Raw genomic sequence first — 135,832 nt, 5'->3', positions numbered from 1 at the left:
CTACTTCAGCGCAGGCTGGTGGGGAACGGGCCTGTGCAGCACCGGCTCCCCTCCCAGGGGGCCCAGCCAGGACAGAGAGGGCGACGCCCAGACGACCCAGGGGCCACTCCAAACACAAAGGGTCCCTTGCAACTGATCTGGATTCAAGTTAGGTGACAGCAATCTTCTCAGCAACCCCTCCACTGCACCTTGAAGAGTGACCCACTTCAAGAAACTCAGCCTGAGGAACAGGTCTCTGTCCCACTGGCAATAATGCTTATGCAGGACACTGACAGCACGGGCAGCACAGCGCAAAGTGAGAGAGCTTTAAAGCGGCAGCAGACACTTCCAACAGCAGCCACGAACTCAGGGCTACAGGCTTGCTGATGACTCACCTGGATGACCCCCAGGACTCCCGCCCCGCCCCTACCCCTGAGCCCAAAGGGGTCTGGCCCCCTCAGTCCCCACCGTTTCCTGGGGCTCTCAGAGGGGAGCTGGCTACGGCGGGGAGATCCTTACTGAGAACGTGCCTCCGTGTGATGGCCGGAACCCCTGGGAGGAGTTTAAGTAGCTGCAGGGCCTCCCCTTGGAGGTGGGTGGGGGGGGGGGGGTCTCAGGAAAGCTGCCCAGGGCCGGGTTTAGACCTGGGGTCAGCAGTTCTTGGAAGACGTCTCCTTGGAGAGAGACTCACCCAGGGGTCCTGGTCAGAACCGGGCCCGAGAGCGGAAAGGCTGTGAAGGAAAGCAAGAGCGGGGGCAAACGTGGAGTTCTCTGGTCCGATTTCTGCATAGCTCTCCCAAGTAACCAGAAAGTTCTACAAGAAGTGTGGCGGCTGGAGACCTCCTCCCCCAGCCCGCACCTGTCGTCCAGTCAGAGGACCCGCTGCCCTGGCCGGCAGAGGGTGGCTGGTGTCCCAGGTGACTGGAGGAGGCTCTGCTTCACTGGAATGAGAACAGGGAGTATCTCTGTGGAACCCCCAGAAGTCCCCGTGGAGGACAGGCCAGTTCCTCAGCACATCCCGGCCCAGCACGTGACGGTGCTGACCCAGGTACCCTCTGCCGATCTCCACTGCCACCTCCTCCCTCCCTGTCCCATCCTAGGATTCTTGGGCTTCAGGAATCACGTCTCCTTCCTGCTGGCTGCTCCACTTGACGGCAGACTATTCCAGAATCGCTTTTTAAATGTAGTAACAACTGTTTGCCTGTTAACACAAATCCTTGAGATTCTCAGGAGGTAGAAAAAACCAGACAAGTGGCCGTCATCAGTGCTCTGAATGCAGGGGAGCCGCCTGAGCCACTGCCCTTGAAAGGATCTCAGTGACTCTGGCCCCTGCATTGTAGCCCCCCCAGCCCCGCCTCCCTGCTTGCCTCCACCCACCCTGTGCCCACGGGAGGGGCTGCTCTGAGGAGAGTAAGTCCCTGAGAGGCCAGGGTGGCGGACTTGCCCAGCGAGGTGGGGCAGCCCCAGGGGTGGAAGCCTCCAGCCTCTGACCTCGGCGCCCACCGGCGCCTCAACAGCACAATGGGGACAAGCCTTCTGAAGGGAGGCCAGCACTCCCCTCCCCCATCAGCTGGGCACCCACCTCGGCAGTGCCGGGTCCACATCAACGCGTCCTCCCTCGCACACAAGGACCGCACTCGGGAGAAGAGAGGACCCAAGGGCTGCGTGGCCTCCGAACCACACAGCCACGAATCCAACCGGAGCCACGGGAGCACGGCCACGGAACACTGAGCCCACGGGGCCAGCACCTCACTTCTGACCCACACTTCAGCCTTAAGCACAACAGGACTTCACTTAGAACATGAGACCACACGTACTATGCTAACCATGGCACGTCCCTCAAGTCCACCCCAATCTCACTATTAATGGAGAAGCCCAGCACCCTGGTCACACAGACCCCATCGTGCAGATGGGCAGTTCTCAGCCACCCCCAGCCAGGACTGTCCAGGGAAAGAGGAAGCGAGCCAGCCGGCACCCCTGAATCCTTCACCCAGCCACACGCAGGACCAAGGCGGAGGCAGCCCTGGGAGGACTCCGACCTCTCCTCCCGCGACGTGTCAGTGCAGGCAGGTCACTATGAGGAGAGCACCAGTGAGGCTGCAGCTCTTTACTGGAAAATCGTGAAATAACCTGGGCTGCAGCTCTCCCTTGAACACTTAAATTCATACAACAGAAGGAACGAAGACGCCTCACTTCAAGTTCACAGGGGAAGAAGCTGTGGTTTACTAAGAAGATGCCGCGTGCCACCCGCACCACCATCCCCAGGGCTCCGAGCTGGCCCTGGCCGAGCCCTCCCGACGTTGTCTGTCCCCACCAGGCCGCGGGGTGCACGGCAGGCTGCGTGCAGTGACCTCCGGTGCTGGGAACTGAATCCATTTTCATCCCCATCTTACTGGCAACCCGTCTCCTACCACATCTGCCGGGTCTCCCTCCAAACTCCAAGAGTGAAGCAGCGGAGTAACAGGCAAAGCTGCCAGGAACAGCAGGAGAACCCGTGGGGCCTTCCCTGCTGTGGTCCACATCCCCCACCCCGCCGCCACCAGAGCTCCGGGCCCGCTGTCCGCAGTGCTCGGGCTGACTGTCCCAGCCCCGAGTCACAGCGAAACTGAACTGTGCCACTCCGAGAGCTGGGACACAAGGCCGCCAGTGGTGCCGCAGGGTTCGGGCGCCGCTCGAGCTCACACCCAGCCCCTTAGAAGCCCGCCCAGCCGCGGCCTCAGGCTCTTCAGACACCACTCTCCCCAGCTGGGCTCCTGCGACAGCAAACATGCCATCTACTTAGTTAGCTGTGCAGCCCAGGTCAAGAGGCCCAAGTTCACCTGCCAGGGACGTGGGTGCAGAAACCAAAGGGATGACGACAAATCACGCACTTTCTCTCAGTGCATTAATACTTCTGCGCAGAGGTATCGCGGGGCTAGTCAAAGGAGCAGCATAGAACAAACTCTTTTAAGGACGACGCAGGTAAAACCACGCCCCCGAAGACCACTTTCATGTGTGACACGTCTAACTGTAGCCTTTGTATAACTTAGGGACTCAAGAAAGGGAGGCTGACAGGTCTCCAAGGCAGAATTAGTCTAGTGACAGTAGAAAAGACACCCCCAAATGTTGGACTTTTAGGGCGCCTCCTTGTGACCGAGTCAAAAGCAATAAACAAAATGGGCAGTCCAAACAAAATAAACTCAAATAGTCGTGACAGTTACCCCTAGATGACTTTCTTTGAAAAACCAAACAGTAAAACACGATAAACCCATAAACCTATTCTATAATTAAGTTTTTTATACTTAAAACAAAACTTAACCAGTTTTATAAAAACTCCTCATGCCCAATGACCAGAACCACCTACTTGAAAGTTGGAACGTTTGATTCCTATATCCATTTTTCTGAGAAGAAATTCTGAAATTACTCAAATGCTTTAAGTTTCACAAACAGTAAAGTGACTCAGCCATTACAGGGACCACGAAGAGACACTGAAGGGAGAAAGAGAAAGCCCAAGGCTTCAGAAGCCCAAGGCACACGGGACACCTCGTATGTTGAGAAGCATTTACGTGGGGGATGCAGGGGGCTGGAATAAACTATGCAAGAGGGGAAGTACCAAGGGCAATTGTGAAAGCAGTGACAAAGTGACCCAGGGCTGAGGGCAGGCCCCCCCACGCCCACAGCTCCTGGGGAAAATCCTGGGGTGCGGCTGGCCGCTCGCTTTTCCTGGGCTTCAGGCTGCAGGTCAGGTCAGAGGAGACCACGGCTTCCGACACCCACACAATTTCTGCGCTTGTCTCCCGCCTTGAGGTGCGCGGCTCTGAGCAGCTCCACAGCGGTGAGCAGCGTGTCCCGACGCCACTCGGCGGCACCATCGCCGTGTGTGAAGGACGCCCCCGGCTCCCAGACACAGCCACAGGCAACCAGTGCCCGTGACCAAGTGCTCCCGCCGACCCCCGCCCAGGCCCCCGGAGCCACTGTGGAGCAGCAGGAAGCCGCGGGCTGAGCTCCCCCAGGCTCTCTGCATGCGGCAGGCGCCGCGAGAAGGCGTCGATGCGTCCAGCTTTGTGCCGCTGGGTGAAAAGCCCACCCAAAACCTGACAGAAACCCTGGGTGACAGCTGAGCACCATTTTCAAGGAAGGAGCCTTCAGGGTGGCCAGACAGGAGCTTCTTGCCAAGAGAGCAGAGAGGCATACGTGTCAGCTTGACCACGCAGGACAGACGGCATGTGAAAGACAGTGGACACAAGGTCCCGAAGAGATGCCACACTGACCCTCAAGTGGCGGAACACGCCCCAGCACTCCCAGCAGCTCTGCCCACATCTCATCAGAGGACTCGACCAACAGCACGGCTTAAACCAACTACAAATGATCAGCCCTAGAACCTGAAACGAGTAAACTTATACGACATTCCTAAAAGGTAAATGCTTCTCATTACGCTTAGAACACAGCTGAACTATTAAAGAGGAAAAACGAAAAAGCTGACTTTTCTCCTTTCTGTCTACGTCAGACATGACCGGGCACGCTGACAAGGCTGCCGACAACTGAGCGCTTGAGTGTAGACGCAGAACCCCCGGCCTGGCAGTCGGCCAGCAGCACCTACACCAAACTCAGAGCCACTGTCTCCGCAACTCTGAGCAGGAACTTTCTGGGTCCTGGCAGTCTTTCCTTGCCTTTCAGAGAAAAAAACAGAGAACCAGAAAGCAGGCAGGCCCTTAGGAGGGCGAAGGCAGGACAATCCAGCAGCATCAGAGCCCCACCCAGAGCCCCTCACCCTCGCCCCTGGGCCCCCACCACCCCCCGTGCTTTCTCTCCCCCCATCATGTCCAAAAAGCTGACTGAAGTGTATTTCAAGTCACAGAAGGGGATCCAGAGCTGCTACGTAAGCATGCTCCGGGGCGCCACAAGGAAGGAAAACACACCAGGAGCAGGGTCCCCAGGCCTTTCTGAGGGAAGCAGCACCCACCCCGAGCAAAGCGGTCCTATTAGAGTGCGGTACCAGTCAACTAACTGAAAGGCATGCTTTTAAATACTTTCCAAGTCATCCGAAGCATTAAGGCTTCGCAAATCAGAACAACATAGTGTCTCCAACTGGCTACTACAAACCACAGCTGGGTTAAGAAAAGGTAAGAAAGCAGCCCAGGGCTGACGGATATGCCCCCGATCTCCACGGCGGTGACGGCTCCACAGGTGCGCATGCATACCAGGAAAAGGCCACATATAAAACCGTCCTCTTTAAACACGGGCAGTTCACCTCACGTCAACAACACCTCAGTAGAGGCTAAGCGCACAGACAGGAAGTGTGCGCTCACTGCTTCCTGCCACACCAATCTCCGCTCCGGCTTCCTCACTAGCAGTCTGGGCTGGACGTCATGGCAGAGTCCACATCTAGAGGCAGTGACAATCTCAAGGGACTCTTGACTGCATCACAGCCCATGTGAAGAAATGAGTGGCAAACACAGGACCAAAGGACCCCGCTGTACACTTGGGTGAGAGGTACCGACCCTCAGTCCACAGCCTGGCTCTGCCACCAGGCACAGCAGAGCCTCTCTGGCCTTCAGGTTCCTCATCCGTACGACGAAAAGGCCGGGAAAACTAGGATCTAAGAGCCCTCCCGTGTTGCACGCTTCCTACACTCTGCAACAATTGGGCAGGGGCTTCCATGGTGGCGCAGTGGTTGAGAATCTGCCTGCCAATGCAGGGGACACGGGTTTGAGCCGTGGTCTGGGAAGATCCCACATGCCGCGGAGCAACTGAGCCCGTGAGCCACAACTACTGAGCCTGCGCGTCTGGAGCCTGTGCTCCCCAACAAGAGAGGCCGCGATAGTGAGAGGCCCACGCACCGCGATGAAGAGTGGCCCCCGCTTGCCGCAGCTAGAGAAAGCCCTCGCACAGAAACGAAGACCCAACACAGCCAAATATAAATAAATAAATAAATAAATGAATAAATAAAAACACAATTGGGCATTTCTGGAAGGTCTGTTCTCAATTTAGAGTTTTCTCAATAAATTCACTCTTAAGTGATGTGCTGATTAATCATCTCGCTGACAAGTACACATTTTATAACACACAGGATGAAGAGGCTATTTTAAGGCTGTCCACTGATAGCACCAACCCACCACGGTCCTTCCGCGCGGCTTCTCCAGCGTGAGCCAGCTGGGACTACTCCACTGACATCAGAAAGTCATCTACTCCATTTTTAAAGACATGCTCCTGAGTAACAACAGCTCCTACCTTATGAAAAAATATTTCAAGTGAAGCAACCCCCTCCCTTGAATTTTTGGTTAAAATCAATACATAACACTGCTAGAACAAATCATGTAAGAGAAATAAATAAGTCCACTTAACTTCCTGCCATCACCTCTGGCTGAAAACCCATCACCGAGCAGTCCCTTGTCCTGCCCAGAGGAGGGGTGGGCCCTCAGGGGGCCCCTCTGAACAAGGTCTCTCAGGTTCCTCAGCTGCTGACTTGCCAAGCAGCAGGAGGAGAAGAATGGAGAAAAGTTCTAAGACGTTCTACAGAAGGGCAGACTAGCTTCATTCCACAGGAAGGAGGCAGAGCCTGATTTTGCTCTAAAGCAAACATACACTGTGCATTTTAAAAGCGGCAGATCTTTTGCTTAAACCTCAACTCCAGCAAGCCCAGTGGTTTTAACCAGGACAATTTAGCCCCCCAGCAGATGTTTGCTGGGTATTTTTGGTTGTTATGCGGAGGGTGGTACGCATATACTAATAACATCTCACGGATGAAGGCCAGGGAGGCTGCTAAACATCCTACAATGCCCCCCAAACAGAGAGTGTTTCTGTCCACAATCCCCTTAGTGCCAAAGCTGAGAAAGCCTGCAACACCTGAGAGAACAGGGGGCTACAACTCACTCAGGTACCGCCTTGAGCTCTTTGGGCACCATCTAGTCTCACCCTCCCCACAACTCTATCAGGAGCCACCTCTCCCAACTGTCCTAAGAAAAGGAAGCAAGCACACAGAGGGCAAGCCATCGAAGAAGTGTCACAGTCAGCAGTGGTGTGAAGACCCCAAGGCCGGAGTCTCACTCCAGAGTCCCGCTCTAGCTGCTTCCAGACCAAAACTCCAACCACCCAGAGCTAAAAAAAGTCACCGGCAAACGTCAGAGAACTATGCGCACCCCACTCTGTCTAACGCAGTCCAGCACTCACCCACCAGTGCTGAGGCCGACGAGCACCCCGCATGCCTGCCAGGCGCGTGGGACGCCATTTCCTCCAGAGAGAAAACCAGCTTCCCCACACTCAGGCCCCACCTTCAACGTGAAGCTGCTCTTCAATACAAGCCTTTGTCAGCCTCCTCCTTTATTTCTAGTACTTTATAGTCTGCTTCTCTGTTGTTTAGAATAATAAAGTCAGAAATACGCTCATAAACGTTTATTACAAACCTCAGTCAAAATAAATGTAAAAATGTTAAAGAAAAAAAAGATAAACTCACCTGATTTGACTGTCCTGAAAGGTAGGGCTCAAAGTCATTGTCATGAACTGTATCCTTCTGATGCAAAGAACCATTTTGTACTAGAATGAGAAATTGCAAAATATTACCTTTGAATTTTTTAAAAATTATTTTTAATCACAGAAATTAAAAATAGTCAAGTTTATACCCATCAACTTCTACCAGAAATCACTTTTACTTAAAAAAGGGCACAGACATTACAGAACTGATACTTACACAACTAATTAGAAAGCTGATGCCAAACTTTCAATAACTTAGGTTACGTTTCTGATAAAAATTAATCGTACTTTGATAGATGTTGACAAAATAGAGGTGCAAACAAAATAATGCAAGGAACTCGTAACCAGGTTTTGGTAAAGATGATGTGGTCTGAGATCTATGTCTGCCAGACAGAGGACGGTGCTTCCCAAAGCCTGGCTACATGGGCAGCAAAGCTGGGAAGCCTGCAACTGAACGACGCTTCTTAACTGTTATCTGGCTGTGCTCTTATTTTCCACTGTCACCACGCTCAGCCAGGAAAGGAAGGGAAAGGTAAATAAGTGCTGGGCCTTCTCCAATCTCAAAACATGATAACCGTATTTGGTTACACCCGAATAACACACACACTGGTTCAAAACAGTCTTTGGAGTAAAGATGAAGCGTCACCAGTTCTCCCAAGACGGAGTTTTGGGGGTGGACCCCAAGCCAGAGTATCCCAAGAGGCTCAAAATACAGGGGCTTTATGACTGGGGTAAGGCGCCAGCGTACAGGGCCAAGGGCCAGCGGCCGCCCCAGGGCCAGTCCCACACCTGGGGCCGCAGACAGGCAGGTCGCTCGGCCCCCGGCCTCCTTCCCTTCCCCCACCCCAATCAACCAGCCTGCCGTGGGAGGGAGGGATGGAGTTACTCTCACCACCGATTTCCTTGCTTCTCCTTGAAAACTCCCTGTTTCCGACCTGTTACGTCTCCCCCAATATCACAGCCTAAAGTTTCATCTCCCCGAAGAGGAGGGAGAAAAACTCCCGCGATTCTGGCTGCCGCTTCCAAGACCTCTCCTCCCCCCACACGCGCGCCCGGCTCTCGGCGAGCGCCGCCCCCTCCGCTCCCGGCCCGCACCGCCATCCGGACTTCGCTCACCTTTATTATCTTGTGCTTTTGTTCTCTGCTTCGCCGCAGGCCCAGACGCGCGAGCGGACAGAACCAGGGAAGAGGAGAACACAAAGTTACCCATGAGAACCCCTCCCGGCGGGCGGCGCGCTCCGGCCCCAACGGGCCCGCGGTCCCGGGCGACGTCGGCCCGGCCCCGCGACGCCGACCCCCGCGACCCCGACCCGGGCCCCACGACCCCGGCCCCCGCGAGCGGCCCCCGCGACCCCGGCGCCCGGCCCCGCGACCCCGGCCCCACCGCTACCTGGGGGTCCACGCTGGTGGCCGACATGCTTCATGAACAGCCGGCGCGGTGCGGGGCCGGGGCGCCCGCCGGCTCGGGCCTCCCCGCGAGGCCGGGCCTGTCACCCGCGCTCTCGCGGCCCCGGGCCCGCCGCCTCCTCCCCGGGCGCCGGCCGGGCGGCGGCGGCGGTGGCTGGGCGCGCGGGCCGCTAGCGGGCGGGCGCGGGACAGGACGCACTGACGAGGCGCAGACCCCAATGGCGGCAGCGGCGGCGGCGGCAGCTGCAGCGGCGGCGACAGCAGCGGCGACTACGGTGGCGGCGGCGGCAGCGGGGACGAGGCTGCGCGACGTCAGCGAACGCGGGGCAGGCCGGGAGGTCGACGAGCCGCCACGCGCCGCGCCTGCGCGTCGCCGCCCGGCGGGACGGATCTCACGCCCGGGTCCCAGTCTCGCGCGGCAGGGCGGGGCGAGCCTGGGCCGTCACATGGGCGTGTCCGGTGGGGCCGCGGGGACCGCCCCGCAGGTGTGCATCTGTCCGACCTCGCGCCCGCAGCCGCAGCGGGGGCGATGATGCTGCGGCCGTGTGGCGCGTGCAGGCGCAGACTGGCGCAGGTTGTGAGCCTGGTGGCACCCCCGCGCTGGTTCTTCAGATGTGAAGAAGCTTCAGCCAGCGAGTGCGGCCACCCACCGAAAGCCAACAGCCCTCGGAGGAGCGCCCAGGCCCTGAGCTTTGCGGTCCTCGGGGCAGCTCCTCCTGGGCTTCTGCAGCCTCCGTCCCCGCGGAGCCTTGGACTCGAGGTTCCCCGAGGGTGCTGCTGTGTGAGCACTCTCTTGGGTCTCCAAGGGGCTCCCCAGTTTATAATCATAGTTGCATGTTAGATTTTTGACCACAGGGAGGAAAAGAGTTCAGCCCTCCACTTTGCCCTAGTCCAGGACCTGCTAGGGGCCTTTTGGTCTCTCCTCAGAGATGGACAGCCCCTTCCTGGCTCCACCTTCATGCAGGGAGACCACTTCTCTCTCCCCACTCACTCCCAGCCCACCCCACACCAGGCCCCCAGCCTGGCTGCCCCTTCGGCCACTCCCCAACATGGCTTCCAGGTGGGTCCCTTTTCTTCTTTTCTGGCTCTGGCAGGTGTAACATCTTCGCAAGGCCCAGATCTGCTGAAGGTTGAAGGCCTGGAATGCTGGCTCTCTGCCTCTGTCAACACATGGCCTTCTCCCTGTGTTCTGCCTCTGAGTCTTCCTCCGCTTATAAGGACACCATCATTGGATTTAGAGCCGCCCTAATCCAGTATGATCTCATCTTAACTTCATTCTATCTACAGAGACCCTATTTTCAAATAAGGTCACATTCATAGGTATCCTTTGGACAGGAATCTGGGGGGACACTATTCAACCAGTACAGGGATCACAAATAATGGCAACTGAAAAATTTGGAGGCGAGTTACAGGGGCTGAGCGGTGGAAGGAGTGGCCCCGGAAACCAGAGGCCTGCGGAGGTACGGCCACACCGGCCTGCTGGCCAGGGAAGGGGCAGGCAGGATCTGATAGCCACCACCTGGGCCCACCCTGGGCTGCCACCCTGCCAGCTGGGAAATCTGGCAGTGGTCCTCACTGATCTCAGGGAGAGGGGGGTGTGAGGGCTGCTCAGAGCAGGAAGCGTAGGCCCCCAGAGGCCCAAGGTGGGGACTCTGTGGGCCCAGCACAAGGGGCTGAGGCTCCCAGACCAGCCCCGGGGAAGCCTTTCCTCTGCCAGGCCTGAGGACACAGGAAGGGTGGAGTCACAGAGTCTGGAGCTGAGCTTCCTGTTACTGCAGAGGGTCACTGCCATGGTCCGGCCGTGAAGGGAGTGGGAGAAACTGCCCCGGCTCCTGGCACAGGGAGGGGGTGTGGGGCACTCAAGTGACGCTGGTCAGCTCAGGCTTTGGAACAGCACAGGGACCTCTGAGGCAGGGGCTGCCCGGCCCCGGGTCTGTGCTGGGACCAACAGGCTCTCCCCGCTGCCCAGAGCAGTCCGCTCCTGCCCTCCCCCACCTGACCCCGGTCACCCTTCAGCTTTGGGCAGGAGCTGAGTCCATGCAGGCACGTAGCTCAGGGGTCTCCTGCCAGGTGTGTCCAGTGGCAGAGGGAGCCCACCCCATCCGGGGCCTTCCACCCTCAGGCACCCCCTCCCTGCCGTACGCAGCTGGGGTGGGATTGTCTAAACATTTCCAGCATTGATTTAAAGAGGTTTGATTTTCTATTTGTTTCACAGGCACGTAAGCATGTGGTGAAAAACCTCGTCTAGGACTTCCCCAGCAGTCCAGTGGTTGGGACTCAGCACTTTCACTGCCATGGCCCCGGGTTCTATCCCTGGTCGGGGTACTAAGATCCCAGGAGCCACGCGGCGCGGCCAAAAAACAAACAAACAAACCAAGAGCACCTCATCTACGTACTGAAAGGTACAAGGTGGGAGGCAGAAGGTCTTTCCCAGGCTGTGCCAGCCTCGCTGGCCCTGATGCACGTGCACACCTGTGCAGGGACACCTAGAGGGAGGTTCCTGCAGGCAGATCACTGGGTCAGAGGGCACGCACATTGGCCACCTGCATGATGTTAGATCTGGCCGGTTACCCCCAAGAGAGGCCTCCGGATTCACCGGCATGGAGACCTTCTGCCGAGCTGGGGGTGGGGCCTAAAGGGTGCTGGCCCTGAGTTCAGGTGACCACCTGGCTGGAGCAAACTGCCCCCTGGGGGTTGGACAGGGCTCACCCAACAGCTGGCCTCCAGGGGCCTACAAACAAAGACACCTGGCCACCCGAGGGGTGATAGAGGTGCTCGTGCTGGCGTCAGCCACTCCCCGGTCCCTTTCTCACCTAAACTCTCGGGGCTCATCCCTAATCAAGGGCCTCCTTCCAGAAACCACCCTCTCTGCACTTTCTCTGGAGCTGCTTCATACCCCACAAACCTGCTCACGTTCTCAGGCTCTTCCTGCGCCCCAGCTCAGGAGTAACCTTGACGTGCCTCCTATAATTTACAGCACTTTACAGGTTTGAAACTGCCTTTCTTAAGTGTCTCATTGGGTCCCTAATTCCGTAAGCGTTAACTGAGCACGACTACGTGCCCTGCGTGTGTGGGGTTCTGGGGGTACAGGCGGTCCCTGCCCCACAGAGCCCCTGAGGTGGGGGGATGCTTCACAGCCTGCAAAGTGCTGATTGCTTGATCGTTCATTGAGGGGAAGGCTCAAGGGCAGAGGATGCGCCTCATGCTGCCCCACGACCCAGAGGGGAGAGAGATGGGGGTAAACAGGGCACCTTGGATCAGAGCTCAGATGGAGCCAGGAGGGGTGCCAGCCTGACCTGGGGAAGGCCTCTGGGGCCCATCCCAGAACTGAGGCTCAGGACAGGCAGACCCTCGCCAGCTAGGCCTAGGAGCCAGGGCACAGAGCTGACTGCCCACCCACTGGAAGAGGAGCTCCCGCAGCCCGGTCCATGCCTGTGTCCACTGCTGAGTGCTGGGAAGACAGCTCGGTGTAGGGGAGGTGAACCATCTAACAGGTAGAGAGCAAACTGGTGAGATAGAAGCAGCCCTGGGTTCCTGGAGCTGGTAAGCCTCCCAGAAGGTAAAGCTTGCCCAGGCCGCACAGCTAGTCTGGGGCTGGCTGGAGGCACCCCTGGGCCCTGCCGCTTCCCCGGGGGCCCTGCAGCCCCCGCGGCCCGTGCCAGTCATGCCCGTCAGCTCCCACCCTGCTTTTCCGGGAGCTGCACTTGTGGTGTCTGAGTTCCACTTGGTCAAGGGCACCTTCGGCCTCAGCAGCAAACCACCATCTGTCCCCAGAGACAGTGCCAGGTGGTTTGGGGCCCGGATGTCTCACAGCTGTGGGAGCGGGACGCACCCTGCCGGGTGGTTGATACAACAGCAGGGATTGAGTTGCTCTGCAGCTTCGTCCAACTCAGGCGGCATCGACCTTGGCAGTGAGAGGATGCAGGTGAGCTCCCGGCCCAGCGGGGCCGCCGCAGTGCAGGGTGAAAACCTGGGGCCTTGTTCCAGAAGCAGGAAGAGGCCTTGCCTCCCTTCCCTCCACATCTCTCTCTGACCTGTGGTGGCGGTTATTATTATTTGCTGTTTAATGTCAGGGGGCTCTCACAGAGGAACACAGACTGTCGTAGACCCCTGGGGCCCATTCCTGTCAATCAGTGTTCCTCTGTGTTCACCCCTAGACCCCTGCTGGGGCAAGGGTCAGTGATGGTTACTGGCTGGGGGACAGGGGAGTGGGCGGCCAAGAATTGGTCCTAGGGGAAGGGATATTGGGAGGCCCCAAGTCCCTGCCACGTGCCCCTTTGTCCCATTGGACGGCACTTTACAAAACGTACATTCAAAGACGAAGTATTAAGAATGTCGAGATGGTGACCACAGAGCTTTAACCCTCAAGCACCAGCTCACCTCAGTGCGGATCGAATGCCGTGAGGTCCCAGGACACCACAAGGACTCTCCGCTAGAGGTCCACAAAGATCGGGGACCACAGCAGCCAGTGTGGCCACAAAACGGGGGGACAGCACTAGGAGAAGGAGCAGAGGGGCCAGTGTGACAAGACCGTGCAAGATGTATCAAGGGCTGCACGTGGCCTGGAAAGGGAGGGGCCTCGATGGCTGGGCCGGGTGCCTGGGGAGGGTAGGTGGGTGGGGTGGGAATGAGGGTGAGCAGGGCCAGCCCTGGAGAGGGGACCGGCACCTGGAGGGGTCCTGGGGGCAGGTAAGGAGAATGGCGCCGGACAGCACAGCCCTCCTGTGGGAGGAGGGGAGCCCAGGGCCGGCAGCGACTGTCCTGGGACAGGAAAGGCTCTCCGCACGGCTCGCCCGCTGTCTCTTTGCATGCCAGCATCATCCCTCTCTGTCCGGTGACACGTCCTGCTAAACTCTGGCTGGGGTGGGCGCCTCACCTGGCCCACTCAGAGCCTGTGAGCCCCAGCCCAGGACAGCAGCTGGGTCCCCAGGGGTGCGATGCTTCCCGGGCCGCTGAGCTGTGAGTGCAGGAGCTGTCGGTGGCCACTCAGTGGACATTCTGGACTTTGCCGGACTGAGACCAGAAGGCCACTGCTCAGCCTTCCCGCCTTCCCCTTCCCCGGGCCGTAATTCCCGTCTGCCCCCGCGCCTCCCAGCTCAGCTTCGAGGGGCACCTGGGCTTGGGGAAGGGGCAGGAAGGAGTCAGGCTAGCTGTGCTGAATCCTCTTCAGGGACCAGCCAATCATCCTGCCGGGCCTGGGGCCATGCATGCCCAGGAAATCATCTGATCTAACAAGCGCAGGTAATGCAGACTGGGATGCAAAGGCAGCCCCGAAGCTGTGGTCCAGACAACTGCATGCAGGCGGGTCCAGCATCAGCCAGCGGGGAGACGCCCAGGAGGGGGCCGGCCGCTCTGGTGCTCACTTTCCCCGCACGCCCCCTTCTGGCCTCTTGCGGCTCTGCCCTCGGCTCCGGTCACAAGCCCGGAGCCAGAGCCTGGCCCAGCTGCTGGGGGTCCGCAGGCTACAAGGCCCCCAGCAGGGGTGCCCACAGCAAGGACCCTCAGGAGCACACCCAACATCGGCACCTTGCCCACCCCCTCTGGCTGCTTCCTGCAGTGACCCCCAAATAAAGCTCTTCCACTCCAGTCTTGGTTTCAGGGTCGGCTCTGGGGGCCCCACTCCAGCCTTAGGGGTGGAGGTGGCGTAGTGTAGAACATCCTTCTCTAAGGGTGAATTTAAAAAGCCATCCTTTCCCTCTTCCTCCGCCCCTCTCGCTCTCCTTTCCACAGATCTTTATGATACTCTGGCCCAGGCACCGTTCTAGGCTCTAAGGACCCCACCCCCAGAACTGCAGCAGACATGGCTCCCCCCAACCCACGTGACCGCCTTGGTCTGTCTGTGCTGACCCAGCCCAAAGGCAGTGCCGGTCGCACCCAGCTTGTACTTTGTCTGACTTCCGCTGGTGGCTGGAAGGACGGGTCCTCGTCATCGTCAGCAAGTGGGGTCCCAGGTGGAGCTCAGGCCACCAGGCAGGGTCTGTCTGCAGAGGCTCTGGGGGGATGTCTCTGTGGACAGGGCAGGGAGCCAGCGCTGAGGGTAGGGTTGGGGGGTGGATCACAGCCCCAGGTGCTCTGCCCCGCCCTCCCCAGGCCCTCAGCCCGCGCCTGCTCTGCTGTGCTCACCTGGCGCCCTGTGGTCACCTGGAGTCCTTTCTCTGCGGACACAGGTCGGGGTGTCCCTGTGCCAGCCAGGTTCCTGGCTGCCCCACGCCCCTGGGTGGGGCGCTCGTGGAGCTCTTTTCTCAGCCAGAAGAGAGGTGGGGGTGTGGGATGGAGGGGGGCCCTACTCCCCTGTCCCAGAGGAGTCTGTGGTGCCCCCAGGCCTGGGCAGCAGGCCCAGCGTCTGAGCACTGAGCCTCCTGGAAACTCAAGAGCCCGCAGGGAGACCTGAGGCCCGGACTGGACCAGAGCTTGGCGAGCACCCCTCCCCCGCTGTGTGCGGACTCAGGTCTGGGCCTCAGAAGCCTCATTCCAGGGGAGTAAGTCCTGCCCAGGTGGCCCTGGCCCCGCCATCCTGAAGGAAAGCCAGAGCTCGTTCGAATGGCTGCACACACAGCTTCCGTGTAAGAATTTTCTCCGGGGGGAGAGCCAGGGCACCCTGGGCTGGTTGGGCTGCACACCTAGCAAGGAGGGGGTGGCAGGGGGTCCGGACCTGGGGAGGGGGGCCAGCTCTAGGCACCTGATGAAGCCGCAGGACTAGCCTGACACGGCAGGTACGGGGAGCTGGAATTGTGGATGTGCCCCGCACGTCCCTGGTGTCTGGGTTACAGCGCCTCAGGGGGTCCAGTTCAAGTGGGAAGATCGACCTCACCACATGTGGCTCCACCTTCTGGGCCCCTGGGGCGCTGAGGCCGAGGGAGGGGTCGGAATCTTCAAGGCCGGAGGGCAGGAGCTGCTCCAGGGCCTGCTGAGGGCCTCCTGCTCCCGCCCAGCTGGACACCGGGATGACTCAAGCCCCTTTCAGCTCCAGGGTTCAGAGCGCGAGAACATCCAGGGAAACCAGTCCAGGGCATAGGCCCAGCCCTTCACTACGCACCCCTGCATCCTCGGCTGACCCGTGTCATCCCTGTAGAGGGAGCTGCCCTCCCCCCGCCGGGCAGCACTGACTGTGTAGTTTAGATCACCTGGAACCTTCTGCTTTCAGAGGACCCCTGGCACACTGCCCAGGAGCTCGGAGCTGACGGAGAGCATGACCCACCCCTCCCCTCTCCCCCCTCCCCTCCCCCCCACCAAGATCCCAGAGCCAGTACCAGCCCTCTGCTGCCTTGGGGGGGTCTCCATGCTCCGGCCCCTCCCCTCGTGCCAAGGGACCCCGCCTTCCCCTGTAGAGCAGAGTGAGAGCCGCAGCCCTCACAGTGGCCCCGGAGCCCTGTGACAGTCCCGCTGCAGCGAAGCATGTGACACAGGCTGCCGCGCTGGCCCCTTCCAGAAAGTGGCGGGCCCCAGCGGCCCCCACCCCCAGTCCCCTGGCTGCCTCCCCACCCGGGGCATCTGGGGGGCAGGACCATGCCTGCCCAGCCACTGTTGTCCCCAGGCAGGGCCCAGGGGTCAGAAGCCCTGGGGAGGCTGGCTGGGCACATTCCAGAACCGGCTGCCCAGGGGCCCATCCCTGCCACAGAACTTGTCACGGCTGCTGTCTTCTCTATGGGGCCCGAGGACGGGACCAAGTGCTGGTGCTGTGGCCTGGAGCCCAGCCGCTGTGCAGCTGGCGGCCACCCCACTTGGGGGCACCACCGACCCCACTCTCCGTGCGGCCACCTTCGGGGCCAGCGCCCCGACAGTGCCCTGTCCTGGGGAGGCCGGGACCACATGGACGGGCAGATCCTGGGCCAGCTGCGCCCCCTGGCAGAGGAGGAGGAGGAAGATGGGGCCGGGGACGCCCCATCCGCGAGGCCCGCCTTCCCGGGGATGGGCTCTGAGGAGCTGCGGCTGGCCTCCTTCTACGACTGGCCACTGAGCGCCGTGGTGCCGCCGGAGCTGCTGGCCGCCGCTGGCTTCTTCCACACCGGTGAGTCCCAGGGGCCTGGGCTGGGGGGACGGTGATGCGACGGGGGAGCCAGGAGGAGGGGGGGCATGGGGGCATCTGCAGGGCCCCCGGGAGTCCAGGGACAGGCTCTTGGAGGGCTGGTAGTGGAATGTGCCTGTAGCAGCCCCTCATCTGTGGTCTCTGCACCAAATCTGTTGATCGTAGGGGGTGAGGCAGGGGTGAGGGCCTCGGGGGTAGAGAGATGAGGGTCCGCATCCCCCAGTGGAGTCGTGAGCCCCTAAAACCAAGCCTGGCAGCAGACAGTTCCCCTTCTTTCCGTCACTGGGAATCCATCCTGAGGAGGGGGCACCTGGGGCAGAGGTGCGGGGTGGGAGGCACCAGGGCTCTGCCCCCACATTTCCATACATACTGTGGACGCCCCCTGCATCCCTTTCCCCAACATGCACCTCGATCCTGGCAAGTACCCAGACATTGTTACCCTTATTCCACTGTCGAGAAAATGGGGTACACGTGAATTCTGAGGAGAACGCTGGGCAAAGGGGTGGCAGAGGCCAGTGGGAGCCTCCAAGGCTCACAAGCAACTCCAGAGACCCCCTGCCCCAGAAGGAAAGGCCACTTGGGAGCGCCCAACCCTGGCCTTGGGGGACACACCAGGCCGTGCAAGGGACCAGGCGTGGTCAGGACCAGTGTCTTGGCTCCATCCCAGGCCAGCAGGACAAGGTGAGGTGTTTCTTCTGCTACGGGGGTCTGCAGAGCTGGGAGCAAGGCGACGACCCCTGGACCGAGCATGCCAGGTGGTTCCCCAGGTACGGGCTCCGCGGGCCAGCCTCCCTTTCCCAGTCCCGGGGGTGTCGAGTCTCAGGGACCGGGGTTGGGGGGACTCTCTGGGGACGGCGCTTCTGCTATTTCTCCTTTGATGTTCAAGAGTCTGTCTCCAAAACAGCTTCCCAGCAAGCGCCCACCACCCCGGAGCCCCAGCTGCCCCCGCAGGGGCGGTGGGGGAAGCGGGGGCAGAAGGCACGACCCCGGCCCAAGGGGTCCACGGGGCCGGACCTGGCCAGTGCGGGGGGTCCTCTGACAGCCCCAGCCCACTGCCCACGGGGCTTCTGAACCCACTTTCCTCAGGTGTGAGTTCCTGCTCCGGACAAAAGGAAGGGACTTTGTCTGCAGGATCCAGGAGTCTTGTTGCCGCGTGCCGGGCTCCTGGGTGAGTCCTGCCTGCCCTAGGGCTCTCGGGGGTGGGTGGTGAGGGTCCCCCCGACCCCTGCTCCTCCGCCTATTCGGGGTACAGGTATTCTCTGGCTCCTTCCAGGACCGTTCAGAGGAACCAGAAGACGCAGGTCCCGCCACGCCCTCAGGTGAGCCGGGACACGCAGCCTGAGCTTGGCTCCCTGGGGCACCTCCCTCCTGCACTGTGGCCGGGCCATTGGGTATCCCCCCTACAGGACATTAGGGAGAGTGAAGGGTGCTGCCTGGGCTTGCTTCACGGGGGGCTTCACACAGGCACTGCGTGTGTGTCGGGGCTCCAGGGAGGCCAAAGCCATCCCCTGCTACCCCTGAGCTGGCCGCTGTGCGCACAGCCAACCCCGAGGCTGGCACAGGGGTGTGGGGGGGGGAGGCTGCCGTGCACCGGGCGGCCTCTGCCGGGGCAGCAGCCAACCACGCCCGAGAGCCGACTGGCCGCCATCCCCAGTACAGAGGGGCCGGCGGCGCGGAGCTCTGCTCTCCATCAGTGCCGGGCGGGGGGTGGGCGGGGGCAGGGTCTGAGGGGCTCCAGGGTTCAGGTCCCGACTGTGCTCTCTGAGCCTCAGTGCCCTGAGCTGTGAAATGGGGCTGGTGCCAGCCTCGACTGGGATTAAACAGGGGTCTGTGTGTCGCCCCGGGAGCAGCGCCTGGCACGTAGTCGGGTTCTGTCCGTGGCTGCTTTGGTGATCAGGTTTCCATCTTCCCGGTGTGGCGGCACCTCTGACACAGGCCCTGGGAACACAGCCCTGACTCGGACATGGATGGAGTGGCTGTGATGGCCACAGGGGCCCTTGTGTTGAGGTGGCCCTGGTGACGTGCCACAGTGGCGGGCCGCTGCCTCTCTGCCGGGACCCCGAGGCCCTGGCCCCTGCCTGCCCTCGGTCCAGCACCCCTCGCCCTGCCTTGCAGATGCCGGGGGCGGCCAGGAGCGGCCCACGTGGAGCCAGTGCCCAGCAGTGCAGGCCGTGCTCCGGATGGGCTTCGGGCGGGGCCAGGTGCAAGGGCTGCTGCAGCGTAAGTACCGCCAGGTGGTGCCGACCGGCGTGTCCACGTCGCAGCTGGTGGCCGACCTGCTCCAGGAAGAGGACGGGGGCCGGGCAGCAGGGGCCGGAGGTACCTCCACCCCTCTGGACACCGCCCACCTCTCCCTGCTCATTGCCTCCGGGCACAGCCTTCCCTCGCCGCCCCCAGGGGCCCGGCCCACAGCGTCCAGGGCCACGGCGCGAGGGGCTGGATGGGCCGAGCGCCCTGGTAGAGAGCGGGCTCTGGGATCCTGGTGCACCGTGGGTGGGGGAGCGGGCTGGCACTAGGGCTCACCCGTGGCCTGCTGTCTCTGGGCCAGGCCTCATGTCCCCTGGGGACCTGGGCCTCACCCCTGTTCTACCCGCCCACAGCTCCTGTCCCCCCAGGGCCTGAGCTGCCCACGCCCAGCAGAGAGGCCCAGGTGGAAGGCTCCAGGGAGGCAGGTGAGGGTGAGGGCCCACCTGAGGTGGGGGCAGGGCCGGCGCTCCTGCATCCCGCGGTGGGGGGCGGGCACCCCCGGTCTGGCCTGCCTCCCCATCGGCCCGTACAGAGGGTGGAGGTCAGGGTGTGGGGCGATGTCACAGGTCCGCGCTGTGGAGACCCAGGTGGAGCCCGGGCCGAGAGGGTGCCGGTGGCTCTCGAGGCCCCCGGAGCCCGGGACGTGGATGCGGAGGAGCAGCTGCAGCGCCTGCGGGAGGAGCGGACGTGCAGGGTGTGCTTGGACCGCGCCGTGGCCGTCGTCTTCGTGCCCTGCGGCCACCTGGCCTGTGCCGAGTGTGCGCCCAGCCTGCAGCTGTGCCCCATCTGCAGGGCCCCCATCCGCAGCTGCGTGCGCACCTTCCTGTCCTAGGACAGGTGAGCATTCGGCCCGGACGGTGACCACGGCACACCGGCTCCTGCGATCCTGTTGCGGGGCCACCTGCAGGAACCAGCCGCAGCGGAAGGCAGCACTTCTTACTCCTCCTCCTCCCTGGTCCTGGCAGACATTGCTAATCAACCCCAGCACTTCTTACTCCTCCTCCTCCCTGGTCCTGGCAGACATTGCTAATCAACCCCACACCTTCCCTTGATGCTCAGATATTTGCTCTGAATCCTTCTCAACACAGCACCCTGGGGGGCCACTAGCACTCTGCTTGAGCGCATCTCTGCCTTGGTTTTCCTAGTGGTCAAGGGGGATAATTCCTCCTGTCCAGCCGGGCATACATGGCAGCAGCCAGGCCAAGGGGAGGACGTCTTTGGAGGCATGTGAAGAAATGCACGATGCCCTCGTTAGGGGAAAGCGCTGGGGTCTGCCTGAGCATAAGACCCCGATGGGGATCTCAGCCCGGGATCTGAGGCCTGATGGAAATGCATGATGGGTGGGGGAGGGTGCGTGACGCTCCAATGCTCATGTGGGGCAGGAGCCGTGGCCTTCTCAGGGTTCCCAAGGGCTCTGAGCCCCAAGGTCCCTCCAAGAATCCTCCAGGGGGAGAAGTGGCAGGGAAGGGAACTCCCTGGGGGCTGAGGGTCCCCAGCCGGGGGGAGAAGCCGACTGGAGCTGCCGCTTCGGCCCTCCTCCCCAGCAGGAGCTGTGAGCACCGGCCCCACGTGGGCACCCACTCGGTGGCTTGCTGAGCACGGCTGAGCTCGCGTCCAGCACTGACCAGTCCAGCGTGGAAGATGGAGCTGCAGGCGGCTTGGCGTGCGGGGTGGGAGCCATTTTCCCTGTGTGTGGGTGCTTTGGAAGAGTCAAAATAAAGTGTGGGTTTTCCCTGGATGGTGCGCAGCAGCCTCTGTTCCAGAACCACCAGCCCCCTCTCCACCACCTTGCCCCAAACGTCTGTCCCACCCCCTCCCCGCCTCGCCTCACCAGTAGGGCAGCACGGCCGGCTGGCCAGGCCCATTCCAGGCCATTCCCACCACCCCTTCCCCTTCCCCCTTTCCCTTGTTCTTATCTTTTCAGCATTTTAAGGACTTTTAGAATGGACTAGCCTTGGGCTGCTTCTGAAACTGAACTTGTAATTGTCCACCAAGGTCCTGCATGGTAGGGAAGGTGGTCTGGAGGGCAGGTTCCTTTCTATCCTCTACTTGTGGGCACCTTGGGATGCACTAGGACTATTGCATCCCGGAGGCTCGAACAGTGCCCTCTGCTTGTCACCAGGAAGCCCTTGCCTTGTGGGCTCCTGGGCAAGCCCAGCCCTCACCCGGCGGTCCCACCGGCCGCAGCACCTGGGGCCCTAACCCTAACTCCCACCGCGCTCAGGTGGAGGTCACCATGGGCTCACTGGACCCTCGTGGTGGGGTCACTCTTTCCCCGTCTTGCAGGCTCCTTGGCCAGCCCCCCTCCCGCCCCAGCATGGGTGTGTGCAGTCCCTGGGGGTCTGGCTGCCCTGGGGAGGGCATCTGAGGGGCGGGGCTCCTTGGCCAGCAGCCCCAGGCCTGCTGCAGATGGAGTGCATTCCCAGCGCTACCGGAGGCCAGGGGTGAGGTTTTCTCTCGTGTCATTTTTTTTTTAGAAAAAGGAAACAACAAACTCTTTAGAAGTTGCAGCCGTCCCCGGCCTGGCTCTGGCCCCGCTGCCCTGGCTCACGTCCAGTCACCAGACCCTGGGGGCGCCTGCAGGGCCACGGGGGCAGGAAGGTCCGCTGCCTGGAGGCTCCTCACCGTCCGCGTGGGTCACCGAAGCTGGAGGTCGCGGGGGGGAATGGGTGCTCTTCACCTATGCCGCTGGCCGGCCTGCGGGGCGAGGTGGGGGTGGGCAGGGGCAGAGAAGCCGGAAGGAAGGCGCAGTCAGCGGTCAGCGGGGGCTGCTGTGCCCTCGTCCCTTGGAGAGCAAATGGGACAAAATCCAAGAAGGGGAGGGCTTCCTGGCCTTTGGAAAAGGGCAGGGAGGGGCTGGGCTTCTGCGAGGCCGCGTCAGGACCGGGGCTCCCCACACAGGCAGCTGTGGGCCTTGTCCCTGCAGAGCTGACTCTGGCCGCAGACATCTCGTAGGGGTTTGAGCCAGGGGGCTGGGAGCGGAGTGAGGGGCTCACCCTAGGTCCTTCTGGCCGCCCAGCTCCATGGCCAGGGGGAAAGCCCAGAGGCGTGTCCAGCCTGGCCAGTTCTCCCAGCCTGTGTGCCCGGGTCATCAACTCCCACATACCCTGTCCTGGCTCAGGGGTCTGAGCGAGCCCTCTCCCCCATCACGGGAGCTGGACGCCTGCTACCTCTGATGGCCCTTAGCTGACGTGGGGCCTCACTTATAGGGTAGAAGGGCTGGGGGGCTACCAAGAGGGCCAGAGTCCCCAGGGATGGCCACAGGTGGGGCCCTGAAGGGCAGGCTTGACTCTGAGGGCCTGGGTGAGACGGAGGAAGCACAGCTCTACCAGGAGAAGGACCACAGCCATCTCTGCTGACCCCGACTTTCAGGATTCCATGTGGGCCAGGGCCCGTGGCAAAGGCCGCTTCGGAGGAGGGGGGCCAGTGGCCCAGGCACCCCCACTGAGGCCTGGGGTGGTCAGGGCCGTGGACACTGCTTTTCAAGAGGGAAGAAGTCTGATCCTCCAAAGGTAGGAAACCAACTCCTCAAATTTCCTGCCACCGTGAGACCCAGAAAATCGCCCTATCGCTCTCCTGGGTGGTGGCCTCTCAGCGTCCCCTCAGCCCCGACTCCCACAGACTCTGCTGGGCACGGGGGCAGAGCCTCTGCACCCCACACCTGGCCCAAAGCCGGCACAGAGCAAGTGGGAAAGTGGGGGATGGACAGACAGATGGATGATGGATGGACAGGCAGACAGACGCCTGGTGAGGTTTCCCCAAGGAGAGGAGCCTGGCGGCTATGCTACCTGGATTGGCCAGGCCAGCGGGGCCAGCTCTGCGGCCGTGCTTACAGGCATGCCTGCTCGAACGAGAGGCTGGAAGGCTTTTCACTGACATGGCAGAGAGGAAACGGGTCAAATCCACCAATGAAATCAACTGAAAGAAACCAAGACCCAAATAAAACAAACCCAAACAATGGACAGGACGGCAGAGTGGAGAACGTTCCCAAGTGCAAACACTCAGGCGGTGACGCAGAGGTGGGAGGGGCCGCGGGCTGCCCAGACTGGAGAGCAGAGGGTGAATTCCCGCTGGGTGCAAAGCTTCCAAGGATGCTGGCGCTCTCAGCGGGGGGCTGCCCCGTGCCCTGCCGGGCTGTCCCAATCACAGCGCCTCAAAGCTGTGTCTGCACAGCACATGGGCGGCCGGGGCTTGCTGGGCAAAGCTAACGCATTTCTGAATCCCAGGGCTGGCTCCCGTCCTAAAACGTTTTAACGTAACCAATACAGGAAGCCCCTTCTGTTTCCTCCCAGCCGGCTGTGGGCTGAGTGATGGTTTGGGGCCACCCAGCACCAGGACCGAGGGTAGCTGGGGGCTGGTCCAGGACTGAGTCTGGTCTCTGAAGGACACGTGGGCCGCCTACCCCATGGCCACCTGACCTCTGGGAACAGAGGCTCTGAATTCTGATTCAGATCCCAGGGAAGGTTCTGCCCACAGGAGCTGTGGGCCCCCTGGGTGCGCCCAGCCCCGGCTTACCCTGGCGAGACCCCGTCAGAGCCTGGGGTGGTCAGGGCTGGCGAGGGCACCCGAGTGTTGATGCTGCAAATCAGAGGAAAAGTCAAGAGGGCTCACGGGAGGGGGATGTGCGAACTCTCCTCAGATGCGTCCCCGCTAGCACTGGGCCTGAAGGTGGGCCGGTTCCCAGCTGCAAGGGGGCATGGGGCGGGGGGACTTTCCTCTGTAGGTCAGAGCTCAGTCTTCCGCCTGTGACACCTGTGGGGATCGTGGGGGGCAGCCCCGCAGCACAGGAGCCCTCAGACTGGAGGAGCTGGGGGTGCACTGACCCCTGGTGCCCACAGCCCAGGGCCTCCCCTGTCTCTGCTCAGGCCAGGACCTCCGTGGCAGGGGGACCCATTTAAGAGGCCAGGTCTCGGGCCTCTGTGGCCAGCCCTCAGCTTCTCTTTCCCTCCCCCACTGCCTGATGGGGCCAGCAGGTCACTAACAGCATTCTGCAGGAGGCTGGTGGTCGCACACTTACAGCTGTCCTCCTCCTCGGTGACAACGCTGACCACATGGCAGGCACAGACGAAGCCCACAAGCTGAAAGACATGGAGAGGTCACTCAGGGTGAGGCCCCGGGAGCCACAGAAGCATCATCGTGGGACATGGGCCCCAGCGCGTCCTAACCACGCAGCCACTGCCCCTCCTGGCCTCGGTGTCCTTGTCTGTAACACTGATCAAGGGGAGTGATCTGCCAGCCTCCTTAGCTCTGGAGTTCCAGGCAGCGTCCACTCCCCAGTGGGGCTGACCAAGCCCCTGCTTGAAGGGGGGATGAGATGCAGAGAGAAGCCCTGGGAGACACACGACTGCAGCCTGGAGGTCCCCCATGCTGACCGTGCCCCCACAGGCTGACACCCCTGTCACAGCCAAGCCATCCTCCCCAGCACCTCTCGCCGTAAGCAGACAACTGCCAGGTTTCTCCCCCTTGGGAAGCCATGGTAGAGAAGCTTCGAGCCAGCCAAGCTGATGGTTTGCATGGCAGTGCAGGGCAGACAGACCGAGGACTTGGTGCAGCGGGCAGTTCTGGGCAGAGTGGACGGGGCTGGCTGGCGTTGAGGGCTTGGCCTGGCAGACGTTCATTAGCCAGGCTCCGCAGAGGGTGCTCGGACTTCAGGGCAAAGAGGACAGGCCTGCATGAAACCCCCACAGACGCCCGGGCGCCGGGGCCACTGCAGCAGAAAGGGCTCCGGCTGAGACGGGGCGAGGCCGGCACTGCCCACAGCCCGGGTGATGGTAAGCACGGGGGAGGGGGGAGTTACTCCATGCATGGTGTTTACTGCATCCTCTTTGATGAGAACGAGGGGCCCAGCCATGACCCTCTGCTGGGGCTGACAGACAACGCACAGGGCGGCCCGGAGTGGGCAGCAAAATGCATCTTGAAGCCACAGGGTCCCGTGGAAGGCCCACAGCCCCGTGTGCTCGCAGGTCCCCTGGAGGGGCAGCCCCGCCCCAGCTCATCCGGGAGGGGCGCCTCTTCCACAGAAGCTGGAAACCTGAGAGGTGGCCCAGGACTGCGAAGTCATGCCCTCTGGCCTCTCTCTGCCCTGTAGGTCAGCCTTGCATCTTCTGGGGCGTCACCTATTGTCTTTGGTCACCCCCATAGCAAGCAGTGGTCTCGACCCCGAGGACATAGCACAGAGTGAGGTTCCAGTAGTGGTGGGTCAGAGGTGCCCCACCTGCCCCCGCAGGCGCTCCCTCCACATTCCCCACCCTGCATGGTGTGGCCGGTGTCCACCAGCGCCCTCCCATGGGGAGCCCAGCAGGAAACTGGAGGGAGGGGGGAGGGGAGAAGAAGGGCTCGTATCCCCCAGCCCCTTCTCTGCCAGCACAACTCCCCCCCACCTCCCTTCAGGCCGGGGTGCCGACAGCTCAGCCATGAGCCCCAGGGGAGGGGGATATCCCGTGGGGTCCCCAACGTGGCACCTACGCTTAGAACAGCCCCTTCACCTGCCCCCGGGAATTAACCTAAGCCGAGTGCATCATCACTGGCTGGGGCCCTGACTGATCCGGGGAATAAGCAGAAAAGATGTTTCATGGGGGGAACCTGCCATGGAGGAGCTGCAGCGGGTCTTCTGAGAGAGGGTGGTGGGGTCTGTGGGGCAACCACAGCCGGGGCGGGGGGCGGGGGACAGGAAGCCAGCCAGCGGTGCCGCTTCAGGGGCAAAGGGCCACGGGAAGGAGAGACTGGCCTCCCATCAGCAGTGGCAAGACCTCAGGGGGGTTACTTTCACCAAAGAACAAGCCCAACAGCCTCCCCTGACGCCCCATATGCCTTGAAGGAGGAGATGGAGCTGGAAGGGCTCAGAAGCCCATCCTGCCAGGCTGCAGGTCAGGGGCCTCCTCTGTGCCGGTCTCCTTGCCATTGAAAGGCAAACCTGAGCCGCCTCCCAACGCCCGAGAGCTGGCCAAGGTGCTGAAAACTCCTCCGCAGCCCTGCTCCTCCGCGGTGGGCGGGGCGCTGGGGGAGGCCGCCCCACCTGCCACACCTCTGCCCTCCCACCGCCCCTCCCATGCCCCTCGGGATCCGGCCCAGCTCCTCCGCGAGGCTCTCAGACCTGCCCGCCCCGCCCCCCAGCACCGGCCGACTGTGCAGGCAAGGGTCTGCTGCTCCTGGACCCTCAAAAGCAATCAGCAGAGGGCTGACTGGTATTTAGAAGCCGGCATTCCACTGAAGACCTACTGTATAACACAGGGAACTCTACTCGATATTGTGTAATAACCCATACGGGAAAAGAATCTGAAAAAGAATGGATATATGTATACGTATAACTGAACCACTTTGCTCTACACCTAAAACGGACACAGTGTTGTAAGTCAAATATACCCCAATATAAAATAAAAATTATATTAAAAAAAAAGAAACCCCCGTCCCTGGGGATGAAGGATAAAAGTGAGGAGTCTCTGTCTCTGCCATCACGCGCAGTCAGAAACGCCCAGGAGAATCTTCCTTTGTTCTTTTCCAGCTTCCTTCCTGTTGCCTTTTCACAGATTCTGTACGTGATTTCAGAAGCTCTGACCTGTATCCTTGGCAGGCGATTCTTTCTCCTTTCGAGGAATGCACCCAGGTTCCCAAGTATTTTGGGAAAACCAGAGCCCTCTTTTTGCCTCAGTGAATGAGCCATGGTGGGAGAGAGAATGTCCCAGCACCCGAGGGACGGGCAGCACCCAGATGCCCCAAAGTCTGGATTTCTGCAGGACCTGTGAGAGCAGGAGGGGAGGGAGCCCTGGGAGCTCGAGAGGCACCCGAACTGTCACGTTTTTTCTGCCAGGGAAGGCCCTAGACCTGGCATTCAGTTTCCAACGTCAGCTGTTAGCGCAGAGCATCCGTGCTATAAACCCAGCATCCCCCCCGACACGGTGCTGTTGGCCTGCGTGCACCCAAGCAGTCAGGAGCCTCCAGGTCTGACCAGTGCCCTCCAGTGGCTGCACCCATCCTGCCCGAGCCCTGGAGTCAGCCGGGGCTGCCAGGCACTGGCCCAGCCCGCTCCGGCCCTTCCCGTCTGACCACTTCTCTGGAGCTGCAGACAAAATACCCCATGCTCGACTAAGTTGGAATTTCAGATACAGAATGAAACCATTTTTAGTGTAAGTATGTCCCAAACATGGCATGGAACACGCTTACACTAAAACTTGCTGTTTATCTGAAATTCAAATTTCACTGGGCATCCTGTATTTTTACTGGCGGAATCTACACCCCTCTCTATGCCGCAGGAGCAGAAAGAGGCCAGCGTGCAGGCCAGGCTGCGTCTCCCCCACCCTGGCCCCCACGGTCGGATTGTCAGGTATGGAAACAGACCCTCTGACTTGGAGGAGGCTGTGGAGGAGCTCCCCAGGGCTCCTCCCCTGCCACGCTGCCTCCAGGGTGGGGGGGGGGGTGGGACTGCAGGAGCCTTCACCTTGATCCCCCTCACGGAGGGTCCTACCCGCCGGCCCGACCCTACTGCATCATGAGAAGCTTCAGGTTCTGTCCCCTCGGTTCATCCTCACGCCAGCCCTGGGGTTGGAATTGGTTCTGAGCCCACTTTGCGGAGCGGGTGGCCCAGGCCACACAGGTGGGGGTGGTGGTGCGGTTCCTTAACCTCTCGGCAGGGATGGTGTGAAGAGGACCTCCTCTGCCTCCACAGGAAAGGCTGAGACCTGGTCCCACAGCAGGATGAGCCCCTCCCCCCGCCCCCACCTCCCCTCCCCTGCATTCACCGCCACCAGGATCTGCAGGGCGCTGTGCAGGGCCTCCACGTAGCCATGCTCCAGGGTGCAGCCGATGCCTGGCACCAGGGCCTGGCTGTCCGGGGCACCCAGGCTGGCCGCCGGCTCCTTGTGCACGCAGCCCGGGCCATGCTCATGCCACCAGGAGTGGTGCCGGGAGAGGCTGAAGGTCAGGAGCCCGCTGTCCTGGGGGAGGGGTGGGGGGTGGGTGGGACCAGGTCAGCACCAGGGACAGAGCCAAACCCCACCCACTGCATCCCAGATGGGCTCCCTGAGAAGGGCAAGGGGTACTCTGCCCTCCCGCCTCCCCTGCCCTGGCCCCTTGGGCTCCAGCCGTCAGGAGCAGGGGGCACCAAGGCCCTCCCAGTCATTCTCTTGCAGGGAAGGCCTCCCTGTGCTTGCCATGGGCCCCTGGCTCACACCCCGTCCTCCAGGAAGGCCTCCCCGCCCAGGACAGACCCCCAGGACACACTCTAACGGTGCCCTGGGCCCCTCCTTCGCATCTCAGGCCAACGCTGCCATTTCAGGTGTGTCTGAACTAACCTCTGTCTCCCCCACTGCTGCCCAGGTGTGGTCCCAGGAAGCAGGGGCCATCTGCCCCACTGCCCACCCGTGCCACCCCACTCCTGGCTCTTAGACTCCCCTCTGAGCTTTGGGCAAAGATGAAATAAAGTACTTTGTGTGAAGTGCCTGAATCAGCTGCATAGGTAGGCTTTGCTCACACTGATGCTCCCAGCAGAACATGGCTTGGATGAGGTGTCCCCTCCCCTGCAGGGGGGACCTGGGGACTTTATCAGCGTTTGAAGGAGCAGCCTAGAGGGTGGGCAGGAGGACGGCATCCCCTCTGCCTGGCCGCCCCGGCGGTGTTCCCACCTGCACCCTTCTGCAAAGGCTGGTCTCTCTGCTCCTGCTCCCCAGCCCTGACTCTCCTTCCAGGTGCTGCCCAGGTTCCAGGCCCCCTCCTCCAGGAAGCCTTCCCTGGTGCATCTACTCCCAGCTGGAGACCACCTGCCAACCAATGCCCACAGCCCCTCATCCATCCATCAGATCACTGATCTTTCCCCAAAACTTTACTGAGTTGCTGCTATGGGCCGGGACTGTTCAGGGTGCGAGGGACAGAACCATGAACAGACCCAGCCTCTGCCACCATTGGGGAGCCGCGCGATAAACAAGCAAACACATCCAGTGCCCCCGGGCCCTCGCCAAGATCCCCTCCGTTTGCGTGAATTTCCCATGACTTAACTCACCTTTGAGAGGCCCCCCCACTTCCAAATAGAAGCAGATAATGAAGACGTTCCAGGTGACCCAGGCGGCCGCCCACACTGCGTACTGTGGAGACAAGAGAGGGCGGGGGAGGGGGTGGGGGGAGGGAATGTAACTTTGCATCTCCCCCTTGGAGGACAAGGCCTCTGCAGGGTGGGGGGCTCTGCTCCCCAAGTCTGGAGCCCAGGATGCTCCGTTTGGAGGAGGGCGCCCCTGAGCCCACCGGGAAGAGGTCCCACACTGTGCCAAAAGGGTGACAGGGCTCCTGCCCCCGCGGGGCCAGGGAACACCTAGGAGATGGGGAACAGCGGGCTGGAGGGAGCCAGCACAGAGCACACTTTCCGAGCTTGGTGTCCTGGCCCAGAGGTGCCCGTGAGCCATGCCACATGAACCAATGACGAGCAAGGGCAGAGCACCCCCAAAACCCACCCCAAAGATCGCCCCCGAGAGCTGCTTGCAGCGGGGAGGGCTGCCAGCTGGCACCTGCTTTCGTCAAGTTTTACTGAGACGCAGCCCCGCCCATTGTGCGGCACCGCTCAGGCTGGGTCTGGGCCATGACAGGGCTGAGAACCTTCCATGAGACTGTGGGGTCTTTACAGGAGGGTCTGCTGCAAACCTGATCCAGACCAATTATTTTGATCTGCACTGAATGAAAATGCTACTCTGCTCGGAGCAAAACTTTCTGCACATCGTTTGAGCTTCTCCAGAGGCAGGACAGTCGGGGGCATGGGACCACGGGCAGGAAGGGGGTGCTGAGACATGCTGGGCTCCAGTTCCGCCTCGGGCCCCTGGCAGGTGCTCTGCGGCTCAGTTTCCCAGAAGCAACCCTGAAGCCACAATTTCCAGGTCAGAACTCAGATGTCCAGGCTGTGGGAAGGTCTGAGCCTGGGGGTCTGTGCGGCTGAGATCCTGGCCTTTCCAGGTTTTCTGATGGCTTCCAGGACAATACTGTCACTGAAGCCCCCCATGCCGGTCATCCCGGCCCCCCTGCCCGCAGGAGAAGGGCCGGAGCAGAGCGGACTCACCACCACGATGTAGCGAGGCCGGTACTGGATGGTGCCGAAGAGCCCCAGGATGACCACGACAATGTGGGTGAAGGTGGCCAGGATGGGCGCCCACTGGTAGCCCAGGAAGTCGAACACTTGCCGCTCCAGGGCGGTGACCTAGGAGCAGGGCAGGCATGTGAGGGGCGGCGGACCCCTGGGAGCCCCAGGTTCCGCTCGTGCCTGATCACCACCATCCAGCGCCCACTGTGGTCTCGGCTCTTCAACAAAAATATCCAAACAAGTCGACGGGCCTGGAAGCATCACCATTGGGGTGCCCCTCCTGGAACAAGCCCCCGCCCTCAGCTTCCTCACCTGCAGAACGGGAACACGGGGGCTGCTCTAACTTCGGGGGCTGCAGGGCCAAACAGCAAACGTGGGGCAGGAAGGTCGACTGGGACACTGGGCTCCTTGGGCCCCCAGATCAGCACCCTCCCCATCTGCGGGGCTCTCTCACAGCTTTGGGGCCTCTCCTTCCAGGACGTTCCCACCCCCCCCTGCTCTGTGGACACCAACCCTGCAGGCTCGGCCGACAGAGGACCAACGCCAGGGAATCAGATATGCCTAAGAAACCTGTCGTTTTATACGCAGGGGAGACGGACCAGATCTGAGCTCGGTCATGACTTCAGAAAGCATTCCGTCATTCACTCAGTCATTCCCTCACACATTCATTCACTCATCATGTTTGTGGGGCCAAGCTCATCACCAGGAGAAAGTACGACCGACGCCACTGCACCCCAGATGCCATCCCATCGGTGCTCACGGCAAGGAAGGTGCGGCGAACAAGGGCAGAGAGGACCAGCACATCCCGGAAGGACGGTGGCAGAGAAAGGACAGCAAATCAGCACGGCCCATGGCTGCACTCCACAATGTCCCCGTGGGCCCACTGTGTGTCCAGCACTCATTGCCACTGGGAGGGCTGCAGAGGTGAGAGAGCCATCTGGACCCAGAGCAGGTGGGGTCGGGGGCCGTCCGCTGAGCCCTGGGGTGGGGAGGACTCCGAAGGGTGGAGGAGGGAGGGGATCCCCTCCCAGCAGGCAGCCTCAGGCGGGCATTGGAGAAGCCAGACTTCTCACAGCCAGGCGGGCGAGGTCACCGCGTGCCCCTCCTCAGGACTGGATGGGCTGAGGCCAGCAGCAGCGGGGCTGGGACAGAGGGGAGTGGGCGGGACGGGGCAGCGAGGGGTAGCCTCCCTCCCACGTGGCCCCCGGCACTGAAGGACAGAGCCCAGCCAGGTGAGTCTTTGTGGACTGGCCCTGTGGTCACCAGGCCTGCTGGCCACAGAAGCCCCTACTGCAGCCAGGGTGCTCGGCCCTCCCCTGAATCCCCCTCCTCTCCGCTGCTCCAGGCCTGTGTCCTGGAGCCCTCACGGGACCCCTGCCAGCCCCCAGGAAACAGCTGCTGTGGTGCGTCCTGGGCACTGCCCAGCCACTGTGGTTGGCCCGGACCAGGTAACAGCTATTTCCAAGAGGTCTCAGGGAGGCGGCATTCCAAGCATGTCCTGCGCGGGGCTGGGGTCTGCCCTAGAAGACAGCTGGAGTGGGGAGTTGGGAGGCGAGAGCAGACCCACAACAGGGCATCACATCAGGCAATTTCCAGCGGGATGGCGTCCCACAGCAGAGTGGCCAGACAGGACCCCCAGGGAGAGGTGCCAGAATGCTCTTCCCCGACAGGAGGAGGCACACAGTAGGTACAGAGCCACGGCACAGAGTGGAGACCTTGGCAGTGAACTGGGCCAGCTTCAGGGCACGAGGATGAGCAGTCATTAAGCCCCCTCCCCAGTCCGCTGGACTGTGTCCAGGGAAGCCTGTTCCCTGGCGGGTGGGCGCCAGCAGCCCCCCCAGGCCTTTGGGGACACCCCACTTCAGGGATGCCCATGCCCTTTAGACAAAGTCTGAGCTCCCCGCTGGGCTCGGGCCCTGCCATCCGCTCCTCCCCCCCCCGCAACAGACCCTCACTGCCGCGTCCCCGAGACCCCGCATCTCTCAACTCCCGGAGCCACACTCCTGCCTCACCTGGGTCCTCCGCGTGCAGTTGTCTCTGCGGGAGCCCCACCACACGCACTTCTCCCCAGGTGCCTCGCATTCTCACACGCCTGCGACTCAGTCCACTCCATGTCAATGTCAGCAGCGCTGACCCGGGGCAGCAGGAGGGTCTGTCTGGCCGTCTGTCTACAGATGTCGCCTGGGCTAGGCCAGTGCCTAGCCCCGAACGAGCCTCCTCGCCCATCAGGGCTCAGCTGCCCCATCTCGGCGTGGCCCCCAGTGCCCAGAGGAGGCCTGCACATTGAAGCTCCTCAATTACACAGATTTTGGGCAAGGAGACAGGCATCTGAGGGCAGAGGGCCTGCCTCTGCTGCCTCACAAGAGCCCGGCCCCGCCTGACTGGACAGCCGCGGGCTGGTGGACTCGACCCCATGCTGGCAGTCTCCACGGAGGACAGCCACGTGGACCCTTGGCCGCAGAAGAGGGCAGGGAGGGTGGGTGGGCAAAGGTCCAAGGTGGTGCAAAAGGAGGGGGAGGGGCCACACGTGAACGGCCTACACTGTGGTGGGAAGCTCCGCGGAGCAGGGAAGAGACGCACATCCACACGCACACACGAGCACACACGTGCACACACACGCACACACGAGCACACACACACGCACACACGAGCACACACGTGCACGCACACAGCCCTCGGGGCAGAGCTGGCCAACAGCACCTGTTCTAGACACAGAATGAAATTTCAGTCTTAGCCCCAGGCCTCCCCTTGGTGCCCAGAAGCCCCTGACCAATGGGCAGGGACGCCTGCCCTGCTTGAACTCCTCTGGGGTGCCATGCACGGGGCAGGGAGGCGGAGTGAGGGTGCCCCAGATCCCCTTCCTACCCCACTCCCACCCATCACCGGCTGCCGGCACTGTCCTGTGAGGCCCAGACTCAGGGCCAGCCTGGCTGTGCATCCCTGCTGAAGTCTCTCCAAGTCTGGGGATGGCCCCCAGCGTCTGCTTGCCAGAGAGACCCCGCAGCTGGCAGGTGGGCCGGCACGGGTGGGGCTGGTGGGCACGTCTTTTTCATTTCTAAGCCAAGGTACCGGAAGGCTCAGCTCTCTGCAGTGCCCCCGTGGCCTGCTCACTGGTCCCAAACCCCTCGCTGGGCCCTGGCTCCCATCAGAGCCAGGGCCCAGCCTGGGAAAGGGCCTCAGGGTGCTGCAGCTGGCTCAGAGCGGGCAAAGGTCACGCTATTCTTCAGGGAGAAGGCTTTGAGATGTTCAGGCCTTTGTCCCATAGCTGGGTAACAAGAAAACTCTCACGCTTGTCAAAAAGAGAAAAGAAAGCAGAGGACTCCCCACACGGCTTCCCCCTCGGCTCCCCCACCCCGCCCCCCACAGTGACCAGAGCAGTGGGCGGCGTCAAACCTCTTCCTACTCCGCTGCCCCCTGCACCCGGCAGAGGAGGGACAGGTGCACGGCCGGGACAGAAGGTCTTTTGCAGCTGTCCGCTGCCCTTAGCCGTGGCCACTGGCCGCGTGGGGACATAGCTCCGTCCCGGCCCTAAGGCTCGCCTGGCTGAGACTAAAGAGTCTGCAGGAAGCCCCCATCCAGGGAAACCCTGCTGCCCTCCAGCCTAGATAGCCCTTCCCCCACAGCTGCAGCCAGACCTCCAGAGGCCTGTGGCGGGCCCATCTGTGTACCGTCCACCAAAAGACAGTGAGTGACACCGCTGCTCCAAGGCCCGGGATAGCTCCCTATTGCCAGTGGAACAGCCCCTGGGCCCTCATGCCTTCTGCAGGCCCGGGCTCTCTCTCAGCCTTATCTGTCCAGCAGAACCCCCAGACCGCCCACCTCCCTCCTCACTCCCCACCAGCCCTGCCCCTCGCTTCCTCAGCACTGAGCTTGCTCCACAGGGAAGCTCCAGCAGCTCCTTCCTTCCTCCAGGTGGGCCTGTGTATCTCTGCCCCCTGCCAGCCTGGACAGAAGCCCTGCCCCCAGGCAAAGGACAGGACCCGCATCCGTGCATGGCCGTGGGTGCAGGAGGACTTCTTACTCACAGCCTCTTTTTTTTTTTTTTTTTTTTATAGTTACCAGGCATTGCCCTAATTGCTTTTTTTTTTTTAATTTATTTTTGGCTGTGTTGGGTCTTTGTTGCTGTGCGCGGGCTTTCTCTAGTTGCAGCGAGCGGGGGCACTCTTCCTTGTGGTGTGCGGGCCTCTCATTGCGGTGGCTTCCCTTGTCGTGGAGCACGGGCTCCAGGAGCGCGGGATTCAGTAGTTGTGGCTCGCGGGCTCTAGAGTGTGGGCTCAGTAGTTGTGGTACACAGGCCCAGTTGCTCCGCGGCATGTGGGATCTTCCTGGACCAGAGCTCGAACCCGTGTCCCCTGCGTTGGCAAGTGGATTCCTAACCACTGCGCCACCAGGGAAGCCCCTCACAGCCTCTTTGAAGCAAGCCCCTTCCTCCTCCGTGGCCCTCTAGCTCCAGAGAAAGCACCCTGCCAGCTGAGCTAGGAGCACACCCAGGGATCTTGGACAAAGCAGCATTTCCCTTTTAAGACCAGAGACCCAGGGGCTCACCAGCATCTCCTCCCCAGCCCAGGGGCCTCCACCTTTGTTTAGCGCCCTCCCCTTAGGCAGCAGGAGCTCCTGAAGCTCCAAAGGCAGAACTGAAACTTGGCAGAGGGATGCCCAAGTCCTCCAACAAAGCTCTGCATCCAGAGGGCCCAGCTCTGCATCCTGGCCCGGACACAAAAGACAAGGAAGCAGAGCCCTGTGCACAGGCTCAACCTTCTTCTCCACTCCGGACTCTCCAGGCCAGCGCAAAAGGGAGGGGCCTCCTCCTCCAGCTTGGGGGCGTCAGGGGTGGGCACGGCGGGGCTCACACACCCCTACACAGACACACCGGCAGACATGCAGACAGACACACACTCCCAAATTCACAAGCACCCTGGCCGCCAGGGGCTGTCAGGGCTCAGAAACTGGACTCCACCGCTCACTCATTGCCTAGTGCTGGCTTCGGAAAGGGAGCACACACAAACACACACACGCACACACCCTCGCAACGCTCTTTGCGCGCGCACCCGGGGCCACACATACCTTCCGACACGCGTGGACACCGCGCGCAGCGGCGCCCCTTCCCCGCCGCGCGCACAGGACTTGGAGATCGCGGGGCCCGGCGCTCCCGCGGAGAGGATTTTGTTCCGCGATAGGCACTTCCAACGGCTCCCCAGTACCTGCCCCGTCGCTCCGGACCCCGCGGCCGCCCCGCACTGCGCCCGCAGCCCGGACTCCGCGCGCGCTCACACGGCGGGGCGCGCCGGGGCGCACGGAGGGGCCGTAGGGGTCGCACATAGGGCGCTGGCTTCCCACCCCACCCGGACGGCGGGGAACTTCGGCCGCAGAAGCGCGCGGGTCCGAGCCATGCCCAGTCGGGAGCCCCCAGAGGCTATCGCGGACCCAGCGGGCAGGGCTGAGTGTGGGGGACGGCGTCCGGCTCCCCCAGTGCGCTGGGACTGCCGGGCCCGAGGAGGGGTCGCCGCTCACCAGCTGGAAAGTGCAGAGGAAGATGAGCGCGCAGCGGCCGGAGCAGCAGCCCATGGTTCCGGCCCGGCCAGCGGGTGCCGCCCCTACGAGTCTGGACCAGGTGCCACCAGCGCGCTGGACGCCGGGCGCCTGGGCCCGCAGCCCCCGCCCCGCACTCCCCCCCATTCCCGCCCCCCCAGCCCCCGCCCCCGGCCCCGCCCCACTCTGCAGCGTCCCTCCCCCCCATTGCCGGGCTCCGCCCTGCCCGGCCCGCGATCCCAAGTCCCCGAAGTCCCTGCCCCCCCCCCCCCCCCGCCCCCCGCTGCAGCCCCGCCCCCGCCCCACAGACTCGAGATCGCGGCCGGCCAGTTCCCACCCCGAAGCCCCAGCCAGTCCTCTGTCCCGCCCTGCTCGGCAGCCCCGGGTCCCCCAGCCCAGCCCAGCCCCGCCCCTCCGAATAACAGCTGCGCAGCGTCTCTCTCCCTCTCCAGCCCGACTCGCAGCCTCTGGGGGCTTGGGCCAGCTGGGGAGGGGGCTCGGGACCCCTTCTTAAAGGGGCGATGGCGCGGCTTGTCAGGCGGTGTGGAGCTGGAGGGGCCGCGCGGTGGCCCCAGGACAGACCCGGAGCTGCTGCAGACCTGCCCCATAGAGTCCAGGATAACCCCCAGGATATCCTACCCCCGACCCCGCACCCCGCACCTCCTGCGCTTGCCCCGGGCTCTCTCTCGTGTGACCCACCCACCCCACCTCCTTCCTAATGGGGCCCCAGGCGCACTCCCTCCCTGAGGCATCCTGGACTAGGTCAGGAGCTCAGAGTTCCCCCTGCTGGGGGTGAGGACTCCGGAGTAGGAGGAGGGGCGGGCGAGCCTACCAGGAGCTCACCTGCCCAGGCACTGCGGAGGGGCGGGGCGGGGGCGGGTCCTGCAGGCCAGGCCAGGGTCAGGCCTGAGGGGGAGGGTCCCTGGGAGACCCTGGGTTGTAGGCAGCCTTGGGGCACGGGACCTGTGCTTGGTGGAGGGAGGACTAGATGAAGACCTCCATGCGCAGAGGTGTGGAGGTGGGACTGAGCAAGATGTAGGGCAGATGGTGGGAGCGAGGCAGGCAAGGTGGGGGCCAGAGCTGTGGGCACAAGCTGGCTTGGGCTTTACCCCACTGGTCATAGGGAGTCGCTGGGTTCTATATCAGGGTGAGCCATGGTCAAGTGAGTCTCGTGCTGGGATGCAGGCTGTGGCCCTGGTCAGACCCCGGGGGGAGCAGGACCCAAACAGAGTGGCCAGTGAGGGGCAGCCCAGCACGTGGCACTTCAGCCTTGGGCCGCAGGTCTTGGCTCCAGCTGTCCAGAACCAGAGGGTCCCAGCCCCGTGGTGACGGTGGTGACAGAGCGCCTCGTGACTAAGCAGCACCTCCAGGCAAGGGCACTTGCAGAGAGGTTGCTGGACGTTGGGTCCTTGGAGCTCTGGCCGCCCCATTATCACCAGCCCCCTTCCCAGAGGAGGGACCTGAGACCAATTTCCCATGGCAACCTCAATTCCTGACCCCACTCATGTGAGTTCACAAACTACCCAGAGTTTTCCCCTACGTGATTTTGGTTCCCCCGCATGCATTTGCCCACCTGTGCCAGGATGCATGGGCAATGGCTGTCACCATGCTGTCTGCAGACAGAAGCCACACAAGCACCTGAAAAGAGAAAAGCCATTCAGAACCACGAGAGACCACTTCACACCCACCAGGATGGCTGGAATCCACAGACAGACACAGCAAGTGCTGGCCAGGACTCAGAGAAACCAGATCCTGCACACACTGCTGGTAGGGGTGTAAAACGGTGCAGCCGCCATGGAGAACAGTCTGGCAGGTCCTCAGAGGTTAAATATGAAGTTACCATGGGACCCAGCAATTCTACTCCTAGATATTTACCCAAAAGAAACCAAAATGTCCACACAAGTGTTTCAGCGGCATTGTTTATAAGGGCCCAGAGCTGGAAACAACCCAAGCATCCCTGAATGGATGGATACATTTTAAAATGTGGTCCAGCCATACAATGGAGTGTATCCAGCTATAACAAAGTATCTAGTTACTGATACCTGCTGTGCCGAGAACAAACGTTGAAAATGTTATGCTGGGTGAAATAAGTCGTTGCAGGCCAGCCTCTCCTCCTCTTCAAAGCTGACGCCAGGTGGGGGTGGAACGGGGCTAGCCTCCCCTGCTGGCACCTCCTGGAGGCCTCCTGGGCATCACCCGTTCCAGAAGGATGGGTCCTGGTGGAGGGGTCGGGGGTCAACCAGAGCCACTCGGACACTGACCTGACGTGTGGGGCTCTGCACAGGGTCAGTGGCGTCCAAACACCTGGGGCATGCACGCTGTGTGGCCAGAAGGGACCCCTGGGTGCAGAGCCACCCGTTTTACATATGACAAGGCTATGACTCTCCCTAGGTCCCCTCTGGACTGTGAGATTTTACATAACACTGCACTTCATATTCCTTCTGGCTGAGGGTTACGGTTCTTGGAAGCTGAATGTTGCCAATTCTGCATTTTACATAGACCCCCAGATGGAACTCAGTGATCAGAGGCCCCCTTGCCTGAGCCAGATCGGGGCCGCAGGAGACTGCAGTGCTATGTGAGTCGTGAGCAGAGAAGAGAGGTGGGCTACCTCCAGGCCCCCAGCAGGCCGTCCCAGGAGCTGGGGGAGAGACGGCAGCCTGACACCTGGGCAACGCTGCCGGGTCACCAAGGTGAGGCCGGGAACGTCCACACTGCCCACAGCTGAGCACAGACAGCGAATCTGGAGGAAAGCCTGCCCCTGGGGTCTGCGGGCCGAGGTGGCACAGTCGGGGGAGGTGCCCCTGGTTTCCAGAGGGTGAAAGCTGGACGCTCCGAGAGTGGGACTGAGTCTTCCTGGGGGAAGAGCAGTCTCGCCCAGAGAAGGCCTCCGGGCAATTTGCTGTGGCAGCTGTAAGTTTACTACAAACTGGGGGGGGGGGGGGGCAGAGCTTAAAACAGCAGAAATTTATTCTCTCCCAGTTCTGGAGGCCAGAAGTCCAAACTCAAGGTGTCGGCAGGGTCACGTTCCCTCTGGAGGCTCCAGGGCGGGACCCATCCTGGAGCCCAGCTCTCGTGGCCCAGGCATCCCTGGGCTGGTGGCACATCACTCACATCTCTGCCTCCATCTTCACACGGCCTTTTCCTCTGTCTGTCCCTCCTCTTCTGTCTCTTGTAAGGACACATTGCGGCCTCACCCAGGTAATCCAGGAGAATCTCATGCAAGATCCTTAACTCAATCCCTGCCAAGACTCTTTTCCCAAATAAGGTCCTGTTCACAGGTTCCAGGCAGTGGGGACATATCCTCCGGAGGCCACCATTCAGCACTACACTTGGAGAGGCCAGATTGAGGTTTTGGGGGGCCCCCTGCACCCCTCTGCCACCCCCATCCACCCTGCAGAGCTCAGCCCTCCCTGTGGCAGAAACAACAGCCGGCCGCGGGGCCTGTGAGGGGTCAGCTCACAGCAGGGCTAGAGGAATTTCAGCTCTGTCAAAACCTCTTGCCGTCTCTGTTCACCCAGAGCGACGGAAACTGCCATGTGCACAGATGTTTTCAGATGAATCTGGGAGAAATTTCTAACTATCAACAAACACTCCCAGAAAGATAGTGGCTGAGCCCCAGAACTGCATGGGGTGGGGGGCCTGACCCCTTAATCCGGACCAGATAAAAGGCAGCCCAAGGGGAGGCACTGTTGATCCTGTTCTTCCTTTGAAAGAGCAACAGAGCTGGGCAACCTGCAAATGCAAAGGACGGAGAGCGGCCTCAGGCTCCCCGGGGTGCCTGACACAGGCGCAAACTCCCTCGGCCCAGGTGGAGGCCCCGCGTGCAGACACCCCACTGGTTCTCCCAGACGGGCCACAGACCCTGTGAGGGTGCCCGTCGTCAGGGTGGGGTACAGACGAGGCATTAAATCCAGGAGCCCTCCTGCGGGCCTTTGAGAGCTGGAAGCGCCGGGCGGGAGGAGACGGCTCGCTGCCGTGACCCAGACACGGCCCAGGTGTCGTCTCTGGCCCGTCCACCGGCGCGTCGGCCCGGGCCTCCTGAGACCCGGTCCAGGAGAGCCCAGAGGATGCGTCCGCAGCTCTCACTGGGACCTCGTCATCACTCTCAGCGGTTCAGGGATTAAAGAGGAAAGCGGGGTAGCGGCAGAGTTGCTTAAACATTTGGCTCATTAAGCAAACTGGAAACAAAGGAGAAGGAAAGCTGGTCTGCAGGCCTGCGTGTGTCCTCTGCTGAGGTCAGCGGCTGCCCCCCTGCCTGGCTCTGGGTTCTCGCTCTCCCTCTGTCTCTGTCGCTCTCTCGATGGAGGGCTGGCATGGGGTACGATCCCCGAGTGGCAAAGGACCGCCCACATCAAGCCACGTTTACCGAGTCCCCAGGAAGGACTCCTGGGCTTTGGGAGCAAAGGGAACGGCAGGCGACAGACTCTTCCAGCCCTGCTGACACCCCCTCCGCCACTCCCGAAGGCTCTGCTTCTGTCTTCGCGCAGGTGGGGGTGGGGTGTGAAGTGACCAGGAGCCCAGGGCCCCTCCCGGGGCCCAGAAGCCGCACCTCCTTTCATCTCCCTCGATGTCACGGGGACCGTGGGGGAGGAGCGATGATGATCCCGCTTCACAGCTTCACAGAGGCTGAGGCTCCGCCAGGTCCAGAGACCTGGTCGCTCGCAGCTCAAGGCGAGACTGGGTCCAGGTCTAGGTAAGTCCAGAGCCGGGGCGCGGGGGCAGGATCGCAGCACGGTGGCTCCCCTTGCCCTGTGATTTCACAGCTGGCAGGTGCCTGGGAGGTAAGAACGCAGGATGAGGGATGCTGTGGGCCCCCCGGGGCCACAGGCTCTCAGGCCTCCTGGCTGGCCGACCAGGAGCGCTCAGCCCAAAACGTGACTGGCTGCGTTTGTGGTCCTTCAAGGCCTGATTTCCAACCGCCCGGCCCCCCCTCCCCCCTCCGCCCCACCCTCACCCCCCCCATCGTGTTGGCCTTGGGGTCAGTGTGTCAGTGGCTGTTCCCAGTTGCCTCCCACCCCCTGGCTGGCCCTTCTCAGCCTCCCCGTGGCGCCAGGTCCTGTGTCCACCGAAACCCCTCTTCCCTCCTGCCTCCAGGCCAAGTTCCTGCCTCTCTGGAGAGACGATCCGCCTGTCCACCTACATGCATTCCCTCCCTCCTTCTAGCAGCAGCTCCCCCGAAGAGAAGAGGAGACAGGCAGAGCCCCACCCAGGCATCCCCAGTGTTCGTACCATGCTGGCTGGGCTCATGCTGGGCCCCGGGGACACAGAGGGGAGCCACAAAATGCCCACCTCAACCTCGGCCACAAGGAGAGCTCACCTGACCCTCAGACTTCTGTTTGGGGTCCTTGCAGTCCTGGGAACCTGCCTCCCCTCTGGGGCTCCAGGGCTGGAGCTCGGGGCTTAGATGCCACAGATCAGCACATTCCATCCCCTTGGCCTGTTATTGGTTTAGAAGTGGACACATGACCAAAGCTAGTGAATCTTGGGCTTTTAGCTGGGATGTGAACAGGAAGCTTACAGCCTTAGGAGCTGCATTTTGGGACCTTTGGATGAAAATGGAACAGCAGAACAAAGATACAGAGAGAAACCTGGCTCTCAGTGATATTGTTGAGCTGCTGGATCAAGCCTCACCTGAAAGCCAACTTACCACTGGACTTTTCACCACATGAGCCAATAACATCCCTTTGTTGTTTAAGCCACGTGGGGTTGGGCTTTCTGTCTCTAACAACTAGAATCTGGATAGGCATGGGAGGGGCTAAGGCAGGGGATGTGTGGGTCTTCCTGTCATAGCCCTGGGATCTGAGCCCTCAGGCCTGCAGTCTGAGAAGCTGGCCCTGTCTCAATACATTCCTGGCCGTGACTCGTTAGCCTGTGTGACCGAGTGTCATTCGGCACAGCTGCAAGTTCCTGGGTGTTTTAGGAGGAACGACAGCTCTGGTTCAGGAGCAGTTGTGCTCCGTAGTGATGCACGGCCTCGTGAATTAGCAGGACCACATTCTGACATTCCTTCCATTTCCTTCATCCTGGGGCCCAGTTCTTCCTGTGCGTCATTTAGAGGCAGCAACAGGGGTCAGATGGGGCTGAGGCTGACCAGGCCTTTCTCCGTGTGGGGCCGAGTCCCCTCACCTGGCAAGCCAGAGGCCAGGAGTGTGACAGCCTCAGCCTGAGCCAGCCCCACGCCCTTCTATCAGCTGCAGGACGGAGCCACTTCAGGGAGGCCCTGGCCATGGAAGGTGATCACTGGAGGACAGAAACGGGCAGGGCGCAGACACGGGGGGATGTCCACCGGCCAATGTGCGTGCGCTCAGCTCCACCACCGTTAAGGCAATGAAAACCATAGCAGCAGTGACAACACGTGTGTTCATGGAGTGGCAAAGACGAGCTGCCAGTAACACTCAGCTGCGAGGGGTCGTAAGAAACAGGCACACTCGCATCAGGGCGTTTGGTACAAAGTCTCTGGGAACAATCTGGTCGAATCCACCAGAGCTTACCCAGCACGTCCACTTTGAGAGTCTACACCATGTGAGCATTTCTGAGTGCATCCTACAGGCCCACACCTGAGGGGGGTGCATCTTGTGGTAGGGGACCCGGGGGGCATCGCGGCACCCTCTGTGCGCCAGAGCCCGGCATCGGGACCAACGCTGACCGGCAGGGGCCCCTCCATCTCTTTGATTTCCTGCATCAGGAAAGGCACACACTATTGGGGAACGAAAAACAGGAGGTCAGTGATAGGAACTAAGGATTTCGTGTCCCTTTATTTCTGTGGGCTTCCAAGGACCTGTCGTGAGGGCTGGCACCCAGGAGGGACTCAATTCCTCCCTCGGATCTGGCTCAAAAGTCTGCCTCAGCAGCACCTGAGCCCACACCGGGACCTGCAGCACTGCTCCCCTCAGAAGGTCAGCCCTTCCCTTCATCACAGATGCTCCAGTGCCACCCGGGTCCATCTGGTCCTCTTCCCACCAGCACCCAGCAAACAGTCGGCTCCATCCGCATCGCTGGGACAGAGCGAATGATCCTGACCTCGAGCCCTCCTGCTGGGAAACTGGGGCTGTTTCCATGTACCTGAGGCCCTGTCAGCCTCAAGGTGGGTCTAACTGCTCCCTGGAGCCCCGTGGGGGCTGGGTGGCATAGGCATATCCCCTTAAACACTGGGAGAAACACCCCTGCCCCCGAGCTGAGCCCAATATGGGAGAGATTTCAAGAGGAGTTAAGAGTCCAGAGGGAGACCGACGGCTCTGGCGACATCCATGGCCAGCGTCCACCTCTCCAGGCGGCCCTGGAGCGCTGGCCAGTCAATGGGATTAGATAGTCATTTCAAGATGCCCCCAAGGTCCTGCCATGCCCCAGGCTCCTGGAGGCCCACAGAACGGCTGATCTTTAAATATAGGCAGCGAGACTTCCTGAGAGCCACCCTCCCAGGCAGGGAAGGAGCCTTGTCCTCATGGGGCCCCACATGGCCCCTCCTCAGCCCACACTGGTTTCAGGAACACAGACCTGTGGGCCATGCCCGGGGTGCGGGGCGGAGCAGTGCTCCTGGGGGCGAGACGGACACAGCCCTGGCTTCATTTCTCCCCGTGCGCAGGAGCTCCGGACGAGCGCTGCTGGGGTGCCTCTGGGGTCTGAGTAGCCTGGGCCCGCATCTGTGTGCTGCTGCCACTGGCCGGGGCCAGGGCGGTCTCTCCGACTCCAAGCTGCAGCCTCTGCCGCTGTGCAAAGCGGGTATGGCAGACCCTGCTTCTCTGGGAAGCCCTGTGGGCGGCACCTCTTCTGGGGCACACCCCAAAGCCACACCTGTTGTCTCTGTGTGCGTGCGGGACTCAGTACAATGACCTTGAGCCTAACGAGCCTTAAGGCACAGACCACACATGCAATACCATGCACACATGGATACATACACGCACCACTCACATGCACACTGCACACACGTGCAAACCCAAACATGCTCACAGATGTGTACACTTACACACATGTACACACATGGCCCTCACCAGTCCTGTGTAGCTTCAGCTGTTTCTTTAGGCTCTGCCACGCCTGATGGCAGCTGGCTGGACCCCCGGGACCCGGCTGTGAGACCCTGACAGGGTCACGGTTGACCAGTGCTCACGGCCCAACCCAATTTCTCCATCACTCGCACATGTTTGGAATGAAACTGACCTCTGAGACTGGTGCTGGGTCATATCAGAGGACACAACTGCGCCCCCAGTGGACGCTCACCCCACATGCCCTCCTTCCACTCTGAGGAAGGTGTTACACAGGCTGGGTACCAAGCTCAGCTCCACCACTTACTGCCTTTTCGACCTGGGGCAAATTGCTTACCTGTTCTGCGCCTCTGTTTCTTCACCTGAACAACAGGTTCACATCGGAAAGAGCTGCACTGCTGTGCAGTTTACACAAGATCTTCCTTATCAAGCCCAGGGCCTGACTTCTGGCAAGCGGGCAGGAAGTGTGGGCCCCTGGCCTGGAAGGGGAATTGGGGTCCTCCTTTCACAGATGGGGAAATTGAGTCCAGGAGGCAGCAGTGATGTGTCCCGGGTCCCACGGTGACTTCACAGGTGAACTTGTGTGGCCCAGGCCAGCCCCAGCCTTGCGTAGCCATTTACGCTGAGGTTTTCATATTGCTGCCCTCGTATTCCCTTCAGTTTTATTCATATCATATCGAGAGCTTCAGCAGCCCTGGGGAGGAAACCACAAAGATGATCACGTTACTCTAACTGGAAATTAATGTACTGCCGGCAGTTCTAGAAGAAAAACAAATTATCTAAATATTTCAGATGGGGTAATAAAATATTTCCAGCTTGCAGCTGCATATTCTGCTCCGTTCATCGCTTCAATGCCCAGATTGATCCTCTGTTACTTGGTCACTGAGCCAGCCTTGAGATGGCAGAGAGAGGCAGGGGCACCACGGATGCTGTGAGGAGGCAGGCTTGCCCTGTCCTTGCAACGGCCACCTCCCTGCTCTTGGCTCTGGGGACGAGCGTAGCCCCAGGCCTCCAGAGCCAGGGGTGGAGTAGGGGTTGACCTTTTAGCTTTATGATCAGAAAACTGAAAGTTCAGCCTCTGCTCGGTGTTTGCACTAGCCAGCGCCAAATGTTGGCTTCCGCTGTGCCCTTTCAGGGACCGCCTTCCCTTTTCCTCTCCTCCCTCTCAACATCCTTCATAGCCCGCTTCCTCCAGGGAGCCCACGTAAGGAATCCAGCACGTGGCTCTTGCTCTCTGAACTTGTGGAACCCACACAGTCCCAGCCCCAGGGTCTCGTGCCGAAATCTACACCGTCTCACATTGTCCCTGGGTAGACCCTATGGGTGCCCCGTGCACATCACCTCAGTCCTCTTGTTTCTGTGATGCCAGTGGCTTCTCACTGCAAGCCCTGCTGGCTCCTTCCTGACGGCTTCCCCTGGCTGCACGAGGTGCTCTCATGCTAAGCTGGGCGCAGGGTGGGCTGGAAGGGCCAGGAAGCTAAGATAATCCTCCAGGGCTGCTTTCAACCAGCAATGGAGGGAAATGCAAATGAGATAAGCCAGCGTACCCGCCAGACACTGGCGCTCTCACACTGCTGGTGGGGTGTGAGATGGTACAGCCATTTTGGAAGACTGCTTCACAATTTCTTATGAAGTTCAACATACACCTCCCCGATCACCCAGCAACTTAACTTCTAGGTAATTATGCAAAAGAAATGTTAAAATATACCCACGTGAATTTCGGGGCAGCTTTATTCACAATACCCAAGACTCAGAAATGACTCCACTGTCTAACATGTGAATGGATAAACGAAGAGTTATATTCATTTAACGGAATAGTATTCAGCAATAAAAAGGAATGAAGTGCTGACATGCTACGACATGGATGAACCTTGAAAACATTATGCTAAGTGAAAGAAGCCATTCAAAAGAGTACTTATTGCATGATTCTATTTATATGACGTTCTAGAACAGGCAAACTAAGAAATGGGGATAAAAGTAAGAACAGTGGTTGCCTGTGATGGAAATGTTTTATAATTGATCATGGTGGAGGTTACAGTGGAGTATGCATTTCTCAAAACTCATTGAACGTAAATTATTGAATGTAAATTATACCTCAGTAAAAATGTTCGTACTTGATCACTCCAAAGGTTACATAGATCAATGAAGAATATGTGGAATACACATAAGAGCACAGAGTAAAAACAAAACCAAAAATCACTTGCAGTTGCACTCCCCAGAGATCATCACTCTGGACAGTTTTCTTTCTACAGTCATATTTCCCATATTTGGGATTCTACTATTCACACTGCTTTGCAGCCTGCTTGCAACGTCTCCAGCTGCCCTCCGTGCCCACCCCCTACCCTTCTCCACCTCAGACTGCACCGGTGGGCCCGGCCAGTGGGAGGCAAAATCGGAAGACCCGAGGGTGAGAGGCCAGAGAGGCCGGTACTTATTCCTGTGGCTTCTTCTACTAGGTCACCTTGGGCTGGCCATGCTCTCAACAAAAGATGACAGCTCCTCTTGGGCAGCGGCCCTGAGGACACTGCCCTTCCCGAGGCCGGGAACCCCTCCTTCCCCCTTTTCCTTGGAGTCTGCTGACGTCACAGCTCTGCTGCTCCAGGCCTGGGTTCCCGCAGAATTCCTGCGGTGCCCTAAACCCGTGCATACCCTCCTAACCAGCCCCCTTGTGAGTAAACGCCCATGAATCGTTCTAATTTGAGCAGGCCATCAGTTTCCCGTCTGATCCTGACGGCGCACCGCTGGTGAGCACGGCTGTCGGTCCCCAGGCTACCGCGGTCCCCGCTGGACGAGCAGCTCTGACACAGCAGCCCGGAGGAGGACGCGTCCCCATAGCGACGGGGTGAGGCAGCGCTTCCGGCCAAGCAGGCGGGGAGGAAGGCCCGCCCCCGCCGGCCCGTCCCCGGCCTCCCGTGAGGCCTTGCGAGGCGCGACGTAGCCGGAAGCGGGTGGCGGTGGGGTGGGTGGCCGGCGCTCGTCCTCGGTGAGGTTCGCGGCGCGGCCGACCCCGGCCAGGACCCCGGCCCTGACCCCGGCCTGACCCGGCCCGACCCGGCGCGCAGGATCGAGCCCTCTGCCCGGTAAGCGCGCGGCAGAGGCCCCGAGGCCCCGAGGCCCCGGCTCCCCTCGGGCTGGTCCACGGCCCCTCCCGGCGGCCGCCTCCGCCCAGACCCCCACCCGCCCCGAGGCCGCTGTCCGCAGGACCTGGAAGCGCCCACCCCGCCCTCCCCCGGCCACCCCGGGGCTGGTCCACGGGCCCCCGGCCGTGCCCCCTCCTCTGGCCGCCCCCGCCTGGACCCACACCCCCCCGCAGCTCGCCCCCGGCCCCCAGCCTTCTTTCCTCTGAGGCTGTCACGGGCCGCTGCCCACCAACACCCCCTCCGTGGGGCGAGCCGGCACTGCCCCGTCCCTTCCTTCGGAACCAGGAGCTGGTTTGGACACAGGGTCCCGTCAGGCCGGGTCTGAGTTCTGAAGGGGCTTCCACTCCTAAGAGGGAAGGGTCCTCCCCCTCGGTGTTGGAGAGGCCGGTCTAATCGGAAATGGCAGCCTCACCCTTGGTGGCCGTGGGTGATCGTCTTGGGGGAGGGAGAGGAAACCAAGAAGGGACTTTGGAATTCTCTGTCAGCGGCCGTGCGTTTAGGTAGAAGAACTGTGCTTCTCGTCTGCCCTGTTGAACAGCTTCATCGCTGACCACCCATGTGAGAGTTAATTGTGTCATTTAGTGCAGGCCTAAGGGCTCCACCATCCTCTGTATCTGTGCCAGGTGGGGCTGTGATAATGGCCCAGGGGATAATTAGCGTTTAAGTTGGCTTTGGCATCCCTTCCTGGGACCATACCCTGTAGAAGTTCAGAAGTAATGGTGTTTTAAGGTGAGAAACGGTTGTTCTTCGGCGTAGGTGCTTCGGGGGCTTCAGGTGGTCTCTGAGAAAGATGAGCAGGATTTCTGCCCGTCGCCTGTGTAACAGCCCCAAGCGGTGTCCCTAAGTCATCCCTTTTCATCTCAGGCATTGAGGAAGTCCCAACTTAAAGAACAGCGTTCTGCCGTCTGTCAAGTGGCTTTTTCCGTAAACTGAGAAGTGTTATTTGGTTCGCTGTTTACTGAGGCCACGTTCACTTGCAGAGAGCTACGTTTGGTTTCAAGCATTAAGGCGGGAGTTCTTGGATTATTTTTCAAGACAAACTATAGTTTTGAAAGTTAGGAAGTATTTGTCTTTTATGTATTAAAGTTAGCATTTCACAGAAGTAAAGGATTCTCACGTCCAAAAAAAGTTCCTTTTAAATCCGAGCCAAGTCATTTACTTTTCACGTATTTTCCTTGCAGTAGTTCTGCAGGCATTCTCTCTGCCTTCTTTTACGCAGTTAGAAATTCAGGGCAGGCTCACCCCAGTTCTGACTTTTGTTTGCCTGGGTTCTGTTGGCCAGAACGGGAGCCTCTGGGCAGGCACAGTTCTCTGGAAAGAGCTCCCAGGGGCCACCCATTTCTGCCTTCGCTCTGTGGGTGACTGGAGCTCAGCGTGAGGACAGGGTCCCACCTGGATGGGTTGGGCCGGGTGCTGGGTGCTGGGCAGGATTGTGGGTTCAGGTGTTTGCCTTCGAGACCGTCATGCACAGCACGGAGAAATACAGAGCAGAAAGGCGCCTCTGGTGAGCCCTTGGCTTTGTTTCCCTCAGTTACAGAAAGCAGACGTTTGTCTCCTAACCTCAGCTGGCTCAGAAGTGGGCGTTGTGGGCGTTAGGCATCCCGGGGCTCAGGATTCAGGAGGCCTGGGTGTGGGGAGAGGCAGGGTCCCCTTGGGGAGTAACCAAAGGTGACTGCTGCTCCTGGGATTTTCACGCTAAAGCATCGGCAGGGAAGCTGGTCAGAGCAGTCCCTCACAGACAGTGGGGTGCAGGGTCGGAGGCTGGAGACACCACCAGCAGCCCAGGTGGCCCTTAAGCGGCCCGTGTGTCCTGAGAGGACACATGCTGCCGGGGGAGCTGGAGGGACAGCCTGCAGGTCCTGGTCACAAGGGAAGGGCCAGCCTGAGACTCAGGCTGGGCATCCATGGGGTTACTTTACTGCCGACACCACGCTCCCTCCCCATCCCCCGCCTGAAACTTACCGGGCCACCCGTTGAACTTGAACTTTGTGGAAGCTAGGAGATCTATAAAGAAGTAAATGGGTTTTCTCTTCAGCCCAGGCTGTGTGGCTGCTGTTCCCCGGCAGTGTCCCCCTGAGGCGCGGTGGCAGGTCTGCTGGTCCATAGGCCCCTGTCCTTGCCCTGCTGTGGCCATGCTGTCTGTCACCTCCATCCTTCAGATGGTCCCAGGGAGGCCAGCCTCTTCCCGTGTCAGTCAGGGCCACCGCTTTCGCCCCAGGCCGGGAGCCTCCCTGCACTGGTAGGAAGGTAGAGGGGCTGCGGGGGCCAAGAATGTGGGGCTCCCTGTCTTCGGATACTGTCAGCCCAAGTCTGGTGTGTTGCCCTGAAAAGGGGAAATGAGATTTAACAGCCAGTCTGAGCACGTTTTGTGAAGACCACCCCTTGCTGTGAACTTCACCAGAAGACCGATGTTTTTATACATCGTGTGGTCTTGATGGTACGTGATGAGCGGCCTCCAGTAATTATGCATTGCCCCTAATGATCCCGCTGTGGTTGGCCCGGGAGCGTCCAGACTGATCTCGGCTTTTCTTAGCACATGGAGAGCAAGTTCCTGCAGTAAGTAGCCCTGTTCCCCTGCAGATTCCAAGCAGCTTCACGGAATTTCTTGAAGTCATACTTTGTGGTGTGTTTGCACCAAAGGTTGATCTTCTTGTGAAGTGACCTATTTGGAAGTTGAAAAGTTTGTCTTTCTCTTTCACAGCGCCATGGCCAGCCCGAGAACCAGGAAAGTTCTTAAGGAAGTTCGGGTGCAAGATGAAAACAATGTAAGTGTCCGCTTTTCCTTGACACTTGGCTTAGGTTTCGGGGTCCTCTCAGAGTTGCTCGCGGCCTCAGAGTCCTCCCTCCCTGTCACCGTTGGCCTCCCAGCCAGCCTCCCTCTGCCCCCTCTCGGGGCCCCCCATTGGGTCTTCGGGGTCCCCGGGCCCTGCCCCGCCCCGGGTGAGTCGCCTGGGCGCTTTTCGCAGGTGTGTTTTGAGTGCGGCGCCTTCAACCCTCAGTGGGTGAGCGTGACCTACGGCATCTGGATCTGCCTGGAGTGCTCAGGGAAGCACCGCGGGCTCGGGGTGCATCTCAGGTCAGTGCCCTTTGCTCCTGGCCTGCCACCTGGCGGGTGACGGGAAGGTGCGGGCCACCTCACAGGCCAGCTCCTACCCCCTCCGGTGCTCTGGCACAGGAGGTGCACGTGTCTAGCTCGAGACTGTTTGGGGTGGGCTCTTGGATGCTGGTACTGGTGGCGAGGTCGGCCCTCTGGTGTGTAGCTTTGTCCGTTCCGTCACTATGGACAAGTGGAAGGACGCGGAGCTGGAGAAGATGAAGGCGGGCGGGAACGCTAAGTTCCGGGAGTTCCTGGAGTGTCAAGAGGACTATGACCCCTGCTGGTCCCTGCAGGAGAAGTACAGCAGCAAGGCCGCCGCCCTCTTCAGGGACAAGGTGAGGACGGGCCGCCCGGCCGTGTGCAGGCTGCTTTGTGGGCTCAGGTGTTCAGTAAGCGCGGAACATCGGCTGCTGTAGTGGGTCCAGGAGCTGAGCTCTCCTGTGGGTTCCGACACGACACGGAGGCCATGTGCGGTCCACACATAGACAGGACGCGTGGCCCCAGCTCGCCCCACCCAAGGGGAAGCAGGTGGCCTGTGGTTAGGAGGGCTGAGGGATGGGCCCTCCTTGCAGCCTCTGGGGAGCGCTGCATCCATTCGGGGGGTTCAGAGGGGGCCCGGGCACCACACCGACCAAGAGCTTGCTCACTGTGCCCATCGTGAGAGCCAGTCTCGGTGTCGGCACCTGCAGAGCCCCGGCCCGTGGCAGCTGAGCCCGAGGGGCTGTGTGTGGGGCAGGCGGCATCCACGCTGCCTGACACCCTGGCTCCCTCTGCAGGTGGCCACTCTGGCCGAAGGCAGAGAATGGTCTCTGGAGTCATCGCCCGCCCAGAACTGGACCCCACCTCAGCCCAAGACGCTGCCGTCCTCTGCCCACCGGTAGCTACTCGTCTGGCCTGCGGGCCAGGCTCTGGGCTGGGTTTGCCCGGCTCTGACCTTAACTGTGGCTCAGGGTCCCTGTGCTGTTGTGGTAACAGCTCCGGTTGTGAGCCGTTTCTGAAAGTCAGTGGGAAAAACAACTTTTTAAGTTACAATTCAAACTTTTAGTAGAAATTCAACCAGTAAAGGTACGTCTGAAGTAGAAGCACCATTCCCCGTTCCTCAGATCTGTGCCCACAGCACACGGCATCTCTGTAGGACCCAGTGCTGTGTATGTCTCCTGTCCTGCCTGAGGGCTGCCCACGTCCCCAGGGTGACCCATCCCCCTGGCGGGCATCCTGTGTCCTCTTGTGGGTTGGGGGCTGGTGTTCCGGGGTGACCGGTCTCAGAGAGAGCTCCCTGTTGGCACCAGGGGTGCCCAGCGGCCCTCCCCTCCTCCTCCCCCTTGTGTGGTGAGATTCCAGTCGGAAGGGCTCCAGACTCCTGCCGAGCGCTTGCTTTGGCCTCGACCCCTGCGGCCTCCCTGCAGGCATGGGCAGGCGTGCAGCTGCTGTGGCCCCCCCTCCCCACCAGGCTGCAGCGCCTCCCCCTGCCTCTTGCCGGCTTCAGCCGCTGAGCCTAAGCCTGAGCCACTCTGCTCCAAGCTTTGGAGGAGCCAGGTGTGAGCAGGTGGGCGTGACGGCACCTCCCAGAGACCCCCGTGGTCCTGTGGGCGTGTGCCCACCCCCTGTCGGCCTCTCTGACTCCTGACCCTCCATTGCAGAGCCTCTGGCCAGCTGCGGAACTCCACCACCTGCGCGGACAAAGCTTTTGAAGACTGGCTGAATGATGACCTTGGCTCCTATCAAGGGTAAGGCCCCCGGAGGGCTCGGGGAAGCTGGGGGAGGCCCAGGCAGACCTGGCCCCCGGGGGTTTGGCCCCTGCGAGGGTCGGGGGAGGCTGCTGTCCGCATCTGCAGGGGGTGCAGAGTCGGCAGGCCTCCTGGGGTGTTGTCTGGCAGCCCAGGTTCGGGTGGGGGGCTTGAGTGGAGAGAAAACCACTTAGAGAAAGTCACTGCTAAGAATGCTTGGGAGCAGAAAGGACGTGTTTCCTTCCTGGAACCTGCCTGACCTGTGGTCGAGCCTGTCCCACTCCCTGCAGTGACCGGCTGTCGCTTTGGGTCTCGCCAGGTCTTCTGGCAGGTGCAGCAGGAGGGCCTCATCCCACGAACAGAGGAGAGCCTGACCCCACACTGGGGTGTGGGAGCCGCATGTCCTCCGGGGTGCCCGTCCCAGGTCTGGGCACCTCCGCACCCCCAGCTGTCGGGAGCAGCAGGGCTGTTGCTTGTGTCCCCGCCAGGGCCCAGGAGAACCGCTACGTGGGGTTTGGGAACACGGTACCGCCTCCGAAGAGGGAAGACGACTTCCTCAACAGCGCCATGTCGTCCCTGTACTCGGTGAGGACGCCCGTCCTGCCCGTCCCCCGCTCCCCAGGGGCCTCCCGGAGCCTGGCTGTCCTGGGATCGTGCGCTGGCCCGTCTCACAGAGGCCCCCCTCCCTTTCCTTCACTGACGTCCTTTTCTTAAAGCGCCGCTTACGGTGTTTAATCCCACGCATGTTTTGTCGTTTGTTTACTTTGGCTACAAAACACGTCCCTCAGATTTAGCGAGTCTCGTTTCCTCTGAGCGGAGCCCGCCTGGCCGCCCGCTCCTGGTGGAGCCTGCCAAGCACGTGGGTTCTGGGCCGGGGCTGCCCCAGGGAAGAAAGGGCTGTCGGCCTGGCCCGCCGAGCGGGAGCCTGCTCTCCAGAAGCGCCTCCCAGGCTGTAGTGTTTGTGTCTCCGTGTCACCCCGCCCCGCCACGGGGAAGAGGCCGCACGCACTTGTCTTCTCAGTTCCTCGCGAGGGTCCCTCCGCGTCTCCTTCAGGTGGAACAGGCTGAGTTGGGATTTAAATGAAGAATTTCTATTTCCAAATTGCTTTCATCTATCTTGGAGGCTTAGGGGAAACAACCTTGGACTTAGAGGAAGGAGGACAGCTTTCAGTGGCCCCAGCGCCCCGTGGTCTGTCTGGATGGGCGGCGGGGCGCTTCGGGGGAAGGCGTGTCTCTAGGGAGCCGGGCCAGGAGCTGCTTCCGGGGCCCCGGCTGCGTCCTTCCCACAGAACGTGGGTGCGAGGCGGCCAGCGCGTGTCTGAGGAGCACCCCCATTGGTGGCCACGTGTGGAGCCACCATGTGGCTTCTGTGTCACTTCCTTTCAGGGCTGGAGCAGTTTCGCCACTGGAGCAAGCAGGTTTGCCTCAGCAGCTAAGGAGGGTGTAAGTAGCCTGTCCCGTCATGCGGCCGCGCAGGCCAGGTGGCTCTGGGAGACCATGGGGTCCTGACGGGGCTCAGGCCACATGTCCATCTGCCCTGAGGGCGTTTCGGTGAGCGGCTGGCGAATCCTCCAGGCCCCACGGACGTTCTTTGCTGTGACAGCTGGTGGTGTACCGGCCAGAGCGGAGCTGCCTGCAGGGGCTGGGCTGGCTCCAGAAGGGGGGTGCCGGCGGGGAGTCAGGGTGTCCCAGGTTTCCCTGCCTCCCCCTTCCCCTGGCCCAAGCAAAGCCTCGGGTTTCTGCTGCTGGGTCTCCAGTGTATAGACCACCCGAGTTTCCTCTTGCCCCCACCTGCTCCTGGGCTCGAGACGAGGCAGGATTTGGGGGTTCTGTCAGGACAGGCGGATGGATCGTGGGCATGTGCTCGGCTCCTGGCAGCGACCGGGTGGGAGCCAGGCAGGAAGGGACAGGCCAGAGGTGTGTGCGAGGATTCGGGCCTGGCGGGGAGACCGTGCCATGATGGTGACAGGAAAGCCCAGAGCAGGGACGAGAGGCTACCTGGCAGGCTGACCCAGAGCACGCAGGCCCGGAGAGGCCAGGACAGGAGTTTCTGAGGGCCAGAGCCCGGGGAGGAGCCTGGCGTTGGGGCACCAGCGCTTTGCCACGTGGCCTCTGCTAATTCTCTCCGGGGCTTTGCAGGGCTGCGGTGGGGATCCAGTCCTTTCCCTCTTTACTTATTATGAGAGCGGCTGGGGTGCTGGGCAGAGGTGAGAGGTGTGACCAGACTGCGCCTGGCAGCGAGGGGGAGAGCTCGCTGGAGAGGGACCTGCCCCACCTGTGGGCCCGTGGGTGGCCTGTACGCCCTGCATTCCAGAGCAGGGAGGTCGGTGTCAGCTCTGCTCCCTCATCGTGGGTGCCCCTCCCCTGACGGCCTCCCTCCAGGGGAAGCGGGTGTGGTGGGCAGCTTTGCGGGGCCCCTTAGAGCTGCTGTGGGGTGAGCACCAGTGCCTCGCGGCCGTCAGGAGACCAGCACGGGTGTCTGGGCCCCAAGGACGTGCAGCCCTGGTGGCCAGCGTCAGGCGGCTGACCAGAAAGCCCTCTTTCTGTGTTTACTTTCAGGCGACAAAGTTTGGATCCCAGGCAAGTCAAAAGGTAACAAAGGAAGCCTCTGCATTCGTGCTCTCAAGGTTTCTAGGCTGGTCGCCTGCTTCGTGCCCCGCGCTCAGGGGAAGGGCGCTTCCTTGGGCAACTCAGGCGCTGACAGGCCCGTGCGTGCGTTTGCCTCCCAGGCTCACGTGTCCATGTGTCACTTTGGGCGCCTGCGGGTTAGCAGGTGGAGGAGGCTTAGATCCTGCCCCGTCCCCGGTAGCCGGGCAGCCATAGGCTCCTGTGCCCTTGGCCTCGTGGGGAAGGAGGCTCTGTGCCATGTCTGGGCAACCGCACACGGGAGGCCCAGCGCCCCCCAGGGGACCGGGGTCTGCATCCTGTGGCAACAACATGCCTCTGTCCCTGGTTAGCGCCCTCCCTTCTCGCGGGCGGCATCTTGCGCCCTGGTGTTCGTCTTTTTCTCACACCTTGGCTGGCAGCCCCGGCGGTCCCGGCGTGGTGCCAGGCCGTCCAAGGAGCCCCTGGGGCCACGCAGGCCCCCTCACGCCCCGAGGGCTGATCCCTCTGAGCCCCCATCTCAACTCCCTAACCACTTGCTCCTACCGTGCTGGAAAGATCCCAGGCGGGAGGTGCCGGGTCTAGTGAGCGTGCGGCGCCCACGGGACCCTGTCCTGGTTGTTGCCGAACACCGCTCCCACCGCCTCGCTCTCTCTCCCACCCCCACCCCCCGTCTCCCCATGCTGTCTGGGTAAAGTTCTGGGGTTCCAAGCAGCAGCCAGAGCTGGTAAGGCCGCGTCCGTGCTCGTGCATGCCTCGCCCCGCGTGTGTGTCCGGCGCGTGCCCTGCTCTGGGTTGTCGGCGCTGTGGCCTGCATGTCGGCTCCCTGTCCTCACGCTCAGAGCTGCTCCCCAGCCCGACGGGCTCCCGCGTGGCCCGTCCACGGTGCTCGGGCGTCCACGTCACAGGCAGGAGGCGCGGGATCCAGAACCCGAGGCTGCTGCTGCAGGGGTGCTGGGGAGTCCTGTGCCAGGGGCGAGGGCCCCGCTCCGTGGTTGCCTCCCCTCTGTCCTGCCTGCCCCCCACCTGAGCTGCTGGCCTGGGCTCGCTCCCCGGCTCCATCCCCTTCTGTCCGAACTCCCGCAGGGCCCCTGGAGGGCAGGTGGGGCTTGGGATCCACCCGTCTGTGTCGGGGGGATGCCAGGGGCTGTTCTCCTGGGATGGATCCTGTGGGCTCCGATGGGGAGAGCCTGATGGTGGCCACCGGATGGGGTGGACTTCCAAGAGCTTGCTGCTGTCCCGAGTCCCTTCCCAGGGCGCGTAGGCCGGGGCGGCGGTCTCCCGCGTCTGCGACAGCGTGGCGCATCGGGTGCTGGCGGGCTGCTCGCTGTCTGCAGAGCTCACAGTCCTGGGGTGAACGTGCTGCCGCGTACGCGGCTTTTTCTCATCGCGCCTTTCCTTCCAACAGGCATCAGAGTTGGGCCACAGTCTGAACGAGAGTGTCCTCAAACCTGCCCAGGAGAAGGTAACGCGGGGACGCCGGTACTCGGCTGCGTGCGGCTCCCGTGGGCCTCATTCGGGGGGCAGGTGGTGCTGGGAGGCTCTGTTCGGGCTTCAGGCTCCCGTGCTCACGCCCCGTGGCCTCACGCGTGCGCTGCGCCTGTGGCTCTCGTCCCGCAGCCCAGCAAGGCCTGGCCTTGTACTCTGCTCCCGCGGGGCTGGGTGTGTGCCCGGCCCCTCACCCCGGAGGAGGCCAGGGCGGCGAGGGAAGCTCCCGGGGGTGGGGGGCGTGCAGGTTGCGGCCAGTGCCAGCCTGTGCTCGGGAGACCACCGGGGGAGGGTCCAAGCAAGACCGGCCCGGGCTGCAGTGTGGTCGGCTTGCTCCTCCCCTTCGCCTCTGGGGAGGGGGTGATGCGGCGCGGAGGCAGGTCCCCTGACAGGTGTCGGGGGGCGTTGTCCTTTGTCCGTAACGGGCAGCGGGGCATCTGCCTCGGCTATGACGATGCTGTTTCGATCCACCAGGTGAAGGAGGGAAAGATTTTTGATGATGTGTCCAGTGGGTTCTCTGAGTTGGCGACCAAGGTAGGGAAGCCCCGCCTGACAGGCGGGCTCGGCTGAAAGCGTCTCCATATTCCAAGGAGCCCGGAACCGTGAGCAGGAAGGGCCGGGCGCTTCATGCCCCGTATGGCTTCTTGGCCTGAGGGGCCTGTAGGATGTGAGGAGGGTCAGGTAGACGCTCCGGTGCCGACAGCCTGAGGAATATGGAAACAGCTTGACGGGAGCCCGTCACAGCCACTAACCTGTTGCTTCTTTTCTTTCTGCCCTTGTCTTGCTGCTGCCGACCTCCCCTGGTGAGTGTGCTGGGGGCGGCCGCCTTCTCTGCCTTAGCGTCGCTGGGGGCGGGGCGGAGGGGTGGGTTGGCGTTTGTCCTGCTTCCCACCCAGGCGCTTCTCCGCTGAGCTCCTGGGGCCACAGCCTCTGCGTCCACACAGCGGGCATCCCGCCGTCCCCGGCAGAGCCTGCCTGGGGCGAACCGGCCCGAGCCCGGGGTGTCACTGTGTTCCTAAGCTTCACCCAGGTCTCTCAACTCTGCACTTGGCGTCAGAGCCCAGGCTGAGCGCCTACGTCTCCTTGCAGGTCCAGGGAGTTGGTAGCAGGGGATGGAGGGACGTCACCACCTTTTTTTCTGGGAGAGCGGAGGACCCGTTGGACAGGTATACCGGCCCCCCTTCCTGAAGTGGGCCCCCTTCCGTGGCGTTCTCCCCTGGGGTCTCTGGGAGGCAGGTGTGTCTCCCCCAGGGGCTCAGGGGTCACAGTGCAGAAACCCCTGGAGCGCTGGGGGTGCAGAGAGGCACGTCGGCCCCCTGACCTCTTGACCTGAAGCCCTGCCTTCGACCTCGTGGGAGCTGCCACCATCAAGGGCTGGGGAGGGAGAGAGTCTCAGCCTCGCCTCTGTGGGACAGGCTGAGGGAGAGGGGGTGCGGCTGGGCTCTGACCCACCTCCCAGGACTCCGGAGCACTCAGGGCTGCCGCCCGGGCCTTTCTGCTGCGAGCCCAAACTGTTCAGCCTTCTCCTTCTCTGACCCCAGGTGGGACCCTGGGGATCTGGTGGGGGGATGGATGGTCTCCGGCCGTGGCGCGTGCTGTCCGTCTGCCCGAGGCTGGGCGCGTTTCCCGCGCTCACGGGCGGGATGCCTCAGCGCTTCCCCCACTGCGTGCTGTCTGCTGTGCTCAGTGGTGCGACTGCGGTTTGGGTGAGGGACTCCACGGAGCAGAGAAGGGTCTGGGGTTTTTTTCCCCTTCATCGTTGCAGGAAACCAGCGCTTTACATTTTCCTTCAAAACATCCTGCGTTTGGGTGGGACTGGCGGAGAGGGGGCTCTGGTGGCAGGAGGCCTGAGTCCCTCCCGCGGGTTCCACAGCCTCAGCTCCATGGCGGAGCCGCCCTGAGGCTGGGTTTCCTCTGCCCTAGAGCGAGAACAGCGGCTCTGGGACCCTGAGTGGCACTGGCTGAGCGCCCTGGTTGGGGATGGGGCTCTGGCTGGGGGCTTGGACTTGGCCTTGACCCCCGTTCTCTGGGGAGGAGCCTGGGGAAGACCCGGTGGCTCAGGGCCACGACGGCGACCTTCTGGACCTTCTGGTTCTGGGAGCCGCTCAGAGACTGCTCTCTGTCACAGAGCCCCGGAGGGCCGGAGCTGTCAGAACAGCGGCGGGGACAGCTCCCACAGCACCACCGACCGGAACTTCTGGGAGACCTTCGGGAGCACCGACCCTGCGAGGGCCCACAGGTCCCCGAGCGGCAACAGCTGGGCGTGTGCGGACCCCTCAGCCGACAAGACGAGCTCGGACGGCTGGGACGCGTGGGGCTCGGGCCCCGCATCTGCGTCCAGCAACAGGGACGGCGACGACATTGGTGGTGGGGAGGCCTGGGGGCGCGGGGCGGAGGCCAGAGCCAGGGCCAGGGCCGTCAAGGAGGCGGCACCGCCGGCCGCCATGGACGACGGCTGGGACAACCAGGACTGGTAGGGCACAGCGGCCACGCCGCCTCCTCGCTCCTTCCTTTCCACCCAAGAAGCACCAGCTGCGCGGGAAGACAGCCTCGGCCAGGACCCCAGGGGTGTGTGCCTCCCTGTCCCCGCTCTCCGGGGCCCCGGGCCCGGCGCTGTCGCAGGAAGGGCTCCCTGCTGCTGCGGGGGCCGGCCACACCCAGCCCCTTCCCCCAGTGCGCTCGGTAATAAACGCCCTCCCCAGCGGCGCACGCGGCTGCCCAGTGACTGTGACTGAGGTCTGTCTCCTTGAAGCAACTTTGACTTCCCGGTCGCTCTCGTTCTTTCTTCCTTTGGAAGAAATTGCCTGGCGTTTGAGAGCCGCCACCTGCCCCCTGCCCTCCGCTCCCCAGTCCGTCTCTGCACCAGTGCTGGCCTGCGTCCGCCCGACCCAAGCACCGCCTGCCTGGCCTTGCCGTCACCCTAGAGCCCGTCATCAGCTCGGGGGGTCGTGCAGTGATGCCCTGGCACCCTGGCCTTCCTCGCGGCCCCTCCTCCAGCCTCCTTGCACTGTGGTTTGGATCTCACTGTTGCCCGAGCTCACTTGACTTTGACGGCTGTGTGCCGGCCACCCCGTTCTTATGGTCCGGCGCTGACGACCACGTGACATGACGCCGTGCTTGGTCCTCTGTCCCCGCACTTGTTTCTGCCGGCCCTCAGGCCGGTCAGCCGGGCTTCCCCAGGCCTCCTGTATGATTTGTGTGCGACGTCCCTGCTCCCTGCCCCGCGGGACGGGCCCTCCCCGTGTGGACAGCCAGATTGCAGTGGCTCGTGTGGCAGGTCTGCAGCACGTCCCTGAGTGGGGAGTGGCAGCCCTGCCACCCACAATTCTCCCCAAGGAAGACAGCCACGGGGGACAGGACACCCAGTGGCCAGCACCTGTGCCTTTGGCTGACCCTGAAGGTCTCAGTCACTGAGCCAGCAGTCTGCCACGCTCGGATCTGAGGTCAGAGATCAGGCTTAGGGTGATGAGAAGACCCAGGTCAGCCCAAGAGCCAGGGTCAAACGTGGTCTGCCAGCCCGGGACCAAGTGTCCCAGAGCAGAGGCACTCAGGAGGGCCAGCCAGGTGTGAGGTGTGGGTCTTCACCAGGGCTGGTGGGCTGCACTGCAGGCGGCCCTCAGGTCAGCGCCGGGCCGGACAATGGGGTGCGGTCTGTCCTGACACTTCTGTTTCCGCACTGGAACCCCAGCCTGTTGGGATTAGGACTCCGGGATCCTGCCCTGGCCCTGAAGGCTTCGGGGGCACTTTGTTCCTGTCGATTCTGGTCCAGGAGGCCCTGCCCCGGAGGCCGTGTTCAGCTGGAGTAAGTTGCCCTCTGCCCGGGAGCCCCCCACGCTGACGCGCGTGGCCCTGAGGCTGACTGGTCTGAGATGTGCTCTGCTCTCAGGCATCACGTCAGAACACTAGGTGGGTGGCCCGAGACCCCCTTGTGGGCAAAGGACAGGCACCCCTGCTGTTCTGCAGGTCTATTCGCTGGGCCCAGGACAGTGCCAGGCCCTCTTCTCCCGGCTGGGTTGGCAGTGAGGGCCTGAGCATCCAGCTCCCTTGCCACCCACGGGGGCATCTGCGCGGCACCCTCGTTCGGGGGAGAAAAGTCCCCAGTTGGGTGTCTGCCTGGGAAGGCAGTTCTGTAAGGACAGTCCGACACTCCCCTGGCCCTGGGTAGACTTGGGGCTGCCAGCTGGTGGTCAGCCAGCCTGCGTCATCCTGAAACCGCCTGACCGAGGGCACCTGTGGCCGCCACGCGGGGCGGACTGGAGGCTCCGGGCTGGAGCTGTGTCTTCTGGGTGGTTCTGTGCTGTCCTGTCGCAGGGCAGCGCTTTGGGCAGGGGGGCCCCGGGGTGAAGGCAGTCGGGTCTGGGTGGGGAGGCAGGTCGGGCAGCCAGGGCGCTGTGTAGGGCGGTCCTGGAGCCTGTTCTCAGCTGAGCCCTGGTCGTGCTGAACACACAGGGCCTCTGCTTCTCCGGACAGCATACCCGTCGGCCGTGAACCTGCCCTCGGCCCCCTGGCCGCTGCGTGCTGTCCTCCCCAGACTCTGGCTCCAGGAAGCCAGGCCAGTCCACCAGCTGAGGCCTGGCCAGCCTCTGTCACCTGTTTGCCCCAGACCTCCTGGCCAAGACACCACGACTGACCAGCAGACACCTAAAGGCAGCCCTTGCCCAGCTTAGCTTCCTTTTCCAGAGCTTTCACAGGTGACCTGCGCTACCCAGTCCAACCATCGCTCCCAGCCAGATGGCCGTGCCCAGCAGGCCCAGGCCTGCGGCACGCCAGATGCTGACAGCTCTCCTGGGACCCCACGCCCTGAGCCGGGCCTGGCAGGAAGATGGGGAGTAGGGCTTCTTGGGCATGTCTGGGGGGCTTTCTGGGTGGTGGGGGTCCTGCCCTCTGCACCTCCCCAAGGGGCCGAGGAGGCTCTGCTCAGCACTGAGGGCCGGCTTCCCAAGCGGTCAGGGCTGGGGCTCCTGGGGCCACCTCCCCACTTCTGGGGCTCCTGGAGCCACCTCCCCACTGCTGGGGCCAGGGGAAGTGGGGCCTTTGCTCGGGGTCCCCACCTGCACGCTAGAGTGAAGGCCATGACGGCTGTGCAGCTTCCAGAAGGCCGACAGGACTTGCCCAGCAGGGGCCAGCCTGGCTCTGTCCTGCCCTTTCTGAGCTGTGACCGTGGGCAGCTTGTGCCCTGGCTGAGCCCTGACGCTGCTAGGTTGGCTGCGAGGCCGCGGGCCTCAGGGGCGTGGAGCACCTGCCAGGTGCGCCTTGGTGGGCTGCGTGAGCGTGCACACGCATGTTCTGAGTGCCTGTGAGCCGTGGACGTGGACAGACACGTGTGTGCCAGTGTTTGTGTGTCTGAGGCCACCAGGCCAGGCGCCCTCTGCCGGCCTCCACTCGGGACTGCAGGGCCTGCCTGCGCCCCCCAGCACCAGCACCCAGTGCAGGGCATCCACCAGCACTGCAGCGTCTGGCCTCCAGCCATGGGTCCGCAGGCATGGGCGGCCGGCTCCCAGGCCACGGCAGGTCTCAGAACTGCCTTCGCCTCGGGTCCTCAGGCCCCTCCCAGCTGCAGGAGCACCAACCACAGGGCAGGACTGGAGGCTAGGAGGGGCTCTGAGCGACCTGGGTCAGGGCAGGGAGCTGGCTGGATCCTGCAGCGCCTGCCCAGTGGCTAGGGGTCGGGAGGGGGACGGGAGCCTCCAGGGGCTTTGGGAAGGGCCCCACCCCTCCAGCAGCATCCAGCCCCCGACCTTTGGCCTCTCCCAGTCTCCAGCGAATGTCGACTGGCCTCTGCCAGCCCGCAGCCCGAGGGGCCTGTGCTGCGCCCACCTCCCCCAGAGCACCTCTGCCTCCAGAAGCTGAGCCCAGAACGGGGGGCTAGAGCCGCCCTGGCAGCCTCAGGGCAGCTGGGGGGAGGGGGCCGGTCCGGTCCAGGTAGGGGTAGGGTGGTTCTGGGGGGTGAGTCCCAGGGTCCAGTAGGGGTTGGGTGCTTGGGGCCCAGGCTGGGCGCCCCACCCCCCACCCCGCAAGCCCTGGTTATGGGGCCCAGCTTGTGGGGAACCTAGTTGGTTGGGGTGGGGCCTTCGGGCTGGGTGGGGAGGGCTGGGGAAGGGGCTGTGCTAGACTGGCCCTCGCGACTGCGGAGGGTTGTAGAGAAGGGGCAGGTGTGGAGGAGGCTTGGGGGGCGGGGCACTGGAGAGGGACCCATGAGTGGCTTGGGTTTGGGGTCACGGGTCTTGGGGCGCAATGCTGGACAAGTGGGGAGGTTGTGAGGCTGGCGTGACCCTGGGGTCCGGGTGCTGCTCCAGGCTGCCAGAGATCCCCATGCCCATCACCCACAGCTTGGCACGCAGGACCACACGTGGTGACCTTGGTCCCTCAGGTGCCTGCCTCGTGGGCCTCTTTGGAACAGACCATGTGGAGTGAGGGATAAAGGTGTTTGGCCCCTTGGTGCCTTGGATCCCACCCTGTGGTGCGATGGGGTCCTTTACACTGGGACCTGTGTCCCCCACGCTTGGAGAGATGTCCTGGGCAGCAGATGGGAAGAGTGGAGAGCTGAGAAGGGGGGCCAGGGGAGGGGGGCGGGCCGGGGCAGTGACGTCGGAGGAAAGGGGCCTCATAAGCCACAGCCTCCCCGTGGATGCAGCAGGACCAGGGTAGATGGCAGCGCGCGGGACGGAGGGACGCTGCGCTGGGACGGGAGCAGGTTGGTGACTCCCCTCAGGGCCAGGTGGACAGGGAGGGGCCACCAGGGGATGCACCCAGGTCTGTGATCTGAGGATGACTTTGCCCTTCCAGAGAGATCGGGGGTGGGGAGCTGAGCTCCTTGCGGGGGCGGGCGCAGCAGGACTGGATGCACAGTGTTGGGCTGGGGAGGGGGTCTGGCCCCCCAGGGTCACGGGGGGAGGAGGGCAGGTGCGGCGGAGAAGTCCTGTTCACAGCCTTGAATTCTGTGGGGAGGGGAGGGGCCTGGCTTGGGACCTGGGGTGCCCGGATAACCTGTGCATCGTCCTCTAGCCCATCTGCAGCCCCGAGGACCCCCTTGAGCTCCACTGCCCTGGGTGTGTCTGGGCTGGGGGTGGCCGGAGGCCTGAGATTCTGCACTGCGTTCCCCTCTGCTCTGTCAGCAGAGGCCCAGAGGCAGCCGCCCAGGACCCAACCCCACCTTTGGGGCTCCCCCCACCTCACTGAGAGGCCAGCTCTGGAGCCAGGGGGCTGGTTGTCCTGGGTGGCCGGTCCTCAGCCAGGACACGCCCCTCCTGGGGCCAGCAGGGGGAGCGGCACAGCTGGGGTCCCGCTCCAGCAGGGGTCCCAGTCCCAGCTCTGATGCCGCTTAGGGCTGTGGGCAGGGCCGCCCCCCACCTGGCCTTGGTTTCCTCCCCAGACCCCTTGGCCCTGACAGTGGCCACCCGAGGCTGGTCTAATGACGAGTGACCAGAGCAGCGGCCAGGCCCCGAGCTGGCCTAGCTGGCCTGTGGAGAATGTCCCGAGGGTGGGATGCAGAGGGTGCAGGTGGGCAGACGGAGGGCAGCTGACCTCCTGATCCAGGAAGCTCCCCCAGGCCTGTGGGACGCTGGCCCCTGGGGACAGGAGGGCAAGTGGCTGGAGGCCTCCGGGTATGGGCTCAGCCCCAGGCCTACACAGGCGTGGACAAAGAGGCTCTGACTTCGAGGTCAGGAGGGGACAGAGGGACAGACGGACAGATGGCTGAGTGGCCTCTCCTCCTCCCGCAGGCCACGCACCATGAGCGTCCGTGTGTGCCCCCACCTTGGGGTCGGCCTCTGGCTGTGGCTGGGTGTCACCCTGGGACTCGGCCAGGGACAAGGTGAGGACACGGGTGTGTGCTTCCTGTGGCCCCTGCCTGCCCCCCACCCCAGGCCGTACCTGCCCAGGGCACAGGTCCCCTGAGGGACCAGCCTCCCTCTGGCCCTGAGCCCCCAGCAGCTGCTATTCTGGGGGGACAGGTGCTAAGGGGGCAGAGACAGGAAGAGGGGACAGCTTTGCCCACAGTGTCGCCCTCAGCTGTGGCTTGACCTTGCGGTCTTTCCATTTATTTGGGCTTTTTTTGTCTTCCGGTTGTGTTTTTTTTTTTTTTTTTTTAACAGTTATTAACACACTGGGTGTGCATTTAATTCCCTCTTATGTTAATGGTTTTTTCCATCATTCCCCAGACGCCTTTTCAATGTGAAATTTTCAAACAGCAGAATCTAGAGTAAAAAGTGATACCCCCGCCCCCCAGGAGAGCCCAAGATGCTGCCTCCAGCAGGTCCCTGCTCATTTAAGCTCCTTTAAGGCACACATCACATCAGCCCCCTGCCCCCTGCGGTAGCACCTTGGGAGGCTACACCCCATCCAGCGAGGGGACGCTTCCGCTCCCTACTGGACGTTCACGGTGTGTCCCTTTCGGGGTAACGCTGGTCGCTGTATCCTTTGTAACACCCCAAACCCGTGGGGGAGGGCTGTGTAGACCGACCCTGGGAGGTGGTGTCCGCATCCCAGGGGCTGCTCCGGTCACCCAGTGAGCCTCCTCCACCCCCGCCGGCCACATCCCTGGCGTGCACCCGGCTCCCACGGGTGATGAAGGGGCAGGAGACCGCCGAGGCCTGGCCTCATGGGGGGCGGCAGGGGCGCATCGTACAGCCACCCAGCCGGGAGCCCCGGCTCTGCTAAGCGCCTTCTTACTGGTGGTGCATCTTCGTGGTTATACTTTTCCACGCAGGTGGTCAGGGACCTCTGTCCCTGGGGCTCTGACAGGCTCACCCCGAGGGGACCAAGTCGCTAAGGGACCCCCACAGACACTTGAGTCCAGACAGCACGAGGTCCCTGCAGGCTCTGGGTAGACGGGGGAGGGCTGGGGTGGGGCGGGGCCCCACGTCCACGCTGCCCTTGCCCGAGGGTGGCCCCGTGGGGGGTGCCCCTGGGTGGGTGCTGTCTCCCAGGCGCCCCACCAAGGCCCTGACCTGCAGACTCAGAAGGCAGCTGGGGATGGCCCCCAACATGCCAGGGGCGCAGGGAGACAGAGGTTCTTCATGAGCTGGGCTTCCTGCTCACAAGGAGCTTTTCAAAGCCCCCGCTCCTGAGACATTCCTGCCTTTCAGCCCAGGCTCCAGGGATCAGCGGGACCCATCCGGCGACCCGGCTCAGCTGCTCCCCGCTCTTAAGCGATCATTGTGTCTGCCGTGGGCTCCCCCCAGCCCTGCCCTTCCCCTGTGCCCCAGCACTGAGGGGGGTGGCCAGAAGAAGCCCATCTCTGTCCCCACTTTCCAAAAATAGTCGCCTCCACCAAGGAGCTCCCGGAAGCTCGGAGGTCAGGCTGTGCCTGAGGGCTGAGGCCTCCGCTACCCCGTCCTCCTCCCAGGATGGCCAGGCCCACCCCAGGGCACCCCGCATCCAGGGCACCCCACCCTCATGGGCTGTGTGAACCGAGTGGTGACCTTGGGGTCTGCAGCTGCGCAGCTGCGTCTCCCGCTGGGGGGACTCGGCGGGGACATCTGGGCGGGCTGGCAGCTGCTGTGCTGGCTCAGTGCCTGCGTCTCGGGTGGGGCAGTTACGGCCACTCCGGGAGGCTGGCCTCACTCCACAGGGGCGGGGGCCTCCCTGGACAGAAGTCTGCCCTCCCAGGAGCTGCCAGGCGGCCCCGGCGCCTCAGACCCCCAGGGGCCTGGTCCTCCTTCAGCCCCGGGTGGGGCCTCTTCTCGAGTTCCCCCAGGTGGGACTGGGCCCCCTCTGACCCTTAATGGGGCCCCAGCCTCCTCGGACCCTGAGGACGGGGCCCCCACAGCTGGTTGGGGCGGTTTCCAAGGGGCAGTTCTGACCACCCGTCCTGCCTTCCCAGCAGGCGGCCGCCTGAGGCTGGCGGTGCTGCCTGAGGACCGGCTGCAGATGAAGTGGAGGGAGTCGGAGGGGAGCAGCCTCGGCTACCTGGTGCAGGTGAAGCCCAGGGCAGGTAGGGGCCCGCGCCTCCCCTCTGCGCGCACTGACGGTGACCACGGTCAGCATGGCGGTCGCTGTGCCCGGCTCCTCGCGACTCTGCCTCCCTCCTCCCCGTCTGCCCCGCTAACACGGGGAAGCTGTGGCAGGAGAGCGGGGCCCCTGAGGTCCCCACCGTGGTATCCCGCGCCTGGCGCACGCAAAAGGCTCTCACTCACTTGGAAGAAACAAGGACCCTCCTCAAGCTTAGCGCTTTTAGGGCTCTGCCAGTGCCCAGTGCCAGGGCAGACTCACGGTATCAGAGCGCGTCTCACAGGAGGGCGGGCGGCAGAGGCGCCTGGCAACCCAGCACAAACCTCCAGACGGGATGAGGGCTGCAAGTGTTACAGCCTTTCAAAAGTTGAGGTTTGACACGCAGACAAGCCCACAATCGTGGGTGTGTGATTGCAGAATTGGTACATGCATGATGCAAAGGCAAACCGGAGCTCACTCCCAGGGTGAGGAGAGGTCCCTCCCGGTCTCCACCCACTCTGCTCCCAAGAAGAACCCCCTTGTTGACTTGGCTGTGGTTTTCTACTATTTCAACTAAGCCAGATTTATTTACCTTATTTTTCACATCTTTTTTATCTTTGCTGATTTTGTGTGCGTCTACTTACCCCATTAGTTACTGAGAGAAGTATTTTAAATCCCCCACCATGACTATACATACGTCTTTCTGTGGTTTCTCACTAATCTTTGTTTTATACATTGAGGCTTTGATATTAGGTGCATACAAATTCAGAATTATCATATCTTCCTAGTAGATTGAACCTTTTTCATTATGAACTATTCTCATTATCTCTGTGGTTGCAGTCTTTTCTTATAGTCTCCTTTTTGTGAGATCAGTATTGGTCCGCCAGGAAGCGTTTGCACTGAAAACCTTTTCCCATTCATTTACTCAATTTTTCTTTAGCCTTTCATTTTAGATGCATCTTCTAAGAAGCATAGAATTTGTATTGTTTTTATGTTACAATCTTTGTCTTCTAATCGAAACATTTTTCCACTTACATTTAATGAAGTTACTGATATATTTGGGTTTAAATCTACTATCTTCCTACTTGTTTTCTTTTTGTTACACTATAATTTTTTCCTCTCCTTTCTTGTCTTTTTGTGGAACTGAATTTTTATGGAAAATTTAAAACACATGCAAAAGAAGAGAGCGTGATGTGATGAAGCCTCATGTTCCCAGAATTTAGCTTCAACAATTATCAACATACAGCCACTATTGTTCCATGTCTCTCTCTCCAACCCCTTCCTTATAGTGTATTATCTTAAAGCAAATCTCAGACGTTATATAATTCTGTCTATAAATATTTCAGTATGTTTCTCTAAAAGGAAGGACCAAAAAAATAACTCTGGTACCACTGGCATGCCTAAAAAGTAAAAATATTTCAGAACCATCAGTAAATAATTTGTTGTGTTAAAAATCTTCGAGCTTGCCTGATAAACGTCTTTTGCAGTTGACTTCTTTGCACTGGGGTCCCAACAGAGTCCTGACACTGTGCTCTCCCCACGTCTCAGGTCATGTTCCAGCCAGAACAGTTTCCTCTCCCCTCCTTTCCCTTGACACTTATTTGTTGAAGAAAGAAGATCGTTTGTCCGCCAGAACTTCCAACATTCTTTGTTCTGCTGATGGCATCCCCGTGGTGCCACTTTTATTGCTCCCCTACCCCCGTCTGTCCTGAAGATTGACAGGTCCCAGAGGTTTGGTCAGATTCAGGTTTGATTATCTTTTGTTGACAACAATCCTGTATAAGTGGTTCTGTGTCACTCCTGCTGCACCACAGCTGGAGGTCCACAGCGTCTAGTGTCTCTTTTATGTGTGTGAAGTTAAGATTGATGGGTAGGTGGGGGAGGATTGAGCACTGTTTATCATCCCATATCCCCCTCTGCTTAGTAGTTACGTATCCCTTTACTCCTGCAGTGATCACCCAGAGACCACCGTGCCATCCTTAACTTATCAACGTGTAGCATCCATGATGGCTACGTTACCTTTCCCCACACTGCAGCAGCACAGCTACATTTATCCCTTTTTCATGCATGTTGATTCTATATCCATATTAAATCTCATAAAGCATTTTCATTTGCGTAGTGTATAAATTCGACATGAATTTGGACCAGCTCACATGTTTACCCTTTCATTGTTCTCTTTTCCTTCCAGCATGTCTGGGGTTATTATTCTCCTGCCTGAAAATGTTTCCTTTAGTAAGGGTCTGCTGGTTACACAGTCTGTGTTTTGGGGGGTTTTGTTTGTTTGTCTGAAAATGTCTTTATTCCACCTTCATTCTTGAGGGATATTATTGCTGGGTATAGAATTTCAAGTTGGAACTTTCCTTCATCACTTTGAAGACTCCTTTGAATGTCTCTCGGTTTCTGTTGTTTTTCTTGAGAATACAGTTATCAACCCAGTTGCTGCCGTAATGTCTTTTTCTTTTTCCTGGCTGCTTTTAAGACTTTTTCCTCTGTTTGGATTCTCAGCACATTTAATCTGATGTTTGTGGGTGTGGGTCTCTTTTCTCCTGCTTCAGATTCATAGGACTTCTCAAATCAGTGCCTACTGTTTTACAGTTTCGGGAAGTTCTTTAGCTCTATCTCCTCAAACATTGCTTGTGCCCCATTCTCTCTCTGTATCTATGCCTTTTACTCTTCTATATTTTCAATCCCTTTATCTCTCCGTGCTTAACTTTGTGTTTTTTATTCTGACTGATCTTCCACCATTTATCTCTTCATTTTTGTGTAACAACCTGTTAGGTCATTCTTTGAATTTCTAACATCATGTTTTGTGTTTTTCTTTTTTTTTTTTTAATTAAATTTATTTATTTACTGATTCTTGGCTGCGTTGGGTCTTCGTTGCTGCACGCAGGCTTTCTCTAGTTGTGGCCAGCGGGGGCTACTCTTTGTTGTGGTACGCAGGCTTCTCAATGCGTTGGCTTCTCTTGTTGCAGAGCACGGGCTCTAGGTGCACGGGCTTCAGTAGTTGTGGCACGCAGACTCAGTAGTTGTGGCTCATGGGCTCTAGAGTGCAGACTCAGTAGTTGTGACACACAGGCTTAGTTGCTCCACGGCATGTGGCATCTTCCCAGACCAGGGCTCGAACCCGTGTCCTCTGCATTGGCAGGCGGATTCTTAACCACTGCGCCACCAGGGAAGTCCCTGTGTTTCTCCATTCTAGAATTTCCATTTGGAAATTTCCGTTCGGTTTTTGCATTCAAGAATTCCTTTTTTTATTTTTTTGTGGTTTGATATCTGAATTCATAGGCTCGTCTTTTAAATTTTCAAACTAGTTAGCATAGTTATTTTAAAGTCTCATGACTCCATTATCTGGGAAATCTGTGGCTCTCCTTCTGTTGTCTAATGTTTCTCTTAACATTCAATCACATTGTCCTGCTCCTTCACATATCCGGTTATTTTTTACTGCATACCACACGTTGTGACAACTTATAGAAATAATTTATAGCCTTTGATAACATTGCCTTCCTTCAGAAACAATTTATGTTTGTTTCTGACAGATAGTGATGTGAACTAGCAGTTTGGGGTCATCTTCACTCCATTTTAGAAGTTAAGATTATTTGAAGTTGGGCTTCAGTCCTTTCAAGAGCCAGTCTATCCTCATTAACCCTTGCTCCTGGGTGGAGCTCTTCAGGGTCTCAACCCAAAGAATGCGGGGGGGGTCACATGCCAAGGACTCACTTCCTCAAAGGGCCTGCCTGTACCTCCCTCCCCTGTGCAGGCGGACCCAGGAACCCAGCAGACCTGGGTTTAAATCCTGGTTCTACCACTGAGTAACTGTGTGACTCGGTTTTCCCATCTACAAAATGGGGGGATGGTTTTGTGAAAATTATGCAGCTTGAGTCATATGAAGCACCAACACCCTCGCCCTCCCGGCCTGTCCCACCTCCCCACATGGGGCTGGACCCAGGCTGGGGGCCGTCCGCCCCACAAGACGATGGACGATGGGGCGGGCGTGAGGGTCCATCCTCCGTTATCCCCTTTCTAGCACCTGAGACCCGAGAACCGCCAGGTGCTTCCTGACCTCTGACTGTAGTCTCTCCAGTGGGTTCCACGACTGCCTCCCCTGAGAGGTTGGCAGTGTCCCCTTTGGAATCATTTCTTTTTTTTAGTCAGACTCACAGAGTCACAGTGGGACATGTTTGCAGGTTCGCTGTTGTGTGCCGTCCAGCCCCCTGCGCACGGGCAGGTGGGGCCTCTCTCTGTGTGCAGCCCCCATCTTCACACCTTCATGCTGTCCCCAGGGCTGTTGTGCTGGGCATCTGGAGGGTTTATGGGTCCTCCCTCTGGGGAGGATAAGTCCTTCTGGGGAAGCTTTGTAAAGGCATATTATTTTGCTGCCACAGAGATACATTCTTTCTCCATTTGTTACCCAGGAGTGCAGGCCCCTCCCATCAGGTCCTGGAGAGAGTAAGGAAGACCTCTCCCCTTCTTCCCTCCCCAGCCCCAAGGGGAGGAGCTGTGGGAGGGGGAAGAGGAGGCGCCTGCAGGATTTTGCCACTCCCTGACATACCTGCAGGCACACGCAGGACACAGTGGGCACAGCACACCTGCACGCACAGGTGCACACATGCGTGCACACATCATCCACCTCGGCGGGCTCGACAGCTCTCCCCACCCCCACCCCAGGGGACCTGGAGCAGGAGGTGATGCTGACTACCAAGACCCCCAAGGCCACGGTGGGGGGCCTGAGCCCCTCCAAAGGGTACACCTTGCAGATCTTCGAGCTCACGGGCTCAGGGAATGTCCTGCTGGCTCGGAGGGAGTTTGTGAGTAAGTCCCTCCGGGGGTGCATGTGTGCAGAGGAGGCTGGAGCTGAGCCCTGGCGGCCCCTCGACTGGGAGCCCCAGGCCTGGGTTTCAGTCCTGGCCGCCGCCCGGGAGCCTTGCTTGTACCTGATGCCCCTGCCTGCCTCCCAGGAGGCTGGGGCCCCGTGGAGCCTGGACGTACCCTCGCGGGGAGGGTTTGTGTGCAGCCCCAGGCCTCTCTTCCCTCCCTGGGTGGTCCTGACAGCCCCTCGCGTCTCTCTGCAGTCAAAGATCTGAAGAGTAACTCTGTGAACAGGAGCAGCCGGAGGCCACCGGGGGCGGCCCTGGAGCCCACCCCCTCCCACGTGGGGAGCCCAGGCCTCGAGCCCCCCGTGGCCTCGGCTCCAAGCCAAGACCTGCCCACGCGTGGTGGTGGGTCCAAGCCAGGGGACGGTAAGTGCCTGGGAGGAGGAGCAGTCTTCAGCTTCCCGCGGTTCCTCTCTGTGCGGCCAGGAAGTGCTTCCTCCATCTGACCTCACACTCTCTAGCTTCACTCAGGCTTGGCTGCCACGCTGCTGGGTTCACTAAACCCACTGGGGCAGGTCATCTGCTGGGGGTGTCCTTGGGGCCCCAGTGCCTGGTCCCACCACCCTGAGCCCTCTCAGGAGTCCCCCAGCCTGAGTGTGGCTGGTGAGAGGTGACACAGCTGTGACCCTCCCCCCCAGGAGTACCTGGTGAGGAGCAGCCCCCACCCAGGGGCCCTGAGGGGGAGACCCCTGCTCAGCGCACCCCAGACCTGGAAGGGCAGAACCACGCCAGGGCCTCGGCTGGAGGGAGAGAGAAGCCAGGTAAGACGGCCAGGGTGCCAGCCTCTGCAGGCTAGCGGGATGGGACCACAGCGCCGCATTTCCCACGAGGCCCTGCAGGCAGGGCTGTGCCTCCCCCATCAGACCTGAGATGTCTCTGATTTTGTTTCTCCAATCAGACTTGGAATGGAAGAAAGTACCTCCTTCCTTAGCCTCACGTGGGGTCCTGGGGTCCGGGCCCCCTGCTGTCTCCCAGTAGACTTGGGGTCTCACAAGATGGTCTCCCCCACAATGCAGGGCCTTGAGGCCAGGGCCTGCCTCCCCCATTGGGAGGGGGGTCTCACCACACCTACCCTGCCTGGGAGCCTCAGGTGGGGTCTGGCCCTGGCTCTGGGGCTTGGCCTGGAGGCACTGTCTGTGCAAAACTCAGGGAGCCCCAGATCGAGGGGTGTGGCTTTGTCTCCAAAGAGCTCTTGGGTCCTTAGGACAGGCCCCCTCACCAAACGGTGAGGCCTCAGCCCAGAGCTGGCAGGATGGGCAGCTGCCTGGAGCTGTCCGTGGTGCTGACCCACCGACCCCGGTTGGCACCCCGTTGGGTAGCCTCTGCCCGCTGGGCCCGGGTGTCGTGTCGGCCGGACGAGGAAGGTGGAACCCCCCTTCCCACGCCATAGACAATTGCACAGTGACCAGCACTGCCAAGGCTGATGGAGGGCAGAGGTGCCAGAGCGGCTGGATGTCCTATGAACCCTCTCTGGGGGGGCTCGGAGGGCCTGGGATGATGGGCTGAGGTTCAAGTGGGGATTTCTAAGTCTGGGGAGACCCTAGTGCCTGTCCGCCAACACTCAGCTGCCCACCTCATTTGAGGCCAGAGTCCTGTGGCTCCTCACCCTCTACCTACCCCAGGGAAGGAGATCCTGGGGGCTGCAGCCCGCCTCCGGGGCAGTTCAGGGTCCTGCAGCAGCAGCGGGTCTCGCCCAGCACCTCGCCTCCCTCCCCTCCTTCCCCAGCCGGACCCCAGTTCCGCTGCACGTCCCCCACACCCGTGGACATGATCTTCCTGGTGGACGGGTCCTGGAGTATTGGTCACAGTCACTTCCAGCAGGTCAAATACTTCCTGGCCAGCATCATTGAGCCCTTTGAAATCGGGCCAGACAAAGTCCAAGTAGGTGGGTCCCAACCCTGCCCTGCGCCCCACCCGGGGTGGTCCTCACAATTCCTGCCAGCCCCCAGCACAGGCGATGCTTGGAAAAGGGAGTGGGAATTGGGGAAGGAGACACGCAGCCTCTGGGAACTAAGGCTAAGTTCCCACCTGGCCAGGCAGGGGTGGGGTCCCCACCTGCCCTGGAGGGACAGCCGGCTCCTGGGGGGACGCTGTGTGGAAAGCGAGGCTTTGCAAATGTGCCTCCCCGGTGACCCGGGCGAGGCTGTGTGTGTCCTGCCCGCCTGCTGTGTGCCCACCCCTCCCAGCCTGACTCAGTACAGCGGGGGCCCCTCCCCTTCCAGGCCTGACTCAGTACAGCGGGGACCCCCAGACCGAGTGGGACCTGAATGCCTTTGGCACCAAGGAGGAGGTGCTGGCCGCCGTGCGTGGCCTCCGCTACAGAGGGGGAAACACGTTCACAGGTCTGCCTGGCCCTGGCCCCACCCTCGGGGTCCATTCAGGTCTGGTCCCAAGGTCGACCTCCCTCGCACCCTCCCAGATTTGGGAACGTTGTGTTCTGAACCACGCCTGAGAGCTGTGTATTCACGCTTTTGCAAAGGACAAGTCCACCTCGTTCATCCATGGTGAACGTGGTGTGTTGGGCAGTCCTGCTGAAACCGAGAGACTCCTCTGGTCGGTAGAGGCCCCTGGGAGGGCCTACCAGTGGCTTGGGGGGGGCCCTGCCAGCAGCAGCCCCCCTCAGGGGGTCTCCCCCGGCAGGCCCCTCCCCCCACCACAATTCCCCTCCCTGTTTCCCGTCCTGGGGCCTCGCTGCTCTTGAGCAGGCAGCAGGGTGTGGGGTGCCGGTCCCTGGGTCTCTGGGTGACTTTGAGGGAAGGAGAGGGGGCATCCCTGCCCTCCAGGCCCCCGCAGCCTGAAGGGGCCAGGACCGGCCTGGTGGGCAAAGCAGGGGGCCAGCGGCTGGTGGAGCCATCGCGAGCGGGCAGGGAGGGCGCTTGGAGCTGCCAGCACTTTATTCTCACCGCGCCCAAGGCCTGGCCCTGACCCACGTGCTGGAGCAGAACCTGAAGCCCGTGGCGGGTCTCCGTCCGGAGGCGGCCAAGCTGGTGATTCTGGTGACGGACGGCAAGTCCCAGGACGATGCCCGCACTGCTGGCCACATGCTCAAGGGTCTGGGCGTCGACATCTTTGCCGTGGGTGAGCAGCCCCCGGGCTCTCAGGGGCGATTCTCACAGTGGGTGGCTCCCACGCCCCCTGCACTGCCCCCCGGGCTGCAGGTCATGTGGCCTCTGAGCCCCAGCCCGCTGTCTGCGAATGGGGAGGACAAGTCCCTGCTCTGAGGCAGCCACATGAGTCGGCGTGGGCGGCATGGCCGCTCTCTAATGAAGTGTCTGTAGATGTCTCCGTGCCCCCTCCTGTCTGCACGGGCCCTGTGCATGGCCGGGAGGCCTTTCTCTGCTCCCTTAACTGGCCAGTCATTAACTCTGTCCCTTGGGAAGGAAACTCCAGACTTGGGGGCAGGGATTCCTGGAAGCAGAGACCGTCCTCAGTGCCTGACCCCAGCCCCAGGGTGTGCAGGACGCCGAGGAAAGCACACTGACCTCCCTCCTGGCCCCAAACCCCACAGAGACCCAGGCAGGCATGGCACAGCCTGAGAGGGACCTTCAGGTGTCTAGCCCCACCTTCACACCAGCCCGTCTCTCGCGGGGGCCCGGCCGGGTGACCCCGTTCTGGGGCCTGTGGAGTCGTGGGTCTGTGGCTTGGGAAGGAGCCTCTGCCGGCTGGATGCCTGGCAGGGGCCCAGTGGTCCTGGCTGCACGACGGACAGCTCACCCCCACCCCGCCGCAGGCGTGAAGAACGCCGATGATGCTGAGCTGAGGCTGCTGGCGTCCCCGCCTCTGGACATCACCGTCCACAGCGTGCAGGACTTCCCGCAGCTCGGCACGCTGGCCGGCCTGCTCAGCCGCCTCATCTGCCAGAAGGTCCAGGGCAGGCGCCTGCGCAGGGGCCCAGGTGAGCGAGCAGGGCATGGCACGAGGGCAGCGTCACCCGTGCTTGGCCGCAGCCCCACCAGGGCCCGCCCACGCGGTTCTAGGGGCTCTGAGGATACCTGGGGAAGCAATGTCCTTCCCGGAAGTGGCCCCCAGGGGCACAGGCAGAGCCACTGTCGCCAGCCGCCCCCTCCCGTCCCACAGTTACACCGGCCGCAGCCGCTCCGGCCCTGGACCCCCTTTCCGCTCCCACCGGCCTGGTCCTGAGCCGGGTGACCTTCTCCAGCATCCACCTGTCCTGGACCCCAGCCCCGCGGCCACCCCTCAAGTACCTGATCGTGTTGCGGCCTTCTAAGGGCGGCGCCCCCAGGGAGGTGAGAGGGCCCCCCCTCACGCAGGCAGGGCTGGAGTCGGGCCCACACGTGACAAAGCCAACGTGAAGGAAGAAGAGTGGCAGGGGCGGGGGGCTACCAAACCGCAGCCCCTTGCCCCTGCAGGTGGCCAGAACCTGGCCAGGGACGCAGCCGCGCAGGGAGCGAGGGCCAACCCAGCCCTCCCCAGCCCTCGCCCCTGCCCCCCACCCCGCCCACTCTGTCGCGGCTCCTGTTCCAGGTGGCGGTGGAGGCGCCCACCTCGTCGGCAGAGCTGCACAACCTGACCTCCAGCACAGAGTACCTGGTCTCCGTGTTCCCCGTCTACAAGGCCGGCGTCGGTGAGGGCCTGCGGGGCCTGGCGACCACAGGTGGGCGAGGCGGGACCTGGGCTCAGGGTTGTACGGGCTGCCCCCACCTGCAGCCTCCCCTCGGAGCCTGGCACCGGAGCAGTCTTAACCAGGGTGGGGTACACCCCCAGCTTGTGACCGAGGCCAAGTCACTGGGCCTCTCTGACCCTCAGTGTCCTCTTCTGAGCACAAGTGATGTCATTTGTGTCATCACCCCAGTCTTGGCTGGGACCCATTACTGTTGCTGCCCACACTCCTCGTGGAGCTCCCGCCCCGTCCAGCCTGCAGGCCCCCAGGGACTGCGTGAGCCGCCCCCCAGCAGGTTTATTGAGATACACCCTACGACTCACCCATTTACAGTGTACAAGTCAGTGGTTTCCGTTTGTCCCAGCATCGCGCACCCACACCTTAGTCACCCCCGATCCTCCCCTTCCCCACGGCCCCTGCCGACCCCTAATCTGCTTTCTGTCTCTGGGGTTTGCCATTCCTGGACCCTCCATGTAAATGGAACCACACAGCATGTGGCCCTCTTAACCCGGAGGCCACAGACCTCCCACCCTCAGGGCAAGTGGCCTTAAGTGAAACCCGCAGGGTGGCCCAGGGCAAAGTCGGGACAGGCACTTCAGTTGTCTGCCCCCCCCCGCCCCCCCGGGTTGGTCTTCCCCGCTCTGTGTCTCCATCCAGACACACCTGGCCTGCGCTTCCTGAGACCCTTTGTCCCGCTGGTTTATGGGTCTGAATTCTGCCTGTGCTGCGTTTCTAAAGCCCCCCCTCACGCCTGCCCCCGTCTCCCCCAGCGCCCCTGCCCCCGCCCCAGGCGCTGACCCTGGCCTCAGTGACGCCCAGAACCATCCGCCTCACCTGGCAGCCCTCGGCAGGGGCCACCCGGTACCTGGTGCAGTGCTCGCCCACCTCCCCCAAGGGCAAGGAGGAGGGGAGAGAGGTGCGGGGCAGAGGGGGAGGGGAGGCGGAGGAGCCAGCCTGGGGCAGACGGGCGGGGGGGAGCACAGGTAGGGGCCAGCGTGAGCATCCCGTAGGTGCGGGTGGGGCAGCCGGAGGTGCTGCTGGATGGGCTGGCCCCAGGCAGGGATTACGAGGTGTGGGTGCGGAGCCTGCGAGGGGCAGAGACCAGCGAGGCCCAGAGCATCCGCGCCAGGACCTGTGAGTGCCCCGCCCCCAGGCTACTGCCCACCCTGGCTCCCCACAACTTCCACGGGTGGGGGAGCCCGACCCCATCCGGTAGCCCCACCAGCCTTGGCCATCGCCCGCCGTTCCCCCATACGTGTGGGGCAGTCCCTGAGGCCTTGATGTGCCCTGCAGCCGCCCTGGGCCCCCCCAGACACCTGAGCTTCTCGGACGTGAGCCACGACTCGGCCCGAGTGTCCTGGGAGGGCACCGCGATGCCGGTGCGCCTGTTCAGGGTCAGCTACGTCTCGAGCAAGGGCGGCCACTCGGGACAGGTGAGGCCAGGCCCTGCCCGGGGCCCAATGTCCTGGGCTGTCCAGGGGCATGAGTTGTCCACGGGGACCCAGTGCCCTCAGCCTCCCCCAGTGGGCACCCTGCGTTCAGCGTCGGTGGGTGTGGCCGGGTCTCCCCAGGCACAGCCTCAGCCGGTACAGGGGGAGTGCAGGGCACCTGACACTATCCCGGCCCTTGTGGGCCCTTGGGGGCGGCAGACGTGAAGCAAAGAACCATACAAACCCTCGTGCGTGACAGCTGTGACGGGCTGTGCTGGGGGCGCGTGGCGTCACGAGAGGCGGAAATGCCGGCTTGTTGGGCAGGCTGGTGGGCAAGACCCTACCCCAGTGCCGTGGATCCTGCACCCCGTCCGCATCTCCCCAGTCTGGGGGTGGTCACGGGGCAGGCCTGGGTCTCCCTCTGGTGGGGGCTGCCCCCTCCCCAGCTGCCCGTGTCCCCACCACCACCCGCCTGCAGACGGAGGCTCCTGGGAACGCCACCTCGGCCACTCTGGGCCCCCTCTCCTCCTCCACCACCTACACGGTCCGCGTCACCTGCCTCTACCCTGGGGGCAGCTCCTCCACACTGACTGGCCGCCTGACCACACGTGAGTGTCCCCAGGCTGCTGCCCTCTGCTCCCCTGGACAGTTCAGATCAACACAGCTGCTCGGTGTCTGCTCTGTGCAGCACCAAGCCAGGTGAGGGCGGGTACCTGGACAGGTGTGACAGTGGGCCCTGCGGGCACTGTGTGTAAAGACTTGGGGCCCCTCTGCCACAGCCTCAGTCTCCCTCTTCCAGGGAAAGTCCCCAGCCCGAGCCAGCTGTCGGTGACAGAGCTGCCTGGGGACGAAGTCCAGCTGGAGTGGGTGGCCGCAGTGGCGTCCGGTGTGCTTGTCTACCAGATCACGTGGACGCCCCTGGGAGAGGGGAAGGCCCATAAGGTGTGGGGGGAGAGGACCTTCCCCACCCCAGTTCCCGGGGTTCAGACCCCCATGCTGCACCCTGGGGACATCGGCCTGCATGTGGCCTGGGCCGGGCCCCAACGTGTGGACACAGCTCCGCGGGGTGGACACCTGGTCCCTCCTCTCCGCAGATCTCCGTCCCGGGGAACCTGGGCACGGCTGTCCTGCCCGGCCTGGGGAGGCACTCGGAGTATGAGATCACCATCCTGGCCTACTACAGGGACGGGGCCCGCAGTGACCCCGTGTCCCTCCGCTACACCCCCCGTAGGTGACCCCTGCTCTGCCCCAGATCCCCCGATCTGTGGGCCCCCGACAGGCAGTCCCCCGAGTCCCTGACCCTGCAGCTGGACCACTTGGGTCCTGAGCCGTCCAGGCAGGCATCCCTGGGATGGCCGAGGGTCCAAGTCACCTGGTGTGACACAGTGCCCAAGACGGTCCTGGAGCTGGCCTGGTGGCCCTGTCTCGGCCGAGGCCACTGGGCAGCATGGCGGGGCCGTGGAGTGGCAGACGTGGTGCAGAGCGGGGGGCGTGCTGCCATCTGAGGACCCCCCGCCCCTTGCTCCCCCCGCAGTCAGCTGGAGCCCACCCTCCAACCTGGCCCTGGCCTCGGAGTCGCCCGACAGCCTGCGGATCAGCTGGACGCCCCCGAGTGGCCACGTCCTCCACTACCAGGTCTCCTACGCACTGGCCTCAGGCTCGGGACCCGAGAAGTTGGTGGGTCTCCCAGGAGCCGGGAAGCCATCACCCCTCGTGGGCCCCCGGGTCCTGGGCCTTGGGAGAGACACGTCCCACCCTGCCTGTTAAGGGGGCCACTCTTCCATGGCAGGACCCACAGGGAGCTGAGACGCCCAAATGAGCAAAGACGCTCAGGTGACCATCTCCCCGCCCACCCCCACCCCCACCCCCCCCAGATCTCCATTCCGGGACCCAGAAGCCATGTGACTCTCCCTGACCTGCTGGCGGCCACCAAGTACCGGGTCCTGGTCTCAGCCGTCTACGGAGCAGGGAAGAGTGTGGCAGTGTCTGCCACGGGCCGGACGGGTGAGTGGGCACTAAGACCCCCAGGCCCCAGTAGACCCCAGCCGGGCCCAGGACCCTGGCAGGTCCCTGGGAGCCAGGACATGTGGGCCCTGTCACTCCCGGATGCACCCGGCACTGCAGACCTTAGCGGAAGGAGATCGGGTCTTCACGCAAGACCTTCCTCGGTGTAGAATGCCAACCGCTACCCCAAGGGTTAAGGCCACTGCAGTCCAGCTGAACGCGTGCAGGCTGACGTGGAGGGGATCGCGGCTGTGGCCCAGCCTGCAGGTGCCCACGGCTGGGGAGCGGCCGGTGTTCTCCTGGATCTGCGTCTGGGAGGCGCAGGGCAGACGTCCAGCCTGCAGGAGCAGGAAGCCGGACACAGACCACAGACGGGGCGGCTGCAGCGGAGCCCAGGACCCACGCCAGGCTGGCCCCACCCTCGGGGTATCGGTTGTCCCTGGGGTCCCACCACCTGCCGGCCAGGACCCGGCTGAGAGGAGTCTTTTGTTTTGTTTTGCTGCTTTTCTTGGACAATCAGATGCTCGGAGTAGAAGGCCCTCAGAGGCCAGTTAGCCGACCGCCCCAGCTTCCCTCTGTGTCCCCTCCATGGGGTTGCCTGCTTTTGGCTTGAATACCTCTGGGGACAAGGGCCTCATTACCTGAGGCTCAGCACCCTTCCTATTTTTTGAGGGGAGAGCCGCTTCCCGCCCTGAGGGTCCCAGTTTCTGCACGCGCTCGCCCGTGAGCGCTCCCGAACGCCCACGGAGTGCCTGGCAGTGGGGCAGGCCTGCACAACTGGGTCCCAGGATGGCGGTGCCCTGGGCACGTCCTCACACCCAGACATCTCCCTGGCCCTGCCGCCTGGGGCACATCACCTCTCGGGTGCAGCCCCCAGCGGGAGCACCCAGCCGGGTGCTGTCTTCCTTGGGGTGGAACCTGAGGCAGCAGGACACTGTCCCTGTTCCATCCCCGTCCCTGAGGCGTGGGGACCACAGGGCATGGTGTCCGGCCACGAGGGGCCCCTCCCCACTGACCCTGACCTCTGTCACCTCTCAGCAGCCTGCCCGGCCCTCCACCCGGATGGCTCCCTCCCAGGTAGGTCCCCCCACCCTGTGTGGCGGCTGCTCCCCACCAGCCCCTAGCTGCCCCTCCTCCTCTGGGTCCTTGTCGGGGGGGGGTGGTGGCCTGGGACTGGAGTCAGGCAATGCTGGAGGCCCAGGTCCCCTGTGGCCTCCATGAGCCTCTGCTGACCAGGAACTGGGCGGGCGAGGGGCTGAGCCAGGGTGCCTGGCATCGCATCTTTACTGCTGTGGGTCTGAGACAGCCAGAGGGAAGGCTGACACGTGGGCCCCCATGGTCAGGGAGATCTGCCAGGTCGGGGCGGTGGGGTCAGGCTGCAGGCGGGGGCCCAGCTTGGGGCTGGGTCTCCCGCGGGATGTCCAGCGAGCTGCTTAGCCCCAGCTGCAGGGCTGGCGAGTGGGGATGGGGCTGGGATGGGCGGGGGTCAGGGCACTGAGGGTCGCAGGGAGGCGAGGGCTGTGGGCAACAGAAGGGGCGGGACGGTGCTGCTTGCGTGTCCTTCCCCAGGTCAGGATAGAGGGAAGGGGGAGGAACAGGCCCCTGAAGGCCTGTGTCTCCCTCCCTGCCTCTGCTGCCTCCTCTCACCCGACACCTGGTTTTCTTCTCTGCCTCCTGCCCCCCACCTCCCCTCCCGTCTCTGTCCCTCGTGCCCCCCCTCCCCAGGCTTTGACCTGATGGCAGCCTTCGGGCTGGTGGAGAAGGAATACGCCTCTATCCGTGGCGTGGCCATGGAGCCCTCGGCCTTTGGTCCCACCAGGACCTTCACGCTCTTCAAGGATGCTCAGCTGACCCGCCAGGCCAGGTCGGGGCGGCGTGGGCCTGGGAGAAGGAGGGCACCCTGGGGGAGTCGTGGGAAGGGGAGTCCCCCAGGCCCAGTGGCTCCACCCCAGAGCCAGCCAGAGAGACTCCCGGGGGGACGTGGGCTCCCGGAATCCGAGTTCCACAGATTAATAAATCTCTTGTGGGTGGAATGAGGCCACGGTTGGGGGGGTCCTTCTCCCCATGTGGCCCAGGGATTGACCAAACTTGCAGACTTCTGGGCGGGGGCCACCAAATTTGTCTCCCTGAGTACTCCTGCCTCCTTTGTGCTTTAATTTGATTCTGCAAATATCCGGGGTTTGTAAGAAACCACTGCTTTGTGACTCACCACGATCAAGGCTTGTGATGACCTCCGAGGTCTAATAGTCACCCCACTTCGTATATGGAGGTGTCTTCAATCACTCATTGGAAATTCCACATGCACAGCGTAATTTTTCTTAAGTTAAAATGTTTTACATTGCAAAGGTAAATCACGTGCTTTATAATAGAAATTTGAGAAATACAAAATGCAACCCTGGGGCTGCTAAGAGTGGAAGGGGCTCCTCCCTGGGTCAGGAAGGCTCCCCAGGAGGTGGCAGAGAGTAGGAGAGAATGGGAGAGGGGAGGGCACTCAGGAAAAGGAGCAGCACATGCCAAGGCCCTGGGGTTGGTTTGCTTAAAGAATTGCAGCAATGAGGCTGGCTGTGTCTTCCAGGCCCTTGGTTATCCCAAGAGCAAAGGAAGGGCAAATAGGGAGGCCGCAGGCCATTAGGAGCAATTTTATTGGGTGACTCAAGACCCTGTTCCCTGCCCCTCCCCACCGCTGAGCACCAGGGTGGGCATGGCACCAGCACAGACCCCAGCTGCCCACCCAGTCAGAGCAGCTCCCAAGGGCAGAGCTGCCTCTGGGCTTGTGGGCTCCTGGCCCAGGAGACAGGCTCAGAGACCTTGCTGGGAGCCCTCGACCTGCACCCTCCCCACCCAGGCAGAGACCCTGAAGAACGATCATCATGGACACTGGCCGTGGTCCCTGCTGGGCCTTGGGGGAGCTGTTCCCATTGAAACCTGACAGGCCTGGGAGGGGAGTTCTGCCCCTGACACTCCCCGCGTTACTCACGGGGAAGCCGAGGCAGGAGAGGCCCAGCCTGGCCCCGAGGACCCCACTCTGCGGTCCCGGGGGTCCGGCCTCCTCTCAGGCCTGTGGTCGCCCCTCCTGTGTCCCCACAGCGACGTCCACCCGGCCACCCTCCCCCCGGAACACACAGTCGTCTTCCTCCTGCGCCTGCTCCCCGAGACGCCCCGCGAGGTCTTCGCGCTGTGGCAGGTGGTGGCCGAGGACTTCCAGCCCGTCCTGGGGGTCCTGCTGGACGGTCAGTTGGAGGGGAGCGGTGGGCCCAGGTCACTCCTCAAAGGCAGGGGCTACTGATGCGGCACGGCCTCTGAGGCTTTGCACACCCATCACGGCCCCCACTCTGCCGTTCCACTCTGGGTGGGGCCTCCCGCCTTTCGCCTGGGGGTCTCACGTGCTCCTTGCCCTGCCCCCCCAGCCAGCAGAAAGTCGTTGACCTACTTCAACCGTGACCCCAGGGCCACCTTGCAGGAGGTCACCTTCGACCTGCCCGAAGTGAGGAGGATATTCTTTGGGAGCTTCCACAAGGTCCTGGAAGGTCCTGGAAGGACCAGAGCATGTGCCTCCCTGCCTAAGACCCTCCTGGCTCCCAAGTTCTAGGACAGACCCCCCACGGGGCTCTGCAGGACACAGGCTGCCCACCCCCCATCACCGTGGCTCCCCCTCTGCTCCTGTGGTCCCCTCTACCCTGGACGTCCTTACCTTAATTTGGGTCAAAGAGCATCCAGCCCTTTTTCCTGCGTCCCGCAAGTCCCTGGGAGGGGCTGCGCGGGATGTCATTTGGTCCATTTCACAGAAGGGAAACTGAGGCCCCGAGAGGGGGTCTCACGACACTTGGGGTGGAGTCAGGATCCTGACCCCAGGCCCCAGGGGATGGTCACCTGCCCCTCCCCGCTCTGGCCCTGGCCTGTGGGCGTGGAAGGGAGCCCTTCTTGACCCGGCGCCGCGGGAGACCTCCTGGTGTCTCCCAGGTGCACGTAGCCGTGGGCCGCTCCAAGGTCAGGCTCTACGTGGACTGCCGGAAGGTGGCCGAGAAGCCCATTGGGGAGGCCGGCAGCCTGCCCACCACCGGCTTCGTCACGCTGGGGAGACTGGCCAAGGCCCGGGGCCCCCGGAGCAGCTCAGCCTCGGTGAGCCAGACAACCCGGGGCTGGCGTACCCCCTCCCGCCCCCTGACCCACCTGCGACCGGCCGACCCTGCCCCTCCCCCCACCTGCAGTTCCAGCTCCGGATGCTACAGATTGTGTGCAGTGACTCCTGGGCAGAGGAGGACAGGTGCTGCGAGCTCCCGGCTTCGGTAGGCGGGCAAGTGCCCACTGAGGGCAGAAGAGTCTGAGGGTAGACTGGCCATCCAGGACATTTCCGCTCTGGGAGAAATCCAGACAGCCTTCCTGGAGGAGGTGGCCCCCAGGGCTAGAGCCGGAGCTCAGGGCGGCTGGATGTGTGTCCTGGAGGCCCTGAGGCAAGGCAGGCTGGAGCAGGCCTGGAAGCCCCCAGCCCCAGGGGTGGCTGCTTCCATGTACTCAGGGCCACTGCCCTTTTCTGTGGGCACAGTTGTGGGCAGGGGTCCTCACCGACCCCCCTGGGTGCCCACACTGGGCTTGGCCATGCTGGTGGCCTGCAAGGGAGTGAGAGAGGGAGTCCTGTTGGGGGCTTGTGCCAGGCAGCTGGGGGGGTGGGCACCCAGGACCAGGTCCTCCCCCCTCCCCCCCAGCCTCCGAGGGGTGGATTTGGAGGCTCCCTGGACCCTGGTGTCCATGGATACCCTGAGCTCTAGGGTCGAACAAGAACTGAGGAAAGGGTCCATTTAATGGTTGGGGTCTCCTTTCTCCCAGAAGGATGGAGAGACCTGCCCTGCCTTCCCTTCTGCCTGTGCATGTTCCTCGCAGACCCCTGGGCCCCCGGGCCCCCAAGGACCTCCTGTGAGTCCAGCAGCTCCTCCCTGGTGTGACCAGGGACTCCTGGCAACATCTTGCTGCCAGTGGTGATGAGGTTGCCCCCCCCCATGCCCCAGCAGCCGTCCCTAGTCCCACCACACAGATGGGATAGACTTCATGAGTGTCCTGGCTGCCTCGTCCACCCCTCAGCCCACGAGTCCCCTCCTGCAAGCCCCTTCCTCCCGATGGCCGCCCTCTCCCGAGCAGGCCCCTCTCTGGTGTCGGAGCCACACTTCCCCGCTGGGGTGGGGGTCCGGGCCCAGCAGTCTGCAGCGCCGTGCTGGTCCCTGGCCACAAGTCGCAGCCACACAGACAGCCTCTGTCCTGGGCGCTCTGGGCTGTAGGGTAGCCCTGAGGGGCCTTTCCCCAGGCCTCCAAGGAGGCGGCTCCAGGCCTGGGCCCTGCTGTGGGGCAGGTCCAGACCCTCTAGCCGCCTGAGGCTACAGGACCCGTTCTAGCTGGTGGTCCACAGACCTCACCAGGGAGGGGCCAGGGCTGGAACCCAGACCCGCCTGAGCCCGTGAACGCAGTAACCAGTTGGCTGTGGGAGGGCAGGGTGGGCCAGGACGCCCTCGCCCCCGGAGCCCCTTCTTCTTCTCCCCCTAAAGGTGGGGACTGGAGTCCAGGGCACTGCTGGGGGGGCCAGTGTGCAGCCCGGCCTCAGCCTTGCTTGTGCCTCTGCAGGGCCACCCCGGGAGGGATGGAGTCCCAGGAGAGCAGGGCTTCCCAGGCCCCAGGGTGAGTTGTGAGGCGTCCTGGGGGGGTGGGTGCAGGACTGAGCCCCCCGCAGCCCAACCCCAGGCGTGAGCAGGGCCCCCCAACCGGGCTGCGGTGCCCTCCTCGTGGGGCCCCAGCCTGGGGACCACGTGACGGGCGTTCTTGGGCGTCTGGCCAGGACGTGTGTCCTCTGCCCTCAAGTGTGTTTCTCTCACCAGCGGCTCCACCGGCTTTGAAAGTTGCTGGTATTTTCTTTTTGGACGCATGGCCTCCAGCCCCCGCTCCACTGGCTTATCTCTTCTTCTTCGCTCGTGGGGCTCTAGGTTTAACGGAAACACCTGTGCCCTGAGTTGTGACTAGTTTACCCTGTTGTTGTCTTTTGACCTGGTTTACCATACGTGTCTCCGGGCAGATTTTAGAATCACCTTTGTCTAGTCGACTGCATGGGTCTGTCTCTACGGCTCCTGACTTTTGCACCGTGTTTAAAGGCTTTCCTCAGTCTGAGAGGGCCCACCTGCTCACGGTCCCTCCTAGTGCTTCTAGCTCCTTCCAACACAGAACGTGCTTCCTCCTCCCTCCCCAGACCGCTGCCCCATCGGCCCTCCCACGTGTTGGGTAGCCAGCCCCCGCCAATTTCAGATGCAGCCTAATCACATCACGAGTTTCCACGGACTCCAGAGTCCAAACGGCTGCCTCAGACGCGGATACTGGTGTCCAGCTCCACCATCAGGTTCCCCAAATCCTCTGTCCTCTCTGTGTATGATTTTTGTGCCCCATTTATTATTCAGTTATCTTATTTGCAATAGTTTTTTATTTTCAGATGGTTTTCTTGGAATTTCCTGGTTTAAATTTACATCACCTGTGAAAAATCACTTCACTGACTCCAATTTTTATTACACTCGTTTATTTTTATTTTTATTTTTCTCGTTTATTTGTTTGGTATGGTGACACTCCAGAGTTTGTCAAAGAGCCGGGGTGATAGAAGATGTCCTCATCTTGACTTCACAGAAATGCTTCTAGTGTTTGCCGGTTGAGTGGGGGGCTGGCCTGGGAGCTGAGACAGATACATTTTGCCACGTGCTAGTCAAATCCTACCCTTATTTTATTAGGAGATTTTAAAAATCAAGAATGGGCGTTAAATAAGATTTAGTGCCTCATCAGCTTCTGTGGACGCAAACAAATCATTTTTCTTCTTGAAGCTATTAGTTTGGTGAATGATTTAATCTCTCCCAAATTCTGAACTACTCCTGTTCCCGTTAAAAGCCGGCGTGGTCACCGAGCACTCACTGCCCATTTAATGGGCTGCAGGCTTCTGTGCGCTCAGGTTTTATTTAGGATTTTCGCATTGATGTTCACAAATGGGAATGCCTGTGGTTTTCTTTATAGAGTTTGGTGCATTGATATGCATGACTCACATGATTATTTGAAAGCAGTCTTTTTTTTTTTAAACTGCAAATCAAGCAGTTTAAATGGCGTTAGTGTCATCTGTCCCTTAGAGGTTTGGTAGAATGTCCTGGTGTCTGGGGTTCAGAGCTCTGTGCTGGCCCGTCCAGAGCCGGCCCAGCTCCTGGCTATACAGTGGGGTCATAGCAGGACCCCTCCCTCCCAGAGAGGTCTGCGAGGGTGAAGATGCCTGTGATGGGCCTGGGTCTGGAGACCATGGGCCGGCAGGAGGGCGGGATTGAAGGAGGGGCTGCAGGAGGGGCCACATGTCTTCTCAGCCCCACCACACACACCCGTGTCTCCAGGGAGAGCCCGGGCCACCCGGACAGATGGGACCCGAGGGTCCTGGAGGTCAGCAGGGGTCACCAGGCACCCAGGGCCGAACCATCCAGGGACCCGTGGTAGGTGTTGCCTACCCCCCAGCACCCACCCCCTGCCCCTCTCCCCTTGCCCTCCCTCCCTCCCATCCCCCGCCCCTCTCCCCTCGCACTCCCTCCCACCCCCTCCCGCTCCCCTCACCCTCCCTCCCACCACACCCCGCCCACCCCCACCCCCAGCCCCTCTCCCCTCACCCTCCCGCCCATCCATCTTCCACCTCCAGGGTCCACCCGGGGTCAAAGGAGAGAAGGGGGATCATGGACGCCCCGGCTTGCAGGTAGTGGGTCAGACCACACTTGGAGCACGAGTGCTGTGTGCTCGGGACGGGGGTCTGGGGACAGGGCCTCCCCCTCCGGGTCGGACCTCGGCCCAGCCTGGCTGGCTGCCTCTGTTCTATTCCAGGGCCACCCTGGCCTCCAGGGCACCCCTGGGAAGGTTGGCGTCCAGGGACCAAAGGTGGGAGAGGAGCCTGGCTGGGAGGGTCTGGAGATGGAGGCTGTGGTGGGGCTTCCTTCTCTGCCCCACACCCACCTCCCCCGCATCCTGCCCCCGCCGGGGCCTGGCCGGTGGGAGGGGAGCGTCAGCCCACACAGACTGGGGCATGAGTGGCCACTGCCCGGGGCGGGGGCAGGCCCTGGGATGGACCAGCCTCAGCCCGGCACAAGCACGTACCCCCAACAGCGGTGGGTTTTGGGGGTCACTGTGGGAGGGGCACCTGCCTCTGCCCCGCCCACCCCTTCCTTTGCCCTCAGGGAATGAGAGGCTTGGAGGGGACTGCTGGCCTGCCCGGACCCCCTGGCCCTAGGGTGCGTATCGCCTCCTGCGTGAGCCCCCAACACCACTCACCCCACCGGGCCTCCCCAGGTTTCTTGGGGCTGAGCTGAACAGTGACGGGGAGGCCTGTCCGCCCCGGGCTGGGGCCTTCTCGGCGGCGGCGGCGGCACTGGGCTGGGCGCACGAGAGCCCTGATCCCAGGAGCGCAGCAGCCGCGCCCCCCACCCCCCTCCCCGCTCCCCGCTCCCCGCACGGGGCACCGGGCAGGTTGGTAGGAAACGCCGCCATTCCACACGGCAGGAAGGTGCCTGGGGTCCCGGGTGGGCCTGGCGGTGGGATGTGGTCAGGCCCCCTTCTCCCTCTCCGCCTCCAGAAACCCTGCCCTGGGGCCCAGGCCGCCCTGCTGGAGGGCTGGGGGCACCGCCGCTCACTTGGAAGCGCCTTCCCTCCCAGCCTGGTGTTCCCAGAGCTCGGAGCGGAGCTCAGGGGCTGGGAGCTGCTCTGAGTGGGGGGTCCGGGGCCGGCAGCCCAGACCCGGCCAGGATCTCCCAGGGGTCGGCCTCGCTGGGTTCCTGGAAGGCCGAACTGCCCCTCCTGCAAGAGGCCCCCCCCCCGGGGGGGCCCATCCTGCAGTCACACCCGGACTACTGGGACGGGCGGGGACATATTAGTACAGAACTAGCGCCAATGGGCAGGGCGTGCGGGGGGGCTGCCTGGGCGCGGGGTGGGTAGGAGGCACAGCCTGCAGGAGGCTGGGGACATGCTAAGGGGTCCCCTTAGCTTGTCTTAGCTTGCTCTTGGTCCAGGGCAGGCGGGACCGGAGGGAGGGGCCACCGCAGGAGAGCTGCAGCCAAACCAGAACCCCCACCTTTGCAGGGCTTCCAGGGCACGGCGGGGGCCAGAGGCAGCAGCGGGGAGCGAGGACCCCCAGGGGCTGTGGGGCCCACGGTAAGCCCCTCCCTACCCAGCCCGCCCGCCCGACAGCAAGGGGGGGTCACATGTGTGCAGACTTGTCCCCGCTCACCGCTCGGGGTGCCCTGCGACTGGCACGTTTGTAGAGCGAGGCCGGCACAAAGCTCGCAGGGGAGAGAGCCCAGGCTGCCCCCTGCCCGGCCCAACACAGACAAGGTGGGGGGCAGGTGAGGGGACGTGGGCTCTGGGGGCCGGGGAGGGGCAGACCTGGGCCTGCAGGCTGGGTGGCGCCCGGGGGGCAGGGAAGCTCCCTCTCGCAGCGGGAGAGGTGGGTCCTGTGTCCTCTGGGGACTCCTGGGATGAGTCCTGCACGAAGCTTTCGGTTGGGGGGCACGGTGGGCGGGCGGCCACGGGGTCCAGATGCTTCTCCTTTTCCTCCCACTCAGGGGCTGCCGGGGCCCAAGGGGGAGCGAGGCGAGAAGGTGAGTGAGGGGAGTCTGGGGTCCGGGCCGTTCCTGGGGAGGCACAGGGAGGCACTGGCTCGCGCTGCTCGATCCGCTGGCCACGTGGCCCGTCCTCCCTCGCAGGGCGAGCCACAGTCCTTGGCCACCATCTACCAGCTCGTGGGCCAAGCCTGCGAGTCCGCCATCCAGAGTGAGTGGCCCAGCCTGCCGTGAGGACCCCAGAGCCTCCGTCTTCACCCGGGAGGGAAGGGACGCCCGGGGCCCGGTCATTAGCGAACCCAGCCTTGTGGCCGTTCTCCCGGGCCACGTGCCTCGGAGCAAGGTGGGGAGCAAGGGAGGGTCTCCCTGCCCTGCCCCCTCTGACCGTCCTCCCCCACAGCGCACGTGCTGAAGCTCCACGCCTGCACCCACGAGAGCACCCGGCCCCCCATGCCCATCTTGGAGGCCCCCAGGGCCTTCGGCACGCGCAGTGAGGCCCGACTCCCTGGAGAAGGGGGGCACGGTGGCCCCCGCCCTGAGGACAGAGGTACTGGCCCCCATGGGGAAGGGTCTCCGCCAGTCCTGGGGCTGGTGGCTCTGTGTGGCCCTCCTCCCCCAGGTGATGGGTGGGGAGACAGGCCCCCTGAACCCACACAGAACTGGGGCTGCCTGGCTGCCTGGGGCCCTCAAAACAGCCCCTTCCCCAACCTCCCAGCAAGCCTGAGCTTAGGGCCCCCTCCCCACCCTCTGGTACCGTCCCTCCCGTCCCTGATCCGTCCCCCTCTCCTTGGCTGCCGGGAGGCTTGGTCCAGTGACCTTGCTGTAATGAGTCCGTCCATCTGACTGGGGCTGCGGCACTGTTCACGGCTCAGATGCTGAGATGGATGGAGAAGTTGATGAGGGGAGACGGAGCTCGTGGCCTCGATGGGGAGGAAGGAGACGGGTGGGGGTGGGATGTGGCGGCTGGGAGGACAGTTCTGCGCCGAGGGCGGGGGGCGGGACAGGGATGGGCGGGGAAGGGATCCCCCCGACTGCAGCTACCACAGTCCCCCAGACATTGCCTTTGCCGTAAGTGCCCCCCGTTTGTACCTGCCGTCCAAAGCTGGCAGGCGCTGTCATGATGCCCACCCCAGCCCCCTCCCCCGTCCCCACCGCACACTAAACCCCGGCCTCTGAGACAACGATCAGTGCCTGTTTGAGGTCAGGGACCCCCGACCCTAAGCTTTCAGCCTCAACCTGAAGGCTGGACCCGCTGCCCCCAGGACCCACCTTCCCCAGGTCAGCATAGGACCCTCAAGAAAGGAAAGCACTGCCCCCTGCACCCCTTGGTCCGGCACATCCCTCCTTCCCCTTGGCTGAGCCTGGAGCCCTCAGTCAGACAGGCAGCCTGGGCCGCAGGGAGGAGCGGTGGGGGGCTGGGAGCAGCGGGGAAAGTCGTGCAGGTGCCAGAGAAGCAACTGGGGTGGGCACAGTGGGGCGTGTGGGGGGCCTCGGGGGAGCCAGCAGGACTGAGGTGGGTGCGGGAGACCGAAGCTGGCCCAGTGGGAACTCAGGGAGGCCCTGATGGGGGTCAGCACCACAGTGGACACCTGGCCAGGCTGGCTGACTGGGGCAGGGGCCCAAGGGGGCGGCACCCTGAGGAGCGGGTTTGCGCACACGGCTCAGGGTCCAGCTGGGACCCGGGGGCCTGGTCCACGCGGCCGCACAGGCTGGGCGTTGCTTCCTGACGGGTGTCAGCTGTCCACCGCCTCCCCCAGACCCGCCCACCCTTTCCTCCCGCCAGGACGGTCCCCCTGCTGCCCCGAGTGAGCCCGAACGTCCCCCCACCGGATCCCGGACACCGAGCGCAGCTGGAGAAGAGGGTCTGGAGGTGGAAGGAGAGGAGGCAGAGGCTGGGCCTGGGAACCTTTCCTCTGTGCGCTTCCTGTTCAGATAAACCACGTGTACTTGTCAAGGGAGGTGCTGCTCATTGGCGGGGCCCCATACCCCGTCGGGTGGAGTCCCAGATTCCCCACCCCCGTCTCTCGGAGAGGAGCCGCCATCCATCCTCGGCCTCAAGGACCCCCCACCATGGTCTCCCTGTTACCCTGGGGCTCGCCCCCGCTTCCTGTGAGGCCACTGCAGCCCCCAGGCCCCGGTGCCCCCGGCCGGCCCCTCCAGAGCTCAGGCCCCGCTCAGGGGGTCTCAGCCTCGGCTGCACTCTGAGTCCGCGGGGTGGGGGTGGGCTTGGAGAACGCTGGCGTGGCTGCCCCGGGCCCAGCCAGGGGCTCCCCGCCTCCCTAGTAGCGGCCCCTCCTCTAGAGTCGTAAAGTCTGGCTCAGCCCCCATGTGCTCGGGCCTCACGGGACCCCAACCTGCTGGCCCCTTGCCTCGTCACTGCCCCGCACGCCTCCCCCTCCCTCTGACCAGCCTGGACGCCACAGTCTGTGCCGTGACCGCACCCATTGGCTCCCCATCCACCTGGGAAGCTCGCCAGCCAGCCGTGGGCCCCGGGGCCAAGTAGTTCCCTGAACACCGGGAAGAATTGGGGGCGGGGCCGGTGAAGGCTCCGAGGTGACACTGGGGCAGAGACAGGACAGAGTGGGAGGAGGAGACCGTGGAACGTTCCGGGCAGGGGCACCGCCCGTGAGCAGCCTGGGGCCGGGCCTGACCCAGAAACGGCAGGAGGACAGAGCAAGCTGAGCACAGGCCAGGGAGGGGTCAGCCCGCGGACCGGGGAGCGGGGCAGGGGCTGCGGGGAGGGGTTTGGGTTTTGTCCTCAGAGCGACCGGAAGCCCCGGGGTTCTGAGCAGGGGCTGCCGTGACCTGGCGTCTGTGTGAACGACCTGTAGATGAGAGTGCACGTGGCCAGGTGGGGGGGGATGCCCACTGGCATGGAGGTGGCTGGACTGGGGAGGTGATGGCTTGGAAGGGGTGGGCGGGGGCTGAGCCCTGGGCGAGGTGGGGTCCAGGGGCCCAAGAGCAGCCAGGTGGTGGGGGGAGGGGCTGGGTGGGTTGGCGAGAGTGGGGTTCACGGGGGCAGAGTGTGGGTGCCGCCATCTCAGAGTGGCAGTGAAACAGACTGGGCTCGTCCCAGGACTGAGTCCCTCGCGTCTCCAAGGCTGGGCGGAGAGGGCCGGGGGCAGCAGGAGGAGGGGGTGGACGCTGCCAGGGACCACCGGTCAGGACGCGGCCGGCAAGGGGCAGAGGAGAAGGCTCCAGAGCCGGGGGACGCCTGCTCAGGAGGCGGTGACGCCCCCGCAGGAAGGGCGAGATGGGCAGGAGTGGGCACTGGCCCCTGCCAGCCACCTTGTCCAGGAGCATCGCCTCTGGCCCTTTGTGGTTTGAGCTGCCTTGAGGGCTGACATGAAGCCGTCACAGGACAGTAAACGTCCCTCCCAGATCTCCCCCCCACCCCCGCGCACGCGCACATACACACACACACGCATGCGTGCATCTCCCCCTGTGGGCACACGCGCTCCCGCACGTTCACACGCGCAGCGCTGCTCCCGGGTTTGGGAGGTGAGTTAACGGGAAACGCGACATATGAGCCGCACGACCGCCGAGCAGGTCTCGGGAGTTGAAGGAGAATGCGGGTCCCATTTCGTCCATTAATTTAAAATTACAGCATCTTCAAAGACGGAAGGACGGGTAGTAATAACATGGAGTTGAAATGAACAGGTGCGAGGAAACATGGCGTGGGAAACAAAAGGAGAAATAAAGTCGGTGAGGCAGGCTCAGTAATTACGGGCCCAACTTCAGACAGGCCGTGGGATCCGGTGGAGAGAAGCCACCCAGGGGCTCGGGGGAGGATAAAAATGGAAAAAGCGTTGCATCTTCATGAGGGGCTCCAAGAAGAAACGGGAAGTCAATGGAGGGGGCAGAATGTTGAAATAAGTACTTTTTAAAGATTTGAGAATTAGAGAAGGATTTAAGATCCCAGACGGAAAGTCGCAGAGGGCGAAATGGGACTGACTTTTAAAACATACCCTTCGATTCACTGATGCAAAAAAACAAAGACGGTGGGGAAATTCTTTAAACGCTTTTCTACAAAAAGACAAGAGTCACTCTACTTCAAAAGGTGGGGGGAAATGACCTCAGAATGTTGAAGGGAAAAGGCTTGAATTTTATGCCCAGCAGAATTATTACTGAAACGAACGGGGTGAAAATACATTCTGAGGCCCACAAGGTCTGAGAAGGCAGGTCACACGTCACACGGGATCCTCTTCGAAATCCGGTTGGTGGAGTTTTCTGCAGAAAGGGAAAGTAACCAGCACTTAGGCCCGACACACGGAAAATCCCAGGTAAGTAAAAACCCTAGTGACGTTCGCCATTCATGGAATCGTCAAGCCTTCCCCAGACCATCACATCGGTGGCAACCTAGACTAGATTCCAGGCTGTTCCAGAATCCCTGAGGGCAGCCGAGGTGCTTGCTTTCTTTGGAGGTGGGAGGCATGATGGAGACAGTTTTCACATCAACTTGTTAAGCTCTTGAAAAATACCAACACTCTTTAAGTTAGGAGCAGCCACCAGGAGGGAAAACACTGAACATATAACCTTCAAGATTAGCCAACTAGATCAAGTTTTTCTTCTATGTAGGGGGATAGAACACATGCAAACAGAAAAATAAGAGACGGCCTAACCATATCCCAGTGTAGCAGAAATTACAACAAATAGCGGGGAGTTTAACTCTTCAAAAGATTGCATTAAAAGACAAGATACAGCGTTCTACTTCTAGCCGTGATGGAGTAACCCATACTGGACCAAAAACCATTAAAAAGCACAGAAAATATATGAGGAAACTGTTTTTAGGCATTTTAATGTAGAAGGGTCAGTGTTTCAACAAATGGTGCTGAAACAACCCTCTCCCGGGTGTGTGAGGCCCCCACGGTGTCAAAACATCACAAGACACAGAAAATGAAACACAGTCAACACTAAGAGAAAGAAGGAGGACACCCAGCAGGACCTGCACACGGCTTGAGTCAGAATGACCGGACAGAGGCCAGCACAGGTGACGGAGACACAGACTTGCTTTAGTTTATTCGGACAGAAAAACACGACTCAGCAACTAACGACAAAACTGTTTATGGATGGAGACACAGCCATGGTGGGTGTTGACCGCACCACACCGGGTGGAAGAACAGGACAGAAAGGCTGAGAACGGGGGGTTCCACTCATACCAAGGTCAGGGACAGGCAGAGACCACCTCTGGTGAGGAAATTAGAGCCATCACTGCCACCGGGGCACAGGCTGGAAGGGGCTGGAGGGGGCTCTGGTAGATGGGGGCCTTGGGGTTGAATCTAGTAAAACTCACTGATCTGAGGGCTTAAGACCCGGCATTTTGTTATAGGTAAATTTCATGTCAATCAAAACAAACAAAACAAAAACCCTGGAGGTAAATACCCCAAAATAGTGGTCATGGTTAATTTGGTGGGAATGTGGGTGATCTATTCTGTGTGCGGATTTTCTGACTTGTGTTTGGGTCTCAAAAAACAGAAAAAGCAGAAACCAGAAAGGGGAAGCATCCCCACCTGGGGCTCCTGCGCTCTCCCGACCCAGAAAAGAGCATCTGCAGCTGGGCACCCCCAGGGCTCCCCACAGCTGCCCCATATCTGGCGCTGGATCGCTTACGTAAGGAGGATTGAGGCGCTGACATCTGAGATCTGCGTCCAGGCTGCGTCCTCGGCGGCCTGGCCCTCCCCCCTTCCACCGCCCGGTCCTGGGTCCTGGTGAACACCCACCCGGGCTCTCCCCCAGCATCCTGGGATTGGTGCCCCAATGGCCCCAGGAGGCAGGTGCCGAACCGAGATGGGCAGATGGGGTCCTGGATGTCCAGGGGGCCGTCCCGAGCTTCACAGGCGGCGGGGTGGGCACCTCCCCCCACCACCTCGGGCAGGGCAGCCCCCGCATGGTGTGAGGTGGGGCTCCTGGGCTGGGGGGAGGCCTGTGGAGGGTCCCCTCCACCCCCTCGATGTTTCTCAGGGGCTCCACCCCCAGGGACCACACTCCAGAGGGTCTCCAAGTCGGCCAGATGGGCTGTCCTCGGGTCCCCCCAGGTCACCATGGCTACTGTGTCAGGGAAGTCCTACCTGTGTCTATGCCCCCGAGGGGTCCCCTCGGGGCAGAGGGGAACCCACGGGAGGTGTCGGGGAGCCCGGACCTGGGTCCTGAACGTGGCTCCGGGTCCCTCACAAAGTACCAGGGCCCATGGGGGTCTGGGGGCATCACAGGCCCCTGTGAAGTGCTGGCCCGAGACCCCCGGCATCCCTGGAAGGCAGACATCTGGACTCCCTGGGGCTGAGGATCCCTCACCCGAGGGGGACCTGCCACTAGATTCTCCTCCGAGCAGGACCACGTCTCATCACTCCATCCCCAAGGCCCCTCAGGCACAAAATCTGGGTTTTCGTTAATTTACCCAGAACAGACCAAAATAAAATCCCTGCTTGGACCCTCCCCTGGCAAATGAGGTTCGAATGTTTGCTGACGCCTCTGGGGTCAGAGAGAGCAGGTCTGAGGACCCACGGGTGCCCCAGGCCCGGGTGGGAGAGGCAGCCAGGCCCGGCTCAGTGCCTGGGCCTCGGGGATCCCACAGGGACGAGGGGCTTTGGGGGCTGAGAGGGGCTGAGTGTGGCCGAGGGGCGTGGCCCTGGGACAGTCGGGGCGGCTGGGACATTTGCCGAGAGCGGTCAGACGTGCGTCCTGGCGGGAGGCCATCATGTCACCATGCTCCGGATACACCGCCCTGCAGATAGACAGGCGTTTACCAGCCTCCCGGGCAGGTCCCCAGGAGGCAGCTTCCAAGGCCATCTCACAGCAGACAGATGATGGGGGGCAATCTGGTGAGTGGCGTGACCGCATCGAGTGCGGGGAGTCCCCTAGATCATGCCGGCCAGCCAGGGCGGCAGGAAGAGGCCCACCGTCCCCAGCAGGCAGACGAGGATGAACACCCAGAGGAAGATGCGGTCGATGACCATGGCCACGTACTTCCAGTCCTGCTTCACCTGTGGACAGACACACCCGGTCACGCCCGGCCACACCCTCAGGCCTCACGCAGCGCCAACCTTCTAGAAGCTCTGTTCCTATCCTTGCCCCAAGGTCACCAAGGTCACAGGCACACCTGTACTGGGTTGAGGGGTGGAAAGGGGCCACAGAGAAATGGCTTGTCCAGCTGAAGTCTGGGCTCAGAAGCAGTGGGCTGCAGGGTCAATGCCCTCTACAGGGGGTGGACAGCAGAGCCACTGCAGGGGACAGGGTCCAGCATGGTGGCCCCACCTGACTTCACCTGCCTGAGCTCCAAGAAGGTAGTGATGCCTCTGGAGGAATGCCAGGGTCCGCGCTGTGTCACGGTGTAACGTGCTCTGGGTTTGCTAAAGCTGGCGGCACCGTGGGGACCAGCCAGTACACCCCCATTTGCAGGTGGGCAAGTGAGGCCCAGGGAGGGGGCACCCACAGCCCCTTGGCTGTGCAGGGTAAGAGCCAGGAGCAGCCTGAGTAACGGGGCCTGGCCTCCAACAGAAAGCCCAGGGCGGGCTCCACGGTGGACGGCGTCCCAAGAGTGACAGCTGAGTCCCAACTGCCCTCCACTCCTGCCCCCTGCCCCGGGGCGGCACTCACGGCCGGCTGCCCACGTGGCTCGAGCCCCTCATGGGTCAGTGGGTCTCTCAGCTCTGTCCCTAAAGCCCCTTGAGGGTGAGGGTCACATGTGAAGGTGGGCACAGCCCTGAGCTGCGAGCAGGCTCTGAGCCGGGCAGCTGCCGGGGCAGAGGGCTCCATGGAAGGGCAAGGGGGGCACCCCGGGCTCGAAGTGGGAAACGCGCTGAGTGCATCACCTGCGGTCGCTCCCTTGGACCCGACGAGGAAGGTGGCTGCACCATCCCGTCTGCAGGTGAGACCCCGAGGCCCAGGGCGGCGCAGGACGGGCCATGGTTACACGTCCACACTGGGCGAGCAGGTCCCAGCCTCCACCTGGTGTGACCCCAGGGCAAAGGCTCAGGGAGACCACAGGCGGTTCCTGGGTGGGCAGCTGTCAGCCCCTGAGTGACCAGAAAGGATGCAGCCCCCAGGCTCAGGCCAGCCAGACGCTAGCGGGTCTGATAGGCCCAGGCAAGGGCAGGGTCATCACACCCCCGTTGTGGGGCCGTCAAGGGAAAGAAGACTTTTCACTGCTGTTTTGTGCTCTGATTTTTAAAGTAATCAGAAGCGTCCTGATAGTTTTAAGCCAAAGCTGAAAGAGCCGTGTTTATTCTCAGGAAACCAGAGCAAATGGGGTCACTATAAGCGAGGCAGCGCCAGGACCCTCTGTTCCAGGAAGCAGCCCCGCGGCGCGCGCCTCCGCGCTGCCTTTCAAACCACCCCTCCTCCCAGGATGAAATGCTCGCAGACAAAGCTGCCCCAGCCCCGATCCCAGGCTGGTTCCTGTGAAGTCGCTTTGCTCCCCAGAGCCCGGGGATGACGCCCGGACCCAGAACCAGGTCGCCACAGCCAGGCCCACGACGCTGGTGGAGGGGTCTGGGGACGAGGGGCCGGCCCTGCGCTGAGGACCGCTGGGCCTCCGAGATCCTGGGGACACTTCAAAGGCATCGGTCTCTGCTCAGCAGGCCCTCAAGCCCGCGCTAGAGCCAGAGCTCCTCTTGTCTCAAGAGCTGGCTGCAAGATGGAACCTTCCAGAAACCCCCAGGTGGCCTCACAGCCCCTTGGGATTCAGGGGGATGACTGGGAGACCGGCTCACTGCTGGAGGTGGGGCTCAGCCACGGGACAGACGGTCCCCAGGGATCACGCATGTCCGGGAAACCATCACGGGCCATTCCCAAGGAAGCAAAGGGACCAGGAGGTTCCTGGAGCGAATGGCAGTGTCACACCCGCCCCCAGGTCCAGGGAGAGGACAGCAGGTCACGCCCGCACCCGGGGTCCATGTCACGGGCAAGAAGAAGCTAATGCGGGGCAAGGTCAACGCAGCATAGCCGATGCCCAGGTTGAGCAGCCGGTAATGACCAGGCCGACTGACCAGTGGCCTCCCCCTGCCCGCCTGTCGCTGCCCATGCCCTGAACTGGGGCTCGGCCGCCAGCCTGGACCCACCCTCACAGGCACCCACGACGTGGCCAGTGGAGCCTGAGCCTCGGGGAGCAGCCCCACTGCCGCCCCCCACCAACTCCACGGGACCCTAAGTCTCGGCCATGTCTGAGCACCCGCCCTGCCCACCCGGACCCCAGGCGCCCTCTCCCCAGCTGGGCACAGGGGCGCCGGCCAGAGAGGCAGGGCTGTGTCCCAGGCCTGAATTCTCCTCTCCCCCCGCCAGGACGCTGAGGCCACTCAGCCCCCTCCTCTCTCCTCTCAGCCCCTCTCACCCCAACCCCAGGGCCCAGACACCCCCCAGTCCTTCTTCGGGAGCCCTTGGCGGGGTGGGGGGCGCTCGAGGTCGGGGGAGGCGCTCACCAGGTACAGATGGTGCTGGCAGCCCCACCCCTGCCTGCAGGCTCCCTGCGCCCTGAAGCCCAAAGGGGGTGCCCGAGATCCACTCTGCTCTCCGCCAGCCACTCAGTGACCGCAGGGACCCCTGCTGGTCTCGGGGGCTTGGGGCAGAGGGAACAGACGGCGGGGGGGGCCTCCAAGCTGAGCAGCCAGCTCCGGGACCTGGTTTCTGGGTCTTTCACCGGCCACCCCCTCCTTCAGAGTGGACAGGGCAGCGGGGCCCATCTGACACGGCCGCAGCGGGGACTTACCGAGAAGTCTGTGTCTTCCGCCTTCAGGTGGTCTGCAATGTAGTGGACACCCTCAACCGCCCGCGCCAGAGCTGGCGACAGGGGCAGGGGTGGCGCTCTGGTGCCGGGGGCCTTGAGCGCGGCATTCGGTGCCTCCGCCTCCTTCCTGCACTTGCATTTGCAAGGGGAGGCCTGGTCTGGGGGCGGAAGCTCGGCCGAGGGGGCCGTGGTCAGCGAGGCAGGGGAGCCGTCCGCCGGGCGGTCGGCTGGGGAGGCGGCCTCTTCTCGGGGCACGCAGTACTGGATGCTCTGGGACCGGCACCTCACGCCACCCTCTGCCACTTCGCTGGGGCCGGACACGTGCTGGACGCTCAGGGACCGGGCCTTGGCGAGCCCTGGTGGGCGGCAGGGCCCGGGCGAGGGGCAGGGGCTGGCCTTCTCGGCCTCTGAGGGCTGGAGAGCAGAGGCCTGGTCCGAGGGCGACGTGCAGGCCGGCTGGGGCTTGCCCGGCTGGTCCGGGCCACAGGACGGGGTCGGGGACGTGGCGGGGCCCGTACTCCTGAGCTCGGGCTCCCCCCGGGGCTCCGGCCAGAAGCGCGGGGCCCCGGCCGCCTTGTGCACGGACTCGATGAGCCGCCGGCAGTTGTCCTTGACCACGGACGGCCGCTTCATGAAGAGCAGGCGCGGCACGACGTCCAGGAAGACGCGGCGGACCCAGGCGGGCATGGTGTGCGTGCGCGGGGAGCGGTGGTGCACGTTGAGCGTGAAGACAGCGATGATGATGGAGAGCGTGACGAATATCATGGTGAAGAGCAGGTACTCGCCGATGAGCGGGATGACCAGCGAGGTGGACGGGATGATCTCGGTGATGAGCAGCAGGAAGACGGTGAGCGAGAGCAGCACGGAGATGCAGAGCGTGATCTTCTCGCCGCACTCGGAGGGCAGGTAGAAGACGAGCACCGTGAGGCAGGAGATGAGCAGGCAGGGGATGACGAGGTTGACGGTGTAGAAGAGCGGCAGGCGCCGGATGACGAAGGCGTACGTGATGTCCGGGTACACCTCCGCGCAGCACTCGTACTTGCGCGTGTTGTAGGTGCCCACGGCATCCACGATGACCCACTCGCCGCTCTCCCAGAAGTCCAGCTGGTCCACGCGGCTGTGCATGCTCACCAGGTCGATCTTGGCCTTGTCGTAGGTCCAGGACCCGAACTTCATGGTGCAGTTCTGCTGGTCGAAGGGGAAGAAGGTGACGTCGATGCTGCAGGAGCTCTTGTAGATGGCTGGGGGTGTCCACTGCACCCGCCCGTCGTGAAAGAGGTGGGCCTTGGTCAGGTGGGTGACGGCAAAGTCCCCGTCCGCGCTGGGTGGGAGAGAGAGGTGGTGGGCGAGGTGCCCAGCACCCGCGGCCCGGAAGCTCTCTTCCCCCCGCCCGCCGTACGCGCCCCCACTTCACAGTGGCTTTGCCCGGGAGGGGGCAGCCCTGGGCTCGTGGCTCGCCCGCCCCCCTCGCTGTCACCCCTACCCTGGGGGCGATGCTCCGTGGAGACCGTCTCAGCGGCCCACACCGCGCCTGACGCCCAAGCTTGATGGTGGTGACGACCATGATTATTTGCGGCTGGAAAGGCCGTCCACGCCACATCAGGGGCCTCAGGGACACAAGTGACCCCTGGGTAGCACGCAGAGCACCTCGTCCCCTGCGGTCACCCCAGACCTGGGCAGAAGTCGGACCTGTCCGGCCACCTTCTCCTGCTCCAGACTGGTGTTTTCTCCCCATTGACCACCCCCAGACTTAGAGGCAGGACCCCCCTTCCTGCACAGGTGAGGACTCCAAGGCCCAACGAGGCAGACCAGTCTGGGCCCACCCCGAGCAGGATGGGGACTCCAGCGTCACATCCCAGGCCCTCAGCCCTCCTGCCTCTCCCTCGGCCTTGGGGTGCCCTGTCCACAGACCGGGGCGGGCGACAGAGCGAGGGGCTGCTGTCCCAGCCCTTCTCCTCGTGGGCAGAGTGCCCAGCCTGCAGCCCTGGCCCTGGGCCTCCCAGACAGTGACGTCCACCTCGGTTTTCTCCACCAAAGACACCCATGGTGGGATGGGGGGCACACTGACACCATGAGAGGTGAGGCAGCCGGCCGTGGGGACACAGGGACACCTGCTCACGGCCCCCTGAGAGCCCTTCTTGCCCCCAGAGTCAGCCACTCTCTCCTCTGCAGCTGGAAGCATCCGGTCCCCAGTCTGGGTCCTGAGTGGGTGCCACCTGGGCCTCGGGGGCCCCTCTGTCGGCCTGTTTCCCCACAAGGCCTGAGCTGCCCACGCTGACCGTGCGTGGTGCCCACAAGGCCTGGGCTGCCCACGCTGACCGTGCGTGGTGCCCACAGGCAGGTTGAGGCGGCAGCCGTTCCCCCAGCCCCTCCAGCAGCCCTGCCGCTTCGGCTCTGAAACGCTGATGGGAGACCTCGCCTCCTCCCCCCAGGACACCCCCGAGACAGCTGGCCCCAGGACTGAGGGGCACCGGACGCTAGTCACCAAGCCCGTGTCGTCACACTCGTGTGCTGAGGGCACGTCGGCCCCGGCCAGGTCCTCAGAGGGCCTAGGGCTCTGCACGTGGGACCCGGCGCCTAGCGCAGCGCCAGGAAGGAGAGCTTTCCCCAGGGCACGCTGTCACTACCCGTCACCGCTGCACGAAGTCCCGCCCCTCCCCCCACAGCTGGCTCCTGTGCCCGAGGGACAAAGCACCACCCAACGGGGCCGTGCCCCCAGCAAGCCCAGGGGTGTGGACAGCGGGACCGCGTGACCGCGCACACGGAGAAGAGGCGCCCGACCCGGCTGGTCCCGTTCCTGCTCCAGGCCGCAGACGCCCATCCACGTGAGACCCTCTGCCTGACAGGCCGACGCAGGGGAGCCCCCGGTGGGTGGCATGGCCTCACGTGCACGCCCTCCAACCTTGAAGGGGTGCCCCAAAGCTATCACAAAAGCAACCCCCCAACCCTTCCCCTCGCCCAGCAGCCTGTGCTGACCGCTCGGCCTCACTAAACGCACACGGCCCTGGCCGTCAGCTACCCGCTGCCCCTGGAAACAGGCCTCCTCAGTGGCCGTCCGGCCAGCATCAGCCACCAGCTCTGGGGTCTGTCCTCAACCACGCCCAGCCCCATCCAGAGAGGGCCTCGGTGCCGATCTCCATTCCCAAGAGAAGCTGGAGGTCCATCCCGCTACCTCCCATGGGTCTTGGTAAGGAGGCCAGAAAGAGAGGGGCCTTGGGTGGCGGCCCCATTCTCCCAGGCTGCCGTCCCCGGGGCTGTATGGCTCCCAGAGCAGTCCTGACAATGCTCCCCTGGGCGCCAGAGTTCTGACCCTGATACCTATGTTCTGGATCAAAGAGCCACTCAGGCGTATTCCGTGCTAGGTCCCAGCGGGGCAGGGGGCTGGGGCAGCTGAGCGTGGACCCCGGGGGGACCGGGCGGCTGGAGAACTCCAGGGCGCAGGATCAGACCTGGCAGCTTGCAGAGGGAGAGCGGAGAGCCTGCCCCGCCTTCCGTTCACCGCGCGGCCCCCCCTTAATGCAGCCCCGAAAACCATCTCCTCCACGTGCGGCCGCTCTCCCGCTGCCATTACTGGAATCAATTAAGCTGCAAGAGGAGCCCAATCGTTCTTAATCAAATAGCAGCATTTTGTAGGTCAGGCCCAACCCTGGGGGCCCAGGAGGGCTTTTGTGCAGAAGCACTGGGGTCTTGGTGGGAGGGCAGGGGGCTGTGGGCAGATGGCTGGAACCAGAGGGGACCAAGTGCTTCCATTTGCTGTAGCTGTAAGTGCTGTGGAACTGCCGCCACCCAGGCCCGAGTCTGGATCTGCCAGTGTGGATTCAGCTCAGGGTGAGCTGGCCTGGCAATGACGCAGCAGGGACACGGGGACGCGGGAGGGCACCAGGCTGCCTCGAGGTCAGGGACACCTTGAAGATCCCAGGAAAGGACAAGTTCAAGGACGCCAGCCCTCTGGAGCCCACTGTCGGCCACCGCCGTGCCCATAACACCCCGGCCCCCCAGCACAGAAACACCCTCCAAGAGATCAGATTCCAGAGCCAGGGACACACGGCCCAGACAGAGGCTTTGTTTGCTTGCGTGTGATTAGCGGGGTTTGGGGAGACTGCGGGCACAGATGGAGGGGCAGGAGGAGGGCGGGGGTGGAGGCAGCAAGCCGGGATGGGGAGGCCGTCCTGGGGCTTCCTCCCCTACACCTCCCGACCTTTGTTCCCGGACGCGGTCAGCTGCGTGTGCAGGGCCCACTGTCCCCGGACAGGGACTGACTCTGGAAAGGACTCCAGCCCGAGGTGGAGCAGCTGCAGGGCCTGCAGTCATCCTGGGAGGAGCTCAGACCCCTTCCCGGCCCGTGAGTGACCGAGGCCCCTGCCCCAGCCTGGGCAGGGACGGAGCCCCAGGCGCCACTGCTGCCCCCAGGACCCCGTCTCCTTGCCACGTTGCCCGCTGATGGGCCTGCCCCCCACACCCCAGGCCTCAACACCCTCCTTTACTCACTCTTCCTCCTTCCGAGCCTGCCCTCAGCCCAGACAAGCCGCCTGCCTCTTGCTCACACCGGCCTTGGAAGAGTGGCCTGGCCGGAGCACGGCTGGACCCAGGCACCTGCCACCCTGCCGGCTAAGAACCCCGGGCTCACTTGTTGTACAGGACGATGTCCGGCCGCCAGATGAGCTCAGAGGGGATGCGGATGGAGGTCACGTTCTCGTAGTCAGCGGGGTCCCAGCGCAGCTTGTAGTCATGCCACTCCTGGGGGAAGCGAGGGGGGTGGTCGGTGAGGGGGAGGAGCAGGGGCAGGGAGGGGCGGGGGAGCAGTGGGGGCTCCCTCCCTCTCACCTGCTTCACCCACACGTTCGTCGTCATCATCTGGTTCTTCTCATCCTAGGGCACAAACGAGAAGAAGGTAGGTTGTGATGCCCTCGGGTTCAGGACACGTCTCTCTGGCCGAGACTCCTTACCCGAAAGGATGGGCCAGGGCTGAACGTGGGGAGTGGGTGACCTCAGGCGGGAGTGAGCGCCTTGTCCCTGGAGGCAACCAAGCCCAGGATGGCAGGCCCAGAGGGGACTCAGGGCCAGAAGGAAAGTGAGGACAACGTTCAGCTGACTTCACTGGTGGCCGGGCCTGGCCCTCCTCCAGCTACCGAAGGGTCTCAGAGAGAGGGAGACGGCGCCCCTTCCCAGGCGGCCGTGCTGGCCCTGCCCACCTGCATTGCTCCATCCCGGCTGGCGGGGCAGCTGCCCTGCGGATGGGCTCCAGGTGAGCTGGCACCTGCCCCTCCTGCTGCACCAGGGCAACCCACTCACTGGCCAAACTGCCCCCCAGGGCCTGAGCCTCAGGACCTGAAGGTGAGGGGCTAAAACAGGTGAGGTGGGAGCAGGAGACCCGGCAGGCTCCTCTCCAGGTCACTGAGTGGGCACCTGTCCAGGTGAGAAAGGCCGGACCACACACGCTGTGAGCTCCCTTCCGGCCTCTGCACCTCCCCCGACTTCACAGCCCTCCCGGGTTCACGGACGGGCCGTCAGGTCCAGCACAGGCTGGAGGCCTCTGGAGAAGACCGCCAGGCTCCGTGCAGGGACGTAGGGGTCCTCACACCCCACTCTGAACCAACCTCCAGGGACCATGGCCACACCCAGCCCACTCAGAGGGCAGCTGGGCTTGGGGGCTGGCTCCTTGCCCAAAGTTTGGGGCAGGGCCCTCAGCAGCTGATGGGGGGTCCCCTCAGAGAGCAGGGAGCCCATGGGGACCAGAGAGGACCAAAGGGGCTCTTTCCCTGGGGGAAGAGGGAGTGGACACGGGACACAGGGTGTGGGGAGGGAGTGGACACGGGACACAGGGTTTGGGGAGCAGCGCCGGAACCAGCCTCCTCCCTCTTTCTGATGCCCAAGCTTTGCCCCCACTTTCTGATGCCTAAGCTTTGCCCCCCCTTTCTGATGCCCAAGCTTTGCCCCCACTTTCTGATGCCCAAGCTTTGCCCCCTCTTTCTGATGCCCAAGCTTTGCCCCCTCTTTCTGATGCCCAAGCTTTGCCCCCACTTTCTGATGGCCCAAGCTTTGCCCCCACTTTCTGATGGCCCAAGCTTTGCCCCCACTTTCTGATGGCCCAAGCTTTGCCCCCACTTTCTGATGGCCCAAGCTTTGCCCCCACTTTCTGATGGCCCAAGCTTTGCCCCCACTTTCTGATGGCCCAAGCTTTGCCCCCACTTTCTGATGGCCCAAGCTTTGCCCCCACTTTCTGATGGCCCAAGCTTTGCCCCCATCTGCCCCAGACCAGGGACACACAGGCCATTGGGACAACTGCTGAGGCCAAAGAAACCAAGGGTGGTCAAGCAAGCAAAGCGCCCAGGGCCGGGGGTGGGGGCTGGTGTCCCTGGGAGCTTCCCCTCCTGCTTCCCCCAGGGGACAAGCCCCCATCAGCCAGGTCACAGGAGGGGACCACATCTCCTGCGGCCCAGGCACTGCCCTTGGCCCTGCTCTCTCAGGGCCACGTGGGATGGGCTGCCAGAGGACACTGAGGATAAGTGTGACGTGAGTGGGGCCCGGACACCACGTCCAACGACCTCGACCTTGGCAGTGCAGTCCTGCGGTGCGGCCCCCATCACCACGTCCCTGCCCTTCCCCCCTGGGGACAGCCTGCCGGGCTCTGCCCCATCCCCCGCCCCCAGGCTCAGAACAAGCTTCCAGGTGGCGGGGCCTGGCCTCCTCCCCTTCGTGCCAGCCGCCCCCCAACGCAGCTGTCCCCCCAAGCACCCGTTTGAGGTGCCCTCTGTACATTCCGGCACCTGCAACGTCAGCCCGGGGCCCAGAAGCGCCCAGGAATTCCCCAGCCTCCTCTGCAGGCGTGAACTCACACACACAAGCACTCTGCACCGGGGCACAGACCTGCAGCAAACACCCGAGCCCCACAAACAGTGGGGCAGGGAGGCTGCCCCTTCCACAAACGGCCAGCACCCAGGATGGGCAAGGACGTCTTGTCAGCACACGCGTGTGTGCAGGAGTGCCCTTGGCCAGCGTGGCTGCAGACAGCAGAGCCTGGGAGCCGCTCCTGTCCTGCCTGGTGCTGCCACGGGGCCTCGGGTGGGTCCCTCGCTGGTGTCTCGGAGCTGGTGTGCTACAGGCTGTCTCTCCTGGGCAAACCGGGGAGAAGCGGTGATGGGGGGCGGATGCTGCCATGTGGCAGGGGGTGGATGAGGCAGCCCCAGGAGCTCAGGTAGGGGGACAGGCCGCGGTGCAGCCGACCCAGAACATGAAGCCACAGCCACCACTGGGAACAGCATTTGCAAATGCAGTGGGTCGGGACCCCTGCCATCCTGAGTTGCCTTCTGGCTGTGCCCCAGCCAGGAGTACTTTACAGGAAGCATTTAAGGCCTGGTTCCAGGAGGCCTGAGGGCACAGGCCAGGACAGGGGGACTGACCGGGTCTCTCTGCTGATGGGGTCCAAGCACGGCCCTTTCTGTCCATGTGAATGTGGCTACCGCCCCTCCCACCTCCCAGAGCCCCTTGGATGTTGCCGGCTCAGCCCCAAATGGAGCTGTCACACTCATCCCATTTCACAGGTGAGAAAACCAGGGCCCTGAGGGTCACCCAACACACCTGGCATGAGCCAGGAACCAGGGCCTCCAGACTCCAAAACTGGCGGCTCCCCCCCTCACGGAGCCCACTTGGGGTTGGGGTCTCGGCAGGGGCGTGCGGTGGGCATTTGGAGAGACCTACAGCCTCCTGCAGCGGCACAAGTTCCAGCTCCCTCTGTGCAACCAGAGCTGGCTGGAGACCCCAGCCCAAACCCAGCCGGCCTTGGACCTCCTCGTGGCCAGCCAGCCAGGCTCCCAGAGGCCCCCTCCCTGCCAGGCCAGAGCCCACCCTCCAAGGCCCTTGGGACCCTGCCCCAGGCTGTGCAGCTACCACCCAGTCAGACCCACAGGACGGGCTCCCACCCCTAATGGACGCCCCGGCCCCTCCAGAGCCGTGGCTACTCGGAAGCTGGACCCCCGGCCTCCTCCCAGCAGCTGCCTTGGTCCCCAACCAGGAAGGGAAACACATCCGAACCAGGTGGAGGTCAGGGTGCTGCCAGGGTGCCGCACGGCCTCACCCCATCCCACGCAGTAGCACGACTTACACAAAAGCCCTAAACTCTACCACCGGCCCCACAGAGGTACTTCCTGCTCTCTGCCTCTGAAGATGACAGCCCGGACCCCCTGCTGCAAATCTGGCCCTTTGAGCTTTTCTACATGGAAAGCGAGGAAAGGGCGGGGCTTGGGGGTGTCGCACAGAACCTGCCTTGCCTCCCGGCTTGCTTAGGCGTGTGGGCTGGGCTAAGGCGGGGCTGGGGCACACTCCACGTGCAGCTCTGATGCAGCCCTCCCAGCTCATCCAGCCCCCCTGCCCCTGCCAGCCCCGGGGCCCCCTCCAGGCCAGCCCCTCCCAGACACGGGTGCTCCCTTCAGGTCACTGCCCCCCCCACCCCCCCATCACCTACCACGTCAATGAGCTGTGCGATAGACAGGCCGAAGTGAACAAGAACTACATCCGAGATGTTGGCCACGGGCCGGGACCACTTGTTGTAGCCAGAGAAGAGTTTCTTCAGCAGCCGTTCCTCCGCGTGGGCCCGGGTCTCCACGTGGCTGCTCACTGCGGGGACCAGCAGGTGCGCGGCTCAGGGGCAGGGGATGGTGGCCGTCCAGGATGCCCCCTTGGGCCTCCTGCCAGGCCGTGCTCAGCACCTGGGCTCCCTTCCAGCTTCTCACAGCACATCCCTCCTACCTCAGGACCTTTGCACGTGCTGCTCTACTTCCAGCCACAGTTTCTCCCCTACCCCGTGGGTCTGTAAGGGGGTCTGTAACTTCCTCAGGGAAGCCTTCCTAGCATGGTGCCTCTCACCATGAAAGTAGATAACGGGTATGATAAGTGCTGATTTGGAAGCATCCCCGTCAGACCGTGACTGTGGGAGGGAGGGACTGTATCTCTAGCTACCAGCAGAGTCCTGAGAACCTTGCCTCAAAGTACAAGGTGGGGGTAACCACAGGACAGGAGGGGGCAGAGGGCAGCGGGAGCAGACCCAGGAAGGGAGATGGAGAAAGGAGAGTGAGGGTCCAGCCACCGAGAGCCTGTTTCCTTTGGCTGTGGCATCCGCAAGCAATCACCCAAGAAAAAAACGTGCTTTGACGTGTAAGGGGTACTTTAAGTGCAAACCCCGACAATGAACCTGGCACCCTGTGTTCTTGGACGGACACACAGCCTGCCCTCGATGACCAGGTCTGGAGTGAGCCTGGGGAGGGGACCCCTCATTCAGCTCTGCCCATCGGCTAATCTGTGGTCTGAGGGCTTCCCTGCCACTCCTGGGTGACTTCGCTGGGACCACTGCATGGGGGGGGGGCGGGAGTTTGAGGAGGGGGACAGGAGACCCCTGCTGCTCTGCTCCTCTCAGCTCGGTCCTGCTCCCCTGTGAGTCATGGATGGACATTAGGAGGGCACTCACAAGTACCCCTGGGATCAGTCCTAGATGCCCAGGACCCTTCACTCCCAACCCAGAGCCCCAGCCCGGTCCCTCTGACAGCAAGGTGTAGCCCCCTCCTCACTGGGGAGGCCAGAGAATTACACTCCACTCACCCCTGAAATAGCAAGGTGGCTTCCCAGGGAACGGGGAGCAGGGGGGCTAGAACTTCCCCTGTCCCGGTGGGCCTGGGGGAGCAGAAGAGGTTTGGGTGGGGCCCTGCCAAGGGCAGAGGCCACCCCTCTGATTCCCCAAACCCCGGTGCAGGGGGGAGGTGGGCAGGCACCATGCAGTCTGCAAGGAAATTTGGCACAATGGACAAATGGGGGCGGGGGAGGGGGGAGATGGACCGCGCCTCTCTCCATCCAAGTTGAAGCTTCTGGGTCCAGCTCTTGAAACAGCATTCCCCCTCACCCACCCAAACCCTGCCTGGCTCAGCCCTTTTGCGTCTGGAGGGGGGGTGGGGGTAGCCTCCGCGGCTGCCCCGTTGCGCGCACCCGCGGCTTGGGACCGCTCCCTTCCTCTGGCTCCGGAGGTCCGAGGCCGCCCTGAGCCGGGCGAAAGGGGGTCCTTCCAGCGCCCCGGAACTTACCAGGCAAGAAGCCGGCCCCCAGCAGCAGCAGCAGCGGCGGCAGCAGCGGCGGCGGCGGCGCCCCCGGGCCCCCGAGCTCCATGGCGCACCGAGCGGGCTCTAGATGCGGGCGGCTCCCGGCCCCGCCGCGCCCCTGCTCCGAGCTCCGCGCGAGTCCAACTTCATGCCCCCCGCGCCGCGCGGGCAGCTCCGTCCGCCGGGCCTGGTTCGGCGCTTCTCCCGCGGGGCTCGGCGGCGGCTACCGCGCCGGGAGCGCGGGGCTGTGGGCTCAGCGGCGCGGCCCCGCCCGGACCTGCCCGCCTCCAGCCGGCGAGGAGGAGGGGGAGGAGGGAAAGGAGGAGGGAGCGGGAAGGAGGGCGAGGATCTGAGGGGAGAAGGAGGGGGAACGGACCGCGAGCCGAGAGGGGGCGCGGAGGCTGCGCTCTGCCCGCGCAGGGCCAAAGTTTCCTTCGACCTCCTGGGGCTGGGGACGTGCCCGAGCCACGAGTGGGGGCCCGGTAGTCACTGCGTGCGTCTGGGGAATCCCTGCGCGGTCTGGTTCGCGGACCACGAGACACTGACCCCCTCCTCGTCCCCAGCCCAGAGCCTCAACGCCTGCCTGGAGGGAGGACGCACACCCAGGGTCTCCGGGCGCCAGGAGGGGAGCCCCGCACGGATCTGGTTAATTTCATCACCCCCGCCCCGCTCTGCAGTTTGGAAATCACAGGTCTTCCCCAACCAGGCGCTCAGGATAGAGTCCACCCCCTATCGGCCTGTCCCTGGCGGACCCGGAAGCGTCCAGGGGAGCCTCGGCCCCGCGGCCCGCCCTTTGGGGGGCGGGGAGGACCCTAAGGCCCCCGCCCCGGGCGAAGCCTCCTCTTGCTGCCTCCAGGTCCGGCCTGGGCCGGGGTCCGCCGCCCGCTGCTCTGCGCGGCCTGCGAGTGGGGGGCCTGCGCCGGCGTGAGGGCAGCCCCCATCCCACGCGCGGCGGGCAGCGGCTGAGGGGCGGCCGCGGAGCGCCTCGGGCCCAGGTGCCCGGAGAACAGACCCTTGGCGCCCCCGGACTAGTCTTGAACAATGTCGGCCGCAACCGAGCTGCCCGGGCAGCGTGCTGGACGACCCGGCAGGGGCTCCGCCCTCAGGTGGGTCGAGGTGGTGGCAGGTGCTCGGAGGAGGGGCCGGGAGGGGCCGCTTCGTGCGGCGGAACCGCAGTCTGCGGCGCGCACACTCGTCGCCGCTCAGCAGACACGCGAGCCCCGTAGCCATCCGTGTTCGCCGTGCGCCGGGGGCTCTGCGGGGGCGGTGGGGGGGAGAACCCAGCCCCCAAACCGAGACTTCGGGTCTCGGGATGGAGGCAGAGAAGGAGGGGCTGGAGCTGCTCCCGCGCTCCTCCTGAGTCGGCGCCCCGCCCTTGAGGGGGGCTGAACGCGGGTCACAAGCCCCTCGTCCCCGCCCCTCGCAGGCGATGCTCTCGGCAAGTAACAGGCTTGGTCCCAAGGCAGCAGCTTCCATCAGCGAAGGCCCCTGCCCCTCCGCATCCCCCCACTCCCGCCCCCTCCCAGCTGGTCTCCCCTGTCTCCACTCTTTCTCCTCATCTCCCTCCTCCCCCATCTCCCTTCCCCCTCCCCCGTCTCTCCTGCTCCTCCCCCATCGCCTCTGCCCCTCCCCCATCGCCTCTGCCCCTCCCCCAGCTCTCACGCACTCTGGTCCCAGGTTTAGCTCATCACACCTCACACAATTGCTCTGAGGCCTCCAGGGCTCCCCTCTCGGGAGCTGTCTATCCACTCTGGCTGGTGCCTATAAATAGAGCTTTCCAAAAGCTTGGCCCTGAGCAGTGGCCAGTCTCAACAGTGATGGTCGCCCTCACCCTGTCCATGGGCTTCCCAGATGCTGGCCCAAGCCATTGAGGCACGGCTCCCACAGCATCCCTATGAGGCAGGCTCTTTGGTTACCTGTGTGTCCCAGTGAGGAAATGCGCAGAGGAGTTACCCCGCGTGCCAAGGTGATGCAGTCACTACTGGGGTTCCAAGCAGGCCCTCCAGCTTCAGGGTCTGCACCCTGGCCTCCCCGGCCTCAGGCATAGCATGTCCCAGGGCTGGCCTGTGCCCCTACAGACTGGAGCTCCCCAGGGTCTGCCCTGCCCTCTGGGCCACCTCCTGGGCTGCCAGCCCCAGCGCACAGCCCGCCCCCGGACCAGCCCACAGACTCGCTGGGAGCCTGCTCTGGTTTGTGGCCTATTTCTGCCGGCAAGCCCCCTCTTACCCTTTCCGCCCTCTCAGCCCCCACCCCCAGTGCAAACCCTGGGTTCCTCTCACACCCTTAGGCCCCTTCCCCGAGCCAGCTCTGCACCAGGAGCCAGAAGGTTCTCTAAGGTGAAGAGTCGCACTGAACCAGGAGCTGGGGAACAGGCCCGGCCGATGGCTGACTGCGTGCAGGGGTGGTGAGGAGGGCAAACCCCGACCCCCGTCTCTCCTGGACCACTCCCCACACGCAGCAGAGCACTCGGCCACACGAGGTTCAGAACCTGCGAAGCCCCCCCTCACAGAGAAGGGACGGTGGGCGTGACGGGGGGATGAGCCCTGGTGACTCCCGGCTGGGTTCTTTGTCCGTCCCTGCTCCGTGCTGTCCCAGGACAGAAGGTGCCTTGCTCAACGACCTTCTCTTGGTGGTAGAGGCCAACCACGCTCCAGGTCCCTCTGAAGTCTCCTCTAACCATCTCAGCACCTCTGGGAAGCAGGGGTTCCCTCATTTGGCAGCCTAGGAAGGTGAGGTATGGATGGGGTTTGTCTGGCTGAAAAGGCGAGATTGTCTTGTCCCGTCCCCCTGTGGCACTCCCCACGCCTTTCGGGATGGGGATGCTTCCTCAAGCCTCTGCCTTTAGGCTCATCTCTCGGGACTTGTGAAATCTGGGTGCTCCTGAGAATGTTAGGCTGAAGTCAGAGGAGAGAGGGTGATCTGGCCCAATCTGTGAAGGCTTCCTGGAGGAAGGGGCACCCAGGAATGCAGCCCTGGGGACTGTGGACATCCACTCAGAGCCATGCACAGGGAATCACCTGGGAGTTTGCTTAAGTTCCAGACTCTGGCACCCCACCCTCAGAGGGTACTCAGCCTGGGCTGAGGCCCCCATCTCCATCTGCTGACAGCCATCTCCAGGCAGCCCTGATGCAGGAGGCCTCGGACTTTAAGAGCTGATTTGGCCCAAGGACTTGGGCAGAAGATCTGGCCAGGCCCCCACCCAGCCTGGCATCCTGGCCTGGGCCGGGTGCTGGCATCGCCCGGTGGCTGAGGCTGAACAGGGAGAGAGGCCTGGGCTCTCGGCAGGAGCCTGCAGCTGCTCACAGCCAGGTCAGCTCTGCATCCCTTCCCTGCACCTGGGCCAGCTCACGCAGTTGAGAAGGTGGGTCTTAATGGCCATTCCCACGGGTGAGCCCAGCCAGAGAGCCCAGCCGCGGCCAGCAGGCCCATCCCTCCTGGCGCTCGAGGCCAGACTGGGGTTAGCACGGTGCTTGGGGCCCCGGTGGACCCAGAGGGGCGCCGCATGCACACGTTCACACACATCTGTCCAACCTTGTTTGGCTTTCCCCACAGATTTGCTAATGCAGCAAGATTAATCGGGCCTAACTCATTACTTTGCACAGCCCTCCCTCCCCACCTGCGCCCGGCTGGGAAGCACTCATTGCAGGAAGCTACTCATCATCTAGTCGTGTCGTGGGAGCTGAATCAGTGCTTACCCCAGGCCGCCAGGCCCCTCCCTCCCGCTGCTCCTGAAACTGCTCTTTCAGAGGAAAGGAAAACCCCCAGCTCATACACAAATGAAACCGACTTTGGGGAACAGGTGCCTCCGTGTCCCTGCATCCTGGAGCCTTTGTGGCAGGAATGGTGCCCTCTGAGCTGATCCCGGGTGGGGGCCGAGAGGAGGAAGGATGTGGAGCAGGCCCCCGAAGACCCCTCCCCACACGCTCCCCCGGCCAATGCCAGGCCGCTGGCTAACGTGAAAAGCCTTCTCTGCAGAAACGGCCTTCCCCTCTCCCTCTGCTGCCCACTCCACCCTCCACCCTGTCCCAAGGACATTGCCATGGTAACCAGTTGTTGGCATAAATGGGGACTGGAATTAAAGGTGGAACTTAGGTTGGGTCGGGGGCTGAGGGAGGCAGGAGGGCGGGCCTGGGAGGCGACGGGGCAGGCGGGGGGATGGGGGGAGGGGGCCATGGGCAGCAGGACCCACGTGAGCCCAAGGGCGACGCTGTGAGCTCAGCGGGCCAGGAGGAGGTGTCCTGCCTGTACACCCACGCCCCTGGGGGACTTCCTCCTCCAGCCCTTCAGCCACGCCCAGCCACAGGGGAGGGGTGGCTGACGGGCCCCCTCCAGTCCCCTCCCAGGCCCGCCCTCCTGCTTCCCGCAGCCCCTGACCCAGCCACGCAGGCCCTTTAAGACCCAAACACCCCTGAGAGGGGCCACGTGAAAAGCCCGGTGCTCCCGAGTACATGGACTGTGGGGATGAGCTTCTTGCCCCCCCACTTCTGCCCCCCACTTCTCGCCCCCCCACTTCTGCCCCGTGGCCATGCTTTGCCTCTCTTCCTAGTACCCTTCACCCCCCAGATGTCACATCTGTCGGCCCCTCCCCTGCCCCCACCCCCACCAATAATGGAGGATTCAGGCTTTGCACACATACCCGGCACTTAGTAGGGCTGGTAAACGTGTTGAATGCGTGGATGGATGGATGAGTGGGTGAGTGAGTGCCTGGCAAGAGAGCACAAGGGAGGCTGGGTCCAGAGGGGGCCCCTGTTGCGTCACACGTCAACCCCACCCTGGCTGAACCCCACACACTCAGGCTGAGAGGATCCAGGTGTTTGGGGCTGGTGCTGGGCATCCGGGCAGGTGCTACCCAGGAGGGAGGGACGGTGACCACGTTGGGCCAGGCAGGAGTAAGGATGCTGGGATCTGGGGAGGGTTCAGAGACTGTCTGTTTCTTCCTCATCCTTTCCCCATCATTTGTCAGGATTGGATCTGAAGTGAATCTAGTGGCCTCACCTCCCTGGGGCCTCGCAGGCCACCCTGCCCTCCCTCAGGTCGGAGATTGCGCCCACCCCTGGAAGCAGCCCCCGCAGCCAGTCCTGCAGTGGGATCTCCACACACACACACAGGGGACCACGCCCCACCAGAGCCCCACGTGGGCCCTGGCACCATCTCTCAGGGGCTGTTAGGAAGATCCTGGCCTGGCCTGGGATCGAATCTCTCGGTGGGAGCCCTGGTCCAGCACACATTATGGTGAGGCCCCGAGGGAGGGGCACCGTGTCCAGCCCCCAGGTCACTCTGACTGCTACATGGAAACACATATCCATGCTCCTGGGCCAGAGGCCTCCCCGACATGTCCCCAGGGCCCTGCAGCCTCCCAGCTTTCAGCACCACGGACAGCGCCAACCCCCCACCCCACCCCCGCCCCCCACACACCCCTCCAGCCTCAGTCGTGACCAAATGCCTTCCCTGGGGCTCCTGGGAGAAAGCCCATATTTGAGTCTCTCTCTTTGCCCATTTCTTTCAGCAGAAGTTTTGAAAGCCATCAAGTGCAGGAGGAATGTGAGAATCGGGGCCGTTTCTCCAAAGGGGACACGCCGTCATTTTCCCCCACTCGCAGGTGGGTCCAACCAGGCCTCTTAGAGAGATGCCCTTGCTGACCAGCCAGAGGCCACACCGACGCTGGGACAAGGGGTGGGAGAGAGGGGAGAGGGCAGCTGAGAGGCCTCGAAATCACTGAACGTTCTCCTTGCAAGGAGGAGTGGACAGTACCACAGAGGAAGTCAAGACCTGGCCTTCCCCGAGACACCGGCCCGTCCTCCTGCAGGCTCTGGATTTAAGCCGCGAGCCCGAGCTGTGCTGTGCCAGGATCAGGGCCTGCTGCCCCAGCAGGTTTCCTCGTTCCCTGTGTCCCTGACGTCCCACAGCCCTGGCCTGGAGGGTGGTGCTGTCCGGAACCAGACATGCCGACAGGTGCCCTTCCTGCCAGGGCTCCGCAGGGCCCCTTCTCCCTCTGAGCCCATCTGGCAGGGGCTCAGCCCCACTCCCCGACCTTCAGGGGCCCCGCTGCCATAGGCGGGATTCCTGTGAGCTGGACTTTGTCCTACGACACCTTGCAGCATCTTTTCAGACGGTATCGATCCGCCGGCCTCCAGTTTCACAGCTCCCGTGCCTCTGCCTCCCACCCCGCCCCCACCTGCCTCTCTGCTGAGTAGTTAATTATCTATAAGCACACTCCAGAGGAGGGCGAAGCGCTCTGCAGGGCGCGGAAGCAGCTGGGCATGCATGGATCCCGGGCCCTCGCGTCTGCTCCCAGTGTTCTGTGGGCCCAGCAAGCATGGCGGGGGGTTTGACGGCCCCTGCCGGCTGGCACCTCTCTGAACCTCCGTTTCCCCAGCTGTTAAGTGGGGATGGCAACAGTCCCCGCTCCTGGGGCCGTCGTGAGGGTGGGGGGTCGGGTCGGCCGGGCACTTGGTATCTGGCTCCGTGTCTGGCTGGTGCTGAAAGCTTGCTGCTGCCGCTGAAATGACCATTAAACAGGAACCGCCCAGCAGTCGCCCTTTTGCTCCCAAGCGAAGGCCTCTGCGCCGACAGCTAAGAGCTGGAAGCCCGACACAACTCAGGCGCCTTCAGAGGCCAGACGGGGGCCCACGGGCCAGGCCAGGTGTGGCGCAGACCCAGGGCCTTCTCCTTGCCACCTGTGGGCCCTGCCACCTGCCCTGGAGGCTGCGGAGCATCCCAGGGGCACGGTGCCCAAGGACCCCCACGCAGGGCTTCGTGCCCCACGGCCTAACCCAGGACCGGAACAGCACGTGTCTGGACGCCTGCCGGCCCTGCCACCCCTGAGGCAGCGAGTCCGGCTCTTCGTGAAGAATTACGTTCTGACAGCCCGCAGCACAGAAAAGCCCTTTGTCCCAGCCAGCTGGCCACCGGCTAATGAGTCCCAGCCTGGAGGATCGTGCGGCTCCTGCCTGGGGGGCAGAGGGTCACAGCATCCCTCAGAGGAGGGGGTGGGGGCGGGCCACACTGAACGGCTGTGCATGAGGACGGAGGGCAGGCCCAGTGGGGGCTTCGTGACCCTCCGAGGGGAGCCCTGAGTCCTCCTGGAAGGTTCTCTTCTTTCTCCTTCGCCTCCAAGTCACCTTGTCCTCTCTCGGGCCCTGAACCTGGCCCTGCAGTTCCAGACGGCATGCTGCCTGGGGTGGGAGACCCCACAGCGTGCCAGGCTCCCCTGGGCCAGCGCGAGTGCCACGTCGGGGCTCCTCCTGCATGTGAGGCCTGGACCCCAAGCTGCCGCTCCTGTGTGGGTTCCCACCATGTCTAGTGCGACCCCACACGTGTGTCCCCAGGGCCCCCTCGGGACCTGCCCTCTGTGAGCACAGCAGGGTGTGTGCTCTGGGCCTAGCCCCAAATCGCTGGTTGAGGGTGTCCATCACCCCCTCCAGATCCTGAGCCCCTCGAGGCAGGCAGCTGCCAGGTCGTCCTGGAAGAGGCACTGGGCAGGCCACGGGCACGTCCTGCCCAGACCAGTCTTGTCCACTGCCCAGGGACCTCCAAGGCATGGAGGGGCCCCTCCTGGGGGTGGAAATCAGAACTTGGTCCTCAGAAACTGGCCCCACCAGCCCCGAGGGAGGGGAGAACGGCCGCGTTCTTGCCCCCTGCTGGCCCCCGGGCTTGACCAGCCAGGCCAGGGGAGGGGGGCTGTTCCTTGTGGACCTGGGGCAAAGCGAAGGCCCCTCCCCCGATTGTCACCTCCACCCCTGGGCATGTGCCCTGGTGGCCCCATGTGTGTGATCCAGGAGACCCAGACCCAGACCTGATCCTGCCCCTCTGGCCACAGGCCTCAGGCAACCCCCCGTCAACTCAGTCTCCCCACCTGTAAAGCGGGGCACTGCCCCTCATTTCCCAGGGAAGCTCATTAACCAAGGGAAGCTCCTTGCTACAGTGGACGCCAAGCTGGGGTGTCAGCGTGTCTGCCCCGGATGCCAGTCCTGAGGTTGGCCCCCTGCCCGCCAACTGAGACCACCTGCACTTCGTCATCATCCCAGGTTCCTTGGGAAGCAACACAGTTGGGGCCCCTTGGGCCGGGGTGGACCCTCCCTGCTGGACCTTCTGGGCCAGTTTCCTGGGGGCCGGAGTTCCCACAAACACAGGCTGGCAAAGGCGGCTGGCCTCCCCCACCAGCGATGAAAACAGAGTCGGCAGCAGAGACCAGGCGGAGGGTCCTGGGAAGGCTGCACAGCTCCTGCGGGGTGGGGCCTCTCTGTGGCCTGCTGGCTGAGGCCCAGCACAGAAGTCAGGAGAGGAAGCCCGTGCATCTCCGCCCAAAGCGGAGGATCAGCTGCAGGCCCAGAGGCCAACGACCCTGGAGGCCACAGGCCGCTTCCTGGGCGAGTTTGCTTAGGGAGCTCGTGTGAAAGCTGCACGCCATCTTCCCAGACAGCCTTCCGTGGGCCTGGGCCTGGCCTGCTCTGCCCACTTCCACCCCCGTCTCTGTGCCCAGCTGTCCTGCCCAGGAGGGGACTCAGCAGGAAAGGCAGACCACCGACATGCACAGCCTGCCCGAATCGGGGGTCGGGGTGTGGTGGGTGGGCGCCCACAATGGGAACTCAGGTCCCCAGGCCCAGCAGCCGATTGCAGAGCACGGAAGCTTCCTTGGCCAGTGACTGGATTTTTAAATCAGCACATTCCCCGGGCAGCGGGCAGCGGGCGGGCGGGCGGGCGGGCGGGGCCCTCGTCTTCAGCATCCTCCGCGTCCTCCGCGTCCTCCGCGTCCTCCGCGTCCTCCAGCCAGCACTGGGCCCCTGAGATTCTGAGGCCACTCACGCACCACGGCCCGCAGCTCAGGAACCGTCAGCAAGCCGAGGCGCTGCTCCCTGCCCGCGCCCACCGTGGATCGCATCCTCAGTGGGACCCCTGAGTGGATGAGATACCCCCAAACTAGGTCCTGGGGGCCCCGCTGGACCCCAGGCCACAGTCTACCCCACAGAGCCCAGCACCACCTGCTCTGTCCAGGTTCATGGACGCAGGGAGGTCCAGCTGGGCCCTCAGGCTCTCAGCCTCCATCCCTTCCTGGAAGGGAACGCTGGACGTTCAGCCTCAGGGAGCTGGGATCCAGGCCAGGGGAGGTGCCGTGGAAGGAGAAGGGGGAGCTTATTGATTTGTCCTTATTGATCCTGTGTCGGTATCTGTCCTTGGTCCTGCCTGGGGGCAGGGGTTTGGGGGGAGCGCTACTCCTTTGGGTTTCTGAGCCCATCATTTTAGGGAGGGGATTGAGGGGGGAGAAAGGGGGCCCCTTTGCAGGGTGGGGTGCTTTTCTATTTCCGGCATGTTCTAACGTTTGTTGTACCAGATGGATGGTCACTGCATCTGGGGTGGCATTATTATTCTGCCACTCACACGATGATAAAGCTGAGGTCATCAGGCCAAGGAAAGGGCCCGGCCGCGGGACCCCAGCATCACAGCTCCACGCCCCCACTTCCCAGCCCGACCTCCGGTCCCCGGTCCCCCGAGCCTCGTGCTGCCCCCACCCATCTTCCTCCTTGAGATGAGATGCGCCCAGAGCTGGAGGCTCAGGAGGGCCCGTAAACCCGGCTCTGCTCCTGTTGACAAAGACACGTCTGCAAATAGCTCCTGGCGGCCGAAAACCAGGAGGGCAGGAGCTAGCACAGCCGAGCCGCAGGGCCTCAGCTACTTGGGCAAGGCTGCAGCTCCCCTTGCAGGCTCCCATCCCTCCGACTTCCTGCTCCCCCTCCGCAGTTTCTTTCCTCTTCCTTCCAGCCCAGCGAGACAAGGTGGGGGTGGGGGGCTGCCTCGACCACTCCCGGCCTGGGCCGGCCAGTATCTGTGCGGGCTGTCCCAGAGCCAGCACCCCACCCCATTCCAGCTCGCTCGCTCTCCAAAGCGATTGACATGTCCCTGGCCTGTTCTCAGGGAGGCCCTGGACCTTGTCCCAGTCCCGGGTGGAGATGATTACCCTGACGTCCGTTGCAGAGTTTAAGTGCATTCTCCTGGCACTGGAAACACCGATTTGGTTGTGGCGAGCTGGGGTGGTGGGGGCATCGTCCCTTCCTTGGCTCAGCCTCCCCGGAAGGGCCGTTTCCTCCACCGAGGGGCTGGGGGCTCCTCACCAGGCAGAACCTGCTGTTGCGAGCCCTTCCTGCTGCCACGGCTGCAGGCTCCCTGCGGGGCAGGGGTCCAGGACACGGGTTGGCGGCGGGCAGGATGGGAAGGGGGTGCTGGGGAGCCCGGCCCTGACGCTCCCCACCTTTGCGGAGGTGCCGCAGAGCGTTTGCAAGTTTGGAAGCTGCCATGGTGAGCGCTGGGTCTCACTCAGAGCACGGCTCACATCTCTGTAAAATCAGCATCACAGGCACCGCAGACCTGGCTGCGCAGCCGGACGGACGGCAGGACCCTCCGAACAGGCTGCCCTCTGGCCTCCAGGAACCGAGGTGGGGCCGTGGCCCTGCAAACACCCCATTCGACCCAGCAAACACCCCCCCAGATGTGGGCGGCCCCGCAGGAAACCGGAACCTGCAGGCCCATCACCCCTGCCCTCGGACGGAGCTTCAATCCAGGAGGGTCTCGAGGACAGAGGGACAGGGGAACCTGGGACCACGTTGCCCCCGTTCCCAGGCCCAAGGGGACCCCAGGGATCTGCCAGGGTCCTCTCTCACCTCCATGTGTACAGTGCGAGGTTCTAGAAGGTTCTAGCTGGGCCCTTCCCTGCTCGCCTGCCCATGCCCCCGCCAACGCCTGGCTCCTTCCTCTCATTCGGGTCCTGGATGAAAGGCCACCTACCAGAAGGCCTCCCGACGTCCCTCTCCGAGGATGGGGTCCCTGCCGACCCTCCCCCGGGACGGGGCCTGGTGTGTGGTTCAGGGCGGAGGACTGGGGACGAGGGGTCTGTGGCAGCGGGACCCCAGCGGGCGGCTGTGGCCATGGCTCGGGCCAGGTTGGGGGGCGGCCTGGGCTGCCCAGGTCACGGCGCCCACCTTGGGGCCCTTCCAGCCCAGGAGGGCGGTCAGACAGCCGTCGTCCAACCTCCTCCCGCCGTGGGCCCACCCGGCAGCCTCGGTGGTCACCTTCACGAAGTAACCAGGAGGGCAGGCCTCGGGGTGAAGGGAGCCCGGGAGCCTCCCCTCCAGGCCGCCCCCACACGGGCCTCATCCGGCTGCACTTCTCCCACCTGCCTCTCCCCTGGGGTCCCTGCGTCCCAGGCCTGGCTCAGACAGACAGGTGGGCTGGCGCTGCAGGCCGCTGTGTTTCCAGCACAGGACGGAAGGCCGGCTCCTGGGCCTCAGCCCGCAGACCACTGATGGGCCGGAGGTGGAGCCCTGGAGACGCAGATTTAAAGAAAACTCCCAGGGTGGCACTAAGGGAGAGCCGCTGGTGCCACAGCCGAGAGCACCATCCCCGGGGCCCACCTTCGAGTCCAGCCCTCAGCAAGCGGTAACCGGCCTGAGCCTCCCTTTCCTCTTCGGCAGCTGGGGCTGAAAGTCGTACTTATCCCTAGAATCACCATGCACACTGCAGCCGGGGCCCCACACGGGGTCCTGCTGTCCAGCCAGCACCACCCACGATGGGAACTGACCTTGGGGAGGCTGGACACGGGAGAAGGGCTTTCCCAAGAAAGGCACAGCAGAGGGACCTGGGGCCCTGGCTGGCCTGGGGGTGTCTCTGCAGGGCCCCAGCCCCCAGAGCTTACAAACCATCACCTGAGCACAAAGGGGGCCCTCCTGCTTCTCCACAGACCACCATGGCCCTGACCAGGTGCCTTTGGGGGCCTGCCCCTTTAAGCAGACGAGAGCTGCCAAGGACACTTGCCTTCTGAAAGAGGGAGGTGGGCAGGCTGAGGGCAGGTGGCGGTGGTGTAGAGGGGCTCCACTGGCTCCACTCACCCACCCTCAGCCACGCTCACCCACTGGCAATCCTGCAGGATGTCACCAGGCTGTTCCTGAGGAGGTGGGTTCTCCGCTTGCGACCTGTGGGCTGAGCTGCCGTGGTGAGACCCTCCGCCCGAGGGGCCTCCCTGTCCTAACTGCAGCCGCAGCAGGATGGCCACCTGCTCGCCGGGCGCTTGCCAGGGACTCACGTGGACCAGGGTGCCTCGGGACCCACCACGGAGCTGTGCCCGGGCAGGACCCCTCCCCACTGATCTCTTGAACTCTGGGACAAGCTGGTGGGGGCTTTGATGGGGACAAATAAGCACCTTGAGGCCCAGCCGGTGGACCCTGGCCCATGACTTTGGCCCACGTAGCCCCCTGCGGGGGAGGGGGTGGAGCCTGGCTCCTGGACGGCCCAGTTCTTCAGCGCTGGGCCTGGCTGGCAGCCGGGACACCCACACCTCTCCAGCCCAGCTGTCTGCCCGGTGCTCCACGCGCATGGCCACGGCTCTGTCTGCGCACCCAAACCAGGGAGAAGACAGAATGGCCTGAGCTCTGTGACCGACTTTGCTGAGAGGTTTTCAGATAAAGCGCCTGGCGCCAGGCGTGGACCAGGCTGAGTGATCCCACGTGTGGGAGTTTCTCATCCATCCCAGAAGCTTCTCGCTCGCCCAGGAGGACACCCTTCCCGACCCACCTCCTCCGAGGTCTCTGGGCTTGGAAACTCATTCATCTTTCAGTACCTCATCGCAGACCCTCCGGGCCCATCCCCAGCCCATAGCTCCCAGCGTGTTTCCATAGCAACATGCAGGTGCCTCTGTTGGTCGCATCTCATTGGACTGTGAGCCCTTTGAAGGCGGGACCCTGAGCTGGCTGATGAGAGTGGGGCTGGGGCACCGAGACCCTGAATGAGTGAGCGTGGCGAGGGAGCACGGGCTCCCCTACCTCCAGTCTGTCCGGGACCTCGTCCAGCCAGAGCCATCTTGAGGATGGGACGCTGAGGCCCAGAGAGAGGGAACCTCCCCTTTCACTACAGTGCAGGGGAGCAGGGGTCATGCTGTCCAGGGACAACCACGCCCCCTTCTAGGAAGCCCACCAGGAGACAGAAGTCACCGATGAGAAGGGTCCAATCTCTCACATCCCTGGGAGAGGAAGACCAGGCGCTGGACCCCCGCGTGGGGTGCTGGGTGGGCCCTGTCCGTCCCTGGCCTCCTTGTCCAGGGACTCAAGGCCAGGAGGCAGGCCCATTATCTGCTGCTTCGAGCCTAGGGGAGGCTGAGGATAAACGGGGGGCGGGGGACGGCCTCCCGCCTCTGCTGAGGGCAGCAGCCCCGTGCCAGGAACGCTTCCGGAGCAATGGGTTTCCTGTCTGGTGGGCTTTCCCCCTCATAGCCAGGCGCCCAGTCTTCCAGCCTCCACCCAGCAGAGGCCCAGGGCCCAGCAGAGGGGCTGAGCCGTGGGGAGGAGCAAATCTCAGCAGAGGGGCCGCCGGGCCCTGTGAGGGGTGGGCACAGCCGCAGTCCAGCCCGTGCCCTTCGTCCTGTTGAAAAGACGAGCTTGGCAACTGATAAAGCGCCTCAGTGGCCCGTTGGGGCTCTTTCCTCAGGGCATTTGAATAACGAGTATCATTTCAAACACACACAGGTCCTACATTTCAATTTTTGATACTAAAGTCATTTCTGATGCAAATTTCTCAGCCCACAGCAATTGCTGGAATTTGCCTGAGTTGGGAATAAAAACTGGAAGCATGGGTCCTTCCGTAACCCCAGGCCCAGGACACACAGGAACTGATGGGATGGTGGCCCACGGGACGTGAAATGCCGTATTCTTGGGTCACCATGAGCTGAGCGTCAGACTCATTTGAGTCTGGGGGGTCAGCCTCCTTTCCCTGCTGGCCCCTGACATTCAACAGAGAGAGAAGGGAAAGGTGGGCGTTTAGACTTGACCCCAGAAGTCGGAGCGTCTGGCCTGACCTGGTCTCCATGGACGTGTCAGCTCAGAGAGACATAGAGGGAGCCGCTGGCGCCTCCCAGCCACCCGCCCTCACCTCCTGCATGAGCCCCCTTCCTTCCAAGCCGGGCTGCCTTTCAGTTTTCAGTCTGGGGAGCCCGGGGAGGGAAGGACCTGCTAGGGGGGTGGAGCACGTCTTGGTGGAGGATAGTGGAGCAGGGACTCCCCGAGGGGAAGGCTGACCTGGAGAGCGCCCTCTGTGATGGGACCCCAGGGCACCCTGCATCACCTCCTTCCTTCCAAGCTGTGGTTTAAGTGGAAGTCAGTTTCACGTTGGGGAAGATGGATTTTCCCACGAGGTTCTCAGGGCTTGCACTCCCCTCTGGAAAAAGGCAGCTGCGGATGCAGTTCACTGCCGAGGAGCCGGACGCCCCCCCCCACGCCCCAGGCTGCTGGCAGGAGACCCTAACCCAGCCCACCCCAGGACCCCGAGCAGCGCCAAGCCCCTCACAGAGCTGGGAGAGCGGGTGCCCGGCAGCACCACCTGTTCGACGGCATCCAGGGTATTGGCAGGGGGGTTCCCCAATTTGATCTCTGAAGTAGGGCTCCGGCACCCCAGCTGTTCCATGCCCTTGTGCTGGGGAGCATGTGTTGGGCAGAGTCTGTGGGACCCTTGGAAAGAAAGATGAATAAACCAGAGATCGGGGCCCTCCTGGCCTTTTCAAGACGGGAGGGCTGCCCACCCCCTGGGACTGAGGCTCCCACCTGGTCCGGGCTCAGGCCCTGCTCGCAGGGGGAGGGCAGCACGGGCCCCCCCCCCCACCAGAAGACCCTGGTCCTGCCAGCCCTGGGTGACATGGGGAAGAGGGCACTGGGAAGGACCAGGAATCCCTCGTCTGCCCCCAGGGAAGGCGATCCCCCACCGTGAGGGGCTCCAGCACCCGGGAGACCCCTGCCTTCCAAGCCCTGGCTCCCAGGTTGCGTGGGCAAATGGGCTTGTGCAGCTGGACCCCTGCCCCACGCCACGGTGAGCTGTCACCCAGGTAGACCCCTCCCACCAAGACAGTCGGTCTGCCCTTGACCCGGCGCCCGCCCTTCAGGAGAGGGTCCTGCGGCAGAAGACACCCCCACCCGCGGCCCAGCTGCCCAGGGGGCCAGGCACCCTCCCCCGAGCCCGGGGGAGCAGGTGGGTGACAGGCAGGCCTCAGAGCTGTGACACACCTGAGGTTTCCGCGTCACCGGCCTTGTCACCCGCAGGGCTGTCTGACGAACAGAAGCCTCTCTCGGCCAAATTTTTTTAAAGGGCACATAAAATTTTGCCTGATCCCTTCTGGCTGCCTGAAGAAAATGATTCATCTTCACGTCCTCAGCAGCCACGCCCCCTTTGGCCCTGGGACACAGACCCAGCAAACTGTTTTCCAAGGCACCTGCCTGGCCAAGGGCCCCAGCCTCGGTGCCCACCCCGCAAATTTAATTTTTCATTTCCCCCAGGCAGCCCCGGCTCCCCCCACATGCTCGCGGGCGACGTGTCCCCACGGGACACCGCAGGCATGGCCTCACACCTGGACGCTGCTCCTTCCCTGGGCTGCAGGGCGGGTATGACCAGAGCCTCACCCACCGCCTGGGCTCTGAGGATTCGCCAAGAACCCTCTGTGTAGCTCCGAGGAGGCAGGTGTCCTCTGACTCAGGGGCCAAAGAGATCTGAGTCTGGGAGCCCCTTTCCCAGCACCTGTCCTTGTGGGGTGCACCGTCTGTAAACCCACTGGTCCATCCCAGCCCCTGGGAAAACCAAGCACACCCAGAATTCACAGATGCCGTGTTGCAGGAACCACCACAGGAGGGGGTCCATCTCCAGGATGCCCCGGGATGGTCTGCATGAGCCAGCATCGCTCTGGGATCCTATTTACTGCGGAGCCAGGTCCAAGGTCTGTTATGTAATAAGTGAGCACCAGCCAGGGCCGGGGGTTGGGGTGCGGGGAGCTGAACACGAAGTGGCTCATTGAGCCCCTCCTGTTTGCCCCGGTGTCCCACCTGCGGCCACCACCTTCCCCTCTGGCACCTTCAGAGCCACCGTGAGAGACTGACCGTGATCGTATCAAACTGAAACCAGTAACAGGCACCATCAACCATCTCAATCGAATCGACGTTTCCAGAACAGCAGCAGGCACGTGGCACTCACCAAGAAATGCCGTATTCTGGGTCATAAAACAAACCCCAGCCAATCCTAAAGGATAGAAATCATACAAAGTGCAGCCTCAGAACATAAGGAGCTCAAACTAGAAATCAAAACAGAATGATGTGTGGAAAACCCCACAAATATTTGGAAATTAAACAGCACACCCCCAAATAACCCACAGAAAAGGAAGTCTCACAGGAAATTTGAAAATATTAAACTAAAACAAAAATGCAAAAAAAAATTTATGGGAGGCAGGTAAAGCAGGGCTTAGAGGGAAATTTATAGTTAAATGCTTATATTAGAAAAGAAGAGAGGTTTAAATAAGTAACCTAAGCTTCTCCCTAAAGAAACTAAAAAGAGAAGAGAAGATTAACCCTAAAGAAAGCAGAAGGAAGGAAAAGATAAAGATTAAAGCTGAAATCCATGAAATCAAAAACAGAAAAACAATAGAGAAAGTTCTTCAAACCAGAATCTGTTTCTTTGTAAAAGGCAACAAAACTGCTAAACCTTTAGACAACTAATCAACCAAAAAAGGGAGTAAGGAGACACGAATTACTAACATAAGGGATGCCGGCAGGGGGCGGGGGCGCCACTGTCGATGCCACGGTGATTAAAAGAGTGAAAAGGGAGGGGATGCTACGTACATTCAGCAACTTAGAGGAAATGGACCAATTGCCTGAAAGACACAAACCACCAATGCTGGGTCTCAAAGACGCGGAGCCAGAACGGTCCTGCACGTGTCTAAAGACATTGAACTTGAGGTTAAAGCCTTCCAACAAAGAAAACTCCAGGCCCACAGGGTTTCTCTGGTAAATTCTAACAAATAGGTGAGAAGTAATAATGCCAGTGTTACACAATCACTTTCAGAAGGAGAGGACACACTCCTGTCCGTTTCCCCGATGAGCTCGAAACCCAGGATGTTGCAGGACGGTTCGTCATCATATGCATCCAGCCACAGACGGAGAGGATAATATTGATACATCACCACCACTTAGGGCTCAACCCAGGATGCAAGGCTGGTTCAGCGCTCAGAAAGTATTTGGTGTAATTCAACGTATTAACAGACCAAAGAAGAAAAACCCTATGATCATCTCAATAGATACGGAGAAAACATTTGGCAAAATTCGGCATCCACTCCTGATGAGAAGCTTCCGCTGACTAAGAAGAGACCCACTGTCCACGCCGTCTCCACGCCATCAGCATTGCACAAACCCTGTCTCCGAGAAGGGAGACGGCAGGCACCTCGCCACTCTCCCCCTGTGCCCTCGGGGGCCACACCCCTGTGCCAAGGATCCGTGTCCCTTGCCCCTGTGATCTTGTGTTTGTATATCTGTGGCTGCACAACAAATGACCCAGAACCTAGCGGCTTCAAACAACGACACCCATGTATTATCTCCCACGGCTTCCGAAGACCAGGAAGTGATCTGGACAGGTCACAGAGGGGACAAAGTTCTGGGCCTCAGCCGGGGGCTGGGAGCGTCACCTGCAAGCTGGCGTTGGCACTAGCTGTCGGCCAGGACACCCCCACGTGGGTCCCTGGTGGCCCTGGCTGGATTCCAGAAGTGAAGGTACCCTGAGAGAGGAGCCCGTGGGGTGTGTGCTGTGGCCACCACTAGGAGACACCCTGCCTGGTTCGTTTGTCCTGTGAACACCCATGACGCCTGCACCTTCGCCACTCTGGGCGTTTTCAGTACAGCGGGAGCCATGGGGATGCCGCCGGGGGTCCCCGGGCTCCGAGAGTCCTGGTGGGGAGCATCTGGGGTGGGGATCCAGGCCAGTCCCTGGATGGGTGGGAGGCCCTCCTCCTCTCCGACAGGGACCCCATCCCCGTGGAGGCCACAGCCTGGGGTGCCCATCGGCAGCGCCCGGGGAGGCCGCTCGGGTTCCCTCCAGCCTGAGGGTGGGTCTTCCCCTCACAGAAGGAGGGCACAGGTGTCTGCCCCACTGTTTCTGCCTCCCGTCCTGTTTCTGGAGGGCCAGGCAGGGGCCCCAGGGCTCTGAGACCCCTCGCCGCCCCCCAGCTGGCTCACTCCGCTGTCCTCAAGCTCTGAGGCTTGCTGGGAACCAACCTCTCACACCCCGTGGACCCGCTTCTTCCGGAAGCCAGCCTGTCACCGTCAGGGTGGCTCTCTGAGAACTCAGGGGAGCTATGCCCACGGGCAGAGGCACTCAGCCCACTCCGCCGTGTCCCCGTGGGGGCCTCCTGTCCCCCTGTCTCCCCCGGCACCTCCGGCCAGGCTGCCTAGCTTCTCTGAGCCTCAGGTTTTTCGCCTAAATAGAGAGGGGCCTCTGAACGCAGGCCAAGCAGCAAATGGAGGACAAACTCCCGGCAGGGGGACTTGTCCTGGGAGAGGAGGGGCGGGCGCTGGGCCGGGCTCCCAGATCAGCCTTGGGGTGGGAGGCACTGGGCTCTCAACAGGGGGCTCCGTCAGGCCCACTCCCCCCAGCAAAGCCGTCATCGGCCCTACTCTGCACGCCCACCTACACCTCTCTCCTTAGGCAGCCCTCTCCCTCCCTGCCCCAACCCCATCAGAAGCCTGGGGAGAGGCAAGGCTGGGGGTCACAGGCCCCACCCCCCTGGGCCCTTGTCTACAAACAGGCAAGCTTTCCCGCCTGGGGTTGGCGGGCACCCATTCTCCGGGTGCAGGCACAGCAGAATCCGGGAGAGCGGGCAGGGATGGGGCACGTGAGGCACGGATGCTGCAGGCAGTGTGCACCTCGGCTGGTTGGGCACCGAGGGGATACCCACGAGTGTGGGCACTGCGGTGGGAAGGACAGAGCCACGCCCTACCTAAGGCAGGTGATGGGGACTTGGGAGGAGCAGGTGTGATGGGGCTTTGCCAGGGAAGACGGCGCCAGGACCAGGGCCCACCGGGGACCCTTATGGGGGAGTCTGCCCTGGAGCGCGGCCTGGGGCAGGGTGGGCAGCCATGTCCTGAGGTCAAGGTGGGGGCAGAGGCCGGGTGGAGGATGGGGGCCCCAGGTGCCCCGCAGCACCAGGTCTGCACCTAGGTGGCCGGGGCCCCGGGTGGGGTGGACAGCAGACAGTGGTGCGGGCAGCCAGGAGGATTCAGCCTCTGTGCCAGCCACAGGGAGGAAGTTAACAGAAACCGATTCCAATGCAAATGTCAAACCCACCCTGTGATGAAAAATTAGCAGCTCTGAATGTCAAGGAGGGAGTCCCAGCTCCAGCTGTCTGGCTCCAGTGGGCGGGGTGGATGGGGCTGAGCTATTTTCTCCAGCTCCTGGGCTGGGGGCCAAGGGAAGAGGCGGCTGGATCGGGGCCACTGTTGGGTGCAGACTGGCCACTGGACTGTCGGAGCGCCCACTGTCCCCTCAGCACCCCCAGTCCAGCAGGTCCCTGAGGGGCTCAGGGGCGGGGCCGTGCCTTCTCCCCTGCCTCTCCACAGTGCAGAGAACAAAGGATGCCTTCAGTAGGTGCTCCATAGATGCTCTTGGCCACGTGGTCTCTGGCTCTAGTGAGCATGAGTCCTGCACCCAGCTCCCTCTCTGTCCACTGGCCTGTGGCAGCCCCGGGCAGGTCCCACCCAGGGTCTCTCCAGGCAGGAGGCGAGGGTCCCAAACTGCCCCTGGGCTCACTGCTCCCAGCCCAGCCCGGTCTCAAGGCCATCCATGAAGACCGACAGGCATTTTCCGCCTACAAGTGTCTGAGAAGAACAAGCCACGTGCCAGCATCACCAGCTAGACCTCCCTCTGCACGTGCAGAAGTAAAATGCCAATTGCTTGAGCTAAACCGTTTCATCTTAAATTGAAAAAGAAATTATAGTTTTGCATCTTGTAAAAGCAGATGATGGCTGCTACGGGGCAGGGTTTCCTGAGGACCCAGCTGTGCCTGGATTTCGGGACTTTCCTGGCGTCTAACCCCAGCGGGTCTTCAGGGACTCAGGTCTGCAGGCTCAAGGAGCTGGCCCTGGAGAGACGGGAGGGCCTCAGGAGAAGGGGCCCATGGAGAGGAGGATGGGGGGACGGAGGGGCTGAACGCCACCCCTGGGATGCAAGTCCACGCGAGGGAGGGGCACTGGTGCAGGGCAGCGCAGAGGCCACGAGGAGGAAGGAGGAGCGGAGGTGGCCCCCGGAAGGACCAGAGGGGAGGGGAATGGGGGGAGGGGAGGGGTGGGCTGTGCACGGAGAGAAGCGCGACCCTTGCGTGCTGCGGGGACGAGCAGAGCCCCCCGGGGAAGGCCCCAGTGTGGGGAGGAAGGGTTTGGACTTTTCCCTGCAGGCACTGGGGAGCCACGGAAGGCTTCAGAGCAGGATGGTGCCCAGGTCAAAGGGAGCAGAGTACAGAAGCATGGAGGGAGGAGCCCGGGGCTGGGCTGCAGGAGGGTCGAGGCCAGCCAGGCAGAGGGGTCGCAGGGGAGAAAAGCAGGACTCGGTGAGGTAGGAACGCCTCTGCTCACACACACAGAAGCTTCCAGGCCTGCCCTCTGCCGGGAGAAGCAAGAATGTGCAGTTTCTGAGCCCGCAGCGGGGTGGGCGGGTGTGGACAGCTGGTTTCCCGTAAGCCCCCATGCTTGCGTTTGAGGTGCGGTCTGGGGGCTCCTGAAACACCAGGCAGTGACTCGGGCTGGGTCCCTGCTCAGTGAACCCTCTGTCCTGCCCGTGAAAGCTCCGAATTTCGCAGCGGGGCCACGGGTGGAGAGCTGGACGGGGCAGTGCCACCTCCTCCCTCCCCAGGTCTCGCCAGAGCCCAGAGCCCTGACCTGCAGGGCCAGCCTCGCGGATGTAATAAAGTTTGCAGACAAGCCCAGTGCCCCTGCCTGCCTCTTGCGCTCCTGGCACGGGTCTGAGCTGAGCTGTGTTAGGAGAAGGTCAGGGAGATTTGCTCCATCAGCTTCTGGAAAGGGAGACGGTAACAACAGAGGCCTTGCTCCGGGCAGCAGTTCCAGTAACAGGAGATGGCCCCATTTGGCACCGGCCAGCCCTGTGCCCGAGCTCCCGCCCTGCGTTTCAGCTCCTTGCAGGGGTGGTCCCCAGCACCGGACATCATTGGCTGGGCCCCCGGAGGGTCGAGGGTCAAGGCTTGCCCCAGGGCCTGCTGCACGCAGAGCCCATCAGGATTGCTAACCCAGGGTTGGATTGGGCTCTGCCTTGAGAAAATGTGTCCTACAAGCCAGTGAGGGCAGCCTGTGACCACCCCAATGAGCTGTCTGACCTCTGACCTCAGGCGCACAGTGGCACTTCTGTCCGTAACGTCTGTGCTCCAGCAGCTGTCATGAAAGGTCAGGCTTCACAGGTGGTGTCCACAATCTGGGTTTCAGACTCCGTGAGCCCAAGGCCTGTGTCTGCCTCATTCTGGTCGCTGCTCCTGGGGACCGACGCTAACCTGTTTATGAATGAATGAATGAGTGAATGGCTGAAGGGCACCACTCCCAGAGAAGCCTTTGGGCCTGTCCTGGGCGGAACCGGGCCAATTCCGAGGACATCCCCCTCGTGGCCCTGGGACCCCGTGGGCTGCAGGCTCGAGGGTCCAGGCGGGGCTGGGGCTGCGTGAGCCCCAGGTTGCAGAGCAGTGGAGGGAGCTGGACCACAGACACTGGGCAAGTGGATGGACGCGGGGACCCAGGCCGAGGGGCTTGGAGCGAGCAGCTCCTCCTACTGTCCTGAGGCCTGAGGGCCCAGCTAGCGTCCCAGCCCCTTCCCCTCCAGCCCACCCTCCGCAGGAGCCCGCACAGCGCGAGCCCTCCTCTGACCCCTCGGGCCCTTCCCGAGGCGCCACAGAGTCCAGGGCCAGGCCTGGGGACGTCCGTCCAGCAGAAGCCGCCAGGCAGCCTTTCCAAGCCGAGCACCGACCTCAGAATTGATGGGTCCCTGGGAGCAGCAGGGCTGCCCCAGGTGGGCTCCAGGTCCCCGTCCTCCGGGTGAGTGCTGCCACCTAGTGGCATCTGGACGCGGCGGCCCTGGGGCCCAGGAAGGGCCAGAGGGGGCGTCCTTCCTGGAGGGGCTTAGAGGCAGGCAGCGGCCTAGCACCCCTGGGGGTTGGCATTCCCCGCCAGTCTCCCGCCAGCCCGCCCCTGCCCACAGCGCCTGTCCGCCACATGTTCTGTCACTCCGTGACCACAGACCCGTCTGATCCCCCCGGGCCAGCGCTCACGTGCTGGATCCCCTGCCCCGTTCATCCGTGGGCACTCAGAGGCGCCCCACGAGCTCATCAGCCATCTGGGAATGCACCACGGCGGGGGGGACATCATCTCCCTGCCCCCAGGCAGATGGAAGGGGCAGGACATGGCGGGCGTGGTGGGGAGATTTCAGGATGGGAGAGGGGCCAGCGGACGAGACGTGCCCAAGTGGCCCTGTGGCAGCAGGCGCCCATCACGCCCCTGGGCCAGCACCTCTGGGAGGGCGAGCTCGGCCTCCCGGGTCTGCCATGACGCCTCATCTCTGGAACCCTCCGCCCTTTGGCTCTAGCAGACGGGCAAGGACGTGGCAGGACCCTGGTTGGTGCTCCGGGTGGACAGAGGTGAGCCCAGCAGACGACCCCGGGCCTGCAGGCAGGAGCCCAGCTGCACCAGGAGCCCAGCTCTCCCCAAGGACGCCCCAGCCCAGAACTTTTTGGAAGCCTTGCAGCCCAGAGGCCTCTGGTGGGTGGCCTGGGCCTGCCAGGCCCCTCCCTAACCCCCTGCTGCAGGCCAGGCTGCCTGGGAAGAGGCTGCGGGGCAGCAGTCCAGGCCCGGTCACTGCCTCTCAGGGTCCTGTCCTGCCGAGCTGCTCTTCCCACTCAGCTGACCCCCAGGAGGCCCGGGGAGGGGCCAGTGGGGTGGAAAGTTCCAGAAGGCAGTGGGCAGCAGAGCTACACACACACAGGCTCAGCTCACCGCCGCGTCTCAGACCCACCCGCAGCCGGGCACTCGCTGCAGCCCTCCGGGTGGGAGATGGGATGGCTTCGCCCACCACCCTCCAGCCCCTCCCCCCGCTGGAGAGAAGGTATGGGTGCTTGACGGAGCAGGTGCCACGCCCAGCAGGAGGGGCTCCGAGGACATCGGAGCCCAGGCCGGGCACCAGCAGCGAGTTCTGGGTCTCCACCCACCGTGCAGACCCACGTGCGCGGAGCCCACGCCCGAGAACAGGGCCCCGCACACGGGCACCCACCCACCATTTCCTGAGGGCCCCAAGCTGGAAGGTCCGGTCCCAGGGCCCCTGCCATCCCAGTGGTGGAGAGAAGGGCCAGGTGGGGAGCTCGACGGACTCAGGCCCCAGGCCCAGCTTCGTGAGCGTGGGTTTCTGTTGTGTAAGCCACTGGCTTGTGGTCCTTCATTAAGGACCTCAGCAGTGCCCAGCGCCCTCACCCTGGAGGGCGGAACCCTGCGTGAGCCCTGCCACAGGCCAGCAGCCCCGAGATGCAAGGAAAGAGACCACACACTGTCCAGGTTGAATCACTGTGTTTTACTAAGTGCACAGGTCCACTGGGCATCCGAACTCATCCCCGTGGCGGTAGAGCTTTCCAGAACTTTCCACATGCGTCCCTGCCGCCAGATTCCACACCTACAGTCCCCCGGCAGACCCGCGCTGGGCCCTCCTGGCGGCACAAGTGTCAACCTGACAGTGAGTGGAGTGAGAATCTCGGCTGGTCCATAGAAAACTAGAGTTCTTTCCCTGGGCGTCTGTCCCTAGAAAACGGACGGCGCACACGTCACCTGTCACGGGGCGGGGTGTGACACATCCAGGAGAAGAGGCCTGGCTGTGCTGCAGGGACTTGAGTGAGACGGTGCTCATCAGTACTGAAGGCATCATGACATATTCTTTGGAGCATGAACATGAACAAAAGTGCAAAGACAGCCAAAGCAACAGCGCAGATGGGGGGCTGCAGCCGCCTTGGGGCCGGAGGGCGATGGCTGTGAGGACGGCGTGGGATGGGGGCACAGGGATCCCCGGGCGGGCGGGTGGGCTGGGCCCCTGCAGAAGTGATGCCGTGAGGCCCGCCGCCCACTCTGCGCTTGCTATGGACATGGTCCTGCAGACCCTGAATGGAGATAGGCAGCGGGGTCCTGTGTTGGTGCCTGGAGGATGCCAAGGGGACAGGGGGTGACCTTGGTGAATTTTCATCAACGTGCATTAAGGCAACAACTTCATGAAACCCAGAGCTGGACGTGCGGCATTTGGCAAAGTCCACGCACCCACCTGGAAACCCCAGGACCGAGGACCACCCCCCAGGAGGGTCCCCTCCTCTCCTGGCACCTGATCTGCCCGTCCCGAGGGTGGCTCTGGACAGGGCCATCCAGCCACACCTCTGTCGGGCGGGGACACCCATGCAAGTGTCCAAGACAAGAGACCACCCAACTCCTCCTCTGACCCAGAGGGGTCTCTCCCCCGTGGAGCATCTCTTTCTCACGCTCTCTACCGGCTTCATAAGCTCCCCTCCCTCCAGCGTCCCCTCCTCTGGCGTCTGCTGCCAGGCCCCACCCCTCACAAGACGGCAGAATCCAGCCAACTGTGGGCCCCACTCAGGGGGGGCAGGTCCCAGGGACTACAGTATCAGGGCCTGGGCAGCAGCTCTCCCAGATCCCTCGGAGAGAAGGCAGGCATGAGCACCTGATCCCAGCACACCGCCTCCTTCAGGAAGCCCTCCCTAGTTGTCTCTCCCACTTGGCACTTGGTGGCGAGCGGCCCTAGTGGAGCCTGCCCCTGGGGGCAGGAATGCAGGAGGCAGCTGTCCTGGGACAGCCACGCAGGCTCCCCTGGGCACCACAAGCAGGCAGCCCAGCCCCGCGGGGCCTCAACCAGCACCCCTGCCCCACACCAAACATCCGTATATCCAAGCAGGCGACCTGGAGGTCTGCGCAGGGGTCTCAGAGAGCAGGGCTGTCCACACCACTGCTGAGGGCAGCTGAGGACCACGCGGGACAGCGCTGGCCAGGGAAGGGAGTGTTTGATTGGGAACCAGTGTGCACTGGGGATTACGGGGTCACGAAGCCCCTCCTGCGGCTCAGAACTCCCTGGTGCAAGGTGCACCAAACCCTCCAGGTGGGTCCTCACTGCCAAACCAGCCCTCTTCACACCTTGTTTATTCAAGGGTCTGACATGGGGGGCAGAACCGATCTTGACTTTGCAGCAGGAAATCCAGGCCAGATGGCCTCCACGAGCGCTCAGCACCTTCTTTACATTTGGGGCGAGTGTGAAATAGTACAAACAAGGTTCCTACAAAGGCCTCCCCGCAGCCTCCACCTTTCAGGACTTCGGAAGCATCCAGAGATGTCCCAGGGCCTCGTTCTGTCCACAAACAGCATGGACAGGGGGGTCTGCCTCATGGGGCGGGGAGCAGGAGAAAACAGGACGCTTTCCCCTCTCTCTCCCGTGTTTACATCTCAGATCAGTGACCACCGGGGGACAAGCCCAGGGAATGGAGAAGTTAAAACAAACCAACGTGTGAAAGCTGTGAGGAGCTGCCTGGCCGGTGCCTCTGCTCCGGGCTGGACGTGGTGATTACAGGTCAGTTGCTGGCTCTTCGTTCTAACCAGGGGGGCCCCTCGTGAGGTGGACTCACAGGCAAGTACCCCCAAAGGAGGGTGGGGCCACTGTGGTCTCCCATGGGGAAGCGCCAGGCAGGCAGGCCCGGAAGGGAGCCCCCTGCCACCTGGCTGAGGTCCCTCCATCCTCCAGGAGAGCCACAGCTCACGCTGTCATGCGGACAGAAGGGGATGTTGGACCGGAGAAGGGAGAGGGTGCCGGGGCCGGGCCACATGGTTAAGGAGGGCAGAGGGAGGCGCCAGAGCCCCCGCGTCACAGGTGGACGCCCACGGATGCCAGGACCTCCTTGGCCCAGCCAAGCTATCTTGGCCTCTGGCTGACCCGACATCCTGGACGGCCTCCAGGGCAGCTGAGGAGGAGGAGGGGGCAGGTGGGACCTGGATGGGCTCGAGTGGACCGTCTCCGGTGCTGCCCAGAGGCCTGGGACAGCTGGAACCCCGACCCAGGGGTCAACGTCCCAGGACCATCTGCAACTCCAGAGTCGTTCATTCCTCTGACTTAAAGCAGGCAGAGACACAGAGCCAGACGAGGTGTCTGTGCACGTGGGTGTGTATGAGTGTGTGTGCGTGGGGGTGTGTGCACGTGTGGCGGGGGGGTGAGAATGCACGTGCATGACTCTGTGTGCTGGCATGTGTGCATGCGTGAGTGCGTGTGTGCTGCACGTTCACAGGTGTGAGTGTGAGCACAGGCGTGTGTCAGGGGCTGGGGGGCGGTGCGTGCTCTAGTAACTAAAATGCTTGTCCTGGGAAATGTTCGCCACACCTGCTGAGGAGCAGGGCGGGTCCTCAGGCACAGTCACACACGCGCACCCAGGAAGCACGCCGACTTCCCAAAGCGCCCAGCCTCTTTCCTTCTACACCTCCTGAAGGTGGGGACCCCGGGGCAGTGAACGGACGCCGGGAGGATCACGCACTGCTCGGGCCGGGGTCTGGGGGCCCCTGAGAAGGAGTCTCTACCCCATCATCTCCCAAAACTGCACCCCCAAACCGTCCCTCAAGCAGAGACATGGGTCTCCTGTCTTCCAAGGGGCTGGAATTTCACAGAGGAGACGTCACAGCCCCCTTGCTAAGTGCAGCACGTCGACAGTCTAGCCTCAACCCCTCCTGCCGCAACCTCGGAGACCCTCCCAGCAGTGGCCTTGGTGCCCGCGTCTGGCTCAGCAGCTCTGGGGACAAGAGGTATGTCTGGGCTGGCACCTCCCATCACCAGGGGCCCACGGCACAGGGAGCGTGTGGGACAGGACACGAAACTCTCTCCAGTGGCCAAGGGCCCCTCCTAGTAGGGCCGGGCACCCATGCCCACCAAGATCCGACAGGGGAGGGTCTCTGCTGCTGGCGGCCTGAATCTAACTCTCCCAGGGCCAGAGAGCAGGGGCTGGGGCTGGGCAGGAAGTGGACGTGCTTGGCCCACGGGCCTGCAGCTGGGGCCTCCCTCTCCCGCAGCAGGAGGGCGAAGGGGGCTCAGACCTCACGCAGAGGAGCGGCCGCTTGCTGGGGCCCCTTCACGCCAGCCACACCAAGCACTCGCATGTCCACGCTGGGAGGGACTCTTCTCACCACTGAGGGTCTGAGGTGGAGACACATTGCCTTCGAGAACAAGAGGGGGCAGAGCGGACACGCCAGGCGGAGGGGGCCGGGGGGCCGCGTGGAAGGTTCCACACCCAACCCCTCCCGGGAGGCCGGAAGAGAGGGGGCGCGGAGCGGACACGCCGGGCGGACGGGGCCAGGGGGGCCGCAGGGAAGGTTCCACGCCCAACCCCTCCCGGGAGGCCGGAAGAGAGGGGTGTCCTCGTGCTGCGGCCCTGAGCACAGACCACGGTTTCCGACTCCGAGCCTGGGTCCTCCTGCACTGGGCCCAGCCCACCCTCCAGCCGCCTGGCCAGCAGCCCCAGCAGAGAGGTGCACTCGGGTGGGACCCTGGGTGTCCTGGCGAGGGCGGGGGCCACGCGCAGAGGCTACTGCAGACACTGCTCCCCAGAGATCTCAGAGCGTCAGGACCCTGACAGCCAGGGGCACGTGATGCTGCTTTCAAAGTCCTTCCCAGAGAGCAAGCAGATTCCCTCACTGACCAGGACGGACACAAGCGTCCTGAGAAGACAGTGAGGCTCTCCCTGAACCTCGTGTTTTGGGGCAAGTCGCTGTGTGCGGGGCTCAGCGGGCCCAGCCCTGGTGCACAGGTCACTGCCTCAGAGGGCGCTAGGGGCCCAGTCTTGCTGTCCTGTCACCCCAAATGCCAGAGGCCCCCGTGCACTGACAGCTGGGGGCCCAGGACGAGGTCTGCTCCGCCTCCTGGGGTTGGAATCCCAGCTCAAAGCTGCTGCCCCACAGACCCCGGTGCCCGGGACAGGAATGATGGGGGCCACTGCTTCCCAGGATACAGGGT

The 135,832-nt window shown here is 62.7% G+C and overlaps 5 protein-coding genes across 7 annotated transcripts in view; 2 read left to right on the top strand and 3 right to left on the bottom strand.

The window, feature by feature from the left end:
- YTHDF1 (YTH N6-methyladenosine RNA binding protein F1) overlaps positions 1 to 8,927 on the bottom strand; it is a 14,878-nt gene extending 5,951 nt beyond the window's left edge. Inside the window, exons 1-3 of one of the 2 annotated variants that reach the window (XM_061207821.1) lie at positions 8,819 to 8,927; positions 8,545 to 8,572; positions 7,412 to 7,491 (exon numbers count right to left, since the gene is read on the bottom strand). In XM_061207821.1, coding sequence (XP_061063804.1) covers positions 7,412 to 7,491; positions 8,545 to 8,572; positions 8,819 to 8,845 — 135 coding nt within the window. In that variant the 5' untranslated portion in view covers positions 8,846 to 8,927. The remainder of the gene's footprint in view (positions 1 to 7,411; positions 7,492 to 8,544; positions 8,573 to 8,818) is intronic. The other variant, XM_061207823.1, reaches the window with a different exon arrangement.
- Positions 8,928 to 21,606: 12,679 nt separating this feature from the next.
- Positions 21,607 to 35,726, bottom strand: NKAIN4 (sodium/potassium transporting ATPase interacting 4). The gene is made up of 8 exons (XM_061208919.1): positions 35,673 to 35,726; positions 30,141 to 30,278; positions 29,096 to 29,181; positions 27,844 to 28,033; positions 24,126 to 24,186; positions 22,950 to 23,026; positions 21,734 to 22,080; positions 21,607 to 21,685 (listed from the first exon to the last, which is right to left on the bottom strand). Exons 1-8 carry the CDS (start codon positions 35,724 to 35,726, stop codon positions 21,607 to 21,609), a joined length of 1,032 nt encoding a protein of 343 aa, XP_061064902.1.
- A 10,882-nt stretch (positions 35,727 to 46,608) lies between these two features.
- ARFGAP1 (ADP ribosylation factor GTPase activating protein 1) lies at positions 46,609 to 58,450 on the top strand. 2 transcript variants are annotated; one of them, XM_061208553.1, is made up of 13 exons: positions 46,609 to 46,749; positions 49,511 to 49,574; positions 49,776 to 49,885; positions 50,070 to 50,241; positions 50,683 to 50,783; positions 51,547 to 51,633; positions 52,122 to 52,218; positions 53,020 to 53,076; positions 54,193 to 54,225; positions 55,646 to 55,702; positions 56,200 to 56,259; positions 56,821 to 56,891; positions 57,854 to 58,450. In XM_061208553.1, exons 2-13 carry the CDS (start codon positions 49,515 to 49,517, stop codon positions 58,200 to 58,202), a joined length of 1,254 nt encoding a protein of 417 aa, XP_061064536.1. In that variant the 5' UTR covers positions 46,609 to 46,749; positions 49,511 to 49,514; the 3' UTR covers positions 58,203 to 58,450. The 2 variants fall into 2 exon arrangements, with proteins under 2 accessions (XP_061064536.1, XP_061064535.1); XM_061208552.1 differs by having other exon boundaries at positions 56,815 to 56,891.
- Positions 58,451 to 63,210: 4,760 nt separating this feature from the next.
- Positions 63,211 to 90,379, top strand: COL20A1 (collagen type XX alpha 1 chain). Its single transcript, XM_061208914.1, has 37 exons — positions 63,211 to 63,329; positions 63,447 to 63,538; positions 65,549 to 65,659; positions 70,321 to 70,464; positions 70,725 to 70,868; positions 72,253 to 72,411; positions 72,749 to 72,868; positions 73,440 to 73,604; positions 74,257 to 74,421; positions 74,604 to 74,773; positions 75,012 to 75,141; positions 75,918 to 76,063; positions 76,158 to 76,281; positions 76,441 to 76,580; positions 77,056 to 77,185; positions 77,377 to 77,519; positions 77,672 to 77,808; positions 78,122 to 78,254; positions 78,452 to 78,581; positions 79,623 to 79,658; positions 80,307 to 80,445; positions 81,669 to 81,811; positions 81,989 to 82,098; positions 82,542 to 82,700; positions 82,790 to 82,867; positions 83,406 to 83,492; positions 84,192 to 84,245; positions 86,269 to 86,322; positions 86,448 to 86,501; positions 86,798 to 86,851; positions 87,696 to 87,767; positions 88,178 to 88,213; positions 88,319 to 88,367; positions 88,575 to 88,721; positions 89,453 to 89,636; positions 89,958 to 90,036; positions 90,107 to 90,379. The coding sequence occupies exons 1-37, from the start codon at positions 63,211 to 63,213 to the stop codon at positions 90,377 to 90,379; spliced, it is 4,410 nt and encodes a 1,469-aa protein (XP_061064897.1).
- Positions 90,380 to 95,028: 4,649 nt separating this feature from the next.
- CHRNA4 (cholinergic receptor nicotinic alpha 4 subunit) lies at positions 95,029 to 108,630 on the bottom strand. Its single transcript, XM_061208182.1, is given in 11 exon segments — positions 95,029 to 95,154; positions 97,875 to 99,213; positions 102,520 to 102,629; positions 102,717 to 102,761; positions 106,354 to 106,505; positions 107,960 to 108,172; positions 108,175 to 108,283; positions 108,285 to 108,332; positions 108,334 to 108,548; positions 108,551 to 108,614; positions 108,616 to 108,630. Coding segments are annotated over 11 exon segments (2,436 nt in total).
- Between the last annotated feature and the right edge of the window lie 27,202 nt (positions 108,631 to 135,832).

Source organism: Eubalaena glacialis, chromosome 13 (assembly GCF_028564815.1).
Source record: "Eubalaena glacialis isolate mEubGla1 chromosome 13, mEubGla1.1.hap2.+ XY, whole genome shotgun sequence".
NCBI lineage: Eukaryota > Metazoa > Chordata > Mammalia > Artiodactyla > Balaenidae > Eubalaena > Eubalaena glacialis.
This window is presented reverse-complemented; position numbering and strand designations above follow the sequence as displayed.

What these genes read in the sequence shown, in the direction of transcription:
- NKAIN4 (XM_061208919.1), bottom strand. Translation starts at nt 35,726, where the DNA reads ATGGGCTGCTGCTCCGGCCGCTGCGCGCTCATCTTCCTCTGCACTTTC. An exon ending in TCCTCTGCACTTTCCAGCTG is followed by an intron (nt 30,279 to 35,672) that starts GTGAGCGGCGAC and finishes CCCTGCTCCTAG; the next exon opens with GTCACCGCCCTGGAGCGGCA. An exon ending in CACCGAGGAGGAGGACAGCT is followed by an intron (nt 23,027 to 24,125) that starts GTAAGTGTGCGA and finishes GGTTTCTTTCAG; the next exon opens with TTGATTTCATTGGTGGATTT.
- ARFGAP1 (XM_061208552.1), top strand. Translation starts at nt 49,515, where the DNA reads ATGGCCAGCCCGAGAACCAGGAAAGTTCTTAAGGAAGTTCGGGTGCAA. An exon ending in CCGCCCTCTTCAGGGACAAG is followed by an intron (nt 50,242 to 50,682) that starts GTGAGGACGGGC and finishes CTCCCTCTGCAG; the next exon opens with GTGGCCACTCTGGCCGAAGG. An exon ending in CCTCAGCAGCTAAGGAGGGT is followed by an intron (nt 53,077 to 54,192) that starts GTAAGTAGCCTG and finishes GTTTACTTTCAG; the next exon opens with GCGACAAAGTTTGGATCCCA.
- COL20A1 (XM_061208914.1), top strand. Translation starts at nt 63,211, where the DNA reads ATGCAGAGGGTGCAGGTGGGCAGACGGAGGGCAGCTGACCTCCTGATC. An exon ending in GGCTCGGAGGGAGTTTGTGA is followed by an intron (nt 70,465 to 70,724) that starts GTAAGTCCCTCC and finishes GTCTCTCTGCAG; the next exon opens with TCAAAGATCTGAAGAGTAAC. An exon ending in CAGGGGCTGTGGGGCCCACG is followed by an intron (nt 87,768 to 88,177) that starts GTAAGCCCCTCC and finishes CCTCCCACTCAG; the next exon opens with GGGCTGCCGGGGCCCAAGGG.